Genomic DNA, 126,471 nt, shown 5'->3' with positions numbered 1-126,471 from the left:
AGAGTGTCCACTGACCGGCCTTCCAGAGTGTCCATTGACCAGCCTTCCAGAGCCTGTGCTGTGCGGTGAGCCTGAGCCCGTGCTGTCTGGCAAGCCGGAGCCTTCGCCGGTGTTAGGCGAATTAATCAATTAAATCAAATCAAATCAAAGAGAAATGTTCTCTCCTCGTCTTAAAATAGTCAAAAATCGATACTACAGTAGTGGTGTGCGATACTGCAAAATTTGATATTGATCCGATACCAAGTAAATACAGGGCCAGTATCGCCGATATCGATACTATTCCGATACTTTTTAATAATTAAGGTGGATTCATCATCAAATTGCTAAATCTGAATGAATTTTCATGACCTTTAAGTGTTTTTGTGATTTTCCCTTTGGATTATTAATAAGCTAAAACCCAGGACAGAATTTTCATATGCTTGTATAAATTTGTTGTGTTAACACTGTATCTTACAGCCTTTTTACAAATTATACAGCTTACCGTTGTTTCATTTTTGGCCTGAAAATCTAGCCACACAGCGCTCCTCTTCCTCTCTGCCATTCTCCTGTATGTGTGCTGCTGGCCGCTGCCAGGCCTGGCCGCTTGTTTGCTTGTTTGCCTGGCGCCGCTGAGCTTATCTAGTGTCCACCAACCTGCAGGAGAGTCACTCTGTTCCAACTAGGACTCCAACACTGCGCATGCCACGCACAGGGCTGAGACGTCCAGCATGTAAAAGCAGACAAAAGTGAGAGGCGAGGACCAGCTCGCTGCAGCACTATTGTCCCAAATAGAAACACCCCTGAATAGGGTCCAGGATGCGGCCAAGCCACAGGTTGAGTGTGCACCCAGACCTGCAGGAGGCTGAAACCCCGACCTGTAAGCCAAGGCAGAGTCTCCGCTAACCGACCTTCCAGAGTGTCCGCTGACCGGCCTTCCAGAGTGTCCACTGACCGGCCTTCCAGAGTGTCCATTGACCAGCCTTCCAGAGCCTGTGCTGTGCGGTGAGCCTGAGCCCGTGCTGTCTGGCAAGCCGGAGCCTTCGCCGGTGTTAGGCGAATTAATCAATTAAATCAAATCAAATCAAAGAGAAATGTTCTCTCCTCGTCTTAAAATAGTCAAAAATCGATACTACAGTAGTGGTGTGCGATACTGCAAAATTTGATATTGATCCGATACCAAGTAAATACAGGGCCAGTATCGCCGATATCGATACTATTCCGATACTTTTTAATAATTAAGGTGGATTCATCATCAAATTGCTAAATCTGAATGAATTTTCATGACCTTTAAGTGTTTTTGTGATTTTCCCTTTGGATTATTAATAAGCTAAAACCCAGGACAGAATTTTCATATGCTTGTATAAATTTGTTGTGTTAACACTGTATCTTACAGCCTTTTTACAAATTATACAGCTTACCGTTGTTTCATTTTTGGCCTGAAAATCTAGCCACACAGCGCTCCTCTTCCTCTCTGCCATTCTCCTGTATGTGTGCTGCTGGCCGCTGCCAGGCCTGGCCGCTTGTTTGCTTGTTTGCCTGGCGCCGCTGAGTCATGTGACGAAGTGTTTGATGGTTATTTATTACCCTTATCAGACAACCCTAGCCCAACCCTGGTAGGTGGTGTGAAAGAGGTATAAGTCATGCAATACTCATTCCATTATAAGTACAGAAAAAGCCTGAATGAAACATTAAACTTAAACAGTGATACCACAATAACTCTAAAAGATATCATGAAGCTGAATACAACTTAGCTTAGGTTTTGTGAACAGTTTAAAGTTTGAATGACGTCTGTAAGTGAAAGTATCTAGGAGGAGCAGTATTTCAAAAAGAAAGAAGCTTGAAGAAGATTTGAAGATTGCTCAATTGACTTTAGTGTAAAATAAAAATTGAAAAAAGCTTAATATTTTAAAAAGTATAAATAGCAGAAAAAAGTTTAAGTGAAGTTGAAGTCCCATAATGGGCTTAAAGAGCTGAACATTTTGATATTTGAATGGTTTTTGTAGCTGAACGAATGCAGAAGTTAGAGGTGGCTAATGGAAGTTGTAGAATAAAGAATCAGATAACAATACTGTGAATGCTGCTGTATTTTCATGTATCTATTTATTTAACAGGTATAATGCTCATTAATCAACAGCAAAGCAACTGTAAATAAGCCAGATTTAGCTCAGCAGGCTAATTTTCATCTGTTGTTCCTTGCCAGTTTGAAAATGACAACCTAAAAAAAGAAATACAATAAAATTACAATAAAGTTAACACATAAAAACAACATACACAGACCAACATTAAAAAAAAACTAACAATGCACAACAAGTAACAAACACAACACATCATCATACAACAATCACTATGACAAAACAAATCTGCAGGCAGGCAGCAAAAGTCAACAGGCATTCAGCAATCTAATGTGCACATATCTGGTTATCAATAAGCCAGTTCTTCAGCTGACCAGTAAAAGACAAGTATTTACTTCTCTTATCTGTATTGATAACATATCTCGGTCTTTAGATGCTGTTCCAGAGAATGCTGACTGACCAAAAGCACTTCTTCGAGTGGGAATGATACAGTCCCCTCTTCTAGTGCCTCTGGTAACCTGAGAGCCTGCTCTCTGAACAACTAATGTTTTCAGTGGTGGCGGAGCAGTGTTATGTAAGATCTTATAAACTAGACAAAGGTTACTATATTTATTTAGGTTTTCCCAACTTAAAAGTTTATGTCTATTTCAAATTTGACAGCTGTGATAACTGTTGGGTTTCTGATCAAGAACTTTTAGAGAACGTTTAGATAGGGTGACCAGATTTCCCGGAACTAAAACCAGGACACTTTGCGTGTGACCGTAGCGCTCGTGCACGCACACACTTTTAACGTGAACATGTGCCAGCCCAGGACAGACATAGACACAGACAGATTAGACACCATTTTGCCAATAGCACACGTAGGCCTAATGCTCACAACATAATGGGGTATCAGTTAATCTCAGTTAATATTCATGAATTTTCTTGGTATGTAGCCTACATATCTAAGAAATAATATTAAAAGACATTGAGTGAGTGGAACCAACTTTATTTTTCAGAATTAAAGTATTCTTTTGGAAAATTCACCCACTGAAATTGTGAAAAACTTTGTGAAAAGGTATTTTTCATTGCATGGCACTAAACGAATTATTTGGAACTGTTCCCACAGGCTTGAACTAAAGTTCTGGTAACACTTTACGGTAAGGGTATATGAATTATGAATTAATGCATGAATTAATTCATGATTTGTGCATTACTTCATTCCTTTTTATCTTATGAATCATCAGGAATTGACATGAGTTCATAGCCTCTCATTCATGACCCATACTGTCTAGTAGTAGGTTTCCAGATGCTTCCATTTTGTGAGTGAGTGTCAAGACCTTAGACCATCACATCAAGTCCCGTTGCAGTCATCGTTCATTACCATCAGGAGCATATTAGGACTGATGAGGCAAACTCTTACTGTAGCGTCCCCGGCTGAATGATGGTCTGGCTCTTTATTTACTGATGATTCAGAAAGCTTTATTGTCCCTTTGTAACATTCCTTACTACAACTTGAATATCTTGAACCACCGTAAGAGCTTGTGCCTCTAACAGCCAGGTGCTAAAACAATATAACTGTATGCCTTCTTTGACCGCTTTTTCCTTCTCGTTTGTGGCCGCATATATTTACTTCCGGATTCAACATTTTCAAAATAAAAGCATTAGCGTCAAAAAATAACTTAACTAGAAAAACAATATTTGGGTCATTTATATGTGTTGTTCATGTATGAGGTCACGAATGACAGACCATGAACACGTCAATTCCTGATGATTCATGGGATATTAAGGAATGCAGTAACACATAAATCATCGATAATGCATAATAATACATAGCCTACATCAATTAATTAATGCATGAATTCGTGATAACTCATGTACCCTTACCATAAAGTGTTACCAGTGTTATTCTAACCAACAACACACACACACAAATGTAATCTCATTTGATAGAGCAGATAGCTTCCCTGTTGGAAACATTCAGCATACAGTATTTGTTAGAGGATTGAATTTGCTCAAGAATCAGTTTGTTGTTAAAGCCTACTGTGAAAACAATATTTGGGTCATTTACACTCCCACCAAATTATGAATGCTTTACAGAACAATATTGGATGTAAAGACAAATAATTTACCAATATGAATACTCATTAAAGACAGAAGCGCCGATATTGTCTCATATCACATGTCCATTTATGAGTCTATGTGTACTAAAGATTCCTATTTTTATCTTATTTTGACACTTGCTTTCTACACTTACTTGGGGAGGGGGACAGGGGAGGAAAGGAAGTGAGGTGTACCTCACTTCCTTTCCTCCCGTTTTCACAACTGATTGGCTTTTGTTTCCACCCTAATTACCTGATTGAGTTCACCTGGTCACTCCTTATTTAAAGACTGCACTCCCTCCCAGTCAGTCTTTTCTACACCTTCACATGGGGCGGCAGCTGGTAAGATGAGTTTTACTTTGCACCTTTTATTTCTTGATAATATGTCTATTTGAATGACAGCTTTAATTTATCTAATTACTTTATGATGAACATGTCAGAATATTGACTTTGTTAAGTTCTAATTTCTATTTGTTTCTTCCCAGATTCTCCAACCCATGTGTGTCTGTTCTATCCTGTTATGTTATTCATTATCACTTGCCTCACCACCTTTATTGAATAAATCTTCATTGAATGGACTGAACTTCTCTGTGGCTTTTCCTATGCATTCTGACCGATGCCCCATGACGATGGCAATCAACCTCTAAAACTGAACCCTCCTTAACATGGTCCTTCGAGCTGGAGGAGACTATTGTCATGGATGCAAAGCCACTAGATGAGACTCCTCGACGTTCTGACCGGAAAACTCAACCTCCTGCTTATCTAGAAGATTATGAGGTCCACAATCCTGGAGTAAAAGCTGCTGCTTGCCAGACAGCATGTCCACATCATACAACAGACACACATGGGCCGCAGGATGACGGTAAAGGGCAAGATGAAATGAATGACCCTCCTGTGCCTACTGATCATGTTGAAATCATAAAGGAAATTTTAGTGACGATGAGAGGTATTCAGCATATGATGGAAAGATCATCTACTCCTGATTCCTCCTGTTCATCCAGGCCTGAGTTGTCTACAGGGAGCAGACACTCAGGGCGTCGCCCAACAGCAGTTTCTCAAGCACAACAGCAAGCTGCTGGATTTCCAAGTGTTGAATTGCAATATGGCTCTTCCTCCTGTCCACCAGTGATCAGACATCATCCTGTTGCAGTTTCTTCGAGCTTGCCCTATTTACCTGACTTTCCAAACCTTGATAATGCAATTCCTTCAGCTGGTCCACCTGGACCAATCCTATTAAGAGAGCTGCCACTTCCTAGTTTTCCTGCAGCACCAGCAGAAGTTAACCTACAAAGTCAACATGAAGCTCAGCCTCTTGTTTCCTTCTCCCCCCAGCAGAGGCAGCATTCCCCTTTAAGGCATCAGTCTTCTATATCTCATAGTCATCACAAACGGAAACCTTTGGCACCCCCTACAGGCAGAACACATGTATACAAGCTTGAGGGTCCTTCTTTCCCAGACCTTACTCGAGAGGATGAAATGCAGTACAGGATGTTACGGATGGCACTCAGTAATTTACTCGACCCTAATGAAACAGAGCATTTCAAATATCATGTTCTCCTGGATCATCTCAAAGTGGACCAAGCCAAACGACTAGCTCTTGCCTTTTCCTATGCTTCTGACCCATACACACAAGCCATCAATGCTCTTGATGAACGTTATGGGCAACCTAGACAACTAGCACTGAAGGAGCTCAGGAACATCATGGATCTCCCTCCTATCAGAGTAGGTGATGGTCATGCTCTTGATAACTTTGCTCTACGTGTACAAGCACTTGTTGGTCTACTTAGCACGATGGAAGATCAAGGACATGCAGAACTTCTCTGTGGCTCTCATGTGGATCGTCTACTTGAAAAGCTGCCTGTAGAACACTCCAGTCGCTTTAAACGGCATGTCTACAGAAACCAAGGTATCATGAAGTATGACTTGCTTGTGTTCTCATCTTGGTTGCAATCTGAAGCTCGGTGTCAACCCAGAAAAGAGATTTCCATCTTCAATGAGCAAAGACATCCCTGAAAGTTCATACCTGCTCCAACCACAATTCTGCATGGGGCACACAAACCCAATGAATCCACACCAACTCCAGCAATCCTTTCAAAGTCGAGAGCAACCTGTGCATACTGCCAATCATGTGAACATCATATCAGCAGATGTTCTGAGTTCACAGATAAGACAAAAGCTCAAAAAGTAAACTGGATAAAGGAGACTAAACGCTGTTGGCGCTGTACTTGCACCCACCAAGCCGCAAAGTGTGACCTGCAGAAGTTCTGTGCCACCTGCAAAGGAAGACATCTACAAATACTGTGTGAGATGAATCAAAGATCCAACAATCCCTCTACTTCTGTTGTGAGGACATTATATCTGGACAGAGTGACTGCAATGGTGTACTCCTGAAAGTTGTAAAAGTGCTTCTTAAAAATGGGAAGAAAACCTTGGAAACTTATGCTGTCCTTGATGATGGTTCTTAACGTACCATTCTTCTGCAGTCAGCTGCTCAGCACTCCGCCTGAAAGGTAAAGCTGAAAAACTATCGCTCAGAACTGTTCGCCAAGATGTTGAAACTCTTCATGGCTCATCTGTAAGTTTTCAGCTCTCTCCTGTTGCATACCCTGAGAAGACTTTCACCATCAATCATGCCTTTACTGCAAGCCAGTTAACACTCTCGGATCACACCTACCCTGTGCTTTCTCTTCAAAGGAAATACAAGCATCTCCAAGGCATTCCATTACCATCCATTAATAAAGCATCACCACTGCTGCTTATAGGCTCAGATCACATCCACTTAATCACTCTTGTTACTCCAGTCAGACTAGGCCCTTCTGGGTCACCAGCAGCGGTCAAAACCTGTCTAGGATGGACACTTCAAGGCCCTATCCAAGACTTTCAACCACAAAATACATCTGTGCCTGTCCAATGTCTGTTTACATCCTTCAGTTCCCCTGCTGATGAGTTGCACTACTATGTTGAAAAACTTTGGAAACTTGACACTCTACCTGAACACAGTGAGAAAGCAGTCATCAAATCAAGGCAAGACCAACAAGCCCTGAAGCATCTTGAACAGGTCACAGAAAGGGTTCAAGTCAATGGAGTTGAACGCTATGCCACTCCCCTTCTTAGGCTAGCCAATTCTCCTCTTCTGAACATTCCTCATTCTGCAGTGATGTCACAACTTCGTAACACTGAATCTCGATTATCCAAGGATCCAGAGAAAGCCATATCATACTGTGATCAAATTTCAAAACTTGAGAAGGCTGGTTATGTGGCCAAGCTGACCCCTGAAGAGGTTCACAGCACCAAAGAAGCTTGGTACATTCCTCACCATATGGTAACGCATAACAACAAAGATCGCGTTGTATTTGACTGCTCATTCACTTTCCAAGGACAAAGCCTCAACAAGTATCTTTTACCAGGACCAATCCTTGGGCCGTCACTCCTTGGTGTACTGCTGCGCTTCAGGCAACATGCCATAGCAGTAAGTGGTGACATTAAAGGCATGTTTCACCAAATCCGTCTCCTACCTCAAGACAGGCCCCTTCTTCGATTCCTGTGGCGTGATATGAACCAAGATGTTCCCCCTACAGTGTACCAATGGCAAGTCCTTCCCTTCGGTACCACTTGTAGTCCCTGTTGTGCAATTTACGCCTTACAGAAACATGTGAAGGACCAGGAACCTGATAAATTGGTGCAGAATTCAGTAACCCAGTGCTTCTATGTTGACAACTGCCTGCAAAGCTTTCCATTATCCATCGCAGCTCGAAAACTCCTTGACGAATTAAGAGCTACCCTTTCAACTGGAGGTTTTGACATCCGTCAATGGGCAAGCAATGATCCTGCTGTTATTAGCCATTTACCATCTGAAGCAAGATCTGAAAGCAGTGAACTTTGGCTCTCTGAAGGCCGTGCTGATCCCGAAGAACGCACACTAGGATTGCTGTGGGACTGCAAACCTGACCTCTTCAGGTAGAAATACAGAACCTTGGAAGCATAGACCATAACAATGCGTCACATCTACAGAGTCCTTGCTCGTCTGTATGACACATTAGGCTACCTCCTACCTTTCACAACTCGTGCAAAAATTCTTGTTCAACTATGGAAAAAGGAACGAAAATGGGATGATCCTCTTCTTCCACAAGGCATTCTAACATCTTGGATATCCTGGGAAAAGGAATTCTCCTACCTTCCTCAAATCACATCCCTCGCTGTTATACTTCCAAAGAGATGGATGTTTCCCCCAAAGTGCAAGACATCCATATGTTTTGTGATGCTTCTGAACATGCGTATGGTGCTGTTGCATACTTAAGATCAGAAGACGACAAAGGCCAAGTGGAGATTAGTTTCATATTAGCCCGTTCACGTGTTTCCCCAAAGCGGCAGTTATCAGTACCAAGATTGGAGCTATGTGCTGCACTAACTGGTGCACACCTTTGCGACCGTATCAGAAAAGAACTGACCATACCAATCAGAGACACAACATTCTGGACTGATTCTACCACTGTACTCCACTGGCTTCAAGCAGAGTCTTGCCGCTTCAAAGTGTTTGTAGGAGCAAGAGTATCGGAGATTCAAAAACTCACAAGCAGCCAGGACTGGAGATATGTTGACTCAGCCAATAATCCTGCAGACGATGTTACAAGAGGCAAATCTTTGTCAGATAGCCTCTGTCCAAACCGATGGAACAATGGCCCGCCATTCCTGTACGGACCGCCAGATGCTTGGCCCAAACTTCAATCTGCTGAACCTGATGAATCTAATGATCAGATGGAGTTGAAAAGGTCTTACTTTTGTGGTATTATCAACACTGTTGCTAATAGTTTCAAGACTTACCAAGAGCTTCTGGATGTCACTGCCAAATCTCTCGCCAATCGGACTGGTGGAAATCCTTCTGCAACTGACTACCTGAAAGCCGAACAGGAAGTCCTCCGACAAGCACAAATGGACAGTTTTGGCGAAGACCTAGCTTGCCTCCAAGCCCAGAAACAACTTCCACCACATAGTCGCTTACTATGTTTATCCCCAGAGTTGTGCACTACCACTGGACTAATTCATCTTGGAGGTCGATTACGTAAAAATGATCAACTGGATTTGGAGTCAATCCATCCAATTGTACTTGATCCCACTCACAATGTGACAAAATTGATCATTCAGGATTATGATGGCAGATTGCATCACACTGGATCAGAAAGACTCTTCGCTGAAATATGTCGAAAGTTTTGGATCTTGAGAGGACGAGAGGCAGCACGCCGACATCAGCGCAACTGTGTTTCGTGTCAGAAGTGGAGAGCGAAACCACTCTTCCCAAAGATGGCTGATTTACCTGCTGCTTGTCTCAGGTTATTCAAACCTCCCTTCTACTCAACAGGAACAAATTGTTTTGGACCATATAATGTTAAGATCGGCCGCCATTCTGAGAAAAGATGGGGTATAATATTCAAATGCCTCACAACACAATCTGTCCATCTTGACCTCCTCAATCATATGGATACAGACTCCTTCCTCATGGCCCTCCAACGATTCAGTTCTCGGAGAGGAAAACCAAAAGAGATCCTATGTGATCAAGGAACCAACTTCAGAGGAGGGAACAAAGAATTACAGGACGCTTTACATAACCTTTCTCTCACTCTCCAGTCAGTACTGGCAACGAGAAAAATCCAATTCCATTTCAATCCTCCACACACACCCCACTTCGGTGGTGTATGGGAAGTACGCTCGGTAAAGAGTGCTCTCAGGACGACCATTGGTGCACAAATGGTCACTGAAGAGGTTCTGAGAACAGTGTTAATTGAAATTGAAGGCATCCTTAATTCAAAACCACTCGGCTATGTGTCTTCAGATATCGTAGATGTTGATCCAGTCACCCTGAACCTTCTCATCATGGGATGACATGATGCAGCACTCCCTCTAGTGTCCTACCCAGACTCGGATCTTCTCAGTAGACAGCGTTGGCGCTATGCCCAAATATTGTCTGACCATTTCTGGAAACACTACATCAAATCCTATCTACCATCACTTCAAACATGGCACAAATGGCAGCAGGGCAAACCAGATCTGCAATTAAACTCCATTGTGATGATTGTTGACTCCCAGCTACCAAGAGCTCTTTGGCCTGTAGGAAAGGTTACCCGCCTCCTACCAAGCAAAGATGGCCACATTAGGACAGCTGCAGTTACAGTGAAAGACAAGACCTATGTCAGACCTGTAGTTCATCTAATCCCCCTTCCTGGCCTACCTGATGACGGTTAATTTGGTTTGATCTGTAATCACATTTCTTACTAGAAATCTGGGGGCGGCTGTACTAAAGATTCCTATTTTTATCTTATTTTGACACTTGCTTTCTACACTTACCTCACTTCTTGTACCTCACTTCCTTTCCTCCCCTGTTTTCACAACTAATTGGCTTTTGTTTCCACCCTAATTACCTGATTGAGTTCACCTGGTCACTCCTTATTTAAAGACTGCACTCCCTCCCAGTCAGTCTTTTCTACACCTTCACATGGGGCGGCAGCTGGTAAGATGAGTTTTACTTTGCACCTTTTATTTCTTGATAATATGTCTATTTGAATGACAGCTTTAATTTATCTAATTACTTTATGATGAACATGTCAGAATATTGACTTTAAGTTCTAATTTCTATTTGTTTCTTCCCAGATTCCCAGACCCATGTGTGTCTGTTCTATCCTGTTATGTTATCCATTATCACTTGCCTCACCACCTTTTATTGAATAAATCTTCATTGAATGGACTGAACTTCTCTGTGTCTTTTCCTATGCATTCTGACCGATGCCCCATGACGATGGCAATCAACCTCTAAAACTGAAGCCTCCTTAACACTATGATTTTAACTCTTTGTATAGAAAAGGATATGGTTGTTAAGTCTTCAAACTGACTCTAGGAGCAGGATCAGCTTCTGAACTGGGCGTTCAATGATGGATGGCCTGCCAGAACGTTGTCCCTCCTTTCCCATCTTCCGTTCACCAAGACAAATCTTTACCCTTCTCACGAGTCCATCTTTATCAGTAGTTGTTTGTACAACTTTAGCCAATCTCCACTCATTCCGTGGTAGATCCTCTACCTTTTCTATGACAATGTCACCGACTTTTAGGTTCCTCCTTGGAGTGTGCAGCGTTGTCTGGTGGCGATATTAGAGAGGTACTCCCTCTTCCAACGACTCCAGAACTGCTCAGCGAGAAACTGAACATGACGCCACCTCTTACGAGCATACATGTCCTCTTTGATGAAGCTGCCAGGAGGTGGTAATGCAACAACAGACTTCATAGTGAGCAGGTGATTGGGCGTTAGTGGTTCAGGGCTATCTGGATCAGTTAGGTTGTCGACTGTGAGCGGCCTACTGTTCACAATGGCCATTGCCTCGTAGAAGAATGTCCGAAGAGAGGCATCATCCAGCCTACCTGAGGAGAGTGAGAGAGTGGAACGAAGCACATTCCTCACTGTTCTGATTTGCCTTTCCCATACTCCTCCTGCATGGCTTGAGTGGGGAGCGTTCAAGATGAAGTCGCACTGCCTTTGAGCCAAGAATGTGGTAAGAAGATTTCCATCCAGTTGCTTGAGAGCCTCCTTCAGTTCGTTTTTGGCTCCCACGAAATTAGTTCCCTGGTCACAATGTATTTGGCGTACAGCTCCTCTTACAGCAATAAAACAACGAAGTCCGTTGATGAAAGCATCCGTTGACATGTCATTCAACATATCAATGTGGACAGCTCGACATGAAAGGCATGTGAAAAGGAGTCCATATTGCTTGTGCTCCTTGCGTCCCTGTTTGGTGTGAAACGGACCAAAGCAGTCCATACCAGAGTAGGTAAATGGGGGTGATTTTTATCAGTAGGGACGTATCTCCATTGCTCTGGAGTTGTGCTGAGACGTACCTTTTGTATCCTGTTTGACACAAACATGTGAAAGCGACGTGCCTCGTTATTGATGTACCCAAGACTACTTTGGAGTCGGTCCAGAAGTACTCGTCAATGTCTGTGACCAAAGCTCCTCCTTCAGAGTGTTGCTCACTACAACTGAAACAACAGCAGCTGTCAACTCTAATCTGGGGATAGTTGTGACTTTCACAGGAGCTACTCTGGACTTTGCCATAAGCAGAGTACAATGAACATTTCCATTTTCATTTAGATGTCTCAAATAGGAACACTGGCCATATCAGTGTGTGCTTGCATCAGAGAAGTGGTGAAGCTCTCTTCTCAAGACTAGTCCAAAGTCAGGTGGCACATAGCAACAAGGTATGTTGATTTTCTCCAAATTTGCAAGATCGCTCTTCCAGCTCTCCCACGCTGGTTGTAGATCACCACGGAGGGGTTCATCCCAACTCGTGCCATGCTTGCACATTTCTTGAAGAATCTTTTTCCCAATGAACAGGAAGGGAGCAATGAGGCCCAGCGGGTCATAAACAGAGGCCACCATGGATAGTATGCCTCGTCGTGTTGCTGGCTGATCATTCAGGGATATACAAAATCTAAAGGTGTCAGATTCGATGTGCCAATGGATCCCTAAGGTTCTTTCCAATGTAGAATCGTTGAAGGCGAGGTCGAGAGCCTTTACCTCAGTGGCACGCTCGGATGGAGGTATACTCTCTAGCACCGATTTGTTGTTACACGCAAACTTGTGCAGTCTTAGACCACCTGTAGCACAGAGTTTCTGAGCTTCCTTTGCAAGCTGAATAGCTTAATCCGTAGTTGCTGTACTTGTAACACCGTCATCAACATAAAAATCCCTCATGATGAACTGTGAGCCAAGGGGAAACAAGCTCTCATTCTCCTTGGCCAAGCGTTTCAACCCATAATTGGCACATCCAGGTGATGATGCAGCGCCGAAAAGATGTACCTTCATGCGAAATTCTTGTGGCTCAGTGCTGAGATTTCGATCCTTCCACCAGAGGAAACGTAGATAGTCTCTGTCAGGCACCTGCACGTGGAACTAGTGAAACATCTTCTCTATGTCGCACATCAGAGCAGTGTTGTGCTGCCTGAATCTCATGAGAACACCAGTCAGATTATTAATTAGGTCTGGGCCTGTCAGCAAGTGATCATTTAAGCTAGTTCCCTTGTGCTTAGCAGAGCAATCAAAAACAACACTGAGCTTTCCTGGTTTTTTGGAGTGGTAGACTCCGTGGTGGGGTATGTACCATTTTTCTCCTTCCTTTCCTTTATCATGAATCTCCTCAGCATCACCTTTTTCAATGACTTCATTCATGAACTTCACGTAGTGTTCCTTGTAGGTCTCATCCTTCAGTAACCTTCTTTTAAGATGATTGAGCCTCACGATGGCTAGTTGCTTATTGTCAGGGAGGTGAGGTCTCTCCTTAAAGGGGAGCGGCATTTCGTAATGGCCATGAGTGTTTTTGTGAATACTGTCCTCTAATATATTCAGGAAGAGAATATCATTCTGAGAAATTCTTTCCGTCCTCCCTGGCATCCGTAAAGTCAGACTCGAGAACTTTAATAGCATCAGATGGAGTCACTAGTGGAAGCTCTTTGACAGTGACTCTGTGGCAAATGTTTGTGCTGCTGGGTGAGTCAGGATGAGGTGGTGTGGATCCCACAATACTCCACCCCAGATCTGTGCGGACTGCATAGGGCTCATTATCTCCTCCCAAGATTACCTGCCGTGGTGCCAGTGCCCTTGAGCAGTTGTATCCTATCAAAAGACCAATCTCACACTCTAGCTGTGGTGGGATTTCATCTGCTATTTCGATGAGATGATTCCAGTGCCTTGCCTTATCATAGGTAGAAATGTATTTTCGATTCACTGGTATGCAATCTTTGCTGTAAGCCAGGGGGAGATCAATGAGAGTTGTTGAGGTGTAACCACGTATTCTGAGACCTGAGACCCTTTCACTGCGTACTAGTTCGTCCCTTCCAGTCATGGTTGTTAACTTTAGCCTTACAGGATGAGTCTTCGCTTGAAGGATCTGGCTGACATCTGTCGATGAAAACTGAATCGCTCTGGGTGTCGAGCAGGGCGTAAACAAGCCTTTCTGTGGCTGGATTGCTGATGGAGGAAACCCATACTGGCACTATCATAGGTGTTGGAAAATGGGTCCTCAGTATCCACATTAAGTGACAGTGTGGTAGCCGTTTCATCTGTGGTACCATGATTTGAGTCTGACACTGGTGTGGCTTTAGTGTAACTGTCATCATCGAGACAGGTCGGGTGTCTGCCCTTGCAGGTGTCACATGAGTGCCTGTGACGGCAGTCCTTTGCATTATGGCCTGGCTTGAGGCAACCATAACAGTTTCTTTTCCTTCACATATTTCCGTCTTTCATCTAGAGACTTCTCTTTAAACTCAGGACAGCAGTACAGGCGATGTTTGCTGTCTTGACAGAACATACATTGCTGAATGACAGCTGACGTTGGAGGTTGCTGGGGAGACACAGGTTGCTGGATAACAGCTGACGGAGGTTGCTGGGGAGACATAGGTTGCTGGATAACAGATGACGTTACAGGTTGCTGGGGAGACACATGTTGAGACCCCCGAGTGTTGAGATTACGGGAGCTCCCACTAGACTCCAGCATTACTTCCTGATTGTAAACTTCCAATCTAGCTCGTGCAGCCTTAACATCCTTTTCTGCTTTTAGTCTCTCCAGTTCACTCTTCTGAAATTCAAGTTCCTTTTTCTGTTGTTCTTCTAGGAGCTGAATCCTTTCCTTCTGTTTTTCCTCTTTCAGTACCACCTCATACTCTGCCTCTTTTGCCGCTAACTCTGCTGCAGCATCTGCCCTTTTTGCTGCTACAATAGAGCTCATGGAGGGTTTGCTTGATTTACAGCTTGAGTGTTTACTTGAGGGTGAGGCTGTAGAACCATAGATAGAGCGGGCATAGTCTCTTTTAAGCAGCTCACAAAGTTGTTGTTTTACAGTTTCACCGTCAAAATCACCATCTATGCCTGCTATCCTTTCATAGGCAATTTTAACAATGTCTTTTGTCACTGCCTCACAGGCATCAATGCGACGTCTTGTCTCACCGGATGGGACAAGGTGAGCTCTGATTTCCATATAGATGTTAATAACATTGTCCTTACCTTTCTCTAAGGTGTTTATTAGAGCTGCAATTTCACTCTCAGGTAAGTCAGACTTTAGCTGCTCTCTGGCCTTGCGTGCTTGGGTTTTCCACTGTTCATACTGAGTGAGCTTTTTCTCTTTTTTGTGAGCCTCCTCTCTCTGAAATGCAAGCATCTTCTCTGTGTTATTCCGTGGACGACCAGAGCGGCGATGTTCCTCCTCTTCGCTGACCTGACAGGTTTCCGTTGCCTGGTCTGAGTCCATACTGTCTAGTAGTAGGTTTCCAGATGCTTCCATTTTGTGAGTGAGTGTCAAGACCTTAGACCATCACATCAAGTCCCGTTGCAGTCATCGTTCATTACCATCAGGAGCATATTAGGACTGATGAGGCAAACTCTTACTGTAGCGTCCCCGGCTGAATGATGGTCTGGCTCTTTATTTACTGATGATTCAGAAAGCTTTATTGTCCCTTTGTAACATTCCTTACTACAACTTGAATATCTTGAACCACCGTAATAGCTTGTGCCTCTAACAGCCAGGTGCTAAAACAATATAACTGTATGCCCTCTTTGACCGCTTTTTCCTTCTCGTTTGTGGCCGCATATATTTACTTCCGGTTTCAACATTTTCAAAATAAAAGCATTAGCGTCAAAAAATAACTTAACTAGAAAAACAATATTTGGGTCATTTATATGTGTTGTTCATGTATGAGGTCACGAATGACAGACTATGAACACGTCAATTCCTGATGATTCATGGGATATTAAGGAATGCAGTAACACATAAATCATCGATAATGCATAATAATACATAGCCTACATCAATTAATTAATGCATGAATTCGTGATAATTCATGTACCCTTACCATAAAGTGTTACCAGTGTTATTCTAACCAACAACACACACACACAAATGTAATCTCATTTGATAGAGCAGATAGCTTCCCTGTTGGAAACATTCAGCATACAGTATTTGTTAGAGGATTGAATTTGCTCAAGAATCAGTTTGTTGGCTAAAGCCTACTGTGAAATTGCGCACAGGTGTCAGCAAAATTGGCCCGTGTGACGAGTAGCGCATTTAAGGTTGGAATGGTCATGCGGTTCCTCTCGTCAGTCCATGTGTTGTTCATGTGCGAACATTTCCACCCAGCGTCGCTGTGTCCATTTCTTTCACTGTCTATGGTTAAAACGAGACAGATGAGGAGAGACATTGCAACAGTGTTTACAAATATACATTGTAACGCTGGCTAAATAGATTATACAGACCCAGACTGCTACGATTGACTGACACACACACACACACACACACACACACACACACACACACACACATTGTTAAAATCATACGCTGGATGCTTCTTTCTGCATGGGTTTAGTTAATGATCAGGCTATTATAAGACCACGTCGGCTATGTAATCGCTGACAACCGGGACAATTGCATAGTGGTTGGTGTAAACCGGGACATTTTAGCGTCCCGACAGGCTTTTGTCGGGACTCGGGACACGCAACTCAGAATCGGGACTGTCCCGGTCAAATGGGGACTGTCCCGGTCGAACCAGGACGTCTGGTCATCCTACGTTTAGAGTTTCAAGTGGATTTCCTTGTGGATTTGTTAGCCTGAGCAAATCTAGTCAAACAATATAAAGTATCAGCATTCACACAACAATAACATTTCTTTTAAAATGTATTTACATACCTACACATTACAAAATAAACGTTAATAAACTAAAATCCTATACCGTGAAATTTATTATAGAGACCGTAATAGACCTCCCTCTCTCTGCACCGTCTGCACGGCTGAACAATTAGCCCCCTAGCAAGCAAGCTAGCTTACTAGCCAGCTGGCTGGCCTCTAACTTAGTAAAATGTAACAACTTAATGTTTCATTCACACACTATTGTCACATCATAGTAAAGAACATTGCTATCGCCACATGAGTGACAACTTTGTTTGGCTAATTTTCTGTAACCGGTGTGGGATGAAGGCATGTTAGTTGGATGGAATTAGCAAGCTAACGTTAGCTAACAAGCCAGCAGTGGGCCGTTCGGGCTGCTAATTTACAAATCCTACAATGGCCACGCCAAGACCTGCCCTTCAATAGCAGCTCGATTGGTTGGGGTTAGGCATTGACCTTGAGTGGTTAAGATTAGGGTTAGCCGATTGGTCAGGGGATAGGACCTGTACATGTAAGCATGAATGCTATTGAAGGGCGGGTCTTGGTGTGGCCATAGTAGGATTCGTAAATTTGTGTTCGGGCTCGGGCCCTCTGCTCCGCTCCCACCGTAGGGAGAATTATTTGCCGAACAAACTGACGACAGCCTGGGAGATGGACAGTCTGGTTAGCTATCTCCTGGTGTCTGCTGTCATCCTGCGGTGAGTGAAGCAGAGGGACCGTAGGCTCCGTTTGGTTCTACCGCTGCTGATTCGAGCAAACGCTGTTTGTTGTGGGTATCATAGAAATGTTAGTAGGCTATCCAGTTTCCCTTTTTGAATGATGAATAGATTACCTCGGCCTGCTGGCATGGAGAGTTATTTCCTCTCATGCAGGCGCAGAACGTATGTGGTACTTGGCAATCGGCTGTAGTCTCTGCGGTGTGTTCCAGTGCTAATTTTTGGCCAAGACAAAGTCAACGAGGGCGGACACAAGGCGACGCCACAGTTGGCCTTCGTCGCCACTAGTTCTTGACCATCGATTTGGTGTGTCAGGGCCTTAAGAGAATAGTAGGGCCGGCATGTGTGTGTGTGCGTGGGGAGTGTGTGGTAGAGCGAGTGGGAGAGTGTCGGTGATTCGCTTCGGCGTGAGGAGGCATTGTGGGAGAAACAAAGTGTCTGCCCTGTGCTTTCTGACCATGGTCGGAAATCTGTAGCAGGATAAGTTAACCCTCTCCTTGATTGAAATGAGTAGGGGGAAACGCAAAGCTACCAAGCCACGGCCGAACGACCCGCATCGCCACTATGTAGTTAAATCTTTTGAGATGTGGGCAGGGGCAATCTTTTCCTCTCATAACGGGACTTGGGGGTCTCCGCTACGAGAGCACTCCAGGAGATATCCAACTTTTCCACTGCGCGTTTGCACACATCCAGCAGGTCAGTGGGGAAAGGAGAAGCTGCTGTGCTCCTCTCCATCCCCAAGAGTGGCCAAGGAGCCGGGCTTCGCAGCCCCAGGAGTGATGAAAGCATTGTCATCCTCTTCATCCTCTGATGTGAGGATACCTGAGGACTCGTCTTCATCTTCATCTCCCCCGTAGTCCAGTTCAACAACATCTTCCTCGTGGGGCAAACACAGAGCTAGGTCAGCCTGGGAACTCCAGCCACCGGTAGTCTCTGGTGTCTCGTCCACCCCATCTCCCTTCTCCTCCAAAGGCTTGACAGCTCCGGGTGAGAAGAGATTTTTGAATGATACTGTGCCATCCGCACACACTATTTATGGTAGGTGGCCCTACCTGGTGCAGACGGACACACGTTCACCAGGCAATCAGGATTGGCGTAATGAGATTAGTGCTTCTGAGGGTCACAGTGAGGCTTGCTGCAATAGTGAGACATTGAAATGAATATTATGAAAAAAACAAACAGAATAATTCCATATAATTACAGGATTTTTAACAGTGTACAGTAAAACTAGGACCACCTTAATATTGATTACATTTTACAGGATTTGACAGGTATTATAGGCTAATGCAAACTCTATGCCTCCAGTTTGTAACTCAGGCTTTTCGTTATAAAATTCTAGTCTCCAAGCCTAAACAGGAATACTGATGATGATGATAATAGCCCTGATGACATCATCAGGGGTTATCTTGCCTTGACAAAGCTTGACATTATACAACGGCTTCCACAGGCTGAGTAGTAATGGTTTTAGTGAAGTACTTTTTTCATTATGGTATTGCTACTTTACTTAAGCAAATGATTCAAGTACTTATAACATAGTAATGCCAATCTTATTGATCCAAATCCTGACTGTATTACGATACATCTGCTGCTATCAGGATGCTAACATTGATACAGAATGTACTAGTAATGCTAATGCAAATATGAGGCTACTAATACTACTATGGATCTGATGCTAATACTCAAACAAATATTAATGTAACTCCCACAGCTTCTAATGCTACTCCTACTACTAAAGCTTATTTGAGTATTAATGCCAATAATATACATAATACTGATCCTAAAGCCATATTTAGGCCTATGTGTGCCCATAGACTAAAAATAAACTAAATAAATAAATCTTAATAATGAAACTTTTACAGTCTGTGCCACCTTTATTCCCAGTTGACCACTAGATGGTGCACTTAACCCATGGATACACCTGAACCACAAACAGTTTACTGGAGGTAATCTGCGTACATGTTGTCATTATTTACAGGAACAGGAAATGTAATAAAGGAAGCAACAATGAAAAATTACGATAAAGAAGGCACTGTTTACCCAGGGCTTTATTGATTCATGATGTCAAACCTTCATACATTCATTTATTTATTTTATCAACAAAACTTATTCAATCACAGATTTGGGTGACTTGTATAAATCAAACATCAGCCAGTGAGCCAGAGGGAAATCCCTCCTGGAGTGCATAGAGAGATAAATGGGTCATACTTGCATAACATGACACTGCTAATACCTGAGGACTTGTGACAGCTCCTGCAGTGTAAATACTACACAGGGCTTCCCTTACATGTCATGGTAAGTTCACACTCGTGCACGTCTTCTGCTAGGTGGCTTTATTTACCAGCACTGCATCAGAAAGGATATCCAACTAGTCACAGAAGCCTCTGCCTGTGGGCCGAGGTCAGCTCTTCTTGGAACATAGGAAGAGAACAGAAGGGCTTAAACGTCTGGTAATCAAATCCAATGTTGGAAGAGGAGGAGTGACACCTGCAACATGAGGCCTGGAGACTTAAAGCCTTACTGCACTGTGACTTTACAGCCCATAAAGCAAGAATCCCAGTACAATATAATTTGAAGTCAGTACTGCATAGGTTGACTCTAAGATTGTCTTGCCTAAACACAAAGTTCTCTCTTCCCACCAACAGACAAAACACATCAGCTATTTCGCATAATAAATAAAAAAACAAAGCAATGCACTATGCATTTCTTAATTCTCTGTCTTTCTTCTGTAATTTGACCTGAATTGACTTCAGCCTACAGCACGCGGCCTTTGTATTTTACGCTTTATCAGATGTTTTTGTCAAAACAGATTATTGACATGAATCACCACCACAACTCAAAGATTACTGAGAACTTCAAAGGTCAGTATCTCAAAACTTTATCTCAAAAAGATATGACCTTACAGTTCTAAGGGACCACTAGCATTAACTAAATCAGAAGGACTCGGTAGCACTCAGTATTCACTAAGGCATTCTCTATGTTTTAGGTAATATCAAAGTCCATCCATCCATCTTCGTCCGCTAGCCGGTATCGGGTCGCGGGGGTAGCAGCTCCAGCAGGGGACCCCAAACTTCCCTTTCCCGAGCCACATTAACCAGCTCCGACTGGGGGATCCCGAGGCGTTCCCAGGCCAGGTTGGAGATATAATCCCTCCACCTAGTCCTGGGTCTTCCCCGAGGCCTCCTCCCAGCTGGACGAGCCTGGAACACCTCCCTAGGGAGGCGCCCAGGGGGCATCCTTACCAGATGCCCGAACCACCTCAACTGGCTCCTTTCGACGCGAAGGAGCAGCGGCTCTACTCCGAGCTCCTCACGGATGACTGAGCTTCTCACCCTATCTCTAAGGGAGACGCCAAACACCCTCCTGAGGAAACCCATTTCGGCTGCTTGTACCCTGGATCTTGTTCTTTCGGTCATGACCCAGCCTTCATGACCATAGGTGAGGGTAGGAACGAAAACTGACCGGTAGATTGAGAGCTTTGCCTTCTGGCTCAGCTCTCTTTTCGTCACAACGGTGCGATAAATTGAATGTAATACTGCACCCGCTGCACCGATTCTCCGACCAATCTCCCGCTCCATTGTCCCCTCACTTGCAAACAAGACCCCAAGGTACTTGAACTCCTTCACTTGGGGTAAGGACTCATTCCCTACCTGGAGAAGGCACTCCATCGGTTTCCTGCTGAGAACCATGGCCTCCGATTTAGAGGTTCTGATCCTCATCCCAGCCGCTTCACACTCGGGTGCGAACCGATCCAGTGAGTGTTGGAGGTCATAGGCCGATGATGCCATCAGGACCACATCATCCGCAAAAAGCAGCGATGAGATCCCCAGCTCACCAAACTGCAACCCCTCTCCATCCCGACTACGCCTCGATATCCTGTCCATAAATACTACAAACAGGATTGGTGACAAAGGGCAGCCCTGGCGGAGGCCAAACCTCACCTGAAACGAGTCCGACTTACTGCCGAGAACCCGGACACAGCTCTCGCTTTGGTCGTACAGAGATTGGATGGCCCTGAGAAGGGACCCCCTCACCCCATACTCCCGCAGCACCTCCCACAGTATCTCCCGGGGGACCCGGTCATACGCCTTCTCCAGATCCACAAAGCACATGTAGACCGGTTGGGCATACTCCCAGGCTCCCTCCAGGATCCTTGCAAGAGTAAAGATCTGGTCCGTTGTTCCACGACCAGGACGGAATCCGCATTGTTCCTCTTCAACCTGAGGTTCGACTATCGACCGAACCCTCCTTTCCAGCACCTTGGAGTAGACTTTACCGGGGAGGCTGAGAAGTGTGATACCCCTGTAATTGGCACACACCCTCTGGTCCCCCTTTTTGAAAAGGGGAACCACCACCCCGGTCTGCCACTCCTTAGGCACCGTCCCCGACTTCCACGCAATGTTGAAGAGGCGTGTCAACCAAGACAACCCCTCCACACCCAGAGTTTTAAGCATTTCTGGACGGATCTCATCAATCCCTGGGGCTTTGCCACTGTGGAGTTGTTTAACTACCTCAGCAACTTCCACCAGGAAAATTGACGACAATCCCCCATCATCCTCCAGCTCTGCCTCTACCATAGAGGGCGTATTAGTCGGATTTAGGAGTACTCAAAGTGCTCCTTCCACCGCCCTATTACCTCCTCAGTTGAGGTCAACAGCGTCCCATCCTTACTTTACACAGCTTGGATGGTTCCCCGCTTCCCCCTCCTGAGGTGGCGAACGGTTTTCCAGAAGCACCTTGGTGCCGACTGAAAGTCCTTCTCCATGTCTTCTCCGAACTTTTTCCACACCCGCTGCTTTGCCTCTTTCACGGCAGAGGCTGCAGCCCTTCGGGCCCTTCGGTACCTTGCAACTGCCTCCAGAGTCCTCTGGGATAACATATCCCGGAAAGACTCCTTCTTCAGTCGGACGGCTTCCCTGACCACCGGTGTCCACCACGGTGTTCGTGGGTTACCGCCCCTTGAGGCACCTAAGACCCTAAGACCACAGCTCCCCGCTGCAGCTTCAGCAATGGAAACTTTGAACATTGTCCACTTGGGTTCAATGCCCCCAGCCTCCACAGGGATGCACGAAAAGCTCCGCCGGAGGTGTGAGTTGAAAGTCTGTCGGACAGGGGCCTCCTCCAGACGTTCCCAATTCACCCACACTACCCGTTTGGGTTTACCAGGTCTGTCCAGAGTCTTCCCCCACCCTCTGACCCAACTCACCACCAGATGGTGATCAGTTGACAGCTCTGCCCCTCTCTTCACCCGAGTGTCCAAAACATACGGCCTCAGATCAGATGAAACAATTATAAAATCGATCATTGACCTTTGGCCTAGGGTGCTCTGGTACCAAGTACACTTATGAGCATCCCTATGTTCGAACATGGTGTTCGTTATAGACAATCCATGACTAGCACAGAAGTCCAACAACAAACAACCACTCTGGTTTAGATCAGGGAGGCCGTTCCTCCCAATCACGCCTCTCCATGTGTCTCCATCATTGCCCACGTGCGCGTTGAAGTCCCCCAGCAGAACTATGGAGTCCCCCACTGGAGCCTCATACAGGACTCCATTCAAGGTCTCCAAGAAGGCCGAATACTCCGAACTCTTGTTTGGTGCATACGCACAAACAACAGTCAGAGTTTTCCCCGCCACAACCCGCAGGCGTAGGGAGGCGACCCTCTCGTCCACCGGGGTAAACTCCAACGTAGCGGCGCTCAGCCGGGGACTTGTGAGTATCCCCACACCCGCCCGGCGCCTCACACCCTGGGCAACTCCGGAGAAGAAAAGAGTCCAACCCCTATCCAGGAGTATGGTTCCAGAACCGAGACTGTGCGTAGAGGTAAGCCCCACCAGATCCAACTGGTAGCGCTCCACCTCCCGCACAAGTTCCGGCTCCTTCCCCCACAGAGAGGTGACGTTCCACGTCCCCTGAGCCAGCGTCTGCTGCCCGGGTCTGGTCCGTCGAGGCCCCTGACCTTCACTGCCACCCATGTGGCAGCGCACCCGACCCCAGCGGTTCCTCCCACAGGTGGTGGGCCCATGGGTTGGAGAGAGAGGTGCCACGTAGCTTTTTCGGGCTGTGCCCGGCCGGGCTCCGTGGCAAACCCGGCCACCAGGCGCTCGCTGACGGGCCGTCCATCTGGGCCTGGCTCCAGACGGGGGCCCCGGGCAGGGTCATATCATCTCTACCTCGTTTTTTCATTCTTTGTCTGGCCCCTCACCTGAGACCACTTTGCCTTGGGAGACCCTACCAGGAGCACAAAGCTCCAGACAACACAGCCCTCAGGTTCATAGGGACACACAAACCTCTCCACCACGATAAGTGCAGATATTTAATTCAAAAACATGTACATATTTTGGAGTTTTACTTGCATTTGACCAGACAGTTTACCTGTAAAACAATAGGTTTCATCAGGGCTTTTCACACTACCCCTGTTAAAGGTGTCAGTGTGCTCAAAACAAACTAGTTTGTACCTTGTGTCATTCAACCACATCTAAACACAAAAAGATAATGGTTATACATACAAACAAGCAAGAGTGTTTTTTTCCCCAATCCCAGTATATAAGCAGTGTAGCCAGACCATACTCCAGCGCTGACACAGCGCTGTGGAGGTCTGATAATGAAAGGCTAATGCTCGGCTATCAGCTGTTTCACACTTGCATCCTCAAATGTGACATAACCCACCCTGATCCCAATGTTTATTCAGTCTCACTCCAGAGCAGGGTTATTTAATTAACCCTGACCTTTCTCTGTGATCCCTGAACAAGACTACTAACAAGGTTCTAATACGTTACTGATCCCTGTGGAGACATCTGCCCTCTGCATTTGACCCATCCTAACTATTAAGAAGGAACCAGTAGCTACAGGGCAACAAATTGAGGCCAGTGCCTCCAAACAGAGACCTCCATGTGTTTTATTAGTTTATCTGTGTTTTTTGTCCCCAATGGCTCTTTCAAGGCAGCGGTCGCAGCGCTGCCTGGAAGGAACAGTTGGGGGCAAAAAACACCATTGAGCGTTTTATTATGAGAGGCAAGTCACATGCTTGAGTATTTTGAAGATGCTAAGTGGCCTCTGATTTGTTATTAGAGTGATCCTGGACCCGCGCTCACTCTTTTTTTTTTAAAAAGGTAATGAGAAATTTTAGGTAAAGGTAGCCCTGGTCTTTCTGTAGCCATAGCTTTGTTTTTACTGAAAAAAACTGAAATTATATATGATTTTCAGGGGGAAATTCTTTGAAAGAAAAGACAAAGTTTTTTTGGGAAGTCAAGGGCAGTTATGTGAGTTATGTCTTGTGTGTATCATTGACTTTTCAAAAGATTTTGTGGTTTTTATCAGAGAAGATTTGGTATTGTATGTTTCTCCATGTGTGTGATCATGGACACACCTCCAACACATCTGTGGATCATCATGTAATCATGATTTTTATTTAGGCACTATGCACTATGTCACTTTACTACTACATGTCTTGAGAAAGGTCTCTGGGACTGAAACGTTGAGCCACCAAACAAACCCAATGCAGAGTTGACAAGTATGTGTGGGAATTTTCTTTCTTTTTGAAAGGGAAAATTCCTGGAATCAAATGTGGTTAGAGTAGCATTATAACGGCTGGTGTGTCTTCCTTCCTTCTGTATTATATTACTTGTACTATAATTCTACCCTTCTTTTAGGGTTAGAATTTAGTGACTCTAAACTGCTTTTAGTCACTCATGCAAATATAATGTGGCCTAATAGACAAGTCTTAGATACTATACAGTGCCTTGCAGGGTGTGTATCAACTGCTATACTGGTAGCTATCAGGGTTCATGTGTATGTTGACTTGTTCTGTTGTTGCATAGCCTGATGCTGTTATCTGCTACCTGCCTGATGCTTGTGTGCTAGCCTGCATGTAATTTATGTAATGTTTGTTGTCACATGCAATACTTGTTGTGATTGTATGTAAGTAGTGTGTGTGTGTGTTGTGTCTTTGTAACTTTTGATATTTCTCTTTTAGCTCCTACAGCCCTCCCTCAAGAGGCTTTGCCTTTTGCCAGGCCGACATTGTAAATGAGATTTTTTTTCAATGACTTGCGTAGTTAAATAAAGGTTAAATCATTTTTTGTAAAGTATGTCACGGGATACCATATCTCCATTGGTTGAGTGTATACTTACATTGCAGTGCTGCCTAGTGCTATATCATCTGTATTTTTCACGGAAGACATTTGGACATGTCACAGTAGGAAAAGCACCGGTGAATGATGGCTTAATTCCATTTAGCCTCTACACATTCAGGGTCCTGGTATTGTTGTGTTGTTATTAATGTTAGTAACACCTGTGCTTTTTCTACTATAAAATGTCTGCTGTGAAAAATGCCTGTTGCTTGCTTTTATTTACTGAGTACAATAACAGTTGGAAAAATAGGATTAGTTTTGTCTTATGAATACTTTGGTAAGGCCAAAACAAAGAGGATGAGGACCCCATCCGGGTCCTGAACCAGTGACTTTTAGATCAGAAACCGATTTATTGCCAAGTAGGTTTTCACATACAATGAATTTGCCTTGGTGTTTGGTGCATAACAATAAACATAGTAGAGAAAATAAAGATAAAATGACCTGCAACATTCAAGAAGCATAAAAAACATAAAAAATATTTACAATATATCTGTGCGGGAATGTGCATAATATTATCCAAGGATTGTGAAAAAGTTGACAGTGTAATGAATGGAGACATGTGCAATTATGTACAGATAGTCCAAAAGATGTGCAAAGATGTTCGTTACGTAACTCATTGGGACAGATGTTGAGACTTTATGTTAATGTGACGGGTCTATGGGGCGGGATGGAGGTCCGTGTCAGTAGGGGACTGCAGCCTCCTGCCGGAGGGGAGTGGTTCAAAGAGTTTGTGTCCAGGGTGGCCGCCTCAGGGTCCTGGAGACATACAGGTCCTGGAGAGATGATTGCAGCCATTCACCTTCTCAGCAGAGTGAATGATATGTTGGAGGAAGTGAGGGTGGACTCGATGATAGCAGAGTAGAAGTGCACCATCATTGTCTATGGCACTCAGCTGCCGCTTAAAGTAAATCCTCTGTTGTGCTTTTTTGATCAGAAAGCTGACGTTCAGCTCCCACTTGAGGTCCTGGGTGATGATGGAGCCCAGGAATCGGAAGGACTCCACAGTGTCAACTGGGGAGTCACACAGGGTGATAAGGGGCAGGTGGGGATGCGTTGTTTCTAAAATCCACAATCATTTTCACTGTCTAAGGAGTGTTGAACTTGAGCGCTAAATTGTCCACACCAGGTCACCAGATGGCCAATCTCCCACCTGTAGGCGGACTCATCACCACTAGAGATGAGCCCAATAAGGGTGGTGTTGTGCATGTACTTCAGGAGCTTGACGGACGGAGGAAGAAAGAAAACCCCCTTTTACACATGTGGTCATGTGTAAAGGGGAGCAGGTATCGATAATCAGATAAATCTGTACCACCAATTTCACTTGGTGAATGGAAGCATGAACATTGTAGCGACAAGCACGTAGGGCTGCACGATATGACCGATATGACGATTTACCTCGATAAGGATAAATTAACTTTAATTAATCACGTTGTTCTAAATCATCTTTTCTGAACCCAAAATGTTTCCAGATGACGGACACTGCATTGTTTTTGGGCACAAATTGCTCAAGTGACTTGGACTCTGTGTTTGAGTTATCTTCCATTATGCTTTCCATGCGGCTGACTGGTCTGGGCGAAGTCACGTATATACACTCGCGGTAGAATGTTTTTAAGGAGAAAGTAGACCTATCAACAGGAATAAATTATGAAAATTATTGTCATGGGAAAAATACATTGATAACAGCTTCAGAATTTCGATGTCCATAAATTTCTGATTAATCGTCCAGCCCTACAAGCATGTATAGGGTTATGTACGCTTGACGAAAGACGCTTGAGCGAACCAATCACAAGACTCCGCTGATGACATAGCCTTTTTGAATCCACGACTTGTTTATTATTTAGCATTTACGCCAATGCTTTTGCAGGCAAGTTCTTTCTTATAAGAATGGTAAAACTGGACAGATTCATAAATAAGGGAGCTCCTCTCTCATTGCCCCACCTTCTTCTCTTGAGTTTTTTGGCAGTTAGTAGCCATACATGTTGCCTAGCACTATAAGCTGGACTGTTGTTTGCCCCATTCAATTTTGATCATTCTTTTTATTTCTCCCTCTCTCTCTCTCTCTCTCTCTCTCTTTCTCTCTCTTGCTACTTACCCAACTTTATGGAAGAGCATTACAAAATTGTTAGTGTAAAATATTGCTTGAGCAACAAATGACAATGATTGTATGTAGATCTCAAACACTTTTGTATTTGGGCATTAAACGGCCAGCAGGATGTCTGATGCTTTAACTTTTATTAAACCTGGCCAGAACACTGGAAATCTTGGCAGGTGGGTGGGGGGTAGCAACTCAATGGGTGGGGCTGAGGAGTGGCTGTAGGCTATGTATCTGTTTAAGGTGTGTCATCAAATCTAGACTTTACATTTTTCTTATTTAGCCCTGGGAAAATGCACAATGAACTCCCACACATTCACATTGTAACACATATGTACTCAACCACCCAGCTGTTGCCTCTCAAACACACTACATTTGTAATGATATCATTGTCAGGACCATAGACTGTAAAAAAAATAAGGCAAGGACTTGAAATAACCCTAAGCTTTGTATATTTATATTTAACCCACTTAATCCTAACCTCCTTTTGCCCGGAATTTATCCTTAATCTCACATCGGTTTGACCTGTATATCTTACCTTTCCTCACCTCATCTCTGAACTGTGACAACATGACTCAGCATGAGTGATTTAATGTTGTTGAGTCATGGTGTGTGTAGAGAGAGAGAGAGAGAGAGAGAGAGAGAGAGAGAGAGAAAGAGAGAGAGAGAGTGTGAGAGAGTGAGGCGGGGCCTAGTAAACTGACACCCATCATTGAAAAAAATCTTTGCTGTTGGCTCCGGATGACTTTTCTTTTTCCCGTCTCTCTCAACCCCAGAGCGGAAGGAGTGGAGCGTTTCCGGACTCAGGTCGGTGCACACTGTCGGGAGGATACAGGCGCCGTAACAATACCTGTCCGTGTGGCATGTGAGAGTTAGCGAGCGTATTTTTACGCAAAGGAATAAGAAAGCTGGTCGGCAAGAGAGGGCTCGACCGGTAGAGGGGTTAAAGAGCTCTTAGTTTGTTCCCGGTCTCCCGCTGCGACAGAGATGGAGCGACTGTGCGGACCAGACCTCCCTTTCTGGGTGAGTAGCCTACGTTTCCGTCACTCGTTGCCGGTGTATGTGACAGGATACTGTAACTTCATTGGCCTTGTGTATAACGTTAACGTTACTTCGCGTACTAGCCTACCTGACACGGTTATTTAATGCTTTGTCATGCTTGGGCAGCCATTCAGAAGTAGGCTAACGTTAAGGTAACGGCCATGGCTAACTATAAGTAACCCTCTTAATAGCATTTACTGTGTTAATAAGCTCCCAATTAATGTCACGCTAAATTACGTTACGTGCTTTCGTTTGCTGTAAGAAGTCGGACACTGTGTTTTTCCTCAACTGTAATACAATGTAATAAACTGTCAAATATAGCTAGATAATAATGGTATAACGTTAACGTTACTAGTAACGTTAGCTAGGTTATGATACACCTCCGACACGATAAGGTAACTAACTTACGTAACGTTAAACGTATTTCAGAGTCAGAAGAAACAGAAACGTTAGCTACGTCTCTTTAGCGATATTATATGATAGCACAGCAGATATAACAATACCTTAGAGTAGGAAGTATCACATGGATATCCTATTAAAGACACACTAAAGTCTCATTGGGAATATTTCTGTAAAAAGTGATGAAATATTGTCACATTCAGTACCAAAGTCACTTTATATCATAGGAGACAAAATTACCATGTTGCATTAATATCAGTATTTGTCACCATAGACACCATATTAATAGCCTAAGTACAAGTATCATGAATATCATAGGAGATGAGAAATATAATAGGCTAGTAGGACAAGGTCACTTACTACTTGGTAGTAGTAGTAACGTTATTACGACACATTGGATCCCTATGGGAGTATTATGAAAGCTCTTTCCTACACGATTTTTCCCTAGACTGACAGAAGCATCCACTACACACTACACTGTCTTTTTTTGCCTTGGGAAATATTAATGTTGGTTTATTCTTTCAATTGTAAACATTGCAATTGTGAATCCCTACAGCCATAAAACATACCACAAACTCCTGCAAGTGCATAAGTCTATTATTGCCTGATACAGATCTGACTTAATTTTATCCTGAACATACCAAATTTGAAAAGAGAAATTCTGCCTCGAGAGATCACTGATAATTCTTTGAATTTGATGTTTGTTTCAGTGTGATAATGGGGAAGTCTGTTTATAGATCGGTCGCTGTGGTAAATCAATACTCTTTATAGAACTCAACAGTGACTGCCCACTTTTTGAACAGCTCTGGTCCCGGAAGTGATTTCTCCATCGATGTTTCATTAAATGCTTATATAAAGAGTTTTTAAGCCTGGAACAAAGCCAGCCAGCTACTAGATGAATCGTGACAACATTTGATTCGGTGCAAAATAACATTTTAAAAACAGAAAAAAGGCAAAGGTACAAGACTGTGTACACAAACGATCATAGATTTCAATTGTGGCAGCTCGCAGTAGCCATTCGTGGGTGCGGTAAACATTTTCATGGTAACAGCGAGCTTCACCAATCAGAGATGTCACTGTTACGCTTAGGATTGTGGGTAGTGTACTTCTCCATAAGATTGTGAATAAAACAAGTTTTTTTTTAAATAAATAAATATTCATTTCACAATCTTCTTCGGATGGTTTAAACATTATGGCAATAATCAAAATCCTTATGGAGAAAATTAATAGGATTTTAAGTTCCGGGACCACACTGTTGAGCTCTACAGGACTGGGCGTTATATAGAAAATATTTAGTGTGAATACGTTGTGTGTAAATGTTGTGATTGGGATGTGAAATGTGACCAAACAAAGGTTTTTATTGTGTTGTTTCAGTGTGTCTTCAATTATTTCTTTGTACAGCGAATATACAGATAGTTTTTCTGTGTAAGGAACAATGTTCAGCATTTTCAATATATGTTAATAGCCTGATGCATCAACAAAAAAGCCCCCTCAGTCACATGTCTGCAGCTGTTTTACAGTGAACCTATGGTGCTTCCTTGCTTCAAGCCATATTGCTTTTTTTTTTTTTTTAAAGATTATTTTTTGGGCATTTTTTGAAGCCTTTATTGACAGGACAGTTGAAGAAATGAATGGGGAGAGAGAGGGAGGAATGACATACAGCAAAGGGCCGCAGGTCGGAGTCGAACCCGGGCCCGCTGCGTCAAGGAGTAAACCTCTATATATGGGCGCCCGCTCTACCAACTGAGCTATCCAGGCGCCCAAGCCATATTTCTTTTGACAGTTTTTCAGAGGTAGGCTCTGCGGGTTCATCACTATGAGTGACATGTTTCACATTAAACATAGTCATTTGAATATGTTGTTAATATGAAAATATGATTACAACGACAGCTTGTTGGAGCACCAGGCTGAGGTACCACTACTACAGTGATTTGCATCTTTATGCCATTCAGATGTCCCCATGTTGGGGGTGATTCTCAAACTGTCTGTGTGATGCTGTATCTATGAAGAAGAAACCCCTCTATGTAGGCTACTAAACTTAAGAGTTTTGATGCGCTTGGTTGTTTTAAAAAGGGTTAAGACTGTGCCCCTTGATATTCCTCTCGCTGAATATTACACCAACTAGGGCTGGCCTGTTTTTGAGGCCATCTGAGGTGACCTAAACTAGTTTCTGCTGTTCCTCTAGTTTCTCCACTTCAAAGGTAGTTGTAAACCCAGAGTACTTAACAATGCATGTTCAGTAAGAGTCAGGTTAAACCCTAAATCTTGCCCAAGGACTCAATTTACAATCTCATTGTTTGAAAAGGTGTTGTATAGGCATGAAATGATAAAATCAACCCACGATTCAATATGATTTTAAATTCACAATTCGATTTTCTCATGATTTTTTTAACGGAATGACCTGCAGGCAAATGAATGACAAATATTCTTTATTTATTTATATAAACTGTGCAAAACAACAGATGTGTCTTATCAAAAGTGCAACTGAAATTGTATTTTATCTTAAATAACAAAAATTAAAGAAAAAAATATTAATTCAATATTTAATACATATCCAACATCGAAATAATTAAATAAAGAAAAAATAATCTTATTAAATAAATAAGAACATGTGATGTCTGAAGCAGGGCTCGACAGTAGCGGTTGCCCGGTTGCCCTTGGCAACCAGCTTGAGTCAATTGGCAACCATTTCGTGGCCTCTGGTTGACCCCGTTGTCAACCACCTGTTCAATATTTGTGTTTTTTTTTTAAATATAAAGAAAATCTACAGACAAACAGACTAGCAACGCGGATTTCAGTGCCTCATTGCGGTGCCACTTAAATGTCTGCGCTGCTCTCTGATGCTCCGAAACAGACGTTACAGGCAAGAGAAACATCGCTGCATGTCACGCTAGTAAACACTAATAACACGTTACACTTGGCAGCAGATAACGTTAGCCTACCGTTAGCTACAATAATAACTGGATTAAACACGGTTAAAATGCTGACAACTAAACAGTGTAAAGTGTGACTGTATTTCACTGTAGAGGATTCCAACAGCGGGACGTACAACGGTCTGCAGTTAAAGATATGAGCTAAAAGACACAAACTAGCACTTAGTCACTGCTGTTGTTGGAAAAACAACACAGACGGGACTAAATGTTGCATTTACTTAAAACTGGTAAACCTCTTGGTTAGGGCTGCACAATTAATTGCAATTTTTTCGAAATCGCAATATGGACTATTGCAATATCCAAATCGTAGAGGTGGGGGAGGAGGGCTTTTGTGAAAGGCAAAATATGTGTCAAACCATTCTGAATTAAGTATTGTAGTGCTGCAGACACGTCTTTGCCTACAAATCGTATCCAACAGACTAAATCATGGCAAAAAATCGATTTAATCTTATTTTTTTATATTTTTCAATGACAATGAGAAGAATTATACAAAAATGAGCATTCCCTCCAATATCGTGAATCATATCGCGATCGCAATATCAGTCAAAATAATCGCAATTAGATATTTTCCTCATATCGTGCAGCCCTACTCGTGGTGCATTCAAAGTTATTGTAAAATACCTTTTCTCATCTGTTTTTGTCTTTTAACAACAATTTACTGATGAAAGAAGTAATTATTGTTAAAAGTTATTGTTATTACATTTTTAATAACCATGCAAATCCCCCCCTTTTTGTGCTGATCCGAAAATTGATCCGATCCGTGACTCAAAACCGTGATCTGAACCATGAGTTTTATGATCCGTTGCACCCCTATTTGAGAGGGTTGGGAAATTAGCCATTATCTCCTTGTTTCATTATTAAAATGTGTGGTATAGTTACATAAGAAATTAATTGCTCCAAATATAGGCAGTTTAAAACATGGCAACCGTATTGTCAATTTCGCCAAAAAAACCAAAAGCTGATGCCTGGTTGCCAAGCCGGCAACCACTTTAAAAAGTTAGCGTTGAGCCCTGCTGAAGCCAAACAAGTTAAATCAAAAGTAGATTTAGCCCTAGGCAGTTTAAAAATTGCATTGCAATTCATTTTTTGAAATATCTCAAACGGTTGTAATCTTTACACATTTATTGATTTTAAACCGATTCACGATGCAGCGTTACATTCCTAGTGTTGAATGTAACCTACACCTTTATCTTTTAATTGACTGCTCAAACAAGTTAGGGAAATCAACACTTTGATTTGTTATTGCTTTGTAGGTAGAGTTATTAATAAGCGTTAAGCGATAGCCTATACACAACTAAACGAAGTACTGCTACTCTGCTAACATGCTCATATAAATGTTGCTTTAAGGGTTCTACATTCCTACTTCACCTTCACAAGATCAAGATTCAGATCTTTTTAATTTTATGTTTCAAATGTTGCTAGAAGAACTTGAAAATCATTAAAACTATTTGGGTCTCCAAAATCCCCAAATATAACTACTTTCATAGAAGACTAAGAAAACCAGCAAATACTGACATTTTCGAAGCTGGAAGCAGTGATTTTGTTTGCATTGTTGCTTAGAAATGACTCAACAATTAAATGACTATTACAGTTGTTGCTGAATATTGTGCTGTTGATCGATTAGCCTAAACACACCAATAATTCAATCAATGGGGAGAAACTCTCTACTTTTCTTTTATGCCTTCTGATATTTGATATACAGTGACTACTGGTGTGATTGAAGTGTTTGCCAAACAATGATATTTCAAACATACTAGTATGCAATAATTATTTCACTATTGACATGAACTCTGTCTGAAACATACTCACACAAAGAAACAAAGTGTTGACTGTGTGCTCCAATAAAAAAAGATATGTAGAGTGCATATAAAAGACGGCGTGTGTGGCATGTAGTACACATACAGTATGAAACAGGCTGATCCAGAACTTATTTATCAGCAGCAATACATACTGTATCAACAATTCAATATTGCGTAAGTAAGTCTCGAATAATGGCTTTGGGTGCTGTATGGTGTATGGCTGCAGCTGAATGGAAACTGAAAAAGAGGAAGAAGAAGTCAGATTAATGATGACAAAGGGACATTTGGTGGGAAAGTTCAATGCCAGTTACCAGAAGTTATTGTGCATTTGTTAAGGTGTACAGAGATGTACTGTAGTTAAAAGGTCAGCCTTTTTTACGTTGTGAATGTACAATCTGATTGTAGGGAAACAATAGTAGTATTGATAATGCCTGCAAAATGTCAAAGTAGGACTTTAATCATAAGGCATTCTACTTTTGGCTTGATGACTCATTTGTCATTTCTTTGCTCCCAAATTCTGTCTCTGTTTTACAATCACTGCATCTGAAAAATTACCTTCCACTTGTTTATCCATTTATTTATTATGCTGCTGTTGCAGCTCATGCCCAGGTCTTCCTTGAAAAAGAAATTAATTGTAATCGTAATGGGACTCTCCTGGTTAAATAAATAGTTTTTTTAGATAATTGTATCCAACACCTGCCAGGTTTGAACCAGAGTGACACAATGACTCCCTGCACCCAATTGTCCTGTCAACAAAAGCTGTTGAAGGGCTTGCCATTGTTAGATAAGCTGTAATAAAATTAATTTAGTAAGTTACTATAAAGTAACATTTTATCATTTTACAGAAAATAAGTGTAGTATCCATTTCCTGAACTAAAATACTGCTAACCGAGCAAAACGTCAGGAAGTATGAGTTGTCAAATGGTCTCATTTGCAGCTCAGAACAAGAAGGGATCTCCCAGACTGTTAAAAGTGCTAGTGTAGGTGAATTACTTGATATCAAGTAATTCAATCAAAGTGGCAATAAGCCAACTTGTTTTTAGGTAATAAGTCCTTTCAAACTTCCAAACTAGTTCTTTTATGTTATCCATATATTACTGCAGGCTGGTCTGAGACAGCAAATTCCCTCTAAATCATAACTGTTTGTCCACCATGAAAAGGAAATTTCTATCCTATAATCCACATTCAAGTTAACTATGAAGAACACCGATCCATGTATAAAATTGGTAATGTTTTCCATGTCGTAAGTGAACATGGCCAGCAGCAAGTCCTGTCCTCCTGCAGTCTTAACTGCCATCGGCCTTCCATTCATACCATCAACAGCTTTTCAGTGTAACAAAGAACAGATGGACAGCCTGTTGCAATTTATTTTCTCAAACACTCTAAATACACTAGAAAGCATAAGACAAGTCTGTCACCCCCACCCCCACTACTTTAGAAGTGTATTGATGTGTACTTTAGAGTGTATTGTATTGATCCCTCCAGGATTTTGCGGCCTTTTTTTGAGATTGTTGCGGCCCAAAATGCCTGATTTTGCGGGAGCTTTTGTAAAAAATTGTGATAAAAGTTGCGATGTCTTTTGTATGTTTGTTGCAATGAAGTTGCGGGAGACAGTGAAAGTTGCAAAAAAAGTTTCGATTTTTTTTCGTATAGTTCTTTAAAAATAAAAAGGAAACTTGTTTTGGGGAGAATAAAACTACTCTCGGCTGAGATTTCCTAGTAACCTTACCAACAAAGCTCAGGATGTTGCAAACGTTGGTATAATATGAAAATGGCTGGTGGATTTAAAACAAAAAATAATAATTTATTGAATGAATCAAATTTGAACATATGTGTCAGTGGCTTGTTGATCTTTACATTGTTAGTTAATTTCCTATCCTGGCCTGGGACACACATTCATACGGTTTGATAAAGCACTTATTGGACTTATCATTATGCTTAGAATAACGAGCGTAGCTGTCCTCAATTTAGGTCATCCTGTATGTCTTATCTCCGGTTTTTCCTGCATCCACAGTGTGTGTTTGTGTGTGTGCGCGCGTCAGTCGCAGGGGGAACTGAGCAGCAGCTCTGCCTGCTGCAGAGAGCCAACAGGATTGAAACAGCAGCAGCTTTAGCGACTTAGCATGAAAAATCGTTACTGCACTTTTCAACAGGTTGGCAGCTACGTTCATTTGTGGAATATGCAGTGAACATAGCCAAAGTTACATCACAGTAACTGTAACGTTAACTACCCGCAAATTAAAAACTGCAAACGTTAGCCCAGTGCATATCAACAATTGTTGATTGCTGAACAGAAATCGTGTCAGATATAGTGTCAGATATAGTGTCATACAACGATACAAGTATCCTACTGTAAGGATGGCCTTATGTAATATTTACACTACTCTATTCCAGTAGATAAATGTATATGTCTTGGCAATGAAATACATTTTTTTTTCAATTACATTATAGGCTAATTATCAGGCAGGTGCCTGTGCACTGTCAGTCTTCTGGGTTAAAATGGAATTACAGATTGTTGTTGTTGCACTGTCTCAGATTTTGTTCAAACCTTGTCTATATCAAGAATGTGTCCCAAAACCAAGGCCTGTAAAATATTTATGTTCAAATCCTATGTCTTCAGCCCTTGAAATTACTTCAGTTTTACAGCCTGAAAATCACATTATCTGGGAAGCAATATTTGGACATTAATATAATGAAAAGTATTATTCATAGGCAGCCCAAACTTTGTAGGGTTGACAAACGTGTCAGTATGACTGAACCATTACAAGTTTGTACGGCATGCTCTAGATTTGGAAAAAAGTGTGAAAAGACACATTAAGGGTAGCATAAACTTTAAGCAAAGTCTAAGAGGGTGCAGCAACTGTTTTCCTGGATTTAGTCTGATTTGACACAGAATGACCCAGCTGCATGTCATTTGACTCAGATCCTCCCACTCAGTGCTACTCTCCATAGCTGTCTTACTGTATGTTATGTTTATACTAATTTATAATTTATACTCTTTATTGATCCCCAATGGGGAAATTACAATTTACACTCTGTTGTTATTACACACTGCACACAGGCCTGAAATACACACACACATGCTCAGGTCCTTTTACATGCACTAATGGAGAGATGTCAGAGTGAGTGGGCCCGACTGCTGAACAGGCGCCCTGAGCGGTTTGGGGGGTTACCACGAAGAGATTAAACATTTTAAAGGTGATAATTCAGGGTCAGTGAAGTGAACCTGTCGAGTGATTTTGTTTGGAGTAATTGTTTTTACATTGATTCAGCAGGTTAGATAGCAAGCAAAGTCTACTTAGACAGTGATACATTTTGAAAAATAAAACTTGTGTTTTGCTTAAATATCTGATCCTTCTGCTATTATGCAACACAGTTTTGGCTGTTTATAGCATTATCTCTTTTAATGTGATAAAAATACTAAATAATAATTTTGACTATGTATTGGTATGTAAGTCACGTGGTGTAAGGTGCTGGAAAAAGCTTTAAAATGGACCTTGAAAGTGCTTGAAAAGTGCTTGAATTTGACCTTGGAAAAGGTGTACAAACCCTGTCATAAATCCACCGGAGTTTAAAATTCCAACACAAAGAAAGCGAAAGGAAACGGACATACATGCATCCAGCGGAATTTCCTGCGGCACCGGAGCAATCCCGGAAGTGGAACGAATGTCAAAAAGTGTCTCCAGTTTCTCCAGTGTTTCCCAAAGACCAAAATAACGTTCTCAGATGTCTTGTTTTGTCCACAACTCAAATATATTCAGTTTACTGTCACAGAGGAGTGAAGAAACCATACACTGAAAAAAAAAGTATTTTGAATTTACTTGATTTTAATGTGTACATCTGTCCCACATGATCAGAATGTGGCTAACTAACACACTTTTTTTCTCTCTCTTTATTACTTATTTCTTGTCAAACCAACATATTTTATTCACATTAGACTGTCTATTAAAATTGTGTTGATTTAACATATTCTTTTTCCGTTACAGTAATATGAATTTGTTATGTTAAGTAATTTCCTCATGTCCAGGATACCTGATTTTAGACTGTAACTGCAACTTGATTTCTTAAAGCTAGTATTATGTAACTTTAAGGCAATTTCATCATGTCCCTGGTACCCGAGTGGGGTCTCTAAATCTAACATGATTTGTTAAAGTTAACTCCAAATGTATTGTAGCCATCGGTTCCTTGTGTGTGTGTGTGTGTGTAAATACAGTTGTATGTTGAAATGATTTGCATTGACAAAAAAGGCAGAGTGAGAGTTCTGTACTCAAAATTGTCTATATTAAAACTTAGAACGTACCAATTTTACCCAAAACGAATGACTCCGTGCAGTTGCCATAAACAGATTTCACAGAGGGATCAAAAATCTTAACCTCTGCATCAACAGCAGTGGATTCAACCACACAACTATGCAAACCACAATATTTTCAAATTGTTGTTAATTCTGCATGCAGTGCAATGGTTTTAAATATAAAGTAACCTTGCACTAACCACTTTCACAGTGTAACAATAGGAGCATATACATACTTCAAAACATATCTTCATAGTGGACTTGAATATAGAAACTTATGCAAGCCACTGTATATCAAGCTCAACATTACTGCCCGTCATTTTTCTTATCTCTTACTCAGCTCTGTAATTCAGATATAAACATTACTGCCCGTCATTTTTCTTATCTCTTAACTCAGCTCTGTAATTCAGATATAAACAAAAAGGTCCGCTGCACTATCAAAATTCACAACACGATGGAAATCTCTCACTTCCGAATTGATAGGTCTTTAAATACAAGAAACAACTTGGTGTTTTAACGTTTCTGATACTGTTAAAGGCTTGTTTAAAATGGCAATGTCTGTTCATTTATAAACATTTGAGAAACAAACATAGATGTTTCCATCTGTAACTTTCAATTATTTTTGGAAATATACATTAAAAAAGCGTATTTAGGGTTTTAACAGCAACACAAAAGAAAATAAATATGACAGCACTTACCACTATAAAGCCTTTGATTGTGTATGCTGTTCAAATAGGATCCTATGAAAGAAAATATTTAGAATCAGTGAGGTGAACCAAGCACATTGGCTCAATAATTAAAAGACCACACAAAATAAAGCAGAAAGCAAAGACACAAAGGCAAGATAAAAATCCAGTTTTGAGAACGCTGCTTCATTTATATGAAGCACATATGTGTGCACGAGTGGAGAGAGTGCATATAAATTACATGATAAAAAAAGATCCCAATGTTTCCACCAAATGTCAAACCCAGAGAAATCAGTTTTTTTTTATTTCTGACATGGGACGTTTCCTTTAGTTGCCTGTCCGTGGCGTCATATAACCTTTCACCCTCTAGTTACTCGTAACTTCTGTCAAAACACTCGCACCCAGATCATACATTCTAGAGTAATTGTAAATCATACAATGTCACAGAAAAAAATACTCGTAACTGTAATACTGCTTTTTCTGCCACAAGGCATCATTTTGTGATTAACTACATGCCACTTTGCAACACAGTACTACAGCAGAGATCTTATTTATTGATACATATCAATATTGATCCAGCTTAACATTAATAATAATAATAATTTATACTTAATTAATCCTGCAAGGGGAAATTACAATGTTTTCAGTCTGTTGTTATTACACACAGGCCTGAATACATACATTCAATACATGTACCTATAATGGAGAGATGTCAGAGTGAGGGGGCTGCCCCAAGCAGTTGGGGGTTTGGTGCCTTGCTCAAGATTACCTTGGCAGTGCCCAGGAGGTGAACTGGCACCTCTCCAGCTACCAGTCCACCACCATACTTTGGGCCGTATGGGGACTTGAACCACCAACCCTCCAGTTCCCAACCCAACTCCCTACTGATTGAGCTACTGCCACCCCATTACTACAATGGGCTAGTTGACAAGTAGCTAACGTTAATGCTAATGCTTGGTGGATAACATTATAGGGTTACAACATCGTTCAACACGCTCATAAAGTTATTAGTAGTATGATTGTTTTGACCACGGATAAAAGCAGCACTGGGCTAACCCACGAATGAGTTACTTCACCAGTAACATTAACGTTAGCCTATAGATAGACGACTAATCTAATGCTAATTTAGCCAGCTAGCACACGCCGGTCTGTCTGCCTCACTCCCCCTGCGTAAAGAGACTGTATTCGGGATGAGCGCTGACAACAGCCCCGGGACATGTAGCAACAGCTAGTTACCGTTAGCCCCCAGCCAGCCACTACCATTACAGCAATCCGTACCCAGCCAGCACTTAACTCCAGTGCCGGGTGCTAACGACACTAACGGCAGTTTAATGAAGCGTCGGGAAACAGTCACAATAGCGGCCATCCATAACGTTAGCTACGTCTCCGTTAGCGCTACCGAATAGTTAAGATTACAGAAAAGTGAAGGGGGAGATCATTCCGGGCAGCTTGGAGATTTTCTGCTGATGCACAACGGCCATCGAACGTCCTCGCCGTCCTGGAGATTCCCCTGGCAATCCCACCCACACCCGTCTCTCAGCCTCGTTGAGTAGCTAGCTAGTGTTACAACAAACCATGTTGACATGTGAAATATATTGTGATAGTGTGGTTTTAGCTGCTGGCTAATGTTAGCTTGCTGGCTCACTAGCTAACTGGTCAGCTACCAATACAGTCGAATCAAGAAAAACTTAATTATGTTGGGGAAAATGCAGCTATTTTATTAAAATGACATGAATAAACGTTACTAGCGTAACGTGAATAAACTTGAATGCATTCTAACCAGCAATGGCGTTTAAGAATAAAAACTACAACTCCCATAATTCCACGCAAATTCCCAACGTCATCAAAAGTCCGTGTTTACAATCCATTGTTTTGATTGAGACACCCCTAGCGGCAGAAAGTTACATATGCACTTCTGCTCCGGAGTGCCACCTACACTTCCTGGCGCCCTTTGATTCATATATACCATTTCTGGTAGTGACCAAACTTAAGTTGATCATTGAAAATGTTTAATTCAATCATTTTCAATCAACGCAAAAGGAATCCATACAGTTAACATTCTTCAAAAATAATTGAAGTCTACATGATTGAACCATGTTCTTGAAAGGAATATAAATGAATTGTGTAGCATATTCTAAATTCATTTTTGTAAATTCAAAGACCTGCTATTTCCCATTTTTTCAGTGTAAAATGTTCACATTTAAGAAGCTGAAATCTAAGATTTTTTATTTTATTAAATCACTCAAACCGATCAATCGATTTTTTAATTGTTGGCAATTCATTTAATAGTTGGCAACTAATTTGTAGATTAATCAAGTATTCTTAGCAGCTCCACTGGTCTCCAAACTACATTATACTGTATGTCAACAAAACAACTACGAGAACTGATTCAGGAAAAGACGTAAGACCACGCTCGGCTGAGAGAAAATGGATGTCTGCAAGAAGCGAGACATCGAGGTGACTCCTCCCCTTATCTTGCACTTTCATTGGCTTTAGGTCATCGCTGCTGTCATTGCCGGTCAAAACTATTTTCTCGCTACAGGATTTAGACTCACACACAGGTCTAAATATTTATCCTGCTATATCTCTCAGGCGTCTGCAACACAACGGGGGTGTAGTTTTTTACGTAAACAGTGCATCTCTTTGATCGCATCTTTGATCTGGGGCCTTTGTTGGCGATCTCCAAAAACTGTCAGAAATCGGGGCTAAAATTTTGTAGTGTAAGCTCGCTATTAGTTACTTGTATTAGTTTCAGCAGTTGGGATGGACTTCTTTACTATAATATTAATACATGTAATACAGTACCTCTTTTCCACTTGCCTAGTAAAGCGTGCTTTAGCCGCACCATGGTGTACCAAGTTTTTTAAAGATTATTTGTTTTGGCCATTTTAGGCCATTATTAGATAGGAGAGGAGGAGAGAGGGGGAATGACTTACAGCAATGGGCCGCAGGTTTCCGATTCTTGCAGTTGTATTGCTGCTTGCAGCTTTAATTTGAGCTTTGGAACTAATCAACAGTGAATAATCAGAGCTTCGGCCGGGGCAGTGGCATTACACAAGGCTGTTTGCTGTGTGTGTGTGTGTGTGTGTGTGTGTGTGTGTGTGTGTGTGTGTGTGTGTGATCTCTCTGTGTTTCACAAGGAGAGGAGAGAAACACGACTGTAAATGACAGCAAAACACGATAAAGACTCACCCTGAGCTGAAATGGAAACACTGTGCTGCAACATTTTTCTTTCGGTTTCATTAAAGGCATTACATTGTAAGGATTTTCTGTTCTACAGTATTGAGGGAGAAAAATCGTATATCTGAATCACAAAATTGAAAACTGAATACCTACCCAGTACCCAACGAACAAATATCTCAATTGTCAAAAATTCGGGTCCAGCCCTAGTGGTGACACTTATGATTATTTCACATCAGAGACTTCTGTACATGTTTTTGTTTGTGCTCCTCTCAGTGGTTTGAAGAGGGCAGGGCTCATAGAAAAAGCTGATGTCACCTACTTCTATGCACCATTTGCACGAGTTTAGCAACATTTTAAATAAAGTATGATGACAGTTGTGGGGTTGTTGATCAGACACTGTCAGTCAAATCTGATTAAAACACACCCGAACAGTCCTGATAACTGATAACGTGGCGTTGAACACTTAAGAATGTTTGTCTTAAAGGGGCACTCCACCGTTACACAAATCGTTCAGTTTAGAGGTTACTCAACCAGTGAAAACAGTTCTGTGGCTCAGGAAGAACTTTCTAAAGTTATTTCATCAAGGTTTTCTTGAAATGGGTTTGAGACTTTTACTTAATTAACTGGAGGTTTGGGGTTTGAAAGAAGAGAATAGGCATTTATGAGGCAGGGAGGGTCTAATGAAAGATGCTGCATTATGGAAATTGTAGAATCCATTGTATTGTTTTTTGCAACACTAAATTGCTTTAACTTTTAACATTGATTGTTGTGTATTTGGTCATGAAATTTGATATTACAGGGAAGTACTTTTAAATAGGGCTGCACGATATAAGGAAAACGCGAATGCGATAACATTGTTGAATATCGCGATAACGATATAACGTGCGATAAATTAGATATTAAGATATTAAAGTGTACTCAGTTCTGCATTCCTGCTGCTTTCAGTATTCTGCTAAAATACAACAAATTGCTTGTTGAATTAAAAACAAATGTAAGGAAATCATTACCAACATTCTTTTATTGAACAAATTAAACATTGATTTGAATATAAAAGGCACCACTAAAAAAGTTACATTATAAAGTGCAGTTTTCTACTGATATTTCCTTTCAACTAACACCAAAAACCTCTGTGTCTTTCACGGTATGTCGCAGCCTTTCGCGATATGTATATTGCACCAGTTGATATTGCGATGACGATAAAAAATTTTTAAAAAACAATATATTGTGCAGCCCTACTTTTAAACCAATTTTTCTGAGTCTTTAATATGTTACAGAATGATTGGTGTAAATCTAAAATAGCTTATTGCATGCCACCATTCTTCATTCCAACTTCTACTACCATTGATTGTGTTCATGCTCATCAAGCAATGACTGTTGACTATTTTACAAACTGATGTAACTTTGTGTTTATGAAGTCAGGTGTTAGCAATAGATCCCTGTGGCTCTGAAAGCATCCTTTTAATAATAACTAGGTGCTATGCAACAATCCCGCTGAGTGATGAGACTCACAAGGGTGGGAAATGCCAGACCCGTAGCTTAGCATTCTCTGCTTTGTTTCAGACTCCCTATTCTTTTATTGTAAGTGTAAGTGTGGGGCAGTGGTGTCTAAAGGTTAGAGAAGAGAGCTTGTGACCGGGAGGTTGTCTGTTCAATTCCCAGACCGACAGGATATAATCTGGGTGGGGAAAGTGAAAGAGCAGCGCTTGTCCCTCCCTCATTACCAGCACTGAGGTGCCCTTGAGCAAGGCTCTTAACCTCCAACCGCTCCAGTGGTTGGACTGTGGTTGTACCGGGCAGCTTCCAGGTATGAATGTGTAACTGTGTGAATGTGATCAGGGCGTTCCTGCAAAAGAGAGGCTTCCTCTCAGTGAACCTTCCCTGAATAAATAAAGGTTGACGGAAGTAATCTTCCTGTCCAAGTCTCCTCTGGCTGGCTTTTATCGTTGAAGTTTCAGGTTTCGAGTGTAGTGATTACTGCCTGAAAGTCTGTGAAATGGAATAAAGGCCAGCCAGTCTACGTTTAGTAGGAGCCGCAGTGTGTTAAGAGCAGCTTTTCTCTTCTTATCATTACATCAGTGAAAGTCTATTTTGTTGTGAAATAAAGGTAATTTCTGAAGCCTTTATAAAACTTCTACTTGCCACTTGATTTAATTTGCTTTTATCACGGGGGAGGATCATGTGTTAGATCGGGCTCGTGTGTGTGTGTGGATGTTAGGGTTGGGCGATATTGAAATTCACTTACTGACCATATTGCTTTAAGAAAAACAGTGTAACTACATTGAATATTTCAGAAGCTAAAAGATTTTTGATGGTTGATTGCTCACCGCCTTACCTAGTCTGCTGCAGGCCAACTTTTGGCATTTTTTCGTGGCTCAAAAACATCCATAGAAAAGTTTGGGTTGAGTTTCTTCATATTAATTTAGTTAGCCATAATACGAGATTATTAAATCCCTTTTTTTTGTTTTCATCTGCCATCTTAACTGTAAGGGAGCCAGTAGGGACAATTGAGTAGGATTCAACTCTTGTTTGTTTGGGAGGGGATAGGAAACACACCTAGCAAAGATCTGCACTCAACTGAGTTCACTTTTCTAGTTTGATCAGCTTCTCAGTTCTCATAGTCGGTTCTTGACTGTTAAGGCCTATAAAATATGTTTGAGTTACATATATTTCATTATTAATTGGTGTGTTAATTAGCATTGATCGTTAACTTTTTCAAGGCTCCGCAAGCTCTTATGTGTAGTTGCAGTTTCAGATCGTATCGGTAAGCTTAAACATTTTAAGGCCACAGCTTTGATGAGCGCTTATGTAAATCCAGCCTCTGTATCAGTTGAAATGTTATGAAAAGGGAGTGAGTTTATGCCACGAACCACATTTTTGCACAGCAACCAAATACAGTGGAGGATGGTGGAATCTATTTCAGGGGAGGGCTACGGCAAAAATTAAGCAGACATTCTGCTAATACAAAAATATGAAATGTAACACTGAGAAAATTGTGCGTCAATATAATGTGCACAGACACAGAGCAGCTCATTTTGTCCCTATTCATGTTGCTATTAGCCCTCTGAGGTCTAAGGACATTTTTACATTTCTTTTTAAATTCACATTGTAAGGATATTTGCATATAAACGGATACCGATGTGTTTCATATCAAAATGTTCAGAACAAACATAGCTTAGTCAGGCCCAAATTAGTTCCGGAGCAATGTGTAAAAAGATAATTTGTCCCTAAAGCTGAAAAGTTGATGTTCGCTTTTTTCGAAATTTCTCAAATCTCTTGTGAAAACAAACCTAACCTCAGTTGTTTTGGTGCTTGAAATTAGTTTACAAAAGTCTTGGGTTCACTAATGGCGCTTTTCCATTACATGGTACCTGCTCGACTCGCCTTGACTCTACTCGCCTTTTTTGGTTTTCCATTACGAAAAAAAGTACCTGGTACCTGCTAACAGGAACTTTTTTTAGTACCACCTCAGTCGAGGTTCCAAGCGAGCTGATCCGATACCAAAAGGTGATGTGAAAGCGACAGACGGGGGTGTCCTGAGCAAACCCGCCATTTTTAAATAGTTTAGCCAGCTGTGTTTTTTTTTGCTGCCTCCAGCTCATTTGAAACAAAATGTGTCTTCTGGCTGTGGCAACAACAACACACCTTCGACGTTCTGTGTGTGTGTCGCCTTAGGTCACGGCAGTTTACTAAAGTAGCGTAAAATATGAATAAAATAGTAAATAAATGTCAAAAAATGTTTAGTGGGTAATAACCCTCTGAGGAGAAAAAGCCCAAGTGATGTTTGACAACAGTCCTACTCAAAAAGCGATATTACAAAATTTCATTTTAAAGATAAGGATTGACACATTTTTGTTACTGAACTGAACATAATTAAACATACTTGTTTTTCTTGTGATATTACTACTATTACTAGCCTATATTTAAATTTAATTTGGGGCGGAGGGATTTGTGCCCTGAGTCCAATCTATTCGGGGTGGCAGTAGCTCATTCTGGAGGGACTTGGCTTGGAAACTGTTCAAGTCCCTGTGCAGACCAAGTATGGAGTGTTGACTGGTAGCTGGAGGGGTTTATTTTTGTGTATTTTGGGCCTGTGTGTAATGTGTAACACCGACAGAGTGTAAAAATTTAATTTCCCCTTGCGGCGGATTAATAAAGTACATCTTCTTCTATTCATCCCATAGACTGAGCAAGATCCCTGTACATTTGTGAGACCAGCTTTGCTCTCCCTCGGTAGCAACCTCCACAAAGGAAAATATCTATTTGCATTACAGTCGTAGCTATTTGTTCTTTTTATTGCAGGAAATGAATTGCAGTCTACTCATTGTCCACACAATTTTAATCATGTAAAGCAAATAATGAAGTAATAAAAATGTATTTGTTCTGGTTTCCTAACTGCGTCGCGAGTTTTGGAGCCTAGCACCGTTTGGCTTAGTTATCAATGCCGTTAGCATCGTGGCTAACACTGTTGTTGCTTTACTTTATGACAAATCGTTTTGGCTGTGCTTTCTAACATGATGTCATTGTGCTAACTGAGCAACGTTAGCCTTTACAACAGAGCTGCTTCACTAGCTACACTTGTTCATGCAATGCACCGTGACGTAGATCCCCTTCAAGGCTAGGCTGATGTTGGAAGTCCCTCTAGTGGACAGAACATGTAACAACAACCAAATGCTTATAGTGGCATTGCCAATACATAAGCCTGAGTAGTAGAGATGGCCCGATACTAGGGCTGCAACTAACGATTATTTTAATAATCGATTAATCTGTCGATTATTTTTTCGATTAATCGATGAATCGGATAAAAAAACAAAAAAGCATTCATTTACATCAACTCAATACATACATACATACTTGTTGTTTTAGTTAATAGTTGTGTAAAGGTAAGTAACTCAAAGAGCAGATACAGACAAAACACACACACACACACACACACACACACACACACACACACACACATGTTCACTTGAAGCTTATTCATTAAATTATTACCATCATTGTAGTAAGTGCAAGTTAAGTTCATTTGTACACCACATTTAAACACAGCTTAAGATGACCAAGTGCTATAAAAGAACTTTAAAATGAAATTAAAAAGTACAACACACACAAATATATATGTCAACAATAACTGATATGGGACAAAGCACAGAATATATATATGACAATAGATTGAAAAATGAATAGGCCAAAAAAGGCGAGTGAATAAAAACGTGTCTTTAGTCCTGCTTTACTACTGTTATTAACGAGCTAACGCTAGCTTGTCATGCTAGTCAGCTGGATAACGAGTAAACACCACACCAGCACCAGAAGAGAGACGTTACGTTCCTCACTTCAAAACGGAACAAAAGTAGGATTCTGTAGTGACTTTACCCTGCTGTTGAACTCCCTTCCTCCTCATCAAGGACTCCAACATGTTTACGTTTTAGGTGCTGAATCATCACCGTGGTGCGCCCGTGCCATGCCGTGTCGCTTTTGCTTATCTTGCAATTAACACGTTTTTGATTTATTTAGTGTGAAATCTCCCACACCTTGGATGACTTAGGTCGTACTGATTTCTCTGCCTCCGCCATGTGTTTCAGAACAACGTTAAGGGTCCGGTCTCTCTCCGTATTTCCTCTACCCCCGCTCTGCTCTTTTTTCTTCTCTTTCGATCCACGCCGCTCCGCACCGCTCCGCTCCGCTCCGCTCCGCTCCGCACCGCTCCGCTCCGCACCGCTCCGCACCGCACCGCACGGCACTCAACTCAATTGCAATCTCCGCGACTGAGTGGCGTGTCGCGCGACACAACGAATCGATAATGAAATTCGTTGCCAACTTTTTTAATAATCGAATTTTATCGATTTTATCGATTTGTTGTTGCAGCCCTACCCGATACCATTTTTTGCTTCCAGATACCGATTCTGATACCTGAACTTGCATATCGGCCGATACTGAGTGCCGATCTGATACCAGTGTGTCATATATTTTATTATGTTTTAACAACTGTATGCTACTATCCCTGTATGGATGTGATATTATTTCTATCTTTGTTGTCAGTCTGGCTCAGGTTAAACTCTTTGTGAAACATGAACAATGAATGCCACAGAACTTTCTTTTATTATGCAGTTTGACAGTCAGTTATAACGGAAAAAGAACATCAATAAACTACTTTAATGTAGATTTTCTTTAGGGCTTTATTACATGGTATCGGATCAGTGCATAAACCCCAGTACTTCCCGATACCGATACCAACGTTTTAGGCAGTATCGGAGCCGATACCGAGGTATCGGAACATCTCTACTGAGTAGTGTAGTACATAATAACAGGCTGCATTTGAGCATTAAATATTCAAATATTATTCGAATATTAAAAAAAATAAATGAAATTCGAATGGTATTATAGAGGAAGCTCTAAGAGCAGGAGGGGCAGTGGATGGGATGGCTGCAGCTGACCAAATAGCTCACAAATCATAGCAATCAATCAGTCAATTCATTTATTTTATCCTTTTATCCATGGAAATGAAGAAAGAAGAAAACGTAGAGGTTAATATCTGCTGAGAAATGTTTTAAAAGTTTCTCCATTGTCTTGTATGTTTACATGAACATTCCATTTAAAAGGTGAGCCACCCAATCACTTATTTAGAAACGTTGTGCTAAATTGTATATGCTCCTTCTGCAATCCTTAGTTGGACAAGCACTTCAATGGACAATTATTTTTGTGATGATCTGGATTTTAGGGGACAAACTGGGATGGTTGGGTGGGGTGGGGGTATCTTTCACATTTTTTAGTATCTGTATAGCACAGCCATACTATGTTTGTATACATTTGGTCCAATATGCGCTGTAGAAAATGCTACTTGGTTTAATGGAAAATCAATAAAAATTGAAAAAAAAAAAGGTGAGCCACCATAGCAGAAACTAATTAAACAATGTTTTATGTACATTCAGTGCCTTTGTCACCAAGATAAGAATTAACGTGTGTGAGTAAAGAAAAACTCCTTGTCTGTAATGGGCAGTTATTAAACATGGTATTTGCTCATAGCCTTTCCCCCACTGTGCAGTGGAGATATCTGAATGCTTTTAAATTTGACATTTACTTTTCAGTACTTTGTTCCATGCCGAGTAAGATAGGTACGTGTGTTAGATAGAGTATAAACAAAAATACTGTGCTGTTGGCATAAGGACTGGGAAATGTTGGAATGCAGGGCATATCAGTTGTTGTGCTGTGGACACATTTGCAATGCAAACACTGTAGAAGCCATGACTTCTAACAAATATATAGCACAAGCAAAAGGAGCATGAGTATGTCCTGTTTGGCTTCAGTGTTGTGTTGATAGATCTGCCAAATATTTTCTTGATTAAAAAACAACATTTACTAAAACATCAGAAATGCCCATCCGAGTATCCTATAGCACAGTGAAACTAGTCTATATCCATGACGTTCCACTTCCGGGATTGCTCCGGTGCCGCAGGAAATGCATTTTCGCCGATGTCCATTTCCTTCCGCTTCTTTCCGCTTCCTTCCGCTTCCTTTGTGTTGGAATTTTAAACTCTGGTGGATATATGAGGACTATGGTCAACTGCTCCTCAGATCTCTACAGGGTAAATCCAGACAGCTAGCTAGACTATCTGTCCATTATTTAAATGGAGTCAGGTATGTTTGGCCATGGCGATTTCGGAATCAAAATCTTTCCTGTCAAGAAGAGTTATGAAACCACCAGTTCAGTTTGTTTAAGGCTCATTAGCCAGAACGGACAGAACTTCTTAAGTAAAGATGGATAATTTACAGCTGCCCTCCACACCGCGCTACACACACCAACACAAGTTTTTACCCATCACCTCCTTACAACCGCAACACTTTTACACACACACACACACACACACACACACACACACACACACACACACACACACACACACACACACTAAGCCGTACACACTTGCTTCAGCAGATGGGTGTGGTGATATATGGGAGAGTTGGAGGCTAGCAGCAGCTGTGTTTATCTTGTTTCCATCTGTGGGTGGGCTGTCAACTGTTACCACAAAAGATAACCACTCTGTCAGGGCTGCATCTCACTATGATTCATGTTTACTTTACCTTTCTCCTCCAGATGGCCTCTGGATCACTCAGTTATTGTTCCTCAGCAGCAAAACAAATGAATCGTACGGTTTCATACAATGTTGTGGAAAAGTTTAACATTAACACATCATCTCACTTTGAGCTCAATTTACAGAAGTTTCTTAACCTAATGAACCTATATGACCATGTTTTCAGGTCTCTGTGTGGTTTTGTGAGTGTGGAAGCAACAGAAGTGGCATAAATTGAGAAAGTACTTAAGTTAGGGCACACGTGTTTGCACTTCCCCTGGGCAAATCACAATTATTGAATAAATATTTGTGAGATTCAATCCCCGTTTTTTGTTTTGTCTTCATGGGCATATAACTCTTGTGACATCACTGCAGCATTCATATTGTGTGTGCTATGTTACATATTTTTCTTGAAAAAAAAGATGTATATAACATAGGGCTGTCAGCATTAACACGTTAATCGCAATGCGATTAAGGGTCGAGCATAATGCGTTAATTTTTTTTTATCGTATTAATCGCATGCCGCCATTTATTAATTTATTTTCACTTCACTCGGCTTTGCGTCGTGCCTAACAGGCTACTATTTTGCCGTACTTCCTCGTAACACATCCTGCTACTGAAGGAATAGCAACGCGGATTTCGGTGCCTCATTCTGGTGCCACTGATATGTCTGCACTTCTCTCTGATGCTCTGAAACAGACGTTACAGGCAACAGAAACATCGCTGCACGTGACGCTAGTTAAGACTATACTCGACAGCAGCTAATGTTAGCCTACCGCTAGCTAGTAGCTGGATTAAACACGGTTACAATGCTGACAGCTAGGATTCCGACACCGGGATGTAACAATCTGCAGCTGCTGTTGTCGGAAAAACACAGACGGTGCGTTCAATGAAACTGGTAATTTACAGCCTCGTGGTGCATTGAAAGTTGTTGTTAAATTCAAATGTATGACTAGATTAAATATATAATAAACAAATACAAATCTTAAAATTAAGTTCATAAAGTCACTTTCTTTGCATTCATTTGATTCCCAATCAAGATACACTGGTAAGAATGGCTTTACATTGTTTATATGTACTTAAAAACAGTTCTGAAATGCAAAATAATAGAATTTTTAAAAACATGCGATTAATCGCGATTAACTATAGAAATTCAACGATTAATCGCAATTAAGAAAATTTTATCGTTTGACGGCCCTAATATAACATGATTGTGCATTACAGTGTGGATGTTATACATGCATTATTACAAAAGGAGACCAGGTGGGCCAAAGATAGGAAAAATGGCTTAGACCTGTGGGGGTTAACTGAGCTACAGTAATCTTACCCAAAGAGAGATAGGGCCTACCTTCAGCTTTTGTCTGGTCCAGTGGCAGCGGCAACTTACGTTGCGAAGTTCGCCCCTATTCTCCCACTAATCCCACACTGGCAGCATATTTTTAATGCATGTTATCTCTCCAGAAAAGCACAGAATTTATCACATTAGCTCCCCGAATTGACACGTTTGGCTTCTTTGCCTTGACTGCCTGTCTTTTTTTATGGTGCGTAAACTCTATACTGCAGGTGTCAGTTAATTCACTGTCAGACATTCTCAAGTGCAGCAGAGAGAAGGAGAGAAGTGGTCAAGGAAGAAAAGAGTCAAGAAAGAGGCACATAGCGTCATAATGACAGTTTCAGAACCTTTATCATCCTATTGTTTGCAGGCCTGGAAGTAGATCATTTCGGTTTTATTTGTCTATGTTTCTGGATATCTGTCACTGAGATTTCTGCTGTCACTAATTACAATGGAGTTGAATCTAATTTTATTTGTGATGCTCACAGCATTGAAAAATTACATTTAAAAAAAAAAAAAAAAAAGCAACCACACAGACCACATTAGATGTTCAAACATTGAATGTAGTAGGTGGCTTGATGCCATTTTTCTTCAGTTAATATACCTTGGTAATAGCTGAAAAATAATCTGATGATTTTTGGGAAGAAAAAACACAGAATCATGTGTCACATGTAGTCATTCCTGCGCCTACATTCACTAAAAGTTAAATTTTTATTTTTACGTCTGTGTATGCATGTGTGGTATTTCCTTCAGCCTTTGAATCTGATTTTAGTTTAAAAAAGCACACTTACATTCCTGGATAATAAATGATCTAAGGTTAGAGGAATGTTGTTAGGCTGCTGTGGCTCTGACCTTTGCTAGTAATCTTGGAATATAAAAACGTGAAGAACTAGATTTCACATCATGACCATAGAGATGGGTAAATATTCTCAAAGTGTTTACAGTTTTCACTTCAAGGAAAACATCTGGTCTGATGAAGCTGTGGTGGTGTGTTTGTGTGGGGTGGTGTTGGAGGTGTGCCCTGTTTAAAGTGTGTGCCTGAGTCTTGATTTCTGCTGGTCAGTGGGAAAGTTTAGATAGCACAGTTTGGGATTGGTTGATAAGAAATGCAGGACTGTAACTAAAGAGCTCTTCCCCATGTTATATGTCTCTGCAGGTAGCCAATCAGACGTTCCACACAGATCGGCCCGACCTCCCAGAGTGTTTTCAGCTCTCTGTCCTGTCATGGCTGCCGTGCATCTACCTTTGGGTTGTCTGCCCCATCTACATCTTCTATCTCAAGAGGAGCAACAGAGACTACATCATGATGTCCATTATGAACAGAATCAAAACGGTGAGATTGGACTTCATTGTTGTATATTTTATCACAGTGTACTCCAAAAGCAAGGTTAGACTGATACATTTGTTTGATGTTGTTCACTCAGCGCTGTCCACTTGTGTTTATGAGTACAGCTGGCTGTTCAGTACTTCATTGGCTGCCACCAAACCAGTTATATTTGGTTCAGTTAAACTGAACTTGGAATTCTCCTCACTTAAAATTATAATGATGCTGCCTGCAGCTATGCATGATTTATAAAAAGAGGATAAAACAATTTTTGTTGTCAGTTTATGGGAACAGCGGTTTGCTTCAGACCTCTGGGTGGGCAGCTGACTTGCTAGCAGACACACCGTAAACCTTAATTTCCATGGTGCACTACTGACTGGAGCATGTCATAGCCCTGTAGTCTACGAATGTTGCTGCTCCTTTTTGTGCGATTTAAGACATCTGTCCCTTGATAATATTTAAAATTTAGGAGGACCCATCATGCTGTTTTTTTTACTCGCAAAGTGGAAGCACATAAGCTGGGCTAACTAGCTAGCTGGCCCAGTTGGCTTGATTACTGTTTACCTACCGCACGTACAGTATAAACGGGATAAAATAATGCAATCATACTGCTCTTCTAGACTTTCCAAATTTTGTTAGACCAAATGGATAAAATTCTGGTAATACAAAGAGTCTTTTAGGGAGGTTTTGGAACTCTTTCCATTCATACTTAGTTACCTATTTTTTCAACCAGTTTCTTGTTATTTGTTTAATTATTGCTACCCTTATTGTTAAAAACAAGTGGGAGTCTTTCTTCTCAATTTCCTCTGGCGCCTAACCCTAACCCTAACCCTTTGGTTACTAGTAGGGCTGGGTATTGTCACTGATTTCCTGAATTGACTTGATTTCAATTCACAAGGTCTTGATTCGATTAAAAAACAATTCGAATGGGGGATATTTCAGTTGCAAAACCAATTTATCTTGGATGTTAAGTGAGAGATGAGATTTTACAATTGTAAAGGAACCCTCTAACCTGGTGCATTATTAAAGGGCAACTATTATATAGCATTTTCAGGATAAAACCTGCATTTTGTGTTTGTACTAGAACATGTGTATATGCTTTAATGTTAAAAAAAAGACTTTATTTGTCTCGTACTGCCCATGGCTGCTGCACCTGTATTCACCCTCTGTATGAGATGCTCTGTAGCAGAGCCTGTCTCTTTAATCCCTCCTCCCGAAAAAGCCCAGTCTGCTCTGATTGGCCACCGTGTTTCCTGGAATCTCCGGTGAGCTCCAGTTTTGTTTCACTAGCTAGTTGAAGCTGGAGCTACTGCAACGGAGTATATAGCAGGACTTTGTACTGTGAAAAATCACCAATAAAGGCTTCTAAACCAAACACTACACAACCGGACATGTCCCAGCAGTAAAGTGACCGGAATTTGGGGAGAAATGACCAGCATTGGCCACCAAGATTACAGCTATGTCGCATTAGCATGCAACTACTTAATAGTTAGCAGTATGCTAACGTTAGATTGTAGTGGAATGAAGCAGCACTTTCTACTGTCAAAAATCGCAGATAAAGGCTTATGAACCAAACGCTACACAATCGGACATGTTAGCAGTAATGCGACCCTGAATTGGGGAGAATTTACCAACATTGGCAGCCCAGATGATATTGTTTACTGCCGTTAGCCATGTAGCTACTATAGTTAGCAGTGGACACTAAACAAATATAGCAGCACTTTCTACAGTCAAAAATGGTCGCAGATAAAGGCTCTTAAACCAAATACTACATAAACAGAACATGTTTCAGGAGTAATGTGACTCAGAATTGGGGAGAATTTGACAACACTAGCAGCCAAGATGACATATTTTACTGCCGTTAGAATGTAGCTAGTTGTTAAATGCAACAATGTTAACACCTCAGTGGCTTAAAGTGCTCATATTATGCTTTTTGGCTTTTCCCCTTTCCTTTATTGTGTTATATATCTTTTTTGTGCATGTAATAGGTTTACAAAGTGAAAAAGCCCAATGTTCACCCCAAAGGGACTTACCATCTCCAACAGAAAACACTGTTCACAAACTGCTCCAAACAGCTCTATTGTAGTCCAGCCTTTACTTCCGTGACGGACGTGCGTCACTTTGTAACACATGTTATAATGCTCGCCTAGCTGCTAGCGTGGCACGCCCTCATACTCTGCTTCTGACTGGCTTGTAGTGCTGACCTAGGCCTGCGCATGTGTGACTCCCAACAAAGATGGAATAGAAGTGATATGCCTCACTCGGTAGCTAAAACAGAGAGCTCAACACAGGGTGAAAAGAGGAGCTGCAGCAATGTGTAGTACAACAAAAATATGGTGTTTTTTGAAAATTAAACCATGTAAACCTATTCTGATATAACCTCTGAATACAATTATGAACCTGAAAATGAGCATAATATGAGCACTTTAAAAAAAAAAAAAAAAGCACTCCAGTCCTGCCTACCTGGGGCAGATGACCAATTATAGAAGGCCGGCTTAGAGTTGCGTAAGACTTAGCCGAGAGTAGAACAAACTGTTGAAACCAGAGCGTTCAGAATAGTTGGAAATCTAAACGTTTTAGCTCATGGGGATTTCTCTAAAATATGTTTAACTCATTATTTGAGTTAAACTCATTGTAGATATGCCTCGCCAAAATGTAGCCTAACTTTGGAACGTTATTTAACCCCCTTTCCGACAAGCTAGCATGGCATAGTTGGTACCAGTGGATTCCTTAGATCTTAGTTTCATATGATACAGACAGAGATCGAATTTTGATTTTTTTTTTATCGAATCTGATCATTCAAATGAAAATCGATTTGAATTGGAAAATAGATTTTTTAAACCCAGCCCTAGTTACTAGCCAGTTAAACATCTTCCTTACATCCCTCTGTTATTATAGTATTTAATGTCTCTTTCCAAGTCTGCTGAATGTGTAAATTGGCTGCTGTTTGCTAACACATTTGTTAACACTTTTTTAGACAACTGTCTAAGGTGATAACATGTCAGGGTTGTGTTTATTGTTGCAACAAAGCAGGTTTACGTTTTGCACCATTATTTGTTACATCTTGACTTGACATTTCTGTTGGATCTCTGCTGCTGCTAATTAGCATACTTGATTGTCTGTATTGTAAAAATGTTAGTGGCTTACTCAGATTGTTTTCTTTGGCTTATATTCAAGTTAATGATAATCTCATTTATTGCTAAGCCACCATGAATTTTTATTGTGGCCTCAACATAGCAAAGCATGTATAAAAGATATCTATTAGAACAGACAAATGAAAAATGCAAGTCATGATGATCATCATGATACCACCACACACAGTAAGGCTAAAGCTACAGCTTACTGTCAAATCTGTTATTATAGTATTTAATGTCTCTCTCTTTTTTTTTTTTTTCTTTCTCTCTCTGTCTGCTCTCAGGCGCTTGGCTTGTTGTTATCGATTGTGTGTTGGACAGATCTCTTCTACACATTTCACGAGCTGCGGCAGGGGCACAGCCAGCCACCCATCTACTTAATCACCCCTCTGGTTCTCGGCATGACAATGGTGAGGATATGTCTATCCAGAAACTGCACAAGTTTTGATCTCGTGAGAAGAAGCCTCTTTGAGGTTTTGTAAGAGGATGTGTGGTTCTGTTTTTATAATCTAATGCACTCAATAGCTCTTTCTGACTTCAGTCAACTGTCTTTTGTTCAAACACCTTGTTTAGTGTTAACATGTTGAACATTTCAACATTTGAATAAGTTGTGGCTTGGAAGCTGGTACAACCAAACAAGTATACAAAAATGTTTTTACATATACAAATGTAGTCAAATACGGAGCACACAGTAAAAAGACGGTATCTGAGGACACAGTATGATAACTGATAGCCTCACCAAACCTACACTGTAAAAGTTATTCAGACACTTTTATTCAGGTGTGCGTTGATTAAGTTTCATTGCTGTCTAGAAACTCTGAATATAGTTAAAGAAATGTAAAATCCAAAATGATATAATATGAAGACATATGCACTTGCATATAAATTTAAATGGAATATGTATTCAAGCCACTACAACTGCAGAGTAGCTGTCGAGCTAAGCCAGGGCTACATCTAATGATTATTTTGTCATAAATTATTATTATCTATTGGTTATTTTTTTCAATTAATTTTTCTGGTCTATATAGCTAGTCATTAATGGTTCACTATAGCTATCCAACTAAAGCTCACAGTGTATTTTAACTGGATAGCAGGCAGACTTCTATTTTAAAATGTACAATCTCACCCATGCTGCACTGTTACAGTATTTAAAAAAGGTGTTTGCCTCTGCAGTGTTGTTTAGTCACAGCTGTTTACTTGATTATTATTTTATTCAAAACCAAAAAGGATTCTTGGCTTTTCCAGGAGTTCAAAGCAAATACAAGTTGTTCAGCTGGTAAGAAGCCCAGTCACATGCATTAATTCTCTGAGCATCTCCTCCATTTCCTTTGTAAATTGCAAATGCATAAGCATACAAAATCCACAAATCGGCCACATTTATTATGCAGTCTGAGTATACTCATCTCTGTCACTTTTCCAGTGACAGAGAAACACACTGCATATAGTACTAAATACTATATGTATTTAGTACTATATGCTAAATCAGTATGTAGTATGGATTTGTTACACACTGTTTATCTTATCAATAGACTGTCATCATTTCCTGTCAGAGACATGCCAATGTTTTTTGGTCAACCTTTCTACTAGAAGCATTGCAGTAGCAAGGCTGAAAGCATTCAGTCGGGTTAAAGAAAAGCCAGAACACTGTTTTAGCCTGTTTTAGCCCGTCTAACCCCGCGGATGATGGCGGAGTCAGCATGAAAGACTGACCCAGTCAGACTGTGGTTTACCTTACATGCCCTCAGTGATTCTGTCCTGGCTAATCTAACTTAGTTTTTGCTAAGTTTTTGCCCACTCGTTCCCTTTTCCTCTCTCTGTGTAATACCCCACTCCCTCCTCTCTCAGCTGTTGGCCACGTTTCTGATCCAGTATGAGAGGTTACGCGGGGTTCAGTCCTCAGGTGTCCTCTTCATCTTCTGGTTCCTGTCCGTGCTGTGTGCCATCGTGCCTTTCCGCTCCAAGATCCTACAGGCCTCCAGCCAGGTGAGAATAAGCGTAGCCCTCAAATGCCTTTTACATGTCTGTCATCATCTTCTCTGCCTGAGGCCCTTTTATCTTTTCCCCTCACCATATACCTCGGATTTTTATCCCCAATTCTCTTGTCTCCTAACCTGCATGTACTACTACAGGTCATCTTTGCTCTTGTTCTTCTTTCCCATTTTCTTTCCTCCTCTGCCTCTTATCATCCTCAGTGTCCTCTTGCATTTAAGACTACTTCATCAGTCAGCTCTGTCTCCCCCCTCTTGTTACCTCAGGAGTTGATTTGGAACTTAAAGTGAGTGGATGTTTTGAAGGGGTCGGCCCAGGGCACCACTAAGCAGAGAGGGAATAGTAGGCCTGTTGTTCTAGCATACTTATCTCACCTCTAGTGCACCACAGCTCACCAACCGAGTGGCAGCACACGGCAAACAAACCCTAAGGCGACAAGACAAGACATGTGTACACAAGGAAAAAAATGTAAAATATGTATCAGAAGCAGTGATAAAGTGATACAGTGATAAAGTTTATGAATACCACTGACTCAAGTGATTACTTGGCTAGGTGCTGAAAATTCTGGCTACCACAACTGTAGAGCTCTAATCTACTGGAATTACAAGACTTTTAATTAGTGACCTATTAAACATTTCTACTACAAAGGCTGAAGAGTGTTGTTTTCAAGCAAGGAAAGGTTAACTTTCAGCTGCTGTAATCAGTATTTTCATGTTAACAATGGATCACCTGACTATTTGTATCTAAAAGGAATCACTTATAGTGATGAACCCACATATTTTTTAACTTGACTCTGCTGTTCCCCTCAGCTTTACAAAGCATTGTAGCATCTTTCAGCTCCTTGTTTTGGTTTTACAGCCACACAACCAGAGGGTTGAGGTAGTTTATGCAACAGGGCACAGACACTTGGTCAAAGCAGGGATAAAAGAAGAGTGTATATTATACTTAACGTTTACAGGGTTTCCGTGGGGTCTAAATAAAAATCTAAAAAGTATTGCTGAAGTATTGTGTTTTAGGTCTTAAATAATTTTAAACAGGTCTTAATTTTCCTATGTCCATGTAACGCCTCTAATGCTCATTGAAATCCTCCTGCAGAGCTTTAAAACATGTTATTTACTTATTCTGTGGTGTTGTAGTTCTTTCTTTCGCTAGCCCAAATATAATTTGCTGTCACAAATGAGACCAACATGCAACTTATATTCCTGCTAGTCAGCTCTCGTGTTTTTTGGCGCGAGTCTCTTTCGGGTTGTACCACAGACATAAAACAGATTTTGTTCTTCAGCTATGGGGAAGTGCAAGTTTAGCGATACTTGGTTTGAAAAAAACTGAATTTAGGGCTTGTTAAAGCCAGTTGCTAACTATGTATTTGAAGCCTACTGCTTCTTATGCAAGAAAGCAATTAACTGGGTTGGGTGTGCTGGAGTCTTGTACAAAAAGTGAGAAACATCTAACTGCTGTGAAGGGTCTTCAGCAAACAACATCAGCCAGTTCAGAGCCAACACTAGAGCGGAGGTGCTCTGGGTCCCCCACACGGTGACTACTAGACACCAGTCCTATAATGTGAATGAGGAAATCGGGGAATTGTTTCAGACGATGTTTCCGGACTCCGACATCTGATGTTTTTTTTTTATTTTTGATGTTGTTATATAGGTCTTACATTTCATTCATAATGGTCTTAAAATAGTATTAAAAAGTCTTAAATTTCATTAACTTGAAATCTGCAGAAGCACTGTTTTATCATGCTGCCAGAAACACAACTCCAAATGTATACTAATGTTAACACATTTTTAACACATTCTTAGACAACTGTCTTGGTGATAACATGTCAGGGTTGTGTTTATTGTTGCAACAAAGCAGGTTTACGTTTTGCACCATTATTTGTTACATCTTGACTTGACATTTCTGTTGGATCTCTGCTGCTGCTAATTAGCATACTTGATTGTCTGTATTTTAAAAATGTTAGTGGCTTACTCTGATTTACCAAAGATCTGTTTTCTTTGGCTCATATTGAAGTTTCTGTGTGGAGGATAATCTCATTTATTGCTAAGCCAACATGAATTTTTATTGTAGCCTCAACATAGCAAAGCATGTATAAACGATATCTATTAGACCAGACAAATAAAAAATGCAAGTCGTGATGATCATCATGATACCACCACACAGTAAGGCTAAAGCTACAGCTTATTGTCAAATCATATGCTGTGTGGGCGGAACTTCTTTTGTATAAGTACAAAAGGTGTGTACAACTGCTGTCACAGATTAGTTGCTGTTTGGTCCTTTTGTGCAAACATGATGAATTATATAATATATAATATTTGGTAGTTTCCTAAACACTTTTAGCTTTCTTTGTTTATGCCAAAAATACTTCCAGCTTAAAAAATACCATAAAAATAACAGAAAATTCATATTTAAAAATCTTAGTGAATACTTTTTGTAGCTGCTTTAGTGTTAAAAGTAAGACCAACCCCAGACAGTCATGCAGCAGGCAGACAGACGTGAAGGCAGTGCCTCAAGCAGTCAGTCGGTTAGTGTGAGGACGGCAGGCGGATAACCAAGCAGCCATGTGTTGAGGTCAGCCCAGACTACTGCTGACCTGTGCTGCTATAATCATGTTGATCCAGAAAATAAGCCCATGGACTAATATGATTCAGAACAAGTAAATTGATTTTGTGCTGTTGAAGGTGACGCCTCTTTTGATAATCGTGTTCAGCTGATTTAGATGTTTGTGAAGAAAGGTTGTGTGTGTTGGGAGTATTGTTGTGTGTGAAAAATCTAATGAATGGAGGAGGTTAAACTTTTAGTACATTTGCATGCATGCAACATCTCGACAATGGCTCGATTGTTGTGAATGCACAGAATAAGGTAATCTAGTTTACACAGTGTTTGCACAGTAATCTCATTCCACCAACAATTTCTGGTAATTCATTTAATAAAGTGAATTAAATACTTGAAAAATGGGGGAACCCTTATGTAGGAAGCAGACTCCAGATGATGAATTATAAGGAAGGTTTATTGTCCATTAGCAGAGAATGAAGATGGAAGTAAGGAGGGGAATCTGGCTGGTGGGAGCTGGTGACTGGCAAATGAGGCAGAGTAATGGATATTGCTGGTTGTGAGCGTGGCAAAGCAGCAGATGAGCAGGCAGGCAGGCAGGCAGAGATCCTGTGGCACAGAGAAACAGGTTAAAGGTAAATCAAAGCAAATTTAAGAATAATCTTGAATGCATAATTAAAGCAGCCATATTATGCTCATTTTCAGGTTCATAATTGTATTTTAAGGTTGTACCAGAATAGGTTTACATGGTTTCATTTTCAAAAAACACCATATTTTTGTTGTACTGCAGTGCTCTCTCTCACTGCTGCAGATCCTCTTTTCACCTGGTCTCTGTTTTAGCTACAGAGTGAGACCTCTTTTCTTCTTCTTCTTCTTCTGTACTATCTTTGATTGCACTGCACATGCCCAGTAGCTCAGATGTAGATCATGTCAGCTAGCTAGCTCCATAGACAGTAAAAGAAAGGCTGTTTCTACAACTTCGGTCAGTTACAAGGCAGGATTAGCTGGGGGACTTCTAAATGAGGGCGCACATGTAAGTAGTTCTTTTGTAGATTATGGTGAACTTGTGTGTGTTGTAGCAGTGCTTTGCTACTGAGAACGAGGTAGCATGCTAGCGTTAGTATGCTAGTGTTAGCATTAGCGTTAGCATGCTAACGCTACGAGCTAATGGTTGCGGTTAGCCTGCTCGTTTCGGTTTGTGACGTCACAAGCCGTGCCGATTTTGAACAGCTCACCCAGAGACTGAAGGCAGGACACATTCAGAAACCGTATCTCACTCTAAACAGCATGGATGGATTTTTTTCAAAGTTTGTATGTGTGTGGAAGCACCAGAGACACAACATAACACCCCAAATCCCAGAAAAAGTGATTTTTTCATAATATGGGCACTTTAAAGTGGCCAAGAACACGGACCACCACTGTAGCAGAATCAACGACGTAGCACTAAATGTGTGAAGAGCCAGGGTTAAAATAAGGCAAGGATGATGAAGTGATGGGAGGCAAGTGAGCAGACTGGGAGAGGTGATGAGCCGATTGATGGCAGTTGGTGAACAGGGATCTAAGAGCCAGGAAAATGAGTGTCAGGATAGGAACGACACACACAAACACACACAGGGATTAATACTGAGGCACGGCAGTGGCCGTGACATTTAGTGCAAAATGAACATAACGTGCAAGGATCAGAAAGGAGAGGGTCCTCCAATGACGTAAATATCGTTTTTTTTTTTTTACATTGCGATAGAAACGACGGAACAATATATACTGTACAATAGACATATCGTTTTGACGATAAATATCGTCATATTGCCCAGCCCTAACCGGCATGTTAGTGTTGTTATTGTGAGCATGTAAGCATATTGACATTAGCATTTACTCAAAGCACTGCTGTACATAAGTACAGGCTCACAGCTGCTTGCATGGCTGTCAACTCTGAAAAACAGATAAATGATACCCATGCCTAATTTGCCTGCATGTACTGTAAACACACTGCTTGACAAGCAATGCTTACAACTGTATGTCTGAACTCATCTCTTTGTGTGTGTGTGTGTGTGTGTGTGTGTGTGTGTGTGTGTGTGTGTGTGTGTGTGTGTGTGTGTGTGTGTGTCTTTTCACATTTCAGAGCGAAGTGACCGACAAGCTGCGATTTACCACGTTCTACTTCTACTTCGGCTTGGTGGCCTGTGAGCTGATCCTCTGCTGCTTCAATGAAAAGCCTCCTCTCTTCTCCAATGTTGTCACAGACCCTGTGAGTTATGCATCCTGCTACAGTATCCACTCAGAACCCATGAAGCATGTCTGTGTCCGTTTGTCGTATCTTATGTTCCTGCTGACATTGTATATTCAGTTTCCTGAGTGGTAGAATGTCTGAGTGTGTGCTTTGGAGCTGCTCTGTGCTTGTAAATGCAGGACGCACGCACGCACGCACGCACGCACGCACTCACGCACGCACGCACGCACACACACACACACACACACACACTCCAGAAGTATCCTTATCATCATCTGTCATCCTTATCCTTGTTTAACCTCTCTGGCCTATTTGTCTGCATATTTTCCATTTTGTTCTCAGAATCCCTGCCCTGAAACCACAGCAGGTTTTCTCTCCACCATTACGTTCTGGTGGTTCACAAGGTGGGTTCACACTGCTCTCTGCCACCCACTACGTCATCCATAGACCCACACTTTGTTGTGTACTGTATATATAGTGATTTGCTTAGTAATTAGTAAATACAAAGTAAATTCCTCAAAGTGAAGAGCCAGTGTTAGCAGTGTGACCTAGCTCAGTCTCTATGTCTTTCTCTAAGAAACATCTTTAGAATCAAAATGCTGCCGAGCTAGCTTTGAATTATCCAGCTAGCTGTTACTAAAAACGCTGTCACTTTGATATTGAGTCATAGTACAAGCTCACAACCTAGCCTAACTAATTAGCTGGCTAGGATGCAGCCTTGTTAAGCTAAATAAGTATGATGACGGTGTCTTTATTTACAGCCGAACCTTGTTGGTTGATTTATAATAATGTTGGTGTTGTTGTTACCGTAGCTAAATTACTGTAAACAAGGGAGACCATTTTTAAGATGAGTGGTAGCTCCTGTCTCACACATAGACTGTAAAAAATAATGGCGGAGCTTCCGGATCTGAAAAGTAAAGCCAAACCTGCATTCTATCTGATTTCCAGCAGGAGGCGACTCCAATGGTTCTAAAAAGAAGCTGAATTTACGGTCTCAAATCGCTAGTTTCAAGTCTTCTCAATACAGCATAATGTTCATTTTGAACAAAAGCACTGAGACAGGTGGAGGCTAACAACACTGTAATGTCTCCTTTGTTTTACAGCTTTACTTATTTATTTATTTTTCTGTGGCTGTAGTTTTGTTTTATGTATGAAATGTTTAGTTGGACAATGTATGGGTTACACTATTGTGTTGTGGCTGCTGTAATAGGTTTTCTTTATTCTTCATTTTGTGCAAAGTAGAGAATGTTGTGTGTGTGGACAAAAAGACTTTTGTATTGGTGTCATGTAATTGGGACGTGTGGGATGGGCCACTTAGTGGCATGACATGTAAATAAAATATCATTCATTAATTCATATATAAATTAAACTGCTGTTGCTCTCTGTTTCTCTTTCTGTCTCTCTCTCTCTCTCTCTCTCTCTCTCAGTATGGCTATTAAAGGCTACAAAATGCCTCTGGAGACCAAAGACCTTTGGTCTCTGAAAGAGCGTGACAGCTCTAAGATTACGGTGCCCAAACTCCTCAAAGAGTGGGAGAAAGAGCTGACCAAAGCCAAGAGGTATGTTTGCAAAAGTAGAGGGAGAGGAATGGATGAATGGGGGATGTATTTTTAATTTCTGAAATATACAGTACAAGCTAAACGTTTTCCAGTATGTCTGTGTTACTTATATAAAAGCTTTAGTTGGTGTCACAGTGTATGAAAACAGTCACTATGTTTACTCACAAAGACATCAGAGGCCTGTACTACGAATCAAAATCAACATGCCCTGGATTTCTTTCAGTTACCCGGCTTCACTAACCCTAACAACCGCGGTCCCGCATAAGCTGTGTCACGACGGTGGTTAACAACTAGTTCAATCAACCCAGGGTTTCCCAATCCAGCGACGCGCGCGTTCGCATAAAAGAGGCGGTGTTAGCACAGCACGACCAATCGCAAACATCTACCAGAGCCGCATATTGTATATAAGAAGAGCAAATTATAATTCTACATAAATATGAAGAACACAGACACGGTTTTGCAGGCAAAACGCAATACAGTCGCTGCTTCCTTAAACAGGAGGAAAGCTGGCAAAAAATAGCCGACGCTGTAAATGCTTAAATCACAACGCTTATCAATATCTTCCCCATCAGTCAGGCACTAGATGCCATAATTACACTTGTGCTTTCCATAAACTGTTGTTGCTTTAGCCTATTATTTCAGTTGCAACCCTGGCAGGGGAAGCGATGTGAGAGCAAATAAAATATATAAAAACATAATTCAAACCGATGTGCGCATTTGGCAACACACGGCTCAAGATGCAGATAGCCTATATGTAATTCCCTTCCGTTCAAATCTATATATTTCAAAATACCCATCAGGGAATGTTAACGGGGTTGTCGGTCTCTAAATGTTTTAACTTTTATGAGCGCATCCCTCTCTCCCCTTCTCTCCCTCTCTCTCCCCCTCTCCGCGCACCGAGCTTCGCCTGATCTTACCGTCCTAATTTTCACCGGTTGCGGTGACACCGTTATCAATCGAGTGTTGATTGGTCAGTAGGCGGTGCTTTTACACCAGTTGATCTCTAATCTCCAACATAACCTGCTCCCGACCAGGTTAGGTGTTCAGCATAAGTTACCACGGCGATTGAACCCGGTAACAAGTGATCCACCGTCGTGGTACAGAAAACCCTGGGTTGAACCTGAAGTTACCTCGTTAACGCCAAATCTTGCTTCGTAGTACAGGCCTCAGGTTAGTCGGACAAATCAGGTTAAAGCGGGAAACCGGAGAACTGCTGTAACCTGGATACCTCAAGATGCACAGCTGGTCAATAATTATAACATTTATCTGCTACTATATTTTTAAACTGAGGCTGGCCTATTGTAAATGTATTATTGACATATGATGCGGGAGCTTCAAGAGCTTATTATTTGGTCTAATTTTTCCTGGTTGGAGCATCTGTGATGCAGTGCAACGAGAGATCAGACTCTGTAGTAGGGACACTGCTTTTCCTTTACTATGCAAAGGTTTGTGCATTTATACACAGTCTGCTGTTTTGCTTAAGAAACACATTTTTACTTATTCAGTTTTAGTTTCAGTCCAACTTCGGATTTATTTATCTTGGATATAGCTATTAATAATGACACTTACTTTCTCTGCATTCCTGTCACACCATAGTTTCCCTGTCTAAAGTATTTGTCACCCCCAAGCTTATTGGTTCCTACTGAATATATACATCTTTAAAAACAGGTCCTAATGAGATTATTTGATTAAAAAGTAAGTTCCTAAAACAACTGGTCACTGTAGTTTTTCGCAGTTACTCAAACAGGAGGAACTAGTGCATTTGTTGGGCACTACTTTCATCTGCAGATTAATATACATTTAGTTCTTTAGTGAGTATTTCCAGCAGCAGGACGGTGTGTGTGGGATTGAGTAAAAAAAAAACTACAGTGTGTGTGAAAAAACATGTCAAATGTGTGGCTTATTGATGTATTTTTAGTAGTTTTTGAATAACAATGGAGCTTTATGGCGCAGGAAATAAGATGTATCAGGCTTTGGAAACACACAGAACACTTCTTAGTACAGTAGAATCAATTGATTGTTGTTTTTGACAATAAGAAAAATATAGAACATCCCTGGACTTATCCTATAGATGGACAAGACAATTGGGTTTCTCCAGCAGAATTCAATTTGTGTTAACCAGGTTTGCTGTTTAAATTACATCTAGACATCATGTTAATGCAGAAAGCAGACATTAACCAGGTTACTTTGATGCATTTACACCTACTGAATGGAACTTTAGATTTTTGGTTTCAGACTAACTGTAAACTAATTATAATACACAGAGAGAAATGTTTACACATATTTATACTTACTTAAAAAATTCAAGTCAAGTGGAATGTATGGCTAACCACACCTTCCACTTCTTTGTCAGAACAGAGAGAGGAGAAGGTGTTTTCTTTTAAGGCAGGGCCCTTTTGTGTGTGTGTGTGTGTGTGTGTGTGTGTGTGCGTGCGTGCGTGCACAGACGTACAGTATGTTCAGCTCTTTTTGCACAAGTGAAACCTTGAGCATGTTTTTGTAACCCTAGCAGCAGGATAGCTACTCACACACACACCCACACATACACACACATCAGCACATACTGTAGATAGAACAGACATCACAGAGAACACAACATGCATTGCTTTGCTTTCTTTTGTAGCATTGTTGCTCTGATGTATTCTGTATGTTCGTGGAGTCTTTATTGTTTTTAATGTCAGGGCCTTGAGGGATTAAATCCACCCCCACCGCTCTGTATAATCTGCTGCAGAATTAACTACTTCTCTCATGTCTACTCTGTAATATTGCATTCCACAGTTTAAGTTTGCTCATGACATACTGGAGAAATTAGTTTAGTTGCCTGGTCACAGAGAACAGGACTGCAGCTCTACATTGTGCTACTCCGGTGAAAAGCGAATGTCATGCACAAACACACTCGACACAAAGTCTGATGAACTCTGACCTCTACCAGGCTGATTCCTCTCTCTGTGCCGCAGTTTTCCTGAGAGTGAGAGTTTCATTGTGCTTTCACAATACTTGAGAACAACTTGTAAAATGATATGGAAAAGCTTAATTAGGCCTTTTCACTTGTCATCTGGAAACCTGTTTGGGGTTAAGCTGAATTCCATCACAGTTGTCCTGTTGAACTGTAGTTGCCAGTTAATTCACTGCTGGAATCCAACTCCTGTGCTTTAAACTGGTATTAGAATAGATTTTGTGTAGTTTATAAAACATTCCTTTCACATGAAAGCATTTCTTGCATTATGTCTCACTGCCTGAGCTCATTCTGAACAAATGAACATTCTTGTGAACAAACAGGACAAGGAACACCCTACAACATTTTTTTGTATTACTACTTGCCACTGCAATAATCCAGATTTGCCAAAGGGACTTATCATATTAAATGTGTTTTATGTAGTTTAATTAGGAGCTAAAACAATTAGTGCATTAATCAATAATGAAACAGTTGTTATTTGCAGCCTTCGTGTAATTTATCCACAACTTAAGTCAGTTTATTATTAAGCCACTTCTTGACAGTGAACTACTGCTTAGCTATGACACATCATTAATAGCTTTGAGTGTGTCTCATATAGTTGTCAGTGAAATTGATTAGCTTTCCTACCTGACTACATATCTGCTATTAAGAAAACAGTTTACTTCATTTAACCCTGCATTAGGCACCGCAGCAAGTACACTTCCTGAGAGTGCTCAGGAAAAACAGACTGGGAGAGAAGCTGCTGGTGGCTATCTACTGCTCCTCCATCGAGAGTGTACTGGCATAGTGCATCTCAGAGTGGTACGCCGGCTGCTCAGCCGCAGACAGGAGAGCTCTTCAGAGAGTCATTAACACTACATCTTGCCTGAACTGAACTATCTTCAGTAGACTTGACTACTGTAACGGTGTCTTTACAGGTCTCCCTAAAAATCAATCAAACAGCTGCAGCTGATTCAGAACGCTGCTGCTCGAGTCCTCACTAACACCAAGAAAGTGGATCACATCACTCCAGTTCTGAAGTCTTTACACTGGCTTCCAGTGCCTCAAAGAATTGATTTCAAAATACTTTTGCTGGTTTATGAATCACTAAACGGTTTAGGGCCAAAATACATTTCTGATCTGCTACTACACTATGAACCATCCAGACCTCTCAGGTCGTCTGGGACAGGTCTGCTTGCTGTCCCCAGAGTCGGAACTAAACAGGGGGAAGCAGCGTTCAGTTTTTATGCTCTACATATCTGGAACAAACTCCCAGAAAACTGCAGGTCTGCTGCAACTCTCAGTTCTTTCAAATTAAGGCTGAAGACCTTTCTTTTTGATGTTGCTTTTCTTTAAATAATTGTTAATTTATAAGTCCTCTGGGAGGTCAGGTTTGGAACCTGTGTTGCAACAGAAAAAGAGTAAGCATAAGTCCTCTGTGAGGCCCGAGTTGGACTCGGTTAACTTGTTAAGTCCTTTGTAAGGCCCAGTTTGGAACTGGTTAAGTCCTCTGGGAGGCCAGGTTTGGAACCTGAGTTGCAACAGAAAATGAGTTAAAGTATAAGTCACCTGGGAGGGCCGAGTTAGACTTGGTTAACTTGTTCTTATACTGCACTGTAAATTTCATTCTCGTTTTTCATCGTTTTTAACTGCTCTTTAATGTTTTAATTTTTTTTATTGTTTTTAACTGCTCTTTAATGTTTTATGTAAAGCACTTTTAATTGCCCTGTTGCTGAAATGTGCTATACAAATAAAGCTGCCTTGCCTTGCACAGAAAATGATCGGCTGCCCTTTTCCCTCCCTGGTAGACATGTCCAATTCCCGCTGCCTCTGCAGAGTCAAACACATTCTAAAGCGTGTTTAAATTTAAGGTTCTGCAGAGGCTCCACACGGAGCTTTTGCCGTAGCCTACCTAAGTGGCCTGAAGTTTATACTTGTGCGTTGGTATGTGCGTCGATCTCTTTAAGAGAATAGCAGGGCCGGCATGTGTGTGTGCGTGGGGAGTGTGTGGTAGAGCGAGTGGGAAAGTGACGGTGATTAGCTTCAGAGCGAGTACTGACTCTAGAGGTGTAGTGAGATAAACAAAGTGTCTCCCCTGTTCTTTTTGACCAAGGTGGGAAACCTGTAGCAGGAAAAGTTAACCCTCTCCTTGATTTCCTTGATTGGAAATGAGTAGGGGGAAATGTAACGCTACCAAGCCACGTGTAGTTACATTTTTCGAGTGATGCACGTCAGGCTATGGCGTAGGGTCCGGCGTAGGGTCCATGTCTCCACGTTCCTAAGTACATAGCTACGGAGAAACATAAATCACGCTTTAAGGACTCTTCTCATCCTGGACACAACCTTTGGCTGCCAGTGAGATACAGGGTAGATTTCAATATTTCTATGAGGCCTTCCCTAAGGCCTTTCATTGATGTTTTATGCTGTTGTTGTGTGTTGTTGTTGTTATTATTGGTATGATATACTGACTTGCACTGTTTTTATTGACACATGAAATCCTTTGTGACAATCATTCTAGAAAGATGCTGTATAAATATACTTTACTTAATTACTTATTTGTACTTTCTAAACACTGATAAGAGTTCCCCGTCCTCACACAGCTGTTATTCTCTCCATCTCTCCATCTCTCTGTCTCTTTCCTATTAAACAACCTCCTAAATTATGATTTCTCCAGTGAAGTGAATACATCCAGCCAGGCTGTGTACTCTAAGCCCCTGCCGTCGACCACAAACCACATCGGAGGAGGAGGAGGTGAAAGCAGCCCAGAGGAAGTAGAGGTGCTGCTGTCCAATCCCAAAGCTGCCTCCCGCCAGCCGTCGTTCCTACGTGCCCTCATCAGAGCCTTTGGCCCGTACTTTCTGATTGGCTCGGCCTACAAGCTCCTGCAGGATGTCATCACCTTCGTCAACCCTCAGCTGCTCAGGTAGAGAAGAAGATAACATTTTACTGTCGTGCTGTCGTTACTACACCATATTTGCATGTTTGGAACACCAACAAGATACCATTGTTCCAATGTTCCCAAATACTATTTTAAGGGTGTCTTTTTGAATGTTGTGTCCATGTTTTTGCATGCTGGTTTGCCTGTCAGATCATTTTCTTTTACAAACCTTATTTTCATATTATGTAATGTTTCTGCCCTATTCAAAAAATAGAGCTCATGATTTGCTATACTGCTTTATATTTGATCCATGTTGAGACATTTTAAATTTGAGACCAACATAAGGAAGAAAAGAAGTAAAAGCTTGAGCACCCTGCAATATTCTAACTTATACAGTGACATAGGAAGTGCTGGATTGGCTTGTAGGTCCAGAATGTATTATGAAGAACTCATGAAGTGCTCTATAGCTTTTGCATCTCAATAGCCGTGTATCCATCCACTTATTTTTATGCACATTGTAAAGCATTGCATTAGAAAAGCTGGATGGAAATGACAAAATTCAATAAAACCTACTTGATTGCGCAAAAACGTTTTAAAGCTCGCTTGAGTTTTTTTGTTGTCAAAAGAGTTGATGCGCTAAATGGGATATGGGATATCGTTAGAACTTTGTAGCAAGCATTTAATTCACATGACACAAATATACCCATAACATGTCTTCATCTCCGGACAGCATGAAACATGGCCAATGCTAGCTGACCTGAACCCCTCTGTTTACTAGCAGGTTAAAGCCATAGGTAGCTATTGCACCAACTTCTGACCAAATTACGCTGTTGCCTAGTTTATTAAAACCAGTTGATGGAAAACGCGCGTAATTCTCATTTCTATTTTGCAACATTTTCGCTTCTGTGTGCTCATATTATGCTTTTTGGCTTTTCCCCTTTTCTTTATTGTGTTATATATCTTTTTTGTGCATGTTATAGGTTTACAAAGTGAAAAAACCCAAAGTCCACCCCAAAGGGACTTACCATCTCCAACAGAAAACAAACAAACCCTAGTTACTGCGCATGTGCAACTCCCAACAAAGATGGTACAGAAGTGTGATGCCTCACTCTGTAGCTAAAACAGACGGTGTTTTTTGAAAATTAAACTACGTAAACCTATTCTGATATAACCTCTAAATACAATTATGAACCTGAAAATGAACATAATATGAGCACTTTAAGATTCCCTTGACAATTGAATGGAAACACGACTAATGATAACTTTTGCATGACTTACTATTAAATTATCTTAGTGCAAACTTTTTAAGTAAACTTTAATAATACATTCCCTTAAAATTTATTTTTTTATCAATACACAGTAAAATTTAACATCACTTGAGAGTGTAAAAAAATTATGTTTTGACCTATCACGAGGCCATGCAGTTGGTATCAGGCTCTGCCATCAAAAATCTACTGGGCCCCATGACAGGTGACACAATTTTCTAGCCAACTGTGATTGGTCTGCTCAGCTGTGGCTTGGTAGCGTCGCATTTCCTCTTACTCATTTCCTGGTTCTCCTTCTTCATAAATAACATGAAATCAAGGAGAGGGTTAACTTTTGCTGCTACAGATTTCCGACTGTGGTCAGAAAGCACAGGGGAGACACTTTGTTTCTCCATCTATGGGATAATACTAAAAATAAATTATTTCCATTTTTGCTGAGGACCCCCTGGAACCTCTTCTAGAAACCCTGGGGGTCCCGGACTCCACTTTGAAAACCACTGGTCTAATGAATGTTTGGCTTATTTTTTAAAGAGATTTTAGGGGTCAGCAGTTCTTTCTAAGTGCAGAAATGTCTCCTATTTACGCAGGCCTGAGGTATTTCCTTCAGGAACATAGTGCATCGACAGCCCTTCATCCTCTCTGGTCTTGTGCCTTTTGATGCAGTTGCTGCCATGACAGCCAATTTTGGTTTTAATCTGTGTTTCTGTAGCATATATGGTTTTTATGGGTTGGGGTTGCTAACCCTAAGCCCAACTTTCCACCATTTAGCCCAACCCAAAGTCTCACAGCACACTGTCTGAGGCATGTTTACCAGGTGTTAGTAGTTGATAAGTAATTCAGTAGAAGAAATGAAAATCTTTATATAAAAGGTTTAGTGACTAGTTGCTAAATGATAAAGTACTGAATGCACTTTAAATTTATTTTTGTCCAAATAAGATCATTTTACATCACTCTCACTGTTACTGAAATGCCTTATACACTACACCTCTAAAATAATATTCATTATCTTTACTCTTATAGGATGCTGATCTTGTTCACAAAACAGAAGGGTGCTCCTGATTGGTGGGGTTACTCGCTGGCCTTCCTCATGTTCTTCACAGCCTTCTTGCAGACTCTCATCCTTCACCAACACTTTCAGTACTGTTTTGTCACCGGCATGAATGTACGCACAGCTGTCATAGGAGCTATCTACAGGAAGGTATGCAGATAAATAGCTAAGATAGTTTTCTGACTGTGGTTTTACCATGCACGCTCACAAATGCACTTTAAAAGAGACCTTAAAAACTTCACTTCTATCAATAAAGTGAGCAAAATTATATAACACATTTTATTCTATAGATGTTACATTACGCTTCACAGAAAATACATTTATTACAGTGTTTACTACAGTTGTTCTCCCCCCCATCATTGTTCTGCAGGCGTTGGTGATAACTAACGCTGCCAAGCGTTCATCTACAGTGGGAGAGGTAGTCAATTTGATGTCGGTGGACGCACAGAGATTCATGGACCTCACCACCTTCCTCAACATGTTGTGGTCTGCTCCTCTTCAGATCATGCTGGCACTATATTTTCTTTGGCAGGTACGTGCACAAATTATACGTGGGTTACTGTAGATAGTTACTACTAGACATTTCTCTCCATATTCTGTTTACATGTACACATATTTAATGAACACGGGACTTTTGCTTTAGCTCTGTGTTTGTTTGAATTATTTTTGCAGTGATTTACTGACTCTGTAGTATTTTACAGAACCTCGGTCCATCTGTGCTGGCTGGGGTGGCTGTCATGATCATGCTGATCCCCTTGAATGCTGTCATTGCCATGAAGACACGAGCCTACCAGGTATGAGCAGTCAGGATTTTACAGTAATTTCATTATTGTCTATTGACCTAGTGAGACTAAGTGGAACATCATCAATGATATAAACATTTATTCCAAAAAAATAGGGTTGCTTATGTTTTTGTTTTTACTCATGTGAAGAGAAAAAAAGGTGAAGTTATCCTTTGAAATCATGGTATTAGCCAGTATGTCACACCACCCTTGGTCAAACACTGTCGGGTCTAGTGGATACCAAGAGCAGCATGGCTTTTGTTGTGTCATTTTGATTGTGTAAGTTTGAATTTAAAAAAAAGTGTGAAATATGTAATTTTACATTATTCATGGAATTTGCACTTCATTGAAGTTACCCTTGTCCGCTTTTCCAATTTGTGACTTTCATTCACAGATAAAGAACAGAAGTTTTTCTTCTTGTCCTTGTCTTCATCCTCCTCTTCCTCTCTCCCAGGTGGAGCAGATGCAGTACAAGGACTCTCGTATCAAGCTGATGAACGAGATCCTAAACGGAATCAAAGTCCTAAAGCTATATGCCTGGGAGAACTCCTTCAAAGAAAAGGTCCTTGCCATTCGACAAAAGGAGCTCCAAGTGCTGCGCAAGACAGCCTACCTGGGAGCGCTGTCTACTATGGCCTGGACCAGTGCCCCTTTCCTGGTAGGCCCAGTCCAGATGTCTGGAAGCTGACTTCCTTTCAAGAGACTGCTTTGTGAAACTGTATTGGTCAGAAATTACGCATTTGGTGAACATCATGATCAGCTGTGGCCTTCTTTTTAAATTTGTTTGTGTGAAGTAAAGTTAAATGTGAAACCCAGCAAATCCAAACAGGCTTCACAAGTGTCTCCGAAATTGTCTTCATGTTTGGTATTTTGAAGATGGCAACATGAGTATTTGCACTGTTGTTTGCCAATTAGGGCTTGTTAGAGGAACTCTTGTTGCCTCCAGGCAGGCTACATAAGCCCATAAATCTGCTTGACAGCTGTAAATACAAACCAGAAAGTGATATAATGTGATGAATAAACAGTTAATTGGTTTAGAAACTGAAGTTTCTGTATATTAACAACACGTACATGTTGTAAATATGAGAATGTTACATCCTGGCATCATGGCCATTAAGAATCTCTCAGTGAAGTTTTTAGCCCCTAATCTTAATCCAAGTCTTTTTATATTATCTGCCAATAGAAAGTGAGAGTTGGTATTTATTTATTTATGATCATGCTTGGAGAGAAGGGTCAGTGTGGATCTGTTGTGGGTGAAAGGTTTGGACTTATTGTTGTCATTAGACTCTTCTGAAATTTGCAACCTTATTGAGCGAGTCTTATAAGTGTGCTCTTCCCATATTTTGAGTATTTAAGTCAGCATTTGAAAGTGGCATCGGCTTGCCACAGTTGGAGTGCAGACCAAATGCAGAACAGTTAGTGTAAAATTGTAGGTCTCATTGTGCAGTCGTTTGGCTTCAAACTGTTGGATTATGCTGCACCAGTTTGCAGTAATATAATTTCTGGAACTTCAGGCACCATTTACACAACATGACGTGCTGGCAGAAATGATGGGTAAATAATCTTAAAACTGGCCCCCCTCTTGACAACACAAGAGACAAATCGTGAATTATTTACTGCAAACTTTGACACACTCAAGTGCAAATGCCATAGCAACATTTCACACCACTTTTCATCAGGTGACTACCTGCTTACTGACCCCAGTAATAATAATAGATTTGTTAATAGATTTGTTCAAATAAAGCAGAGAAATGTATGTGTGTATGCCACAACAACCAAGGAAACAATATGTGAGCAGTGTGAATAAAAAAACAGCTCTTTTTTATTTTGACTGGCATCTACACCAGTTGTTACATTAAGTTTTAGAGTTCACATGACAGCATTTATTTAAGCTGTTGGTTGATTGATTCCGTCGTCATATATGTTTTATTTATCAGATAAATACACACTTTACCAGCCAAAAGGCAGTGTATATACTAATATACACTGCAGATTATAAACTCTGTAGATTCTGTAATGTGGTGAATATCCAGCTGTTGATAATAAGGTCATTGCTGAGTCACTGGTTGACTGGGATAAATGTGACAGTGTGTGTAGCCCCACAACACTGACTGCTGTACATCTCTACAGTAAACTAATTGACCTTGACGTCTAAGCGGCCTGTTTTCCGATGTGTTTTCAGGTTGCCTTGACATCGTTTGCCGTGTATGTGACTGTGGATGAGAATAACACCCTGGATGCGGAGAAGGCCTTTGTGTCACTCTCACTCTTCAACATCCTCAGGTTTCCTCTCAACATGCTTCCCCAAGTCATCAGCAGCATCGTTCAGGTAAGAACTTTTTATTCTTTTTATTTACTTTTTTCCCCTCCCTTTTCTGCATGTTTGTTGAAAGGTTTTATTGAGTGTCTGTGTGTTTATTCTGTGTCACAGGCCAGCGTCTCACTGAAACGAATCCAAAATTTCCTGAGTCATGATGAACTGGACCCAAATTCAGTAGACAGAAAGAACACAGCCGCAGGTAAATATAAACACTGCTCCTCCTTTGGTTAAACCTACATTGTGTAATTTTTTGAGTTGATTCTTAGCAAAAACCCCTTTGTTCTTTCACAAATATGTACTCATTCATGTGTAATTACTTCCACCAACTAATCAAAGTATTCTCGTGAGCGTAGAATCTGCCATTCAGAATCATTCAGAATACATACGAGCGACTCACTCGAATGACGGCAGCCATGTAGCGCCTCCATCTTTAAAATGCATTAGCCAAAGAGGGACATACCTCCGCATTTCGCCCTCTTACACATATTGGCACCGTGACGAATGCAAGGGGGAGATTACTCGCCAGGGAAGCGAAAAAGAGAATCAATACGACAATGCGACAGGCAAAGCAGCAAAACCAAAGTTAATATTGGAGAGGCTAGAACAGCTGCGTGTAAACGATGGAGAGAGCTAATTTCGGGTTCGGCCACCGTAGGAGGAAGGGCTAGAAAGTAATATTCAGTTGGTTGTCATATACAATTTCACCGCTAGATGGGAGAAATTCTTACACAATGTAGCTTTAAGGTTAAAACAACATGTTGTTGAGAAATACCTTGAGAAAATGTGCAGTCATTATTTGTCATCATTCCATTGTGTGAACTCAATAGTCTCTTTACATAGGCTTTAGGATAATGTCACTGCTTCCCACTTGTATCTTTCACCCAGAGCCTGAAGAGCTTTTATAAGACTAATACTCAAGTTATACGGAAATACCTTCCAGTCTTTTATCCTTTCTCATTGCATCTTGCTGTCACTAATTCTAAAGATGCTGAAAATATATTTATGACATGTTCTTGCTCAACAGAGTTTTCAGTGACAGTTGTCAATGGGAAATTTGCCTGGGCTAAAGGAGATCCCCCTATTCTGCACAAGTATGTATGTTATGCATGTTATGTGTCTTTTTTGTCATAACTGAGGCTAAAACATGTAATTGGTGACTTTGTGTTTGTAGCATTAACATGATGGTGCCTAATGGCTCCCTGCTGGCAGTGGTAGGCCACGTTGGCTGTGGAAAGTCCTCCCTACTCTCTGCGCTGCTCGGTGAAGTGGAAAAACTGGAGGGAGAGGTTTCTATTCGGGTAGGACTTCATTTCATGTTCTGTATAACAAACAAGCAAGTAACAGGTTAATTTATCTTCTTTATGTTCTCTTTTCTTCCTTAGCTATACTAATCAATATTTTTAAGTAACCAATTGATCAATGTTGTGTAATGTAAAATGGGTTGCTTGTCGTAAGGAACCCACAGAGAATAATCACCCAACTCAGCAGTTCAACTCAGCTCTAAGGAGCATTTTAGAGTCTTTCTCTTAGTTCATTCACACACCGACACGAGATGTGTTGCTCACATTTCCTTGACTTTTAATATATTCATGCTAGTCATGTGAGAGTACCAGCTCTGTTATGCAATGGCACCATGTGTACGTACATTTACAAAAATGGGGAAAAAAGAGGGAAATCAATCGGTCAGTTGGACTTTGTTTATATAGAGCTGTATGCACAAGTTTTCACACAAGTGGTGTAGAAGGGGCAGTGAAGAGCAGAGTGTTTCACAAGTTATGTAAATATCATTCACAAAACAAGTACTCAGCTACTCATTCACTTTCTTTTTTAGGAATGAAAAAAAATGCACAAAAGGTAAAAGGCAATATGGCAAATCTGTGACAATGAAATAGTATTATAGGGCTAACAGGTTTCGTTGTTCAAACATAAAAGCATTTCACAAACAAAATTGATATTAAACTAACAAGTAACCAGTAACTTTCTACTAGAGGTGACATGATTGCTATATCTAACAGACCTCATTACAAAAGAAAGTCAATGGAGCTAGGTTATGTGCTATGATAATGCTGGATTTGCAGAAAACATTTGATACAGTAGATCACAGCATTGTATTGATGAAATTAAGAGCAATGGGTTTTAGTGGGCTATCACTAAAGTGGGTCCAGTCATACCTATCCAATTGCATTAAAATGGTTGACACTCAAGAATCATTGCATGTGGGGTACCTCAGGGTAGTATCCTGGGGTCTCTAATATGTTTATTATACATACATTCCTTAATAGCAGCTGCTGCATGAAATTGTTTTTAAATGCTGGTGATTCTGTTTTATTGGTAGCACATACAAATAAGAAAGTGGTTGAGAATACCTTCAGTAAGGATCTGCAAAATGTAAATACATGGCTGTCAGATGAAAGATTATCCCATGCACATAAGTAAACCCATTCTTTTTGGTTCTAAAATAAAATTAGCAAGGTCAGCAGATGTTATGCTTAAAGTTGGAGACTTCCATATAACTGCTAGCCTGGTTGACACCAGACCCTTCTCAGTTGTAACTGAGAGTGGGTCTGGGAAAGGTTCATTGACAGTTCATTTCCAAAGGGGCGTCACCAACGGACAATGCGCATTGGATAGTCCAACCAATCAGACCAATGATCCGGGTGACGCTGCGCTTCGGTAGCCATCATGTTGAATGTAAACAAAAAGCTGCTCGCCGTCGCTGGGCTACCGTCGGCGCTTAAAGCCCGCCTCAACGGTTGTGATTGGTGTAAAGCCCGCCTCAGCGGTTGTGATTGGTGCCTCGATTTTGGGGACATTGGAAATGGGTTTGAATGGGCTCTTCGCCAGACTGACTTGCAGAGCAAATCTCAAATTTGCCGGAAGTCCGTCAGGGTTTACCCAGGCTATATAACTGCTAAATACAGTGTAAATTATCTAGGCTGCATTTGAGACAGGTTTTTATTGGGTGAAACTATGGTTTTAAAAGCCCTCACCAAGGTAAATCAAATAATAAGGTTCCTAACCAGAGAAGCCACCTTTCTGGACAGACCAGTTCTTTACACATTAGCTGGAGTTCTAATCCAAATTTAATTTTGGTTATGCTGCCATCTCCTGGTATACCTGATTATCACAACGCTTTGAAAGCAAACTTCAATAGGCTCAAAATAAATTGATAAGGATATTATTATTAAAAGTTCACCCACGTACACATCTTGATCCTGTTCATTTCGAAAATCTTAAAAGAATCACTTATATGAAAAGCTGCTCACTTACAAAATTGTAAAAAAGCATGGTACCAAAGGACTTAACTAAAGTGCCCATATTATGAAAAAAACACTTTTCTGGGATTTGGGGTGCTATTTTGTGTCTCTGGTGCTTCCACACGCATACAAACTTGGAAAAAAAACATCCATGCTGTTTTGAGTGAGATACGGGTTTCTGAATGTGTCCTGCCTTCAGTCTCTGGGTGAGCTGTTCAAAATCGACAGGGCTTTTTACGTCACTAGCCGAAATGAGGTGGCTAACCGTAGCATGCTAGCTTGTTATGAATGGCAAAACACTGCTACAACACACACTAGTTTACCATAATCTACAAAAGAACTACTTATATGTCCCTATTCTGCAGGTATTCCACGCAAAATTGGAAGTGTGCCCTCGTTTAGAAGAAGTCTCCCGGCTAATCCTGCCTTGTACTACTGAAGTTGTAGAAACAAACAGCTAGCTAGATGATGTGATCTTACCTAGCTACTGCGCATGTGCGACTGCCAACAAAGATGTTAGAGCAGTGCGAGGTCTCACTCTGTAGCTAAAACAGAGACCTGAACACAGGGTGAAAAGAGGAGCTGTTGTGTGTTTTTTGAAAATTAAACCATGTAAATCTATTCTGGTACAAACTCAAAATACAATTATGAACCTGAAAATGAGCATAATATGGCCACTTTAATTATTAGAGAGAGAAAATCATAGCCACTTTAAAAGATGTAGCTTGACAGATTTTATTCCTTTCCGATTTAATATTTTAATAGGCAAAAACACATTTTTCTACAGTGCCCACAAATCTGAAACTGAGTGTTTCACTGAGCATGTTTAAAGTGGCCTTAAAAATGTAAATGGTTACAAAGTACCATGTAGAATTTCAATTTTCAATTTCAACTCAAATTTTTATGACCAAGAAACAAAAATCATGTTGACGTAGCTACTCCGCCACCTGCTTACTGTATATATGTTGATTGTAATGTCTGTTGTCTTGTCTTGATTGTTGTGCTGTTTTACGACAATGAAAATTAGTCTTCGGACTTCATTTTGTTTTTATCCTCAGTGATTTTTAATGTCGGCCTACAGAATGTAATTACTGCTGTCCGGTGTTTTTTAAAATCATCAAATAAATTAAATAAATAATTAAAGACCCGTTATAATCATAATATAAAATAATTAATTACTTCATTATTAATGTCTTTCTATGTATATTTTTGCTGACAATGTTAGAGGAATAATTTAACATTTTAGGAAATAATTTGCTTTTTTGCAGTGAGTTTCACAATAATTTTATTTTATTTATAGTGTCAAATCATAACAGAAGTTATCTCAGGACACTTTACAGATAGAGTAGGCCTAGATCACACTCTATAATTTACAAAGACGCAACATTTCCCTCCCAAGAGCAAGCTTTTAGTGCAACAGTGGCAAGGAAAAACTTCCTTTTAACAGGCAGAAACCTCAGACAGACCCAGACTTTTGGTGGGTGGCCATCTGCCTCTGCCAGTTGGGAAACATACACACAGATACAGAAATATGATTTCATAATAATTATAGCAGTTGGTATGAGGCACAGTGGCAATTATAGTAGCAATACAATAGAACTATGACTAGAAGTAATAGTAGTAGGGCGTAGCAGGGCATCGAGCAGGACCATGGCAGCAAGTGCCACCACAATCCAAGGAAATCTGCGTGGCGAGAAAGCATAAGGACTCCAAGGAATAAACTCCCCAGAGCTAAGTTAGTAACAAGCATAAATGGGACATAATGGCACACGGATGGAGAGAGAGAGGAGAGAGGAGCTCATTGTATCAAAGGAAGTCCCCCGCATTCTAAAACTATAGCAGCATAACTAAGAGCTGGTCCAAGGCAAACCTTGACCAGCCCTATCTATAAACTTTATCAAAGAGGAGAGTTTTAAGCTTACTCTTAAATGTGGAGACGGTTTCTGCCTCTCAAACCGCAACTTGGAGCTGGTTCCACAGGAGAGGAGCCTGATAGCTGAAGGCTCTGGCTCACATTCTACTTTTGGAGACTCTGGGAATCACAACTTTGCATTCTGGGAGCGCAGTGCTCTAGTGGGGCAATAGGGTACTATGAGCGCTTTAAGATATGATGGTGCCTGACCATTAGGAGCTTTGTAGGTCAGAAGAAGGATTTAAATTAAATTCTGGATTTTACAGAGAAGCCAATACAGGAGAAATATGATCTCTTTTTTTAGTTCTTGTCAGAACACGCGCCTCAGCATTCTGGATCAACTAGAGAGTCTTAAGGTCGAGACACACCGACCAGACAGCCGACCCTCGGCAGAAAAGGCAGTTGGACTGATCACTCTCCCCGAGTTGGTCAAAAAAGTGCCTCGGAACACACCAAAGCGATGAGACGTAATACGTCTCCACAGCTAATCTGTATTGTCGCCCAAAAATGAAAACCGGCAGCTGATTGGACGAACGCGTCACGTGGGTCTGGTTTCTCCTGAATTTCAATTTCTGTCTTCATTTCAGATCGACAAAGGTCAGTTTAAATGATTTTCGTCAGATTTTGAGAGACTCTAGTCTCTAGACTCATTCTGCTACCCGTTTCCGGATTAGCACTCTACCAATCAGATGGGTCATTTGAGTCCGACTGCCGGCAGTGCCCGCCCCGCCGATTATGCATGTCAAATCGGCCAAAATGAAGGCCGACGGCCCCTCCGACGGACGACGGCACGGAACACACCAAACAGACTCGAGTCACTGACCTCGCCAGACTGTCCGACGGCCGATTATCGGCTTTGTGTGTCTGGACCTTTAAGAGACTTGTTTGGGCATCCTGATAATAAAGAACTGCAATAGTCCAGCCTTGAAGTAACAAATGCATTCACTAGTTTTTCAGCATCGTTTTGAGACAGAATGTGCCTAATTTTGGCAATGTTACGCAGGTGGAAAAAGGCTGTTTTTGAAATTTGTTTTATGTGGGCGTTAAAGGATATATCCTGATCAAAAATACCTCCAAGATTTGTGCTGGAGGTTAGGGCAATGCCATCCAGAGTAGCAATATCTTTAGATAATGAGCTTATGAGGTGTTTAGGGCCCAGTACAATTTGATAGGATCGATACTACTCACATGTCTGCATGCTAAACACATGGGAGTGGTATTGATCGTCTTATCTTACTCATGGCAAGAACGTGATTAAGTGTATTTCCAAATATGTTTGAACTGATGAACTGAAAAAATGTCAATACAATTTGTCTACAGTTTACATACTGTATAACATTATAACTATAACATTCACAACTTTTTACACAGTAATTCAAAGAGGTAGCAATTAATAGACTAATTTAACACTATATCTCTCTAGACATAATCTGTAGAATATGTCTATGGTCTAGGAGGACTGATTTGGTAGGATATAGAGGTAGCTATATTCTGGGAAAAAAAACGCATGTTAAGGGTTGATTATTGCCAGTTTGTCGGCCTCTCCTTTCCTCTATTAGGGATCAGTGGCATACGTACCCCAGCAGGCCTGGATACAGAATGCCACGCTGCGGGACAACATCCTGTTTGGGAAACCCTACAATGAGCAGAAGTACCAGTGCGTTCTGGAAGCCTGTGCCTTAACTCCTGACCTGGAAGTGCTGCCTGGAGGTGATATGACTGAGATAGGCGAGAAGGTACAAAAAAGAGAAACACTTTCATTTTCCGTTCTCCTACTAAGTAACACACTTTTATTTCTGTTTTTGAAGAGCCCACCCCCGGTCACACAGTGATTAAAGCGTTTCTGCTGATGTGTCTTAATCGTGCAGGGCATCAACCTCTCTGGTGGGCAGAGACAGAGGGTGAGTCTGGCCCGAGCTCTGTACAGCGACACCGATGTCTACCTCCTGGACGATCCGCTGTCAGCTGTGGACGCCCACGTAGCCAAACACATCTTTGACAACCTCATCGGTCCAGAGGGGGTGCTGAAGAGCAAGGTGAGGAGAGTCTAAATCCAGGTTTTCATCTTTTCATTAAGAAATGTACTTGCATCAGTTTGTGATATAAAAAGCCCCTTTACACAACACTGCAGAGGTAAATGAACTACAATATACTGTATGGTTAGTCAATATATGACACAGCTCAAAGCACCACTGTGCTTAAGTACAGCCTCACAGAACTGCTAGCATGTCTGTTGACTCTTGTTTCAATAGAGGAAGTTGTATCTTATCTTTTTACCAAAGAGTAAATTATATCTTTTATCAGTATATCACTGTGTTTTGTTTTGTTATGACACCAGTTTCTGATAAGAGCTAGTTGAGTTCCTCTCTTGCTGGATTCTGCCAGGAAAGTGCACATATTACATTCCTGATGATGTCATTGAGGTTGTGCTTGTAATAAAAGGTGTGCCTATGTTTGTCTGTAATGTTGTTATGTGTGTAGTTTATTAGATAACAAGGTTTCTTTTGTTGTTTGACTCCAGACACGTATTCTAGTGACACATGGCATCAGCTTCCTGCCTCAGGTGGATAACATAATGGTGATGGTGGAGGGCAGGGTGTCAGAGATGGGCTCCTACCAGGAGCTGCTCAAACAGAACGGAGCCTTCGCAGAGTTTCTAAGGAACTATGCCCTGGAGGACATTGTTGAGGAAGAAGAGGCCACTGGTAGAGCATCACTTCCTTCACTCTTATTTCACCTGATATCTCATATTTTATGGTTGAGCTTCTTTAAAAAAACATACTGCTAACATTGCTTTTACAGAGGAGTTAATCCAAGATGAGGAATTGTTCCCTGACGATGCCCTTAGCAACCACACAGATATGGTGGACAATGAGCCGGTGATTAATGAAACCAAGAGAGAGTTCATAAGGTAGAGGAAATATTTCTTTATCATTACCTACAAGGCTAGATATTGTTTTTATTAGAGCTAGGCGATAGGGAGAAAATCAGATATTACGATATTCTTGACCAAATACCTCAATATCGATATTGCAGCGATATTCTAGGGTTGACAATTGGTGCTCTAAAAAAATATTTTCACACTTGGATTTTAGATAAATAATCATCAGTAATGTGGACATAATGTCTAAGTGGGACAAGGCAAATAATAGAACAGTCTGGTAAGTTCAGAAAAGTACATCACTTTACTGTAATGCAGCCTTTAAAACCATTAAAAGACAACACTTATGTCATATCACGATATTACAATATCCATAATCTAAGACGATATCTAGTCTCATATCACAGTATCGATATAATATCAATATATTGCCCAGCCCTAGTTTTGATATATTCTGCCCTTTTCTCATAAATAAGATTAATGAATAAAATTTAGACAGGGGAGCCATTTCACTAAACTGCAACTGACTGGATATTACTATTTGGTCATACAACACATACTGGAGACATATTCTTAAATGTTCTTCTGATGGAATTTTTTTATATATGGCATCTTCCAAATAAGTGCCATACATGGACATTATCCTTTCTCCCTCCTTTACAGGCAGATCAGCATCATTTCAGCAGATGGGGAGAACCTCAGATCCCGCTCAGTGAGGAGACATGGCTGCAGCCAGAGGAAACACTCCGAGCAACAAGAGAAGAAGAAACCACAGGATATGCAGAAACTCATCCAGACAGAGACCATGGAAACAGGCAGGGTCAGTCTTTTCTCATGAAAATGTCCTGTCCCATTGTCCATTTCTATTTTCAGATATACAGATAGACATTTTGCCTTTTTTTTATTCTGTTATATTTTTTTACACCAAATTACCTCACTTACAAAGTATAGACTGTACCAAATCTGTAATTCCTTTTCATTATATTCTCAAATTTTCTCAATCTTACACTATTACCATTAATAATTAAAATAGTTATTGTTGCACCTGATGTTGATGCAGATTTATTTCTTGATCTTTTATAGAGTTGTTATCACTGCACTGATATATATATATATATATATATATATATATATATATATATATATATATATATATATATATATATATACATATATATATATTAATGGTGTAATATATATATTATATATTACACCATTAGGGTCATATTATAGTTTGTCGTATTTTATTGGTATATTGTTGTAACATGTTGTATGTTGACAATAAAGTTAATCTTAATCTCTTAATCTTAATTATATACATAATAACACATCATTGTCATTTTTATACCTTTGTCATTGAGGTGACCTCGACTGAACTCTGTCACTCCTAACAGGTGAAAACAAAGGTGTACCTGGAATATGCCAAGGCGGTGGGAATTCTGCTGTCAGTGCTCATCTGTTTCCTGTATGGCTGCCAGAGCGCAGCGGCCATCGGAGCAAACATCTGGCTCAGCCAGTGGACCAATGACGCCTCAACAAATATGACTAAGGAGAATGTTCATATGAGGGTGGGGGTGTACGCAGCACTCGGCATTGCACAAGGTAAGAAACACAGACATTCACAAAGAATGGATTGCGGCCACTGATAGCACCATAAATTGTGCATCACTTGCAACTGTTATCTGCCCCGTCTTGAGGTCCGATTCACAGAAGGTATTGCGCTATTGATGTTACAGCACAAACAGGCCCATAAAGTTTTGCAGCGGAGTGCAATTTGCCCTTTTTCTGCATGTTATTGCAATTATTTATGTAGCAAAGTATACTTGTTGCCTTTTGCGCCAACATCACATAAGGCAAAACAATGGCAGAGAGAAAAAAAGTGAACATTTTCAGTTTGTCAGTGCTGTTGGTGTTTTTAAACTCACACTTTCAGACTGTAAAAGATGGCATGATTTAAAGTGGAGGATAAAAGAAAAATATCATTCAATGCCACCTCTGACATCCCTTATAAATGCGCTTCAGTTACCACAGACTCTCAAAAGACGCTTATAATTTTACTTTAATTGCATATGGCTATTAGCACTGATCTTTGTGAATTGGACTATTTAAGCAATGAGGCTCATTAGCAAAGAAAGGGGCCAATTTTGCACCAAATGTATGCATATTACCTCATTTCAATATGTGCAAATTAAAGGAGTGCCATATCATATCATTCACAGTAATACTGGTTTGATTTTTAATATGCTAAAAAATCATATTGTGATAATGATAATATTCTGGCTTGTTGACACAATGACGTCATACCATCACGCATAGCAACAACAAGCATGGCTGAAAGCAACAATTGCTAACAGCTCAGGCAGTCAGTCTGTCAATGATAAATAAATTCATAAATAATAAATTCAACTAATAATTAAAAAATAATAAATGTCGCCTTCAAACTGTACTTCAGAGAGAAATTGAATTTCAATTGTGTGAATAATAATTTAAAACTAAAGTACATTTCTAAAGACTAATCTAACTTAAAAATGACAGTGCACCACCTCAGAGTGTCATTGAAAAACTCCCTGTTTTCAAAGACCAATTTCACCTCAAAATGATAGCAGTCCACCTCAGCGTTATATTTAGACAATATCAGGACATTCTGATTTGGAATTTCAAAATAATAGCTCTCTAAAATTTCATACACAAGCTGTGTTCCCTCTAAGTTCAGATTAGTTAACTAGAGTGATTACACTGGTATGACCATACAGGGTTAAATCAAACACTTGTAGATAGATAGATATATCTCGTGACATGGTCTAAAAATATTGAGATATCATTTATAAGCCAAATCGCTCAGCCCTAGTGCAAATAGCAGATGAGCGCAGAGATGGTATTTGCTTGGCAGCGCATTTAGGGGGGCATTTTACCCTTTATGGGTGCTTTGAATATTACACGGATTCCTTTTGTCGCAAAAGGCCATTTACCAAAAATCCTTTGGTGAATTTGCCAGTGAGTGTCATAATAAGCAATGGATGAGGCACTAGGTCATTTTAATGCCAAGCCCTATTCATGTTAATGCATTTATTGTTGATTGACTTTTGCAAAGAGGTGCAATGTTTTACAGTATGTACTGCCACATCATGGTGCTAACATTATTTTTGAACCTGAACATTACTTTAACTCCATTGTGCCAAAATGGCAGCCTTTGTTGAAATGAACTAAATGTATTTGCCTTGCAGCCAGTTGAAAGGTTTTTCTACAATAAGCCCACTGAAGAGATGCTTTGGGCAAGAGGACATTCAAATGACTGTGATTGTGTAGCATAAAGGTTTACTGTTGTTCCTTTTACAGTAAACTTCTAACGGACAGATGCTGACTGTGTCTACTAGTAATTCCATTACCTTCTCATTCCACAATAAAACCTTCCTCTCCAATATCTTTTTCCTCCACTCCTACTCCTCTGATTCAACCCCATTCCAGGTATCCTGGTCATGATGTCTTCCTTCACACTAGCCATGGGGAACATCGGCGCAGCCAGGAAGCTGCACCATGATTTGCTCACCAACAAATTTCACACGCCCCAGTCTTTCTTTGATACCACGCCTATAGGACGCATCATCAACCGCTTCTCCAAGGACATCTACGTTATAGACGAGGCTCTTCCAGCCACTGTGCTCATGTTCCTGGCCACCTTCTTTGTTTCTCTCTCCACCATGATAGTTATCATTGCCAGCACACCCATCTTTGCCGTTGTCATCGCACCCCTGGCTTTCATATACGTGTTTGTACAGGTACTCATGGAAAATGTTGCTCATGTGCCAGATGATCCTCTCTGTCCCTTTTTTCCTCGCAAATGTCCTCTGCCTGGGATGGCATGCCGCATGCATGTTGGAGCAGCAGCTTTATTAACCTTCCAGTTTTAGCTTTTGTTTCTTCAAAGCCTGTGATGTTGAACCTGATGAGCCTGCTTCCACACCCTTTCACACACTCAAAAAGACATGCACACTGTCAGGTGGAGCAATGCAGCCTGCCCCAAATATGCACATAATACACTGAAGTTGACTTTATGTAAAACCTGAGCTAAGATTATTATTTATTATAGGAGCCAAAGGTAACATTACTCAGTCTTTTAGTGATCTATTACCTCCCTCTGGTGGTGGATTAGTGTTAATACAACTGGATTGTCATGGAAAAATGGAGCAGATCTGAACTGAGTTCTTAGGTGGTATAGTAAAAGAGTAGTTGGCTGGTTAGATAAAGGGTAGTGTGTGTGTGTGTGTGTGTGTGTGTGTGTGTGTGTGTGTGTGTGTGTGTGTGTGTGTGTGTGTGTGTGTGTGTGTGTGTGAGCATGTAACAGAGTATCAGTGAATGTTAAAACATTCTGAGAATTCCTCACATTTTTGTAATACTTTTATATTTATGATTATAATGTATGAATATTTGATGATGGGACCAATCCACATCAAATACAATTTCTTCAATGCCATTATAAAATTCGTGTTTCTGCAGTTACATTCATTCAGTTAAGGCAAGAGGTAAACTCAGTTTTTACTGATATGGCAATCCCTGGCCTCACGTTACCTTACATAATAATGATTGTAATAAGTTTCATGCAGTGAGGTATACAGATTTTAAGAGCACTGGTGTTCAGTTAGTACTTAGAATAGACAGATCACCTGAGTTGCTTTATTGGAATCTGTATTAGAACAATATTAATTAGGGCAAATACATTATATGAAGGTAACACAGTAGCCTGTATCAGTCATTCCCAATCAACACTACTCTCATCAACTTTAAAAGCAGTGTACCAAGTGCGAGGTACAGGGTCACAAGGTGCAAATGTATGGCACCCATTGAAGGCTGATGACAAATTCACACTTCTGGAGATATTAAAATCTCTGTGGGTGGCCACGTGAAGTCACCAGTGATGGTACAAGTTTATTTTCTGATACCAAAGTTGTGTTCTACCACTTGATTTGTACTGACACCGCCCTCTACTTTTAGGGACCTGTGCTGGCTCACAAGAAGTGATGCATCTTGTGTTTTCTGTTTGTCTGGAGCACACATTTTCATCAGACATGGACCAGGTCCAGGTCCTAATTCATTTAACGCAGGTGTTGTTGTGTTGTCCCCCTTCTCACAGGTGTGCTATTGTTGGTTAACTGCGTGTTGTGCCGGGCCTACTGTATGCTGCGGGCAGCCAAGCTCACACACCGCAACATGCTTGAGGGGGTCCTGCGAGCTCCGCAGGCCTTTTTCGAGAGCACCCCCACTGGGCGGTTACTAAATCGCTTCAGCAAAGACGTGGATGCTATAGACTCCCACATCCCAGACAATATTGACATATGGATGCGCACTTTCTGGTACACACTGAATGTGCTGCTCATATGCTCTGCCCTCACCCCAATGTTCCTCATAGTCATAGCCCCGTTAATGGTGTTCTATTGGTGGGTTCAGGTAAATAGGAAACAAGTCTGCTAACTCATTAATACAACATGCATGTCTGAGAGTGTGTGTGCTGGTAGACTGTTGCATGTGGTTGAAGCAGTCACTGCTGTTGTAGTGCTGTAGGTGCAGTGTAGTTTGGTCTCTAGTTTAGTCCGGTAGTCATAGCTGGCTCAGTGGCCAGTCTATAGACTATGACTTGAAGCTCTTGTCAGCAGCACCACCTGGTTCAGTTGGTTCCACCAATAATAAGTCATACTATGATTGAGATTTTTGGGCTATGTGAAATTCTAATTCACAGAGGCAGGGCAACTCTGGAGGCAGACATAATTTCACTAGTTATACTGTATGTTTAGATTCATCTTATTCATACAGTGTCTTTTCAGAACTAAGCTCAACTGTTATTTTGCTACTCAACTTTCTACTTCCTGAAAGAAGCTACTTACAGTAGGTTAAAATATATTTAGTTGAGCTTGTTTTGTCGTCTAGTCTTTTTCTCACCATACCTGCTGATCTTCAAAGATCAAGACCATTTTTTTTAAGCTTGCCAGATACACAGTACAGTAACTGTTTCCCACTGTGGTTTGATGAGGTTATTCCTGCCACAGGAGCAGCTCTGTCCGTCAGGGACTGTGGTGTCAGAGCCGGTTGAACTGTGGTACCTGAAGAACAGCAGTTAATGGTGGTGTGCATAGTTTTCATTAAATGCAGTATTTTATTTATTTATTTTTTGTAATCCATAAGGCAAATTCAAAATAATCCAACATTACTTTTTGTAAAAACACGTGTTGGTGGTTTGCATAATTTAGAATTATTAATATGATTAGAATATTTGATTCTCACTAGCTTAAAGACACATAGGCTTGTGGTTCATGTTTGTGTTCATATTGTATTATGTTGAGATTAAGGGGCTTGTGAGTGTAGGTGGTCACATAACATTTTTATTAAAAGTTTTAATAGTATTATGGCCACTGTAGATTTTATCAGCCTGTGAAAACAGTTGAATGTTTTCTGTGGTATTCTGGAGAGGGCTTTTCAAATTTTGAAAAAAATACCCTAGGTGATGTCATCACGGTTAGCTCAGCTTAGGCTTGAAACTTAACATTTTTTATCAGAAATTCCTTATTACAAACTGGAGGTGTGGAGTTCTTTTTATAAACTTGTGAGGGCCCTAAATACTCCCCACAAAATCTACATGAACCCACCGCCTTGTGGGCCCACCACTTGCTAGGATAAGCCTACAGACATTAAGCTAACAATCATCAGTCACTCAACCAGTAGCACATTTCATAAGTCTGTGTGATGTAAGGGTGCCAACTCACCATAGGTCTATGTTTTAGCTTTAAGGATGAGGAAGACTTCTAGGATACAAAAGATAAAGTCAATCTACCTTTAAAGAATTTCCTAAACATACTTACACTTATAAATCGGTTACATTTCAAATAATCAGTCACACATCAATCAATTTTAGAGCAGAAATGTATGGGGCATTTAGGGTCTGTGTGCATTTACCCAAATGACTAAAATCAGCTTTACTAACACAAGCTTATTATTCCTAGCGCTTTGTCATGGCATCCACCCTGCATGGCCTGTGTCTTTGCTGCGTCATTTGTCTGACACATTGAAATTCTGCAAATGAAAGCCAAACCACTCCCTATATAAATGTGATGCCACACAAAGATAAGCAAAAGTAATAACATTTTAGAAGTAATTTTTTTTAATTTTATTAGACATTTAATGTATTATTTCAAAATGAGTGAAACACCTGCAGTTTAACATAGCACACACATCTTATTTACTGTACAAAAATATTTATTATGCAACAAGGGATTTCTTGTTCCTCTGACTATGTTGGTAATGTGATTGGTCTTTTTACATGCAGTGTAAATTGTAAGACATTGCTAAAGTGAATGCAGGAGAGCTGATTTGCATGTGGATTTATAATTTACCCCCTCTGGGGAGCTTATGTAACATTAGCTGGCATCCTATCAAATGTATAAATTGGAATATCAAATGAGCACTGCAGGTGTTTTGTTCACACAGGCTCTATTACTCTGCATGTGTGCGAGTGTGTATGCATGTGGGCTTGTCTGTGTGCATCATAATTGTTTTTGAATATCTGTGCCATCTTGTTCAGTTGTAATGTTTGTTTCTCTCCCCCTCAACCCCTGTAGAGATTTTACGTTGCCACGTCTCGGCAGCTAAAGCGTCTGGAATCAGTCAGCCGCTCTCCCATATATTCCCATTTCTCTGAGACCGTCACTGGCTGTAGTGTAATCCGAGCCTATGGCAGACACTCTTCCTTTGTTCTGATGAGTGATATGAAAGTGGATGAGAACCAAAAGAGTTACTACCCTGGTATAGTGTCCAACAGGTAAGTGTCCTGTTTCAGCCCCACAGAACCGCAGCTGTGTTCCAGTATTTTTGTCTCCTCTCTTTCTGTGCACAGCCACTGGTGGGATGGATTAGGCCTTTAGAGGAATAGTTTGACATTTTAGAAAATACATATTGCTTTTCTTGCTGTTGCAGTTAAATTGAGAGATTGATACTGCTGTCGTATCTGTACGGTAAATACAAAGCTACAGTGCAGCGGGTTAGCTTAGCACAAAAAAATTAAAACACAGAAACAGCTAGACTAGCTAAGTGTAAAACTGACAATTTGTGATTTTACGTGCAGGACTTTTTCTTGTCCGGTTGCAAAAAATGTTGCCCCATGAAACAACTTCAATCCTGGTTTAGAATTTGAGTGAAAACAATGGAGTTGTGCTTTTTAGCAATCTGGAGCATAGATGGTCTGGAGTCTTGTTGATACATGAGCTTCAAGTTTTCTGAATTGGGTGCATAGTTTTGTGTGTGTATTCAATGGAGGAAAAACTGCAATATAGCATTTCTTTTCCCCAGGAGATCTCACGCCAGGCACCCAGTTCATTAAAAACTGAGATTACAGCTTTTATTTTATTATACCAAATATTCAAAATGCATTCTAATATTGACTTGTTTCACTCTGTATGACACAACCCTGTAGCAAATGCAATTATTGCATGATGATTCAGGACCAAATGTGCATTTCATTGATGTCATCTACAAAAGCAAGTTAAAGGCTAAATAGATAAAGTGGCTTTGGCAATATTGGAATTTTAAACTTTGCAGTTATCTTTTTTGAAGAAATAACTCGCACATCCAAAAATTCTTCTGTGCAGGTGCGTTGGAAGATATCAACTTGGAAACAAAAAGGAACAAATCCCGCAATCTGCAGTACTCCTCTTGATGAAGGTCCAGAGGGGCTGCAACATTAGACCGAAACGTTAGTTTGTAAAAAGGTGATGCTATAAATAGCGAGATCAGAATGCAGGATTTGTTCCTTTGTTTCCAAACTTTGCTTCAAAAATGCAGTCCCTTTGAATTTTTGTCAACAAAACTGTCAAATTGTTACATGGCAGTTTGAAAATAGGGATGGCCCAGTCCAGGGGTCCGTTTCAGAAAGCAGGTTTAGTGAAAACTGAGTTTGTTAACCCTGAGATGAGGAAAACTCTGGGTTTTCTGTTTCAGAAAGAGAGGTAACCTCAGAGTCTGTGAACCTAACCTGGTCTGGAGCAGGTTTTCTTCAAGAAACTGTGTTTCTTCTCTCTCATTTCCTCATTCATTCAGTCTGTATCAGGCGCATTTTAATGCAGTTTGTTATCTGCATGACTAAAAACTTAAATAAAACTTGTTAGGCAGCTTATAAAACGTTTTTTTTCCTCAAACATGTCATGTCCTTTTGTCGACGATCCCGTTGATGAAAAAGCTGTATTACTTCAGACAATTTACGTCGGGAGATGATATTGAGTCCCGACTAAATGTATTTTCATTTCCACATTTTTTCACAGTCCAGATATGTACATACCTTATAAAAAGGTATGTACATATCCGTCCTCATATCACTAACATCCACCATCGTGGACGTGCTTTAACATCCCAGCAGATTCGCATTACGTTTTTTGCAAACGGCAGTTTTCTTTATTGGTGATGCGGATCATACTGTAATAGTAAAGCCACCGTAGCCGTCAGAAAAATGTGACTCTCTGAAACGCTTTTTGTAGTTGTTCCCTGGACACAAACCAGTGAGAGCCATTAAAAAGAAATAAATGATTATAAATTATAGTTCTGTCAATGATCATGGTGCTGTAGCCTCAGAATGGGATATAGTAGCTTACTTTTCCACCCGCAGGATTGCACCCAAATGAAATTATAGGTGTAATGCAATTCCAGTTTTCACCAGTAATATAAGTTAACTGATTAAATATGAAATTAATACACTGTTAATGCTTACACATTGACTCGAGCAGCAATTTTCTCCCACACCAATTCTCTCTGTTGCAGCAGCAACCGCTGTCTTGCTTTTTTAACGAAATACATGTTCAAACTCGTTTGTGCGCATGAGTATTTCCGCCGACCCGTTTGTGGTTGTTACCATGGTGAATCGTAGTATCATGACTCCATTTATACTGCCTTTTTATTGTGGTGGTGCACGCGCATGAACATACTCGGAGTTGATTGATCCAACTCAAATCAGCGGTTCTGAAACTGAAAACTCAGAGTTTCCCATCTCAGGGTAAATCAACTCAGACACCAGGGTTACACTCAGTTTGTTAAACCTCCTTCCTGAAACGGACCCCAGTTCTCATGCCATATGATGCTGCTTACATAAAGTCCAGATGAAATGCATTTGCCAATTTGTGTTAATTTGAAATGTGGCATTTTGATAGGACAGCCAGTAAAAATGTAAGGACCCACAAACTCTTTAAGCAGATGCTGTTTGATTAAACAGGTTTATCAAACAACTGATCGGATATATCTGAATATTGACGTGTCCAGCTTTCTCTAGACAGAGTGCCCACATACTAAGTAGATGTTGAACAATCAACTCTTGCATGCCAGCATTATGCAGGCTTGCAGTCAACGACTGTGTGTGTACTGTCACACTGATTACTTATCTAACAAGTGCAGTAAAAGTAATCAAGCAAACTCCCATTAAGTAGCTAAATAGGATTTCACTTGCTACAGTGTTCACATACCATACAATAATATACTCCTGTGAAAATAGCCTTTAATAATTTATTAGCATGTTAAAGCAAACTAAACTGTCAGGAATGCAAGGCTTGGACCCAAAAATGCAGAGTAGAGGAATTTTATTAAACAAAAGACTTACTACATAAGGTGTCCTGAGGAAGGCAGGCAGGAACAAACAAAGATAAACCAAAATCCAAAAACCACAAAAAAAAAAAAAAAAAAAATATAAGACACAAAAGGGAAAAAAAAAAAAAAACTACCAGGAAGAAGCGACGCAGGAGATGACAGGGAGGGTAGACGATGAACCAACTAGAGACAAAGACAGCACACAGACTAAATACACAAGGTAACGAGGGTAAAATGAGGGACAGGTGACATGAGGGCTGAAGAACAGGTGGAACACATCAGGGCGGGGCAGACAATCACAAGGCAGGAAGTAAAACAAGACATGACATAGAAGAAACAGAGAGACAATACAATAAAACAGGAAACTAAGCATGAAACATACATGGCAAAACAGAACACATGATGAGACAGTAAACCAGGAAACAGGGAAACATTTAACACAATAAAGCAGGAAAAAACTACAACCAAAACCACAACCATGACAAACATTATTTCATGTATCAGTGACTGTCACCACAGATGTTTTCAATCAGCAATCAAAACACCAGTTGCGACATCACTAATGTAGGTGTGACCAGACGTACAATGTGCCTGACACAATATAGGACTTAGTGCTAATTTATCCTTATGTTTTTGCATTTACATATTTATAGCAGAAGCTGAGTTCCTAGTTTTCCTATTAGGTCTGACTTTTAACTGTAACCCTACTGTAACATTGTGTCATACAGGTGGCTCGGGGTGCGTATTGAGTTCATTGGGAACTGCATAGTGTTGTTTGCTGCCTTGTTTGCTGTGACTGGAAAGGACACTCTGAGCCCAGGCCTCGTGGGTCTGTCAGTGTCCTACGCTCTACAGGTATGCTACAAACTAACTGCTGTCATTTGATCAATCTGTAGCATTTAACTGTTTACATAACAAGTTATGTAAATCAGCAGCTGAGGTTAGTTTTGTTTGTGTTTTGTTGATACCAGTAGGTAAGTCAGGTCAATATGTTACCAGTAATGACTTATATTTCAAAATAGGTAGAATTGAGTCAATATTACCCATGTCTTTTTATATGTAGATGACGTTTCAAATAACTTATATTTCATTAAAGCTGCACTAATCACTATTTTTATATTAGCAATGGGTCAAATTACTATGAAATGTTTAAGGGGTTGCTCCAATTACCACCCAATTCTGCAGTTCAACCAAGTAAGAAGTCTTTTAGCCATACATCTACCTTAAAGCTATAGTGCGTAGTTTCTGCCGCCCCCATGAGGAATTTTAAGTAATGACAACAAAACTGTCAGCACGTCCACATGATACAAGCCTTCCATGACCCCCATCCCTTATAAAGATATTGCTATGCCAGAAACAGTTAATTACTGTAATTTGAAAATAGTTACGAACTAAAGCTTTAAAGTAACCATTTCAACCATTTAACCATAACTTTCAGCCTTAACTGTTTCCTCTCTGCTTAGCTTTCCAACATGTCCATGCACTGTCAATTGTTACAGCTAATCAGCTATCCATATGTGGATATATTTTTAATTGAATCGTAATTTATATTATTCCAAATTAGTTGAGCTGCACCACAATCTTTCTACCCCCAGGCAACAGTAGAAGTACCTGCAGTACTAGGGATCACTGAAATACATTATATGGCATTTAAATAACACCTGCCTGTATTGTTTTTGTAGGTGACCATGTCTCTGAATTGGATGGTGCGAATGACTTCAGATCTGGAGAGCAACATAGTAGCAGTGGAGAGAGTGAAGGAGTACGCTGAGACCAAGACAGAGGTATCTGGTACTGTGTGTGCATGTGCGTGCGTGTGTGTGTCTGTGCGTCTTTCAAAAGTAAAATAGTGTTGGCTTTGCACTGCAGTTAAAAAGTTGGAATTTACCCACATTCTAAAATAACTGTCCTGCTGCCAAGTCATGTTCTCGAACAACACAGGACCTATAAACTATAACTAGAACCAGAGATGTTAGATTACCTTGTGCCAACAAGGGCCCCTCTGTTACATAAGACAGACAGGGCATTTGTACTGTACACAGTGTACTTTTTCAGCAGCCATCACGTTAAGTGCCCCATTCTATAGCTGGTATAGTTGTTAGTGAAAGCTTTTGTTTGGAGCATCCAGTGTGTCTCAGAGGTAAAATAAATGTTTGGCAGCTCTGAGTGACTCTGCACACACTGAAGTCCAACTCTGAGTTTTTTGAGTGATAAACAAATCAGTTCTGCTAAAAGCCAAACAGGCTGATGAGTTGTTCAGAAAGTTTTCCTATTCAGAATTGCTGCGTTTGTGTTCACAGGCCCCCTGGGAGGTGGAGGACAAGAAGCCCCCACCTGAGTGGCCCATGGAGGGGAACGTGGAGTTCCACGACTACAGCGTTCGGTACCGAGAGGGACTGGACCTCGTCCTAAAGAACCTCACACTGAGCGTCAAAGGAGGAGAGAAGGTGGGGAGGCTGTGGTGAGACATCAATATGTAATGATGATGGGTCAGCAAGGTTCACTAATCACAGCTCTGTGTGTGTGTGTGTGTGTGTGTGTGTGTGTGTGTGTGTGTGTGTGTGTGTGTGTGTGTGTGTGTGTGTGTGTGTGTGTGTGTGTGTGTGTGTGTGTGTGTGTGTTTCTGTACAGATTGGTATTGTGGGTCGTACAGGGGCCGGTAAGTCCTCCATGACGCTTTGCCTCTTCCGATTGCTGGAAGCTGCAGCAGGAGAGATCACCATCGACAAGGTGAAGATATCTGAGATAGGCCTGCACGACCTGAGGTCCAAACTCACCATCATTCCACAGGTACACAACACACTCACATCCATATTCCTTATAAGACCCCATATGAGTGAGTTTATAATAACCATCATTGATAAATGGTAAATTAATAGTTATTTTGCTATTAACAAACAATGTAATGGTCATTTATAAAGCCTTCTAATTATAAGTAATGTTATAATTTATGTTTTTGATTTGATCATTAGTTTAGTGTAATATAATGTCATTAGTTTATACATTTAGATAGAATATACATACTTTGTCAATGGTTAATAATTGTTTTGTAAACCATCTATAAACATTATTTTGTATGACTATTATAAAGTTGCAACTAATGCTTATAATAATTAGGGAAAGATTATTAAGTGGTTTATAAAGCATCAAGGAACATTAATTTAGCCCCAATACATCTTTTTTGGTGATCTATAAAAGAGATGATTATTGATTATTTGTGCACTGATAATAGCTATCTAAATAATTTTTATAGATGCTTTACAAAGTATTTATTAACCATTAACAAGTTATTATAATAGCCATCCAATAATGTTTTTTAACAGTTTACAAATCATTTGGTAATCATTAACAAATACTAAATATAATATATAAAATGTTATGTGTGCAACAATAAACTGTTAAAATATGATCAATTATAGCATTACTTATTTAGTAAACATTAATTATAATTTTGTGAGTGTTAACAGTTAAATAACTATTAACTGAAGTTTAATTAGTGTAGTATGAGGTGCCCTGCTTCTATGCGTGCTTGGCTTATTTTTAATTTCACGTGGCAGGAGGAAGAAGAAGCTACTTGCTTCTTCCTTTTTTTAAACCAGGCTGGCCCTCAGAAAAAAAAGTCAAAACTGAGGCCGTCCTGATTCATTAATCTGCCGCCTGTAGCATTCACAGAGCTTTGGACTATGCTGGCGGGCCCGTAGCCCTCAGGGAAATAATGCATCCAGTTTCTCTTTCCTGTCGTCCGGCCATCAATTTACCATTTATTAGTGATGGTTATTATAAAGTGTTACCTTTTTTTAACCTGGAGCCTCTGATTGCACTATTTACTTTACTCTACTCTATTGATCTTTATCACAGTTCTTCCCATGATATAATTCTTGACAACAGCATTTCTGAAATTGTGTTTCAGGCAGTGGTTGTTATGCACTTCTCTGTGACTGAGGTGAATTGAGACCGACCCAGGCAATCTGTTTCACCCTGTTTTCAGTCTTTATGCCTGCTGGCTCTAGCTCCATATTTCATGTAAAGATATGAGAATGATATAGATCGTCTCAACTATTCCTTTAAAAATGGATTAGTTAATCAACAGAAAATGAATAGCAGAAAAACATTTTCTCGTTCCAGCTTCTCAAAAAGATTTTGTTCTATTGTATATCATTGTAAATTGAATATTTTTGGGTGTTGGTTAGACAAAACCAATATTTTTTTTCTTGTGCCAAAGATTTCACCTTGTGCTCTGGGAAGATGAGCATTTTAAACTATTTTCAGGCTGAATGTGAAGTGTGAATACTCTTGGTTTCTTCTGCATATGACTCAAAACTACTATCCAGCAGAATTTCTCTCATCGGGTTTGTTTCTGGTTGTCTGTTATCTTCTAAGCTCACAAAGTCTTTTATCTGCTACAGGAGCCTGTGCTGTTCTCAGGCACACTAAAAATGAACCTGGACCCCTTTGAGAAGTACAGTGATGAGGAGGTGTGGAGAGCTCTGGAACATTCTCACCTCCACAAGTTTGTCAGCAACCAGCCAGCAAAACTGGAGCTGGAGTGCTCAGAGGGAGGAGAGAACCTCAGGTCGGTTCAGAGGGAAGGAGACACAGTAAACCAGCATTTGAATGAATAGTTGTATCTAGTAGACAAACTGAAGGTTCTCTGTCGCGCCGTTACATGTGTTGTGTGCTGTTGTATCTACAGTGTGGGCCAGAGGCAGCTGGTGTGTTTGGCTCGAGCTCTCCTGAGAAAGACGAGGATCCTCATCCTGGATGAAGCTACAGCCGCTATCGACCTGGAGACAGATGATCTTATTCAGTCCACCATTCGGACTCAGTTTGAAGACTGCACCGTCTTTACCATCGCTCACAGACTCAACACAATCATGGATTACACAAGGTTCAACATGCATGAATACTTTTATTTTTTTCTCCACTTTAAAATGTTTAACATTGTTAAGTAAACTATTCAAACAACCATCAACAGCAGTCAGCTAGAAGTAGTACACACAGAACAATGAATGGAATAAGGTCTCAAACCTTCTTAGTGATTGTCAAAATGCATTCTGGGATATCGAGGAGATCACAAACATTCAGTGTTTCTCACCAAAACTCTCTGCTTTAAGAAACATGCAAAGTGCATTTCCTTCCTCATAAAACATTTGCAAAGCAGATATCTTAAAACCTGCATTGTTTACATTCATGTTAACTTGTAAGTAGTCTTTTTTTTTTACTATCTACTATCGATTAGTTGTCAACTATTAAATAAATCACCAACTATTTTGATAATTGACTAATCAGTTTGAGTCATTTCTTTTTAATAGCTTCTTAAATGTGAATATGTTCTAGTTTCTTCACTCCTCTATGACAGTAAACTGAATATCTTTGAGTTGTGAAAATAATCGTTAGTTGCAGCCCTACTACCTTTGCTGGCACATTGCTATGTTTGTTGGCATGTTACCACCACCTGTAGAAATTAGAGGTGTGAATCTTCACTGATCTCCCGATTCGATTCGATTACGATTATCATGTCAGCGATTCGATTTGATATCTTGATGCATCACGATGCATCACGATGCGTCAAATACATTTTTCTATTAAAGCCATATAGGATATTTAATTAATAGCTTTTCAATCTTCAAAAACAAAACATTCTGCAGTGCTCTAATACTAACTAAATTGGATACATAAAACTACAGCACTGAGCACATGGCACTTCCTGAATGTGCAAAACATAACAGAACATATAAACAGAAAGGTTCGATTATGGCCCGGCCGATTATCGATGCAGCATCGTCCATGTCCACGATTCGATGCATCGATTATTTGATTCATTTCAACACCTCTAGTAGAAATAGTGTGAAACCATTGGCAGGAATGTGAAACATGTCACATGCATGTGTCATACAACCACCTGCCAACCGCATGACATCCCAACTTAGCATCTTGTTATTCTGTGTTTGTGCACTAGGCAGTACAATTTGTCGTCCAATAAATGATGAAATCAGAAGTGAGCTGAGTGTCCCTCATGCTCAAAATAATCATTAATTAGGTTCCAACTACAAGATAAGTTTTAAAATCCATGGGTGATGAACCCTGTGAGAGAACAGAGAACATAACATTTCTAATAACCGCTCCCTCTCACACCAGGTGCCAAATATTGTGCAACTGTTGTGGCTCTTTCCAGTCCTGTCATGTCTGAATAAAGTCAAGACAATTATTTATGTAACCAACACCTCTGTCTGAATAATAAAAAGCCATTACTTTAACTGAATATAAATGATAGCAATGTTACATACTTCGTGTCTGAAAAGGGCTTTAGGAATGTGTTATTTATACATTAAAAACATACACATATGACACGATAAAATGTGCATATCATGTTTTCTTTCATTTAAAAGATTCAGAATAATTATACCTTGTACAGCCTGCTTTGGCAATACTGTGGTCATGCCAAGAATGCAAATTGAATTTGACGATATGCAACATATTAATGAGAAGGTTGAAATTTACCCTTAAATGCGTATGTAGATGCATTTAGCTTTTTCTTTTTTATAGCATTGCTCTAAAAAAAATACCCAGGCTTTGTGACTGACTCATTCTCTCCTCTCTCTTCTTGCAGAGTGCTGGTGTTGGACAAGGGACAGGTAGCAGAGTTTGACACTCCTGCAAACCTCTTATCACAGAGAGGAATCTTCTACGGCATGGCTAAAGATGCTGGACTGACACAGTAGAACTGCATTTTGTCCCAATGTTACAAACCAGGGTTGAGGATGAGCTCAGGTCAGTTTGACTCTGCATTTCAAACCTGGCAGTTGAACTGAAGAGGACCTTTTTATGTGCACTTGGTATTTCTTTCAGTGTACTTACTGCTGGTTTTGAATTAATCCTGAATTCCTTTGCAGACTTGGATCAACTAGCAGTTGCAAAAGTCTTACTGATTCTCTGAACCTATGGTCTGAACCCGCATCAGGACATGTACATACTATTCTGTAATTGTCTTAAGTTTCTGGCACAGACTGCATTGTCCTAGGTGGCAAACACTGTCCCTTTGGCATGTGAATAGGAAAAAACAAGCCATATGTGCAAATACTAGTTGATCCAAGTCTGCTCTTTAGTGCCTTCTGCCAGTGGGATAAAGAAAGCCAGTGAATGTATCATTTTCTAATCGGTGGTCTGCTGCAAAACAAACAACAAAAAGGAGGAACTTTTTTATTTTATTTTTTCTACAAAGAAAAATATTGTGCCACTGTACTTTCCTCATAAGAAAAAAACATACACTTTGTACCCACTTATTTTTGTACTGTACCTTTATTTATGCTACTTTTTAAAGAATTGTCTCATCTAGGGAAGTTTGCTCAGTTACATTTGTGATTCTTTTGTGAACCAAATCTATTAAAACTTGAATTCTGTACCACCAAAATATGAAATATGATAATGCTTTTATTAAAAATAAAAGGAAGAACGATGTTTGTGTGCTGTATGTGAACTCCAGGTAATCACATTTAATGATCAGATTTAAAGTGTAGAACACATATAACCAAAGACCAGCAGTGACATCCAAGTAAAGCAACAACTCATTAAGACTGTAATGTGTCTAGATTTATAATGCAGCATAATTAATGAAAAGTTAGACTTTAATCAAAATGTGTATTCATATCCTGTAATACCTATTTACTATTAGATCAAATGTCTTAATTTAAATGGGATGAAATTCACTCAACACGTTTTTAAGTGCACTTAGCAAATGCAGAGCTGTTTTATTTGAGTGCATTGGTAGCTAAAATCATCATTGATATACATAAATGGGGTGAGCAAAATATTAGGAACACCTTTTTAGAAAAATAAATTTTAAATGAGAATGTAATTATTTCAGTTATCCACTAGAGTGCGCTCTAGGCCAATCAGGGATCCTGTAGAAGTATTTCTGTCTCCAGTCCCTTCACTAAGACCTTCTCTCAGTGTCTCTATCACTTAGTCTAAACTTGTGTAACGTTACCTCACTAATGAAGATGTTAGCGGAAGGTTTTTACCCCTAATTTCCCACTTAGACTGACACCACACAGTACAGCACCATGTCAGGACTAAGGAGACGAGTTTAACTCAGATCCCTGGCAGCAAGATGTCTCTTGCCCCACACAAAGACACACACTGTGGCTTGATTTTTTACAGAGAAGCTGCGGTTAGCATTTCTCAATGTTTTCCTCCAATTACTGATTCCGTACACACACTCTCTTTGTCTCTACAACATGCCAGAACGGACAGATGGTGATAACCCGGGATGTATGAGTGCTCGGCTGCCAGCTTGCTCAGTAATGTCCCTGCCTATGGGCACAGCTACATGAAATGGCAGGGAGGTTTGGCTCTGGCTGTCTTCTGACTTGCCCCATCAGTTTGTGCTGCAGGCGCAGCAAACAGAAGTGAGAGGAAGATTGAAAACAACTTCAGCAAAGTGGTGAGCTCAATGCTTGTCTGTCAAAACCAAGCTGATAGGTATTCTGGATGTTCTTTTGCTATTTTTAGACCACCCACAGTTGTCTTAAATGAGAAAGGAATAGTTCAACATTAAGGAGAATACGCAAATTAGCTTTCTTGCTGAGAGTTCAATTAGAAGGTCGATATCACTCTCATGTCTGTACGCTAAATAAATATGAAGCTACAGCCAGCAGCTGCTTAGCTTAGCTTAGCATAAAGAACTTGATATTTTTCCCTTTTTTTAATCCCATTTTATTTGTTACACCAACAGAAGTAAAATAATACATGATAACTTTTCCAAATGAGGAGCTGTTTTAATTTTTCTGGCAGGAAACCTGTTTTTACACTTATTGCACTTATTACATTACAAATATAACATTCCAACACCTCTGCTGTTAACCACTTTGCTTTTCTTTTGCAAGAATGCCATCAAGAACTTTCTTCTGTGGTAGTAGATTCTTAGGAATGTCTTTTGCCAGTTCCAAAACTGGTGCATGATGTGGTATCTGAGCTGTTCTGAGCTGAGTTCTTCAGGAGTGAACACTTGTGGTGAAACCATAGACGGTAATATAATGGCCAAAGCTTCTGGGCCTGAAAAGTGAAGCCAATGCGAAGTGCCTTAAACCTGCATTCTATCTAATTTCCAGCAGGGGGCGACTACACTGATTGCAAAAAGAAGTCCATTTCTATAGAAGTCTATGGGGAAATTATGTACTATGTACTATGTACTTCTATGTACTTGACTTATTACCTCAATAAACATTTTGATAATGAGTTCATGGCCTTAATCGCGAGTCAAGTCTTCAATACAGCATGATGTTCATTTTGTAAATTATGGTCCCATTTATTTTAAAAAAGACAAAAAAAGCAGGGGATGCTTTAGGGCGTGGCTACACGCCGAGCTGTCGATCAGGACAGAGGCTTAGCATTGCTAACCATGGCACTGTGTAGATTGAAATAGCTGTGAACTTGCTTTTGGGTGTTGTCTGTGTTTTAATTTTAAACTTTGACCGTCTTACTGTGTGTTTTCACTTCATCAAAGTTAATTGGGACATTTTGGTCGCCTAGATATGCCTTATTCAGCATTCTGTAAGCTAGCTTGCTACCACTAGCGTTATCTGGTAACTTAGCTAATAAGGGAATGTTTGCAGTTTTTTTGTACTGCTGCGCACGCTTCAGAAGGATTGAAAATCGGAAACTTTCCCTCTTTAGCGTTTAGCTTAATGCAGCTCTATTGCAGCCATAAACAACACTGGCTTAGCCACGTCATCCTCCCCAGCTCCACCCTCTCATCCAAAAAATGCATGTTCACAGGTGGTCATATTGGTTCCACGTTGACGCCAGCAGAGTTACAACCTAAAAGCAAAACTAACATTGACTTAATTGACTTAACTAATCTTGACTAAATTAAATAATTATCCTTATTAATACATTAACAATATATTGAGGTTAAAGATAGCACTTTAGATATACTGAAGAGTATTAATACAGAACCACCAGTACTTCCCTTGTCTGCCAGTAAATGATCATGAGCAAACAAGCTGCTAGAAACAGAAGGAAAACAGATAGCGCCAGTCTTTTCCAGACTTAACTAAATCGCTGAAATTGAAGAATGTCCCCTAGACATGTAATTTATATATATTCTTGCATTTATTTAGGCTCAAACATCCTTTTTGTAAACTATTCATTGTTTTAATTAAGAGCTAATGTTATATTTGTAACGTCCGGGTGAATACGGTGTATAAAAGTCATGTTAACTACAACCAGCTGCCACTCAGCAAAGGTTATCATATCAGAATATGTCCCACAAACATGGAGGGTTACAAAACTCATTACTAGACTTTGCCACCTCAGGTGGTACCAATAAGTGATATTTGAGTCTGGGCCCATGGAATATACCTGTCTAACCTTGTTTCCACTTTTTGTGCTAAGCTTAGCTAACTGGCTGCTAGCTTTAGCCTTATATGTGGCATATGGGAGTTGGTTAGCTATCAATCTTCTCATCCTAACTTTCGTCAAGAATCCAAATAAGCATATTTCCCAAAATGTCAAATTATTCTTTAAGTTTGAAAATGGTAAACATATATATATATATATATATATATAAGATTTTTTTTTTGTATTTTAGGCCTTTATTTGTATAGGACAAATTAGACCTGAAAGGGGACTAAACTAAGTTTAGCTAACTGGCTGCTAGCTTTAGCCTTATATGTGGCATATGGAAGTTGGTTAGCTATCAATCTTCTCATCCTAACTTTCGTCAAGAACCCAAATAAGAATATTTCCTTCATTTGCATAGGACAAATTCGGGAAAGGGAAGTTTGGGGTCCCCTGCTGGAGCTGCTACCCCCGCGACCCGTTACCGGATAAGCGGAAGAAGATGGAATGGAATGGCATAGGACAAATTAGACCTGAGAGGGGGAATGACATGCAGCAAAGGTCTGCAGCTCGGAGTCGAACCCGCGGCATCGAGGAGTAAATCTCTGGGGGCCTGCTCTACCAGGTGAGCTAACCAGGTGCCCAAAATGGTAAACATATTTAAAACAAACAAAAATGAGCAGGTTGACTTGCAGGAGTTGTATTTTTCCATCTTTTGATTCTTTTTTTTATGTGTCAGATATGAAAACCTGCTGGCTCATTTACAGCTGAGGTGAATTTCTCATTCATGATTAACAACAAAGTAAAATGAAACCTTAAACCTTTTTATTACAATAAAATAAGCCATTTACATAGAAGACATTTTAAATTATTAAAATGTTTAAAGGAGCAAATTAGCGTATTACCCAAAATGTTTAGTTATTCCTTTTTTGGACCTTTTTGTGTGTCCAGGTCTCATGTTGGAGTGACTTTATGTTTTTTGTTTTGTAAATATTATCAGGTGCTTAATGGTCTAATATCAGCTAAGGTGAGCTTCTGGAGTTGTTTGGTTTGATACTGGACTCACAAAGCTGGTGACCAAGACCCAGAAACTTAGCCTACATTGATCTATCTCATCTAAATTCACTGGGGTGGGTTTTAATTGTTTAAATTACACAAGAATCTAGTTGAGTAAAGTTTCTCGTAGCTGTTCCTTTTATTAAAGCTTAAATCCTCAAATAACCTTTTGCCTGAGGGTGTGCCATTAGATGATTTTGTGCTTTTCAGGGTTCCTATTATTTTATTGACATTTTCCTGAGTCAAGAAATAAGCCTATCATTTCCTACGTATTTGTAGCCCCGAGATGTATCCATCTTTGATGGTTTGACAAGAGATTATTAATTTCTCCTCCACCAGATCTTTGTTGCCTAGGCTACATGACAGGTTCAGACTGTGTGAGGGCCATATAAAGTAAGCCGACTCCTACCTGTCCTGGGGATGTGACGGGATATATATTTGTCTTTATTTATTTAAGCAATATTAAGCTCTTCAAATGTATCTAATGAAAAGTTTGTATATGTTAACAAGGACTTTTGCGGCTGAGACCTAGAAGAATGTTGGGTTTGATGTCAGTCCATAAATCACAGGAAAGACCCCAACACACAGTACTGTAAATAGCTGTTCAAATAAACTGATATAGTTAATCATACATGCAGAATGTGTGCAGTTGTTTGTCATTGGCAGTGAAATAGAGCAAATGTAATCCTTCTTACAGGATTGAGACCTGCAGCTCTGGAAGCTCGGCAGGCTCGAGATAAACAGGGTTTATTTATTTGCTGGTCACACACACACACACACACACACACACACACAAACACACACACACACACACACACAAACACAGAGGGAGTCCACTGCTGTTGCATTGGAAGGCAGTCTAATAGTCTAATAGCTCGGCTGTCCTCAGCTGAACTGTGGAGAAAACCAATTGTTCACACAGGAAAGGAATGAGCAGTGCAAACTATAATTACACCTTCATTCATTAAATGCTCTGCCAACGCACATGCCCACTGTGGAGCACATCACCTGATCTTCAAAGTATTTTATTTATTTTTTTACGTGTATCGTCCTCATCTCACCTCTGCTGTCCTACGTGACAGATTTGAAAAGGGATGTATTCAAAGTTGTGTTTGCTATCTTAAGTCCAAGGTATGAAGCCAAACTCATAAATTAAAACGTGTGAGTGTTGGGTGATAACCTGTTATGATGTTGCAATTAAATGTTGTCAATGTAAAGTCCTGTTGCCTGTATTTGCAACAGCCTGAGTCCGTTTTTCTGGAATGTGTGCGTCTTGAGATTTCCATAAATCCACAAAAAGTGGTTGTATTGACACAACTAAGCCTGTGTACAGTACAAAGACATTCTTTGTAGAATGCAGAGCATGTATACTGTTAAGTTTAAGTCCATGGCTGAATGTTGGCGAAAGAATGGAAATAGTTGTGCAGCAGCAGTCACATATCACTGGTCACATGTACATGTAAGTATTGTTGGACAGGAAAAACTCTTAATCAATATAACATTTACTGTACTGTACATGCAATGTGTTACAATGTTATAAACATGTCTGTCTTTGCAATATTTCTTTTATTGTGAGCTGGGTTTTAAACAGTGAATTTCAGACTTTTAATTAACATTAATAATTCCAACCTTTTACACTGTACAATAAGTTGAATAAGCGTAGGGAAAAAAAACATATAGAATATACAATTATTCAGTCTATTCCTGTGACCGAGAAAGCTCTAAATGTAAGCATCAGCACTCCCTCAGTATTTTAGTTTGTTCTTTAAAATTGCATGCAGTCGGATTTAAATAGATTATATTTCTTTTGCCATCAAACTAACCAAGGTAATGCACCAAACTGAGGAGAATACATCTGTTTGTTTATTTTGACTTATTTCACTTTATAATATGTCAAACCTGAAAGAAATTTACTCTGCATTTATTATTGTTGATCACAGTTCAAAGAGGATTATTTTCCCCATTTTTTGTATTTCCTTTCTTTATGAATGATCCGTTTGTTAAATGTATTATGTGAAAGAATGTTACTGAACATAATACAAACAGCACCAAAAAAAACAATCTCCTGTTTGTTGAGCACATCCTCATAGATTCCTTGTGGGATAAAAAGTACATGTATCACAAAAAACATTTGTATTTTGCAAGAGCCTACTGTGTGTAATAACAGAGATCCAAATTAAATATAATTTCTCCGCAGATGTTGGTATAAAGCACCTACAGACTTTACTCTGTAAGAAGATCCTGCACCTCTGAAGGGTTTTTTAAATAATGGATTTTGTTGCATCAAAAACAGATGTGTTGAAATGATGAGACTTCAAAAATAAGGAAATAATCTGTTTTGATTATTTAATGGATAAGATTTAAAACACGAGTGATGTTCTAAAAAGTTTCTATTCTTTCAACAGGTAAATAAAAATATATTGATTCACATATTTACATATCGAAATAATCAGAAGTTACTGCATAGGCATAGTTTACCTTCATAGTCAGTAAATATTAATATTAAATTAAATATTAAAACCAAAGTACACTTAATGTGCGTACATGAACAGCTTCATTTCAATTACCACAACTAACGTTATGAGGTAAACGAAAAACATGTGGTGCCTACTTTTATATTGAAAGAAGTGGAGTTTGCTTACTGCTGGATACACGGTTGAATTCAAACATTCTCAGTTTATGTTTACGGCATATGTAGCCTAGTTTTAGTTCGTGCAATTGTTAAGTAATAGCGTATGTATATTTTTTTTAAGCAACGAAGCCTGAGTCTCTTCTCTCTGTGCGTCTTTGCGCACAGCGCGCTCTGGCGCCGCTGGAGCCCGCAAAGGGTTAAACGGGGTTACCAGCGATCCTTTTAACAGGCAGGTGCCCCGCCAGTCCCAGCCCAAAGCTTACCACCAACTTTTTTTTTTTTTTTTTTTTTTTTTTTTAAAAAAGGTTCTTTCAACATCTCAGGAGCAACTCATAACTGTCATGTTGCGAGGAACTTGGCGAGTCATGGTAGTGATGGCTGCAGATCGTTAGTATAAATAGAGCATATCCGCTGAGGAAGAGGGATATCTAACTGGATAAATCAGCTGACACACATCGTCCTGACTCGCAGACTCACCTACTTTTATAGGCTATTCAGAGAAGTGGAGTTTGCGTACTGCTGGATCACAGAAATCTCAAACTTGTTGTTGTGTTTCGCTCTGGAGATGTGGTGGATGCTGTTTCCACGGTGGATCTGGTTCCTGGCGTGTTTGTCAGTGTGGATGGAGCACCAGGTCGGAGTTTTGCCCCACATCACCTATTCACACCCGGGGATCTGCCCCAATGACATGAACCCCAACCTGTGGGTGGATGCCATGAGCACCTGCACACGAGAGTGTGAATCTGACCAGGTAATGCCATTAAAGTAACCTTTTAGAATAAAGTATTCTTAACTGCTAGATTGAGTTATTTTTGCAGTTCCTTTATTACATAAATCATATTGTATATGTTTATATTCATTTGCTGCTCTCAATTTTAATTAGTCTCTATTCTGCTTTTTAATTTTTATCATTGTTAACTTTATGAAAATGCCTCCCAGATGCCTGCAGCCTCCTGCATCTGTAACTTTCTCTTCTCCTCTACAGGAATGTGAGTCCTTTGAGAAGTGTTGCCAAAATGTGTGTGGGAATCGGAGTTGTGTGGCAGCCCGTTACCTGCACGGGGAGAAAGGCCCCATGGGAATGCCCAAGGAAGCCACCTGCACCAGTTTCATGTGCACCCAGCAGGGGTCTGAGTGCGACATCTGGGATGGCCAGCCGGTGTGTAAGTGCCGGGACCGCTGCGAGAGGGAGCCGCACTTCACCTGTGCGTCTGATGGCATGACCTACTACAACAAGTGCTACATGGACGCAGAGGCCTGCTCCAAGGGCATCACCCTGGCTGTTGTCACCTGCCGCTTCCACCTCACCTGGCCCAACACCAGCCCCTCGCTGCCCCAGGCCACCACTCTTCGCCCGACAACTGCTCCTCTTCAGGCGACTATCCCACCTCCCACTGAGCCTCAGACACCCGTCGTGGTCAGCAGCCCCGCTCACCAGACTGTTAATGCGGGTGACACAGCCAGCTTCCTGTGTGACGTGACAGGTCGACCCCGGCCTGACATCACTTGGGAGAAGCAGCTGCCAGAGGGGGTGGAGAGGGTAGCCATGAGGCCTAACCATGTGCGAGTGAATATGGTGGTCACTAACATCGGTCAGCTGGTCATCTACAATGCCCAGCCACATGATTCAGGCATCTACATCTGCACCGCTCAGAACCCATCTGGCTCAGTGCAGGCCAACCACCCACTGACTGTGCTTCCCACAGAGCCACCCAAGACCCCCGAGCCCAAGAATGTGACCCGCTGCCTGCCTGAGGAGTGTCTGAAGCCCCCTGATAACCCAGAGGATTGCGGTAGTGAGATGGAGAAAGTCAGCTGGTACTACGAGCCGAAGACCAACAACTGCTTCTCCTTTACCCACTGCCACATCAACAGCAACACCCAGCAGCCCAGGAAGGTGTTCGAGACGTATGAGGAGTGCATGCAGTGCTGCGGTCCCGAGCTTTCAGGCCCCTGTGGGCTCCCCAGCCTGCAGGGCTCCTGTAAGGCCTACGAGCCACGCTGGGCCTACAGCAGCACCCTGCGGCAGTGTCAGTCCTTCATCTACGGAGGGTGTGAGGGCAACGACAATAACTTTGAATCTAAAGAAGCCTGCGAGGAGATTTGCCCCTACCCGAAAAACCACCACTGCAAGGCATGCAAACCGAGAGGCAAGATGGTGACGAGCTTCTGCCGAAGCGACTTTGTTATCCTGGGCCGAATGACGGAGCTCACAGAGGAGAAGGACTCGGGCCACGCCCTGGTGACTGTGGAAGAGATCCTAAAGGATGAGAAGATGGGTCTCCGCTTCTTTGGCAAGGAGCCTCTGGAGGTCACTTTCCTCAATATGGACTGGAATTGCCCGTGCCCGAACATCACAGGTGCTGCTGCTGAGGGACAGGTCATCATTATGGGCAACGTGAGCGACGGTATGGCCGTCCTTCAGCCAGAGAGCTATGTGGGGGCTTCCAGCCCTCGCCGTGTACGGAAGCTGAAAGAGGTCATCTCCAAAAACACGTGTGACATTCTCAAAGCGATCACCAACAGCCCTCAAAAGGGTTAGGATTAGGGATATAATGTGTACATAAAGTGTAGACTGCCTTCCGAACATTAATTGCAGTAACATTTACAATTTTAGGACCATTGTTGCTACATTTAATGGATTTATTTCTGTTTTTGAAAGTTTTCAGGAGTTCCTAATGAGGACCCCTGTTACATGACATTTTGTCTTTTAATGGGGTCTGTTCGCAGCGGAGCTTTTCTGTTATGGTGCAACCATTGATGTTGTTAATTGAAATACCATGTTTGTGAACACGCGAGACATCCATCATGATCCTCTTGTTGCCTTAATCCCCCAGACTCCCACTTCCCTCATGCCCTCTTTTGCCTCCAGCAGAAATGGAGGTTGCAGACTTGCATTTGAAGCACAAAACAGACAAGATTGAGTTTGTTTTTTTATGTACATAATTTAAGGGTCACAAATCTTTTGATTCGTTTATTTGCCAGTCGTATTTCCAATTGGCACGTCTAATATCTGAACACACTCTTACTTTATACATGTACCCCTAATTTCTCAGTTTTCATGTTGTATAAATGCATTCATATACCTGTGCATGGTTTTGCACATACAGTATGACAAGGTAGATTTGGTTCATCCAAATGAATGAGTTGTAATATATTTTTTAACAACCACATTTTCTCGCAGTCGGTCATTTATTTTTTATCTTCTTGCTATTACTTTTTGGCTATTTATTATCATGTTAGCTTTTCTTTTATCTTGTTTTTGTACTTCACATTCTTTCTAAAAAATAAACCGGCATTTTGTATAATTTTGCAAAGAAAATAAAGATTTGGGATTTTTCATCAGTCTCCTTTCATTGATCTTTTTTCATATCAATGTACTATTGAATCATTATTATATATTTTAATTCCAGGTACTGAATTTTATCTTTTGAAGCTATAGGACACAATAACTGTGTTGAAGTTACATTTTTAAAGGAACACGCCGACTTATTGGGACGTTAGCTTATTCACCGTATCCCCCAGAGTTAGATAAGTCCATACATACCCTTCTCATCTCCGTGCGCGTTGTAGCTCTTTCCGACGGCTCCACCGGTAGCTTAGCCTAGCACATCCGTGCTAGGCTAAGCTACCTGAAGGTAATTGGTTCCAACTAGCCTACTGCTCTGAATAAGTGACAAAATAATGCCAACATGTTCCTATTTACATGTTGTGATTTGTCTAGTCACAGCGTGTACAAATAACAAGGTCACATGAGACACAGCCATCTTCTAACCGTATATAAACTGGGAACTATAGTCTCAGAAAAGCAAAGCTGTCTGTCTGGTGCTTCTCAGGTGCAAGCATATCACTCCGCCCAAATAGCAGAAGTAGCAGTGCTTCGGTTAGAAGATGTCTGTGTCTCATGTGACCTTGTTATTTGTACACACTGTGACTATACAAATCACAACATGTAAATAGGAACATGTTGGCGTTATTTTGTCACTTATTCGGACCAGTAGGCTAGTTGGAATCAATTACCTTCAGGATCCGTGCTAGGCTAAGCTACCGGTGGAGCCGTCGGAAAGAGCTACAACGCGCACGAAGATGAGAATGGTATGTATGGACTTATCTAACTCTGGGGGTTACGGTAAATAAGCTAAAGTCCCAATAAGTCGGCGTGTTCCTTTAAGTTGAATATTTAGTGTAGAGGGGGACAGAGTGGCTGGACCTGTGTGGTTACTCTGACAGGCTGTGATATAACCCCAAAACAGAACCCATCCATTATAAAGACCCATGTGGCATTGTAAAAACTTTTTGCTTTGCCTCCATGATCCCGTCTAATTGGGGAAGGAGCCCAAGCTGTAAACCTCAGATCCAATCCCATACTAGAGTTATGTGTTTCATGCCGTGCCAGCAGGCGTTTCTGGGTTACTAGGAACAGGCCTTCGTGGGCTTCGACGAGGGTGTTCTACTTCCCAGATGAGATTCTGTTTCTCCCATCCAGAGCGCTGAGGGAGGCAGGATATCAGCCCATGTACGATGTTCCTTTACTGGCAAAACCACCAGGGAGCTGAGACCTGCACTTCAGCAGCTGTTGAGACTCTGGAGCAGAGAAATATTAGATCTGCAGCACCTTGGATCACATCAGAAAGCAATATAAACAAACACAAACCTACCAACAGACATTTTATCACTTTTCGATACACTGTTTCAAAATCACACACTTCTTATTTTTCCCTCACAGGTATGTATCTAGAATTCAGCTCCTGCACTGCACAAATTCTGAGGTCAATGGGTTGGACTGGTTCATTCACATAGGTAATACTGTTGAAGGTTTCATTTGTGACTATCTACAGCTGATTTGGTGAAGAGCACTAGCATGATGGTGTGTGAGTGCTCTTCACCATGCTGCTTTAAAAATACGAGTATGATCAAATAAAATACATATTAATTATTTATTCCTGTTAAATAGCTGAAAGGAAAAGCATGCTGTTATTCAGAGACTGGGGCAGTGGTACCCAGCCTCAGGGTCACAAGATGATTTGTTCCTTCCTTACTCCATGCATGCATATGCATTTACAAAGGTTTTTTTTTTGGTTTATACATCTGTAAATCTGTGGATGTTCATGTATACATGTGTAGATTCCAGGCTATACTGGTGCATGCATGTATGTATTTAGGTATGTGTGTGTGGATCTTGTTGAAACTCATTTCTGCCAGGAAAAGAGATATCCAATCCAATCCTATTCTAATGTATAATAAAGCATTTAAAATAAAAACACAAAGACCAGTTTGAAAGACAAAATGACAATAATATAGCATAGTGTGTTAAATGGGAGGGGAGGGGGGGGGGGGGGGGTATCAATCCTAAAACATACAGGGAGCCCGTGGTGGGAGGCCAGTATGGGGGAAATGTGCTCTCGCCTCCGTGTTCCTGTTAAAAGATGAGCTGCAGTGTTCCGGACCAAGTGCAAGCGTGAGAGGGAGGCCTGGTGTACACCAACATGTAGAACAAAACAATAGTCATGTCGGGTCGAGATAAAAGCATGTATAACTCTTTCAAAATGATTCAAAGATAAAAATGGCTTGACCTGCAAGAGCCTTAGTTGGAAAAAGTTTATAAAGAGTTTATTACAGTGTTTATCTACTTGTCCAATTTAAAATCACCGTCCATTATCATTGTTACTCTCTGCTCTTCACCACAGGGCTTCTCAGGTGCTGCGAGCAAATCACTCTGCCCAAGTAGCAGAGAATTACTTCTCAGTATGTATACTGTTAGAAGATGGCTGTGTCTCATATGACCTTGTCACAGCGTGTACAAATAGTACACGCTGTGACTAGACAAATCACAACATGTAAATAGGAAAATGTTTGCGTTATTTTGTCACTTATTGGGAGCAGTAGGCTAGATGGAGCCGGTTATCTCCAGGATCTGTGCTAAGCTAGGCTAGCGGTGGGGGCGTCAGACAGAGTTACGACACGCACGGAGATGAGAAGGGTATGTATGGACTTATCTTACTCTGGGGGATACGGTGAATAAGCTAAAGTCCCAATAAGTCGGCGTGTTCCTTTAAGAGGAATTGTATTTTTATTTACAGTATGATGTAATATAGTTTATCAACACATTTGTGTGGTGTATTAAAGTTAACTGTTATGCATCTACCTGTGAAAAATGAATTACTGTAAGTAATAATGGCAAAAAAAGAAAGGAAAATGCTTGTTGTACAAAATTCTTAGTACTGGATACTCTCACTGGATACGTTTTACCTCTTCAGGCCTAAATCCTTCAAAATGACCCTATCTAATCTTGTTGGTTAAACTCACAATTCATGTCATACTTTTTTTAAATGATTTTGTGGGCGTTGAATGCATTTATTACAGTAAATAGGTAGACCACGAAATAAGGAAAAGAGCGGGATGCAACAAAGGCCAGACTCAAATCTGGGACATTGTGGCTAATGGTTTAACTCAGGGGTTGGCAACCTTTACTATAAAAAGAGCCATTTTGTCCCAAAAAATTATGTAAAAGACATCTGTCTGGAGCCGCAAAACATATTTGAGTGTTATAATAAAAGTAACAGTCTATTTAAGTCTAAATTAGCCTATGACATTGTTTTTATTTTTATCATCTCATTTTCAAGGAGGTCCTTAAAACAATTAAACAGCAAATACAAAAAACAAAATACATTCACACATACACACAGCACTCCCAAGCCTGACTACTCCAACACCAACTGATTCCCCCTATATAAAAATTCAAGTAGTAAAAAAAATAAATAAATACATACATACATACATACATACTGTACATATACATAGTAAAACACAATAGGTTTGCATACATCCCAAATGTGCTGCTATAGAGAAAAAAGGAGAAAGAGAAAAATAAAAATAAAAAAATAAATAAAATAATCAACAAGAATCATGTCATGTCAAGTTAGAAGCAAGAGCAGGTTGATTGTAGATAATTCCAGTAAAGACAGATGCCTTAAAAAACAAATGAAGTAATCGAGCTAAGTGAGGTGGGCGAGGTGTTCCAATCAGATGCCGCTTTAAATTTAAAGGCACATCATCCAATTTCTTTGGAGGTTCTAGTAACAAAGAAAAAGGGGTACTCAGTATGACTGTATGTTGATCTATATGGGATTATATGTTGTTTTAAATAAGGAGGATAGTTAAAGAAAATGTATTTAAAAATAAACTGCAGCCAGTGAAAATGCCTTCTGGATTTAGGTGTTAACCAATTAAGCAACTCATACATCAGGCAATAATGGGATTTATAAGGACACCTCAGAACAAATTGACAGAGCTACACTGAGAGGAATAAAATATTTTACAGAGGTAGTCTGATAAATAATATCTGCATAATCTAATATTGGTAGTAGAAGCTGTGGAATAATCCTTAAGTAAAAGTTTATGTGAAAACCATTTTTGAGCAGCATCAAAGTCAGCCTGTAGCGAATACTCAATATGTAAGATGTCTGGTTTGGAAGTGTAGATCACTGTATCATCTACATATAAATGAATATGACAAGTAGAGCAAAATTGTGGAAGATCATTAATAAAAATAGAAAATAACAAAGGCCCTAGAGATCAGCCTTAAGGTACACCTTTTTCAATAGTCATACATTTGGACTGACATCCATTATAAGAAACACACTGGCGTCTGTTGTGAAGGGCTGAGTTAAACCATAGTAAAGAATGTCTTGAGAAGCAAATAGCAAAAGGTTTTTCAAGGAAAAGATAGTGATCAACCATGTCAAAAGCCTTTGTCAGATCAATGAAAATTGCACCAGTGGGCATGTTATTATCTAAAGAAGAGACTATATCATTGGTGAAATTCAGAAGAGCAGTGGTTGTAGAAAACTTTGGTCTGAATCCAGATTGGTGTGGAGATAGTATATGAAAGTCATTGACATATTGGGATATTTGATTAAAAATTAGCTTTTCAAACACCTTTGCTATGCTGTTGATGATGGAAATAGGTATGTAATTATTGAGGTCAGAAGGGACTCCACCTTTATACTAAGGGGTAACTTTGGCACATTTCCAAATTGATGGAATTGTGCATGTGGATAAGGAGAGGTTAAATAAGTCAGATATAGGATAAGCAAGAACATGAGAGGCAGTTTAATAAACTTAATCTCCAAACCATCTGGGCCAGCCCCACTACCTGAGCTTAATCCACAAATAACCTGCTCGACATAAGCCGGGTGAATTCTTGTAGTACTTAGATTTAGTATTTCTGGTTTTGGTTGTACATGTATTCCGTAAAGGTTTATATGAATTCCAGTCATCAGAGTCCTTTGATAAGCGATATATTTCCCAGGCCTTGTCTCTCTGTCTAAAAAGACTAATAAGATCACCATTAATCCAGGGTAAGTGTCTACCCTTTACCTTAATTGATTTCCAAGGAGCATATCTATTAATGACATCAGTTAGTTCAGTATAAAAAAAGTTCCAAGCATCTTCAACAGAGGGTATTAATACCGATAATTAATTAATACTGAAACCTGTCCCAATTTATGGAAATTAAATATTGAATAAAACGCTCACTATTCATATTTCTACATTGTCTTATTGTCTTTGGTGGAAGGCGAGGTACCCTGATTTTCCAAACACAGAAAATAATGGAGTGGTCACTGAGACAATCTGGTGAGACCCCTGATTTTAGGATTCTGTCAGGGTGGGTGACAAGAATCCAGTTTAGCAGAGACTTGCGATCAGCTCTAGTAGGCTCATTTATAAGTTGAGTTAAGTTAATGCTACCAACTAGGTTCTGGTCATTAAGGGAAGAACGATCTAGACAATTACTGTTAAAGTCGCCCAGTATTAAAAGCTCATTCTGGTGCCCTAAAGAGTTAATGGTAGACAAAATACATTTTGTAGATTCAGAAGGAACATTTGGAGGTCTATAAGTATTGTCTATAGTCAATTGTTTGTTTTCATGAAAAAATATTTTAATAAAGACACATTCAAAATACTTGGGGTTTTCATTAGGGATAACAAGCTCAGATGTCAAATTTGAAGAAACATATGTAGCCACTCCTCCTCCTCTAGAGCCTCTATCAGCTCTGTACAAGACATAATTATCAAGTTTCATTTCATTATCCGAAATGTTACTGACATTGTAATCACACTAGGTTTATTATAAACAAGCCAAGCTCTTAAAAGATCAAACTGAGATGGCAGACTCCTGATATTCAGATAGATAACATATAACCCTTTAGCGGTACTCATTGTGCAGAGATGGCAATAAAACAGAAGAATGCATCGTTAGGACGTGTCAAGGTATATAATAGAGAGATGGGCAGGGGGTAAGCTGCAGTTTGCAAGGGAGCCACACAGACACACGCGCAGACACACATGCACTCATACACAAAAAACAAAAGAAACATCATACAAGCTGGCTAAACAATGGTGATGTCTGTTGCCACTGTCTTTGAGGCGTTATAATGGAACCCACATAACTTCTAGGAAAGGCCCGCCCTTCAATAGCATTCACACACTACTATTGGCCAGGCGTCCATGCTTACGCAAGGTAACGTAACCCAATTTTTTCAGGTCCTATCCCCTGACCAATCGGCTATCCTAACCATAACCACTCAAGGTCAACCTAGCCCCAACCAATTGAGCTGCTTCGTAGGACGGGCCTTTCCTAGAAGTTACGTGGGTTCCATAATAACGCGTCTTTGACGGGCTTTGCGGAAAGGGGCATATCTTTAATTTTCTAAGTTGTTGTTTAAGTCTAAGAGTAGATTTTTTGATATTTAATGAATGTTTTCTTTCATGTATTCACTGTGAACAGCGTTCCATGCCTTACTATTTCCTGAGCTGCCACAAAGCTAGCAGCAGTAGTGGAGTTTGGAGATTTGATCGAATTCTTAAAAGTACATTTGCTCGGCAGTAAAAAAAAGTTCTAAGATTACTCTCTTTCTCTTATCCCCAGCTGAAAGCAAATTAATCTGTCTACACACTCTTGATTTCTTCATTCACAAAATTTAGAGGATAAGGTGCTGTGCTGTAGACATACGTAGGGTATGACGCACATTTTAGTTGACGGAAATGTTATGTAGCCTAAATGGAGAATGTAAGAATCACTTTAGCCTACAACAATAATAAATTAAATTTAAAATGTTTAAAAAAAAAAAAAAAAAAAACATTATTTATTTCCATATAACTTTTCTTCAAAGCCACAGGAAGCCCCACTTTGCAACATTTTAAGGGATCAGCCAAAAAGGTTTAAACCACAGACTGGTACTTATGATGAAACCTTTGGTTTCATAATGGTTGTCGGTGGTACACTCTATTGTCCCTCTAATGTAGCTTGGATTGAGTCCAACTGGTGGATGTTATAGAAATCACAGGTGCAATCTACAGTTCAGCTAAGGGGAACTAAACCCCCTCAAACAACCTCAAATGCCATCAATTATTTTTCTTCTCTTCTGATTTTATGTCCATTTAAAAAAACACCTTTAACTACTTCAATGCATAGTCTGGGGTCTACAAAAGCACAATTTATTATCAATTAAAATTCACCATATTCGAAACATGTGTGATCCTTATTTTTCAAGCACTTTCATGCTTTAATTTGAGTTGGGCCAAGTAAAAGGGTAAACGAGTTATGCTTTGATATGCTGTGCAAAATGTTCGCTCACATCTTTTTTTCCTCTTCTTCCTCTCAGGCTTTGTTGATTTGATGGGGTCATTGCGTTCACGAGCTCAGTTCACACAAGGCAGGAATAGTCAGTGTGGTCCATGCGAGGCTCAGATGTAGACCTGCACCAGGTAGAGAGGACACAGCAGACAGCAGAGACCAGGACAGTAGAGCCTGTTATATTCTGTGTGTATTTCTATGTAGAGCCTCCATGTTGTGGATCCAGTGGAGATTGGACAGTAGCAGCTGCTGAACAGATCAGCTAGCCGGGTGGTTTAAGACCTTTGATTCATGACCTGCATCTGTTATGGCCATATCATTTGGAACGTCAATTGAAAAGATACAGTAGCCACTCACACGCATTGACCGGAGATGAATAGGATCACATGGCAGTATATCATCCTGGGGCAGCAGCAGCTGAAAGGTTTGAAGCTGGTAGGTGGTAGCTGCTCTGCTCTGGATGGGGAAAGGATTGAGAAATGCCTTGAATCACACTCAGATGGGGCCTTGAGTAAGGCACGTCCCCCTAAATGCTGCTTTGACAAAAGTGACAAACTCTCTGATACTGTTTCTTTGAAACGGCAATCAGTGCAAGGATTGAATGAAAGCCAGGGAAAGAATAATTCCTATGAAAGTATTAATCAAGTCATTATTCTAGTGTTGACTCTCATAATATAATTTGTTTCTATTCTAATCAAATCTGATGCCCTTTGTTTGGTTTTCACATATGTGCAAAAGTGGAAATGTATCAATTAAGTAACTTTCAGCTTGGGGCTTCTTTCCCATTTAAACACTTATGGAATATGAAACTTGTATTTGCAGAGCAGTACTGCTAACACGGCTCTGTATTTGACGAGGTTGAGCCGCAGCATCCTCTGGTGTTGGCTGAAACTTGTCTACATAAATAATAAAAGCTGTTTAGGCTGCTACAGTACACGTCAGCACATTGATAGGAGGTTGGCAATATTTAGTAAGCCCTAAGTGTCAGCTAAAGTCTAGGCAGGTATAGTGTTATGGACTGTACTGTAGGTGTACTGTGAATGTGCTGCCCACAAACACTGCAGGACATACTGTATCAGTCCCAAAACTGCCCTAACTGGGAATATAGGAAATATCTGATTAAGATCTGTGTTATCATTAGCTATTTTATCATTCTTGGTGCTGCAGTAAAATCAAAAATATTTATTTTCAATGTTTGAACTATATCAATAATTACTTGCTTTTGTCATTTTGTTTGTTGCTTAAAATGTTGAATACATATCTAATATAGCACATTTCTTCAGCATGAGAAAACTTTGGTCCATTCTGGATTTTTTTTCTGACCAGGAAAACATAAAGCAGCTAATCAATATGTCTATTAAACAGATACAAATGACTGTATAACTATGACAAGGTGAACCAATTGTGCGCTACATGCTCAGCACCAAATGGCACACAGACAAAGCTAGCAACTAGCTGGTGAATGTAGTGCAGGATTTAGCAGCTAAAGAGCCAGTTTAGCTGCTGGAGAGAAAAACACAAACCAGACAAATGTGTGTTGCTCTGTGCCTGCTGGATGTGTATGCAATTGTCTGCAAACAGGTTTGTCATAACACATTTTTCCGCCTGTTCAGTTGGCCCAAAATGACCAAAAAAACTAAACAAAAGATTGGGCTTAAAGGTAACACAAGACTGGGTAAATCCCTCTGGGATGTCAGGGATCTCATTTAATACAAATCTGTGATGGGGATGCCCACTTTATAATATCTGTGGGATCTTAGCATCACCTTCATTTTAATATGCAAGTTAATTTCTACATAAGACAACAAATAAGAACAAGCAGGCAAAAATAGAAGGAATGAATAAAATATCTATAGTCCCAGCTCCCTGGAATCATGTGACTAACTGATGCAGTAAACCTTTGACTCCACTAGGGGGCAGCACAATCTCATGTAACGTGTCTCACATTCATACTGAAGCACAGCGACACAACTTTGTGCTTGCAACATCCTTTCACTTCACATCCTATCTGTTAATGTATTTTCTTATAAACTCATGCAGCATTTAGACTACTTCAGAGCCCAATGGTCTGTTGTCTTATTAATTATTACCCGCAATGCAGGAACACGTTCAGGAAAAGCAGTGCTGCTTACTGTGTTTACTGTGGAAAAGTACTGTTATGTAAGGCCCGGATAATTGACCATGTAATGAAGACACTAAAGGGAGCTATCAAATGGACTGCAGGCTTCTGTCCCCCATCTAGCTGCTAGATTACGCTTTTTAAAACCTCACATTTTAAACCAGTTACTGAGCCCGCGGTCACGTCTGTTCCACTGCTGCTGCTGTCCTTATGTAATAAAACGGCTGGGAAAACATATAACCACACACAGACACACAACGCACACTCAGCAGGTTTCACTGCTCGGAGCAAAACAGTGACTGGCTGGAAAATGAGGGGAGATCGTGCATCCTCCCTTCATTTATCTTCATGTCATGTGTTGACGAGATAACAGAGTGACACTTTCAGAAGCAGTTTACTGGCCTTGATTGAGTGCTCCTGAATATTTCATTGGTGCCATTAGTTTTTTCATGCATAATGAGATTCCGTGCTGACTGTGTGGTAAGGAAATCCTCAGAACAGTAAATATCAGCAAAGAGCAGAAAACATCGATACATATCATCATCTTTAAGATAGGCCTTTATTTTTAAAATTCCCATGACACATCATCATTTCAAGGAAGTGCACTTCCTTTCTAAACATTTTTTCTAAACAGTGCTTGTACTATGCTGCAAGGCATATAATGGCAAACAGATAAAGATAATGGGCCTCCTTCACCAAATTCACTCAAATTCAAGTTTTTTCTCAAATTTGTTTTTAAGAAAGATCCTAAGAAAAGTGTAGGCCTATGTCAGATTCATGAAGATGTTCTTAAACCACAGAATTGTTCATACCTGTGTAACCATAAAATGATGAATCCCATTGTCTTCGTAAATTTAAAGGGAATGCCACTTAATCCTAATTAGCATAGGTAAATGCCCCACCATCCATTCATCCATCCATCCATCCATCTTCGTCCGCTTATCCGGTATCGGGTCGGGGGGGTAGCAGCTCCAGCAGGGGACCCCAAACTTCCCTTTCCCGAGCCACATTAACCAGCTCCGACTGGGGGATCCCGAGGCGTTCCCAGGCCAGGTTAGAGATATAATCCCTCCACCTAGTCCTGGGTCTTCCCTGAGGCCTCCTCCCAGCTGGACGTGCCTGGAACACCTCCCTAGGGAGGCGCCCAGGGGGCATCCTTACCAGATGCCCGAACCACCTCAACTGGCTCCTTTCGACGCGAAGGAGCAGCGGCTCTACTCCGAGCTCCTCACAGATGACTGTGCTTCTCACCTTATCTCTAAGGGAGACGCCAGCCACCCTCCTGAGGAAACCATTTCGGCCGCTTGTACCCTGGATCTTGTTCTTTCGGTCATGACCCAGCCTTCATGACCATAGGAACGAAAACTGACCGGTAGACTGAGAGCTTTGCCTTTTGGCTCAGCTCTCTTTTTGTCACAACGGTGCGATAAATTGAATGTAATACCGCACCCGCTGCGCGGATTCTCCGACCAATATCCCGCTCCATTGTCCCCTTACTCGCGAACAAGACCCCAAGGTACTTGAACTCCTTCACTTGGGGTAAGGACTCATTCCCTACCTGGAGAAGGCACTCCATCGGTTTCCTGCTGAGAACCATGGCCTCAGATTTGGAGGTGCTGATCCTCATCCCAGCCGCTTCACTCTCGGCTGCGAACCGATCCAGTGAGTGCTGAAGGTCACAGGCCGATGATGCCATCAGGACCACATCATCTGCAAAAAGCAGCGATGAGATCCCCAGCCCACCGAACTGCAACCCCTCCCCACCCCGACTACGCCTCGATATCCTGTCCATAAATACTACAAACAGGATTGGTGACAAAGCACGGCCCTGGCGGAGGCCAACCCTCACCTGAAACAAGTCCGACTTACTGCCGAGAACCCGGACACAGCTCTCGGTTTGGTCGTACAGAGATTGGATGGCCCTGAGAAGGGACCCCCTCACCCCATACTCCCGCAGCACTGTGGGAGACAGTATCTCCCGGGGGACCCGGTCATACGCCTTCTCCAGATCCACAAAGCACATGTAGACCGGTTGGGCATACTCCCAAGCTCCCTCCAGCATCCTTGCGAGAGTGAAGATCTGATTCGTTGTTCCACGACCAGGACGGAATCCGCATTGTTCCTCTTCAACCCGAGGTTCGATTATCGGCCGAACCCTCCTTTCCAGCACCTTGGAGTGAACTTTACCGGGGAGGCTGAGAAGTGTGACACCCCTGTAATTGGCACACACCCTCTGATCCCCCTTTTTGAACAGGGTAACCACCACCCCGGTCTGCCACTCCTTAGGCACCGTCCCAGACTTCCACGCAATGTTGAAGAGGCGTGTCAACCAAGACAACCCCTCCACACCCAGAGCTTTAAGCATTTCTGGACGGATCTCATCAATCCCTGGGGCTTTGCCACTGTGGAGTTGTTTAACTACCTCAGCGACTGCCACCAGGGAAATTGACGACAATCCCCCATCATCCTCCAGCTCTGCCTCTACCATAGAGGGCATATTAGCTGGATTTCGGAGTTCCTCAAAGTGCTCCTGCCACCGCCCTATTACCTCCTCAGTTGAGATCAACAGCGTCCCATCCTTACTGTACACAGCTTGGATGGTTCCCCGCTTCCCCCTCCTGAGGTGGCGAACGGTTTTCCAGAAGCACCAGGGTGCCGACCGAAAGTCCTTCTCGATGTCTACTCCGAACTTCTCCCACACCCGCTGCTTTGCCTCTTTCACGGCAGAGGCTGCAGCCCTTCGGGCCCTTCGGTACCTTGCAACTGCCTCCGGAGGAAAGACTCCTTCAGTCGCATGGCTTCCCTGACCACCGGTGTCCACCACGGTGTTCGAGGGTTACCGCCCCTTGAGGCACCTAAGACCCTAAGACCACAGCTCCCCGCCGCAGCTTCAGCAATGGAAACTTTGAACATTGTCCACTCAGGTTCAATGCCCCCAGCCTCCACAGGGATGCACGAAAAGCTCTGCCGGAGGTGTGAGTTGAAAGTCTGTCGGACAGGGGCCTCTTCCAGATGTTCCCAATTTACCTGCACTACCCGTTTGGGATTACCAGGTCTGTCCAGAGTCTTCTCCCACCCCCTGACCCAACTCACCACCAGATGGTGATCGGTTGACAGCTCCGCCCCTCTCTTCACCCGAGTGTCCAAAACATACGGCCTCAGATCAGATTATTAAAATCGATTATAAAATTGATCATTGACCTTTGGCCTAAATGCCCCACCAATCCCCATAAAAGGGCATGAGACTGCAGGGCCGTGTGCACATTCACACTGAAAAGAAAAGTTGAGAGATTTAAGTCAAGAATGCCCAAACGCACCAAGCACTGGACTCCAAACTTAATAAAAAACTTCAATAGTTCTGAAGTGGAGGAACTTCTGCAGGAAGTGAAGCCAAACAAGCTGTCATAATTAGTAGCGTCAGTTGTGGATATAAAATAACACATACAAAAGACAGGTCTATACAGTGCCATAGTAGCGCTAACTCACATGATAGGGTGTGTGTCCCATATACTGAGCCTGAATTCTTACTGCAGCAGGCCATGTTCAAATCCAACCTTTGGCCTTTTGCTGCATGTCGTCCTCTCTCTCTCCTCCTTTTACTGTCTATCTTCAGCTGTACTATCCAATAAAGGCAATAATACAATTAAAATAAAACAGACTTACTTTGGGCCAAAAATAGCGTGATCAACAGTGGTGGAAGAAGTGTTCAGATCCTTCACTTAAGTAAAAGCATTAATACCACACTGTAAAAAATACAGTACATCACCAGTAAAAGTCCTACATTGAAAATGTTACTCAAGTAAAAGTATGTAAGTATCATCAGGAAAATGGACTTAAAGTATTAAAAGTAAAAGTTCTCAATGCAGAAAAATCCTCACATTTTAGAAACTACTTTAGTGCATTATTTCTCTCTGAAATGTATCAGAGTAGAAGTAGAAAGTGGCATGAAAAGAAAAGACTCAAGTATAGTACAAGTACCTCAAATTTGTACTTAAGTACAGTACTTGAGTAAATGTACTTAGTTACATTCCACCACTGGTGATCAGTCACTAGATATTGGATGGCATGGTTCTGAATTAGCATAATTGATGTGAATGATAGTGTTAGTGTAGTATTTTAATAATGTCCTACACAGTAACACTTACTTTGAAGACCATAGACCTCCCTCTCTCTTTCTGCACTGTTGCTGCCGGTGCTAGACTGAGAACTTAGCCCCCTTTCAAGGTAGCTAACTAGCTGGCTGGCTGGCTGCTAAATTAGTACAATGAATATTTTTACAACTGCGTGGCCCTATGGATGAAGCAACGTAAAACCAATTAGCATAATTCAGGAGGTGGGAAAACGCTGCTTTGTTGTATGTATCTCCAGTTTCCCCTTTTGAATGACAAATAGACTACCACTGCTTGTTGGCATGGAGAGTTATTTCCTCTCACAGAGGCACAGAATGTACTGTACTTGCTAGTTGGATCTATTTTAATGTGGATTTCGAAAATACCTGATACATATTTAAAGAAACTTTAAATATAGGCTAGTTCAAACTATGTCAATATGAGAGTTAAGGAATCATATACTGATATACTTTGGTTTGTTATTTTACAGTTAATGTTACTTATTATCTGATATGCATAGACTTATACCAGTACAGTTAACATTTTGAGTTCCACAACAATACTGTTTTAATGTTATGTATCTGTCTACATGTTAGACAATTAATTGTTCTTCCAAAAGGCTAGTTGTCCTTTTACTTCAAAAGACAAATATACAGCTTAATTTGCATATTTAATATTATGCATATGTTACTCGTAAGGGGGGGCGTGTGTGTGTGTGTGTGTGTGTGTGTGTGTGTGTGTCAGATATGCTCACAAGTCTCTGAGCTTGAGTCCAAGTCAAGTCTCAATTCTTTGAGCTAAAACATCCAATAAGGTTCAGTAAAACCAAAGAGACCAACTCATGTGAAAAGTGTCAAAAATGTGGGAAAACTAAGGCCACGTCCACACGTACCAAAACAATCTTTTTTTCCCCATCTTCCCTGGAACCGTGTCAAAAAAAATGTGCGTCCAAACGGATCCATTCGTAAAAGATTCAACACGCTACTTCATATTCCAGGCCTATAGGTGGCGCTGTTTCTGCTACAGAAATTCACCAAAAACTGAGAAGAAGAGCATAGTCTTCAGTCACTCCCGATCATAACATGATAGACTATAATAACTTTCACCACTGCTTATTTTATAAAGGCCGCCGCAAGAAAATGTGTCGTTGTTTACATTGTATAATGTGCTGTTGGATTGCTTTTTATTTTGCAATTCTGTCTGCCATCGTAAACATGATTGCAGCACGCTAGCTAGCAGAGCTAACGTTAGCGTGCTAACGCTGCTAGCTAACATCGGCAGTCAAACAAACAACAATGATCCAATGTCTTTTTGATAATCTACACCTTTTTCGTGCGGTAGCCTTTCTACGATAAGCCGTGCTAACAGTTACTATAATCCGTTCAAGGAGTTGATAAGCAGACAGATTAGCTA

At 40.7% G+C, this 126,471-nt stretch overlaps 2 protein-coding genes and 1 long non-coding RNA gene across 6 annotated transcripts; all 3 read left to right on the top strand.

Moving 5' to 3' along the window:
- Positions 1-24,633: 24,633 nt before the first annotated feature.
- Positions 24,634-25,462, top strand: LOC116044078. Its single transcript, XR_004103599.2, has 2 exons — positions 24,634-25,051; positions 25,321-25,462. It is a non-coding gene; the product is annotated as an uncharacterized LOC116044078 (long non-coding RNA).
- A 3,017-nt stretch (positions 25,463-28,479) lies between these two features.
- On the top strand, positions 28,480-101,616 carry abcc3 (ATP-binding cassette, sub-family C (CFTR/MRP), member 3). Of its 4 annotated transcripts, none has more exons than XM_035997306.1 (31): positions 28,483-28,785; positions 52,647-52,823; positions 56,233-56,358; positions 57,794-57,931; positions 62,610-62,735; positions 63,060-63,121; positions 64,145-64,276; positions 69,886-70,134; positions 72,375-72,552; positions 72,773-72,934; positions 73,104-73,196; positions 73,639-73,842; positions 75,367-75,513; positions 75,616-75,703; positions 76,529-76,595; positions 76,676-76,802; positions 82,233-82,409; positions 82,542-82,709; positions 83,195-83,378; positions 83,476-83,584; positions 84,218-84,374; positions 84,949-85,156; positions 88,683-88,996; positions 91,159-91,358; positions 94,891-95,017; positions 95,845-95,946; positions 96,463-96,609; positions 96,794-96,952; positions 98,569-98,735; positions 98,856-99,050; positions 100,773-101,616. In XM_035997306.1, exons 1-31 carry the CDS (start codon positions 28,750-28,752, stop codon positions 100,882-100,884), a joined length of 4,638 nt encoding a protein of 1,545 aa, XP_035853199.1. In that variant the 5' UTR covers positions 28,483-28,749; the 3' UTR covers positions 100,885-101,616. The 4 variants fall into 4 exon arrangements, 3 of the variants coding, with proteins under 3 accessions (XP_035853200.1, XP_035853199.1, XP_031146997.1); XM_031291137.1 differs by lacking the exon at positions 88,683-88,996 and adding an exon at positions 87,020-87,330 and having other exon boundaries at positions 28,485-28,785; XM_035997307.1 differs by lacking the exons at positions 94,891-95,017; positions 95,845-95,946; positions 96,463-96,609; ... (2 more) ...; positions 98,856-99,050; positions 100,773-101,616 and having other exon boundaries at positions 28,480-28,785; positions 88,683-88,902.
- A 6,996-nt stretch (positions 101,617-108,612) lies between these two features.
- Positions 108,613-111,431, top strand: LOC116044073 (WAP, Kazal, immunoglobulin, Kunitz and NTR domain-containing protein 2-like). Its single transcript, XM_031291083.2, has 2 exons — positions 108,613-108,942; positions 109,177-111,431. Exons 1-2 carry the CDS (start codon positions 108,757-108,759, stop codon positions 110,731-110,733), a joined length of 1,743 nt encoding a protein of 580 aa, XP_031146943.1. The 5' UTR covers positions 108,613-108,756; the 3' UTR covers positions 110,734-111,431.
- The last annotated feature ends 15,040 nt before the right edge of the window (positions 111,432-126,471 follow it).

Source organism: Sander lucioperca, chromosome 22 (assembly GCF_008315115.2).
Source record: "Sander lucioperca isolate FBNREF2018 chromosome 22, SLUC_FBN_1.2, whole genome shotgun sequence".
Lineage (NCBI taxonomy): Eukaryota > Metazoa > Chordata > Actinopteri > Perciformes > Percidae > Sander > Sander lucioperca.
This window is presented reverse-complemented; position numbering and strand designations above follow the sequence as displayed.

What these genes read in the sequence shown, in the direction of transcription:
- abcc3 (XM_035997306.1), top strand. Translation starts at nt 28,750, where the DNA reads ATGGAGCGACTGTGCGGACCAGACCTCCCTTTCTGG. An exon ending in TAGGAGCTATCTACAGGAAG is followed by an intron (nt 72,553 to 72,772) that starts GTATGCAGATAA and finishes ATTGTTCTGCAG; the next exon opens with GCGTTGGTGATAACTAACGC. An exon ending in AACTCACCATCATTCCACAG is followed by an intron (nt 96,953 to 98,568) that starts GTACACAACACA and finishes TATCTGCTACAG; the next exon opens with GAGCCTGTGCTGTTCTCAGG.
- LOC116044073 (XM_031291083.2), top strand. Translation starts at nt 108,757, where the DNA reads ATGTGGTGGATGCTGTTTCCACGGTGGATCTGGTTCCTGGCGTGTTTG. An exon ending in GAGAGTGTGAATCTGACCAG is followed by an intron (nt 108,943 to 109,176) that starts GTAATGCCATTA and finishes TCTCCTCTACAG; the next exon opens with GAATGTGAGTCCTTTGAGAA.